At 46.3% G+C, this 101875-nt stretch overlaps 2 protein-coding genes and 1 pseudogene across 9 annotated transcripts; all 3 read right to left on the bottom strand.

The window, feature by feature from the left end:
- Positions 1-4805: 4805 nt before the first annotated feature.
- LOC135976539 (U4 spliceosomal RNA) lies at positions 4806-4936 on the bottom strand (annotated as a pseudogene).
- Positions 4816-73530, bottom strand: LOC101933176 (ficolin-2-like). Of its 8 annotated transcripts, XM_065572344.1 has the most exons (12): positions 73464-73530; positions 71107-71222; positions 66437-66973; positions 64697-64810; positions 64035-64088; positions 63644-63679; positions 62679-62723; positions 60298-60333; positions 59337-59464; positions 58189-58318; positions 57448-57582; positions 50631-51608 (listed from the first exon to the last, which is right to left on the bottom strand). In XM_065572344.1, the coding sequence occupies exons 3-12, from the start codon at positions 66516-66518 to the stop codon at positions 51361-51363; spliced, it is 1008 nt and encodes a 335-aa protein (XP_065428416.1). In that variant the 5' UTR covers positions 66519-66973; positions 71107-71222; positions 73464-73530; the 3' UTR covers positions 50631-51360. The 8 variants fall into 8 exon arrangements, with proteins under 8 accessions (XP_065428417.1, XP_065428419.1, XP_065428415.1 ...); XM_065572346.1 differs by lacking the exons at positions 50631-51608; positions 57448-57582; positions 58189-58318; ... (7 more) ...; positions 71107-71222; positions 73464-73530 and adding exons at positions 26855-27076; positions 27695-27870; positions 31573-31707; ... (6 more) ...; positions 37551-37664; positions 39206-39610; XM_065572343.1 differs by lacking the exons at positions 50631-51608; positions 57448-57582; positions 58189-58318; ... (7 more) ...; positions 71107-71222; positions 73464-73530 and adding exons at positions 5891-6285; positions 31573-31707; positions 32319-32448; ... (5 more) ...; positions 37551-37664; positions 39206-39610.
- A 2407-nt stretch (positions 73531-75937) lies between these two features.
- LOC101930950 (ficolin-1-like) lies at positions 75938-89607 on the bottom strand. Its single transcript, XM_065571964.1, has 10 exons — positions 89293-89607; positions 87552-87665; positions 86771-86824; positions 86472-86507; positions 85523-85567; positions 84654-84689; positions 83735-83862; positions 82585-82714; positions 81844-81978; positions 75938-76917 (listed from the first exon to the last, which is right to left on the bottom strand). Exons 1-10 carry the CDS (start codon positions 89372-89374, stop codon positions 76670-76672), a joined length of 1008 nt encoding a protein of 335 aa, XP_065428036.1. The 5' UTR covers positions 89375-89607; the 3' UTR covers positions 75938-76669.
- Between the last annotated feature and the right edge of the window lie 12268 nt (positions 89608-101875).

Below are 101875 nucleotides of genomic sequence, written 5' to 3'. Positions count from 1 at the left end.
GTAATGTGTTGGATGGAAACTTCTATTTTCATTGTCTTTGGGGAACATGAAGTTTTTCACTTGCCATGCAGTACAAGGAAGTCCCTCAGACTACTGCTCAAGTGGGTCCACAGTCCTGGATCATCTAGATTTAAGGAACTAAACTCAGCAGCAGCTGTTTCTTGTGCCTCCACCACACTCTTCTCTGATCTACACTTTTCTTCAGGAATGTGCATGGTTCCATCCATTTGAGATGGAGATGTGGATGCTGCAGTAGCTGCCAGGTCACCTGCACTCTGACTAACTGGAAGATCAGGTATCTCCTCACCACTCCCATCCTCACTGGGGCCGGAAGGCTCACTGTGAACATTTGTGTCTGTGTATCTCAGGAGAGCTCCTTCCTGCTTAGATAGAAAAGCTTCCCTTGCTTTCTTTCTTTTTCTGAATGCTGCCCCAGAGGGGCGTTTTCTTCTTTCACTCATGACTGCTGTTCTGTGCCAGCTATAGTGGCTCTCGACACTCAATTGAAGGGGACAAATAAGCAGGTTGGTAGCAGGGCCTGAGTGAGGGAAGATATCAGCGTCTTAAGGGCCTAACTGGCTCCTACTACTTCAGTTGACTGCCTGTTCTCCTCAGGTGGGTTCAGGGAAGCAGCAGGAAACAGAAAGCTCCCTGAGAAGCTGGTGTTAATCAGTCCAGGCTCCCGGGGGTGCTAGAGAGGTACATAAGAGGCTCCTCCTCCTCTCTCTTCCTGCAGCTCCTGTTGCTTTCTGTTATTCCCTCTCCCCTTTTCTCCTGCCTGCCTGTTATGTCCCTTGTGCCCTCCTTCCTCCAGCACAGCACTCCACCATCTCTGTGCAACTAGAGCAGAGAGAATACATATGCACCAGCAGCAGACACAATTTTCTACACTCTGGGTCTTAGGGGCGTCCCCCACCCCCAGTCTGGCACCTGAGGCGGCCGCCTCAGTTCGCCTCATGGTAAGGCCAGCCCTGTGTCTAGCTAACGAAAAGCTGCGGCACCGGGAAGTTAGGGGCAGGCATAGGAGGCACACAGACGTTAGTCAGCGTCTGTGCTGCCGGTGCTGTGGGCTCGCTGTAATACATAGGAACAACAGGTGGCATCATAGCCCTGCGCGGTGCCGAGGGCTTCAGCTCTCTAGGCCCTGAGGGAACAGGCTTTGTTTTGCCACGGCTGCCTGTCTCAGAGCTAGACCGCACCAGGTCTTTGCTCCTTGGGTTGCCTCTGCACTGGACGAACCCGGTGCCACGCGGTCTGAGGCTCTGCATGCCGACGGTACCGGGCGGATTTAGCGGTCGGAGATCGCGGTTTGCACGGCGATTCTCCCTGGGGGGAGGAGTGAGATGCTTCTTTGTTGTCATGGCAGCTGGATCCTTTGTGCTCGTCTTAGAGGAGGATCCCATGTCCGACACGGCTAGGGTGACCAGATGTCCCGATTTTATAGGGACAGTCCCGATTTTGGGGTCTTTTTCTTATATAGGCGCCTATTACCCCCCACCTCCTGTCCCGATTTTTCACATTTGCTATCTGGTCACCCTAGACACGGCCGTGGGTGATGCGTGAGCTGGTGGGGAGGGGTGGCACTTCTGCGGAACGTGAGTCTCCCCCAGGTCGCGAACACGCTGGGAGTGACCGTCAGAGACGGGTATTGACAGTCTACCAGCGAGGCAAGGTTTAAAGCCTGGGGAGCCAGGCTTGGCCGTTCGAAGTGTCTCTGGTTTGTTTGTTTTTTTACGGAAAGGGAAGAGACAGGAGCCGCGCAGGGAACAGGAAGGGGACATTCCGAGGAAGAGTCTGAGGAGCTGCTGTTGTTCCGACCGAAGCCAACACTACAGACACTGCGGCGTGCGGCTCAGAATTTATGAAGAGAGTTACACTGGAGCTGAGCTAGGAGGTGTGTGGTTTCTGGCAGTGAAGCAGAACACCCTAGAAGGTATCATAGAATCATAGAATCTCAGGGTTGGAAGGGACCTCAGGAGGTCATCTAGTCCAACCCCCTGCTCAAAGCAGGACCAATTCCCAACTAAATCATCCCAGCCAGGGCTTTGACAAGCTGGGCCTTAAAAACCTCTAAGGATGGAGATTCCACCACCTCCCGAGGTATTCCATTTCAGTGTTTCACCACCCTCCTAGTGAAATAGTGTTTCCTAATATCCAACCTAAACCTCCCCCACTGCAACTTCAGACCATCACACCTTGTTCAGTCCTCTGGGTACCCCTAGAACAGTCTAGATCCATCCTCTTTGGAACCCCCTTTCAGGTAGTTGAAAGCAGCTATCAAATCCCCCCTCATTCTTCTCTTCTGCAGACTAAACAATCCCAGTTCCCTCAGCCTCTCCTCATAAGTCATGTGCTCCAGCCCCCTAATCATTTTTGTTGCCCTCCGCTGGACTCTTTCCAATTTTTCCATATCCTTCTTGTAGTGTGGGACCCAAAACTGGACACAGTACTCCTGATGAGGCCTCACCAATGTCAAATAGAGGGGAATGGTCACGTCCCTCGATCTGCTGGCAATGCCCCTACTTCTACAGCCCAAAATGCCGTTAGCCTTCTTGGCAACAAGAGCACACTGTTGACTCATATCCAGCTTCTTGTCCACTGTAACCCCTAGGTCCTTTTCTGCCTCTCCCAGCCACAACACCACGTAGAGGCATATGTCAGAAATTATTCTCTTTCTGGCTCCCTCGCTCCACCTATAAACTGCTGGAGGAGACCACAGTCGATACTCTGCTGAATCAGGGAGCAATGGGAAGGAGATTTAAAAGGGCCAGTTTTACTCTCCCTGTAAACTAATAGCAAATTCCCCAAGGATGTCCACGGAGTGGTGGTGCGTGTCCTCACCAGGAGCATTATGGGACACTGAGAGTTAGAGCCCTGCCACTCCGGGGCTGACAGCCAGAACAGTCAATGCAGCGTCTACACTGAGGCTGCGTCAACCTAACTACACCGGCCTAAGCACTATGCCTCTTGCAGAGGTGGCGTTATTAAATCGATACAGTGGGTGACTTACATCAGTGGGAGCAACATTGTAGTGTAGACACTTACAGCTGCCTTACGTCTCCCTAACTCTGCAGTGTAGACCAAAGGCCGTGGCTACCACACTTAAACTCACCAATAATTCAAACTCACATAAGCAAACAAAAAGCTATAAACTTTATGTAAGGGTTTGATTAAAGAGAAAATATTAAATGATTTGAGATATTAATACTTTTTAATTACTCAAGGTGATGCTGGCAAGCACCCTATGTCACATGACCCCAGAATCCCCAATGTTCCTAACCAAAAGTGTCTGCCCCCCTCAGTTCCGACTGTTCCCCACGTCTCAGGACCCAGGTGGTGCATGTGGGGACCCGTTCCAGGCCTGTAAGGAGATGCTGTTACAAACACACTTTATTCTTCTGAGCAGGGCCGGCTTTAGGGCAATTCAACCAATTCCCCTGAATCGGGCCCCGCGCCTAAGAGGGCCCCGCGCCCAAGCCCCGGCACAGCACACCGGCAAGAGCCAGTGCACCGTACCGGGGTGGCCCGGCTTCCCCAGGGGGCAATTTAAAGGGCTGCGGGGCTCTGAGTGCTATTTAAGAAGTCCGGGGCTCCCGTTGCTTCTACTGCCCTGGCCCTTTAAATAGCCGCTGGAGCCCTGCTGCTTCCCCAGGGCTCCCGCAGCTATTGAAAGGGCTGGGGCGGTGGAAGCAGGGGAGCCCCGGGCCCTTTAAATAGCCCCCAAAGCCCTGGGATAGCAGGGGCTCCGGGGGCTATTTAAAGGGCCGGGGCTCCAGCTGCCTCTGCTGCACCCCCTGCCTGCACCAGCCCCGCACCCCCTGCCCTGCCCTACCCGTAGCCAGCCCCTGTCTCCAGCCAGCCCTGCCTGCATCAGCCTTGCATGCCCTGCCCTGCCCGCACCAACCCCGCCCCCCCGCCCTGCACCCCGTGCCCACAGCCAGCCCCTGCCGCACCCCCTGCCCTGCCTCCAGCCAACCCCTGCCGCACCCCCCTGCGGCTCTGCCCAAAGCCAGCCAGCCCCAAACACATCCCTGCCCGCACCAGCCCCACACCGCCTGCCCTGCCCGCAGCCAGTCCCTGTCTCCAGCCAGCCCCGCACCCCCTGCCCGCAGCCAGCCCCTGCTACACCCACTGCCCTGCCTCCAGCCCCACACCCCCTGCCCTGCCCGCACTAACCCCTGTCTCCAGCCAGCCCTGCACCCCCTGTCCTGCCTGCAGCCAGCCCGTCTGCAGCCAGCCCCACACCCCCTGCCCGCAGCCAGCCCCTGTCTCCAGCGAGCCCCACACCCTCTGCCCTGCCTGCAGCCAACCCCTGCCGCACCCCCCTGCCTGAAGCCAGCCAGTCCCGCGCTCCTCTGTCTCCAACCCTGCCAACCCATGCCGCACCCCCCTGCGGCCCTGCCTGAGGCCAGCCAGCCCACCCCACACACCCCTGTCTCCAGCCAGCCCCGCACCCCTTGCCCTGCCTGCAGCCAGACCCTACCTCCAGTCAGCCCCTGCCCTACCTCCAGCCAGCCCCATGTCCACTGGTGCCCTGCAGTTCCCAGGGCAGTAACCCTGCACGCCTGCTTCAATGAGGGGGGCAGGGAGCAGCTGGGACCCACACATGTGCACACTGGGTGACCAGACAGCAAGTGTGAAAAATCGGGACGGGGGTGGGGGGGTAATAGGAGCCTATATAAGAAAAAGACCCCAAAATCGAGACTGTCCCTATAAAATCGGGACATCTGGTCACCCTAGCACATGCCCAGGGAGTGGAGGGGACCCACACATGTGAAACGGAGCCCATTAATAACTGATCAACAGCATATATGATGCAATGTACATAATATATAATTTTATTATTTATATAGTTATGAAAAGTAAAGTTTTCAATTAGCAATAATCGCGCCTCGGATTAACCTCATTGGCTATGATACTGCCACTATGCAAAGCATGGAAGAAATGAAAGGCTTTTTTTTACATGTTTTTTTTGGGGCCCCGCCAAAAATGTTTGAATTGGGCCCCGCAGTTCCTAAAGCCGGCCCTGCTTCTGAGGAAGAAAAAGATGCCCCATGCCATTGTCTCTGACTCCCTGGAAGGTGAGGAGGGCCCTGCCACCAGCAATCCAAGTTGGTGGGGGCCATGTCGGGGTAGTCTAGGGCCACGGGTTGCTTTAATCCAGCCCTGGGAGTAATACGAGCGTCAGGAGAGACTGTGGCCTGTTATGCCTCCCGATTTTCTAGCACAGATGTAGCTGAGATCCTTGCAGAACTCTTCTATTTGCACCATCACTCTTCTCTGACATGCCCCCTCTGGGGAACAGTGCTCCTGGCAGAGGTAGCTACCCTCTCTTGTACTCCCCAGTGTACCCAGACAAATTGTGTCTCCTTCTAGCATGGTTACACTTTGCCTTCCCACCTCTCTAATTCACCTAGTGCAAGGCCAGGCATTTTTGAGCTCTGATGAAATTGAACTGTCTTGTATGTTTAAAAAAAAAAAAAAAAGTCTGCAAAATGCACATCATTGAGCCAGCGTTTGCTTTACTAACAGAGGGGAAGGTGCAGATGCAGCTTCCAAGGGAAATGATTCACTAGCAGCAGAGGGAAAAAAATTGCATGACAGTGGTAGGAGCTGTGGTGAGGCCTCTGGTAATGGAAGCAGCAGAAGACAGAGCATGGAGCTAAGGGCATGTTTACACAGCTAAAGAGACTTACTTAGCTCAGGTACTAGGGGCTTGCAGTTATTGCGCTGAAGGTGATGGGCTCTAGCCTTACTTATGACTTTGGGTCCATGTGTATTTAACCATTTATTTAGTAGCTTTGCAGAGATTTACCCATTCCATCACTGACTAATGAGCCCATATTTCTACTTTCTGTTACATAAATGGCTGCACTTCTCATTGGGTGAGCAGAAAAACAGAACATGAAAGACAAAGAAAACATTGTGCTATAAAAAGAATTCATCTCAGCACATCTCCAGATAAATGATCGATATGACAGGCCTATAATTGCTGTATAAGAGTAAGTGGAATTACTATAACTGCTTCCCTGATTGGCTACACGGGCCTAAATTTCATCTCTGACACCTTGTAGGAGTACTTTTGCCCTTTGCCTGTCTTCCAGTTCACCCCATCAGCATAGCTTTCATGGTCTCCTCTCAAGTATAATCCGTTCAGGTTGGACCAATGACAATCCTTGTACCACCAGGCTCCTTTAAAGGATGTCGCACAGTTACCTGAATACAGGTCATTGTCAACGTCTCGGGTTGTAAACGGCATGTTGTTGTGGATGATTAATGAATCCCCTGTGGAAACAATTGTGTGTACAGTATTTACTACATGTTTTTACAGTTCAGATCCCACAGCCCAGCCTGGCAGTTCTGCAGTGGGGTTGCTAAATTTCTCCTTTCACCGGGCAATAAAAATCTCCCTGGAATCCAGGAGAGAGACTGCAGTCCTACTTCCTAGAAGAAAGATTTTCCACCAGACCATATTCTGATCTCAGTGACACCACTATAAATGCAGAGTAACTCATTGGAGTCAATGCGCTCAATGTGCTCCTAACACTAACAGCTTACCAGGGAATGGGTTGAGGATTCAGGACCAAAGAATCACAGAGTCACAGAGACACAGGGCTGGAAGGGACCTCAAGAAGTCATCAAGCCAAGCCCCTTATGCTGAGGGAGGACCAAGTCAACCTAGATCAACCCTGACAGGTGTTTGGCCAATCTGTTTTTAAAACCCATCATTGATGGGGATTACACATACTCCCTTGGAAACCTATTCCAGAGCTTAATTATCCTCATAGTTAGAAAGCTTTTCCTATTATCTAACCTAAGTCTCCCTTGTTGCAGATTAAGCGCACAACTTCTTAACCCACCACCAGTGGACATGGAGAACAATTGATCATCGTCCTCTTTGTATGAGCCCTTGAGACAGTTATCAGGTCCCCTCTCAGTCTTCTTTTCTCAAGACTAAACATGGGCGGGGGGGGGGGGTCACAAGCTGTCAGCCTCCATCCCCAAACCCTGCTTTGCCTCCAGCATTTATAATAGTATTAAATATTAAAAATGTATTTTTAATTTATAAGGAGGGCCGCACTCAGAGGCTTATTGTGTGAAAGGGGTCACCAAAACAAAGGTTTGAGAACAACGGCTTTTTCCTTCCTAAATGAAGCCCTTGGCATTTGTCTTTACTGAATTTCAACCTGTTGAATTCAGGCCAATTTGCCAAGGTCATTTTGAATTCTAATTCTGTCCTACAAAATGCTCGAAACCTCTCCCAGCTTGGTGTCATCAGCAAATTTTAAAAGAATACTGTGCACTCCATTATCCCAGTCATTAATGACAAGATTGAATAATATCAGACACAGGAATGACCCCTGCGAGACCCTACTAGATATGGGTTTGGCATGATTTCTTCTTGACAAATCAATGCTGGCTCTTTCTTATAATACTATTTTCCTCTAGGTGCTTACAAAACAATAATTTGTTCCAATATTTTCCCCAGTATTGAAGTTAGGATATCTGGTCTATATTCTCCGGGTTCTCTTTGTTCCCCTTTTAAGGATAGAGACTATGTTTGTACTTCTCCAGTCCTCTGGTATCTCATTTGCCCTCCAGGTGTTCTCAGAGATAATTACTAATGGTTCCTGGGATGAATTTTGTCAGGCCCCACTGACTGGAGTACATCTAACTTATCTAAATATTCTTTAATGTGTTCTTTTCCTATTCTGGCTTTCATTCATTCCCCCTTATTGCTGATATTGGGTTGAGTATCTGGTCACCATTAACCTTTTTAGTGAAAACTGAACCAAAATAGGTATTAAACACCTCAGCCTTCTTGATATCATCAGATATTAGCTCTCCATCCCCACTAAGTAGAGGACTAAGTAGTTATAGTCCCCCATTACTACCAGGTCTGGGTTTTGCCTATTTTTGCTATTTGTTCTAGAAATATCTCATCTTCCTACTCTTCCTGGTTTGGTGGACTATAGTAGACACCCTATTATGAGGTCACCTCTACTTTTTACCACTTTTATCTTTATCCAGAGACTGTCAAAGGGCCTGCCTCTCACCTTGTTCTGGGCCTCAGAACAAGTGTATATATTCTTGGTATATAATGCAACACCTCCTCCTGCCTGTCTCTCCTGAACAAGCTACACCCCTCTATAATATTGCTGCAACAATTCTTATCCAACCAAGTCTCTGTGATGCCAGTTAAGGAATAAGAACATAAGAGCGGCCATACTGGGTCAGACCAAAAGTCCATCTAGCCCAGTATTCCAACTTCTGCCAGAGGCCAATGCCAGATGCTCCAGAGGGAATGAACAGAACAGGTAATCATCAAGTGATCCATCCTATGTGTTCTAGCAATCAGAGGCTAGGGACACCATCCCTGCCCCTTTTGGCTAATAGCCAAATATCCTATCCTCCATGAACCTGTCTAGTTCTCTTTTGAACCCTGTTATAATCTTGGTCTTCAGCATATCTCCTGGCAACGTGTTCCATAAATTGACTACACATTGTGTGAAGAAATACTTTCTTTTGTTTGTTTTAAATCTGCTGTCTATTAATTTCATCGGGTGACTCCTAGTTCTTGTGTTATGAGAAGGAATAAATAACATTTCCCTATTTATTTTCTCCACACCAGTCACAATTTTATAGGCCCCTATTGTATCTCCCTTTAGCCATCTCTTTTCCAAGCTGAGAAGTCCCAATCTTTTAAATCTCTCCTCATATGGAAGCTGTTCCATGCCCCTAATCATTTTTGTTGCCCTTTTCTGTACCTTTTCCAATTCCAATATATATATATATATATATATTTGAGATGCACACAGTATTCAGGATGTGGACATACCATGGATTTATATAGAGGCAATATAATATTTTCTGTCTTATTATCTATCCCTTTCTTAATGACTCCCAATATTCTGTTAGCTTTTTTGACTGCCGCTGCACATTGAATAGAGGTTTTCAGAGAACTATTCACAATGGCTCCAAGATCTCTTTCTTGAGTGGTAGCAATTAATTTAGATCCCATAATTTTATATGTATAGTTGGGATTATGTTTTCCAATGTGCATTACTTTGCATTTATCAACATTGAATTTCATCTGCCATTGTTGCCCAATCACCCAGTTTTGTGATCTGCCTTGGTAACTCTTTGCACTCTGCTTCAGATTTAACTATCTTGAGTAGTTTTGTATCATCTGCAAATTTTGCCACCTCATTCACCCCTTTTTCTAGATCATTTATGAATATGTTGAACAGTACTGGTCTGGGTACAGACATCTGGGGGACACCACTATTTACCTCTCTCCATTTTGAAAACTTAGCATTTAGTCCTACTCTTTGTTTCCTATCTTTTAACCAGTTACTTATCCAGGAAAGGACCTTCCCTCTTATCCCATGACAGCTTACTTTGCTTAAGAGCCTTTTGTGAGGGTCCTTAACAAAGGCTTTCTGAAAATCTAAGTACACTATGTCCACTGAATCCCCCTTGTCCACATGTTTGTTGACCCCCTCAAAGAATTCTAGTAGATTGGTGAGGCATGATTTCCCTTTACAAAACCATGCTGACTTGTCTGCAACAAATTTTGTTAATCTATGTGTCTGATAATTCTGTTCTTTACTATAGTTTCAATAATTTGCTTCATACTGAAGTTAGGCTTACCGGCCTGTAATTGCCAGGATCACCTTTGGAGCCCCCTTTTTTAAAAAAAATAGTATCACATTAGCTATCATCCAGTCATCAGGTACAGAAGCTCATTTAAATGATAGGTTACATACCACAGTTTGAAATTTCACATTTGAGTTCCTTCAAAACTCTTGGGTGAATACCATCTGGTCCTGGTGACTTATTACTGTTTAATTTAGCAATCTGTTCCAAAAGCTCCTCTAATGACACCTCAGTCTGGGACAGTTCCTCTGATTTGTCACTTAAAAAGCATGGCTGAAGTTTTGGAATCTCCCTCATATCCTCAGCCGTGAAGACCAATGCAAAGAATTCATTTAGTTGCTCCGCAATGGCTTTATCCTCCCTGAGTTCTCCTTTAGAATCTAAATTGTCCAGTGACCCCACTGGTTGTTTACCAGGCTTCCTGCTTCTGATGTACTTAACATTTTTTTGCTGTTACTTTTTGAGTCTTTGGCTAGCTGTTAATAATTAATAATTTACCTATTGTGCTAATACTTCCAGTTCTTCCTATTTATTCCCCATACTGCTTACATTTGCGTATAGACATCTAAGCTGTTGAGCAGATTTCCCGCTCTTGTTGCTCCTATTACCGTACATATACAACCTCCCGCCCCCCCCCCCCAACATCTAACCCTCTGTTAAGGTGGCCCTTTTTTATTCGTAGCGGTGGACTTTGCTCACCTACCCCCTTTGAACCTAATTTAAAGCCCTCCATAATAGGTTGGCAAGGTGATGTGGCTAAGCAATGTGCCTAAGCAATCCTGCAGTGACCTGCAAAAGACTCTGCATGTCAAAGAATGTTTCTGTCTCTGTGTGTGGGCATCTGGATGCGTAGTTTGCACAAAATGCACATGTGCACCCACTCAGTGACTTGTAACAATCCAGCTGTGCCTACTTAGGTTAATTCCGATGTTTCTCAAGGGCATTCAGGTTTAATTTAGGAAAACAACAAGCAGTGGTTGTGCCTATCTCTGCTCAGAATTCTGCTTTCAGGCTGCCCTAGGCAGGATATCCATATTACACTACATAGCTGGTGTCACTAGAATATGGATTCCTGCTCAAATAGTTCAATAGCAGAATAACTGATGTTTTCCAAAAGAGATCACTTCCACAGATCACATCACCTTTTGCTTCTGCCATAGAATATTCTGCATCTCGCTTTCCATTTTTTCCATCTGCCACAAAGGGTAAAGGACGAGCTCAGAACCTACCTGCAGTGCCATTAACAAAGGCTCCAAAGATCAGCTTGTATTTCTCAGTCTCCCCTGCAATTTTGAATGATCTGAAGGTAGCAAATTGATACTTGTTGTCAAAATCTCGGAGATCAACACGAAGCTCGTTGGTTCCTTTAGAAAACAATTTGAAAGCAAAATGTTCAGCTATTTTCATCTAGTCTGTAGCATTCCTCATTGCTGTACTGTGGGCGAACCATCCGAGGACCAAATGCTGCTCCATGAATCATGACTGGAGCGAGCCCAGCTACCACCGCATTATTGGTTTCAATAGCTTTGTGTGGCAGGGCTGGGCTGTAAGGAACAGGAAGAGGAAGGGGTGTCTGGAGCTGAAGTGTTACCTCTACTGATGGTACAACTCTATACCCTGTATCCATGACTAAAGTGTGGGAACAAAGCTTGGTGGAGAAGGTTGCTGTAAGGAAAAGAATGCATCAGTGATGTCTTTACCAAGGGATGTTAGCAGGTGGATATTGTCGTTCCCCAGCCAGAATTCTGACAGCCGGCTGCCAAAACCTCTCTTGTACGAATTCCAGTCACGGAAAAAATCCACGGAGCCATCCACCCGTCTCTGGAACACCTGCAGGGAAACAGGAGGTTCTTAGCTGGGAAATCCTGCATTGGTTTCCATCCTACGTAGAGCAGGAGACCAGAAACTGAGACTGTAAATCATTGGATGAGATTTAACGTGGTCAGATCTATTTCAGCCTCAGGTGACTATCGCAGATGGAGGCTCGTCCCACAGGATCATATTAAATCTTGGCAACAACAGCACTAGGTTAAAGGATCACATGGTCTGAAATCTACAGCACTGGACTGGCAATCAGGAGGCCTGGGTTCTATACCCAGTTCTGCCACTTGGGCAAATCACATCCCCTCTGCTTTCTGTGCGGCCATTTGTCTGCCTTGTCTATGGAGAGAGTGAGCTGTAAAGAACAGGGGCTGTCTCTCAGTGGGTGTGTTCAGCACCCAGCACAATGGGACCCTGATCATCATCAGATTCTCTAGGCACGACTGGGATATAAATAAGCACAATGATAAATCAGAAGGTTTAAATGTGATGTACATACAGGGTTCAAACCCTTCATCTCCTCAGCTCCCTCGAACGCTCTCTCCTCTCACACTCAGGGGCTGCCTGAGCGACAGAGCAGCTGAGGCACCAGGCCTGTGACAGAAGGGGAAGGAAGAAGGAATTCTGGTTCCAGAGCCTGGGCAGCTATTGAGGAGGCTGTGAGAGCCGGGCAGAGAATAGCCAGGAGAAGGGAAACCTGGTTAACTGTGTCAGACCAGTGACAAATGTCCCCTCAGATGGGGACTTTTTGACTCTAAAGCTCCGGGTTCCCTCCCTGGAACCCATTGTGTTCACAACCAAGGTGTCTGGAGACTTTGATAAGGATTAGGAGGATTAGAAGGGCTCAGTGGTTTTGTTCAGCTGACCATGGTGAGCTGACAGCTTCAGAGTTTACGTCTTCATGCTTTTCTACTAGCTGCAACCCACTGGTAGGACAGAAGAAAAAATATCCAATGAGCTTCATTATGCTCTGTTCTTACAATCCATCCTCCACCATCTGTGTCCATGTCACACAGCACAGTCAGGGCGTTACAGTCATGGGGGTAGATGGTGTACCAGCCGCTTAGGGTGTTCCCTCTAGCTAACAGCTCCTTGCAGTTCTTTGCTCCTGGTTAAAAGAGGAATTGAAATGTATAAATTGGTTGTATAACTCTCCTTGGATTCATGGGTTGCTTTATGTTGCACTGAGGGCCAAATCAATTGCAGAATCAGGTAAATGGAAAACAATCTTTGAACCACCATCTCCTCTCCTTCTGACTGTAGTGTTTGGGAAATGGGTAGTATCCTTTTAAATACTTTGTGAGCCCTCTAGTGGTGCTCTCTATGTTCTATCTTTAGAAACCTACCAAAGCAGCAGTGTATGTACCTAGCTAGGCTTTTCATGCTCTCTGTAGTTAGCAAACACAATTATTTAGACTTCACTGTGCTAGTGTGGCTCTTATTAAGTTTGTCTGAAAGAGGAAAAGAGACAACAACTGCCCAACCCCTGTGTTCTGTGTGAGACCAGCTCAACCTGAACAGAGGATTGGCTCAAAGTGTCTTGAAAACTCATGAAAACTGAAATGTGCATGAAGATTTGTACTGGTGGAAGTGCCTGTGCAGCCATTTTGAAATCCCTGCTGAGTCAGAAGGGCTTCTAGTCATCATGTGACTTGGGTGAGCAATCACTGCAAGGGAACATCAAACACTCATAGGAATACTCACATCAAACAGATTGGAAGTGAACCCATTGGCTGAAATGTGTTTTCACAAAAGATTGCCTGGTTAATTGCACAAATAATTCATTTAAAAATACCCAACCATCTGGCGGGTAAAACAGGAAAAGGGCGAAGTGGTCACATTACTCATTTAAAAATATTTGTTCATCTTTCCTGAGGGTTCAGCCATCACGGCTGCATTCCCTCGAAGGAATGAGATGATAGTTCTGTGGTTATAAGAAATGCTCACCTTTCTGACACTGTATATCGTCCAGCTCTTCCTCTCCTGGACAGGAAAAGAAACAATGGAAGTGAAATTTGAACCAGAGAACTTTGTATTGTCTTTTAAACTGTGCCAACAGTGAGAGCTGGGATAGCAATGTACTAGAAAAGGCACTGGACAGGTTTGTGCTTGTGCAAAACCAAGTGTTAATGGAATCACACTCATCTCTGATCTGCGCTTCCTGTCTGGGATAAAAAAGATGGCATTCCTAACTAGCCAAGACTGTTTTGTAACACTCTCATGAGGTTCCCACTTGCAAGGGTAAGAATTGGTCCTTAATGGACTAAATTAATCGCTGGTCAGTAAGCAGAAGCAATGCCCACAAAGTCAGGGGTGTTACACCTGCTTACACTAGCTGTGAATTTGAGTCAATATGTTATAAAAATCCCAAGTGAAATTCGTTAAATAGAAAAAAGGGCACTCCTTTAAATGAGCATTTAAACAGGGTCCATTTCTTGTAATTCATACTCCCCACCCCCAGGATGTGAGGAGTATAAGGGGGGTAAGAGAAAGCAGCCTTCTCCAGGATATACATCTGGATCTACAGTTTTCACTTACATGCCAAATATTATCTCTAATACCAAAGGTCATCTGCTGGGAGTTATTGCAGATGTTGCAACTAGGGTGACCATATGTCCTGATTTTATAGGGACAGTACCAATTTTTGGGTCTTTTTCTTATATAGGCTCCTATTACCCCCCACCCCCATCCCGATTTTTCACATTTGCTGTCTGGTCACCTTAGTTGCAACCCTGTACTGACTACCTGTTTTGTAGACAGAGCTATTTCTCTCTTCCAACATTCCAACACTTACGGGAATATTGGTGAGCTCGATACTATGGGCATGGTAACTATTCAAGAAGGAAGATTCTTAAACCACTCAAGTTCCAGCTCAGCAGAAATGAAACTGAAGTGATGTGCTCAATATGAAGGAAAGTGCAGAGGGTCTCACCAACAACTGTTCCAAGAGTTCCTGATGCTCCTTTATCTCCTAAAGAAAGAACTCAGAATAAAATCCTTGTTTTCCATAGAGATCATCTCCATAGTTTGAGCTCTCATTTCAACACCCACTTGAGGGTTAATTGTGCAGGGGGCTAGTTCAAGGCCTATGTATCACTTACACTCCACACAATCTGTTAAAGTAGCCCACTAGTGGAACTTAAGTGATATATTTATCTTCTCTTGTCCTCTTCACTGGCTGAATTTCACCCTTAGGATACGTCAACACTGCAGCTGGGTGCATGCTTCCCAGCTCCTATGTAATGAGCAAAGATGTGTTAGCCTAGCACAGTGGTTCTTAAACTATGGGTCAGGACCCCAAAGTGGGTCGCAACCCTGTTTTAATGGGGTCACCAGGGATGGTGTTAGACTTGCTCGGAAGCCCGAGCCCCACCGCCCGGGGCTGAAGCTGACACCCGAGGGCTTCAGCCCTGGGTGGAGGGGCTCAGGTTACAGGCCCCCCACCCCGGGCGGTGGGGCTCAGGCTTTGGCCCCCCTGCCAAGGACAGTGAGGCTCTGGCTGGCTCAGGTTTTGGTCAACCCTCCTGGGACCGTATAGTAATTTTTGTTGTCAGAAGGAGGTTGCCGGGCAATGAAGTTTAAGAACCACTGGCCTAGTGCGGTTTGATTCCGGGAGTAATTTCCTGTGACTGCCAAGGACCTTGTGATATGTCAGACATTATAATTAGAGCTGTTGAAATGTTTTCAGCTAATATATTATTCACCCAAAAAAATGCAGTTTCGTGTCCGAAACAATTCACAAATTCAGCTCACATTTGGCAAACACGTACAGCCAACGTAAGCAAACAAAAATAAATCAGCGGAAATTTTCCCACGTAGTCAAAAAGTTTTGCTTTGACATTATTAAAATGTTCCAACTGTTCATTTTGAAACATTTTGTTCAGTCATTTGGCTATTGAACAAAGACAAAAGGAGATTAAAAAACCCACTCAAAACCTGTTGGTTTGGGTCAAATGACACTTCTTGTTCAACCTGAACCAATTTTTTTGTTCAGCTTTTTCTTTCGATGAGAAGCCATAAGGGAAAATTGTACACTGGGATGGGGGGAAATGTGGCTCCCGGTTCTTCTATCACCACGAACAGCACCCTAAAGTGCTCTGCAATGAGAAGAATCATCTGAGGTCTCTCACCTTTCTGTCCACTGGGACCAGCAGGACCTCTTTCTCCTAATTGAACAAAAAATAAGATAGGAAAGACTGATCAGAGATACCGAGATCTTGACAGTGGATCAGAACAGAAGTTCTGTTCCAATAATAAACCCTTTCTTGTCAAATATAGAGTGAAGGGAAGTTCTGGTGGTTGTTCGAGCCCAGATATTATAGGAATTGGTGTTTTATAACTAGCTCTAATTGATATTTGATTAAAAACAAATTTCCTGTTCTTAGGTCACATATAGGAAAACACAGTTCTCTGCCCTTTGTTACTTTACCTTTTGGGCCAGTTTGTCCCGCCTTTCCAGGGATCCCCGGAGGTCCCTGTTCTCCTCCAAACACAGAAAACTGACTGAATATTTTCCAAGGTAGAGTAGGAGTACTTGTGGCACCTTAGAGACTAACCAATTTATTAGAGCATAAGCTTTCATGGGCTACAAGCGGGTTGTAGCCCACGAAAGCTTATGCTCTAATAAATTGGTTAGTCTCTAAGGTGCCACAAGTACTCCTGTTCTTTTTGAGGATACAGACTAACACGGCTGCTACTCTGAAACAAGGTAGAGTAAATACTGAGTACATAATCCCAACCCACCACCCCAACCTGGAATTACAATAACCCATCTGTGTCGAAATTCAAATAATGTATCTGCACCTGGCTTGCTGACTCCCTGATCTCACATCAGGATCCCCTAGCATGGACTCTTGCATGGAGGCCCATTGAAGTCAATGGGACAAGCACATCTTGCTGCCAGGTGAGAACCAAAGCTCAGGGCCGTCCTTACCCATACACAAAGTATGCAGCTGCATAGGGCACCAGGAAACTTGGGGCACCAAATTTCCTGGTGCCCTGCACCACTGCATACTGCTCCAGCCCCTGCCCTGCCTCTTCCCCAGGCCCCCGCCTCTGCCCTGCCTCTTCCCACCCCTGCTCCGCCCCAGCCCTGCCCGCACTCCACCCCTTCCTCAAAGCCCCCACCCTGTTCTGCCCCCGCCCCTGCCTCTTCCCGCCCCTGAGGACTGCAGCCTTTACTTGCCGGCGGTGGGAAGTAGAGACCCGGCCCCAGCCGCGCCGCCAGTGAGTGCTGGGGGGTGGTTCCTCCCTACCCCCCAAGCCTGGGGCCAGCCTCCCCACCCCCACAGACGCCTGCCCCCCCCATGGGGGGGCTACGTAGGGCCCCAGAATAGCTAGGGACGGCCCTGCCAAAGCTGGTAAACAACCATTTTCTATATGCTGCCTGTGAGGCATGGCTAGAAAGGGTTAAACATCCTGAAAAATAAATAAAGACATGTGGGGAGCTAATGTTTGTGTTTTTGTCTATTTACATATGTATGAGTAGGGTCGACAGCGTAATCAACAGTCCCTGTCCATGCTGTATTCTGATAATTCAGAGGTCAAAACAACATCCTATCAATTCAATGAATTGTAAACATGGGATAGCTCTGAATATGAGATTGGGACATTGGACTCTGACCTATGAACTGAATTCTAAAGGAACTCTTTGCAACTACAAAGCTCACCATCTCTGCTGTGAATCTGAACCTCCATGAACTGAACTCATGTCTGTATGTACATTGATCTTTTAACCATACTCTGTCTCTTTTGTTTTTTTAATACATTTTAGTTTAGTTAATAAGAATTGGCTGTAGCGTGTATTTGGGTAAGATCTGAAACATTCATTAACCTGGGAGGTGATGTGTCCGTCCTTTGGGATTGGTTGAACCTTTTCTTTTCTATGATAAAATCAGCTTTACAGAAATTGTCATCATGTTTGACGTGGGTACCTGGATGGAGGCCTGAGGCTGGATCACTTGAAGGGAACTGTGTTGTTGGGACTTCTGAGTAACCAGTGAGGTAATAAAGAAGCTGTTTGATTCTGGCCTGGTGAATCTAGGTATTGGAACATCCACCAGCTTTTTGGGGCTTGGCTGCCCCATTCTTTGCAGTTCACCCTAATTGAGTGACCACAGCTGGCTCCCACTAGGACCCCGATCACACTACTATTAAAAATTCCATAGCTCAAAATAATCATCATTATTTGTTCTTCTCTAGCCCCTCTCAAAGTTCTCAGAGTGCTTTACACAGATCAACGAAATATGCCTCAGATAACCCCTGGAAGGTAAAGAACTACTATAGCCATTATACAGAGGGGGAAATTGAGGCTCAGGGAGAGGAAGTGACTTGCCCAGAATCACACAGTGAGACAGTGACAGAGATGGGGAATGAACTAGAGGACTTGATTGCCAATCTGATGAGCCAAAGAGAATGGACGATATTTCAAACTTTGGTTATTCTGAAGTTCCAATCCATCACCGAAGGATACGGAAGATTTGCCCTATGAGTTGGGCAGAGTTTCCTCATATCAGAGTTTGTGGGGGAATCTCCAAAGTCTGAGCATATCACATAAGTAACTCCCATTTACATCAGCACCATCCATGCCTGATTCCCTTTCAGTGCCTGGGAACGTACCTTTCATTCCTGCAGCTCCTGGTTCTCCTTTGGCTCCTGTGGCACCAGGAAACCCAGGACAGCCTTGGAGAACGGCGAGTTTATCAGAACCGCTGAGTCCCACTATCCTCACCTCTGGGGAAAGAAATGAATCCATAAATAATATGTGTTAGTTTCTCATCATCTGAAACATTCTGCAGAAAACCAAGCAAATGAGACCCTAGATAGTTCCTTAATTTTGTTTTCTCTATTAGTGATAAATGCAACATTTTCTTTAGTTTTATGAATTTGAGAGACAATGCCCTAAAATTAAAGGGTTTTGGGGTGATCATTACTCTTTGTTTCTGTTTTAAGTTTTAGTGAAAAGTTAAAAGAAAAAGACTTACTACATTTAAGTGATTTTTTAAAAAACATATGAGTTAATTTTGATATACATACCTCCCTTCCATGTTTGCAACCCAACCATTGCGGAATTATGCCAGTCCATGAAACCCTCTTAATGAAATTAACTAAAGAGAAACAAACTGTCTGAGTGGTTAAATTGCCTAGGGAGGTTGTGGAATCTCCGGCATTGGGGATTTTTAAGAGCAGGTTGGACAAACACCTGTCTGGGATGGTCTAGCTAATACTCAGTCCTGCCATGAGTGCAGGGGACTGGACTAGATGACCTCTCAAGGTCCCTTCCAGTTCTATGATTCTATGAAAAGTTACATTGACTATTCGGTTCTCATTGTGCAAGCAGAATGAAATGCAGAGAAAAAACAAAAAGTTGTCATTCAGTGAAGAAATTGTCCAAAAGCAAATTAATTTTAAAAACAGTTGCTATTACAAACACAGGTAATGGATTTTTAAAAATTGATGTTTTTATCTTAACAGTGTCCCCCTGTGTTATACACATTATTAGATTTAAAATTATTAACAGGGATATTAGTGGAGAAAAATAGGAACACAGCCGTCAACTCCATTGAGCTCCATTAATGTGGAAATCTTAGAGGCCAACAGAATGAGAAAAAAAATAATATTTCCTGTGACATAGGAACCCTGCCTCCTAATTTGGAACATCTGGGCATAAATCATAGGTAGCGAATGATTTTTTAAATGATCATGAATGTAAGGAAATGAAACTTAAAAGCAGTACTGCTCTGAAATAATACATTAATTTATCCATAAGAGGGTGAATCCTGTATTCATTCCTTTTTCAGCAAAACACCCATTTCCTTCAAAGGTAGTTTGCCTGAATTAGATCTGTACAAAATTGATTAAATCCTGCATAAGGATCATAGGATTTTATGGTGAACTAAAATTAACCCTCAAATGGAGCTGGATTTTCAATCCAAAATACAGCAGTGAAAGTAAGTATCATTATACAAAGATCTCTATTTGTGGATGTCTGCTATTAGAGACACAGTACTAGTATTTTTTAAAATGATAACCTTAACTAAGTAACCATGAGTTTTAAAAAGTCTAATCTACTATCAGAGGGCTCCTCTGAGCTTTAAAGGTCGGGTTTAGATTTCCCAGAACGTGTTAATAAGTGGACATTTCACAGCCTGTGGGTTGGTCACTTACTGGGTTAAAAATGCTTTGGTGTCAACATAAATAGTGATAAGAACATTAGATGGAGAGATTCCAGCAGCAACGTGGGGGGAGGGGAGGGGTGTTAGAAATTAGGAAATGAGTGTGAGGAAGAGCAGGTCAAAGAATGTCAGATTTCAGAAAATTTCAATGAAAAAAAAAAGAGATTTTCACAAAATTATTTGCAAAAACTGTGTCCTATTTTTGACCACGTCTCATCTGCGGTGGCCATTTTTGCAATACAGATTAATTTTTTCAAAGTAATTTTGGTCAAAGAAGCTGTTCTTTTTATTATTTATATTGCACCATGAGCCTGATAAGCACTTTATAGACCTGTAGGGATGACAAAGATCCCTGAAGATCTTACATGTTGAAGGCAGCTGAATGTAACAGTTCCCAGTTCTCCAGGGTCCAGGTTGGCAAGAACCATAGTATGAAATGCTATTGTGAGCAGGGATTGTCTTTCACTCACCTGGGCAGGTGTCCTCAGCCTTACAAATTGTTGCTGCTAGCCAGAGTAAAGAGATGAGGGTTTTCTGGGCAGCCCTTCCCATGGCTGGTGCTGGTCACTGCAATAGCAGCTCCACCCCGTCTTCTTGCCACCCTCTCTTCTGCTTAACATTTAGGGCTCTGCAATATATGCAATAATCCATACAGAACGAATCCCGCCTCTGCCTTCTCAGCACCGCCTTCCCATACTCCACATTCCAGTGGTTTCAACTGAGATTGCAACATAGACAAAGTTCACAACTATAGCTGATTTAAATGGCCTTGTAGGACATGTTCAGTATTGGATTAACAGCCATTGCGTCATCCACGCGGCAAGTGCAGTATTGTCCAATGTTGATTATTGAATGGAGCCAGTCTGAATCCTGTCTCACAAAGTTCATGAGAATGTGTCTTCTGAAAGATTAAAATAGGGTGCCAAATAATGAGCCCAATCTGACTTTCTCCATCCCTTCAAGTCTCCTGTCGCCTTCAGTGGGAAACTTTGGGTGAACCAGAGGAGCAGGATTGGGTGAACTTAATATCCAACTGTGTTATTGTTATTTTTTGTATGACGGTAGCCACAGGAGGCCTCATATCAGCTTGGAGCCCCACCGTGCCGAGTGTTGTACAAGCCCATAGTAGATAGATTCCAAGGCCAGATGTGACCATTGTGATTATCTAGTCTGACCTCCTGTATAACACAGGTGCCTAGATAAATAATTCCTAGAGCAGATCTTTTAGAAAAACATCCAATCTTGATTTTTAAATTGTCAGTAATGGAGAATCCATCATGGCCCTTCGGAAATGAGTCCAATAGTTAATTACTCTTGCCATTATTTCCAGTCTGAATTTGTCTAGGCTTAACATGAGAACATAAGGATGGCCATACTGGGTCAGACCAAAGGTCCGTCTAGCCCAGTATACTGTCTTCCAACAGTGGCCAATGCCAGGTGCCCCAAAAGAAATGAACAGGTAATCATCAAGTGATCCATCCCCTGTTGCCCATTCCCAGCTTTTGGCAAACAGAGGCTAAGGACACCATCCCTCCCCATCCCTGGCTAATAGTCATTGATGGATCTATTGTGACGGGTTGGATCACAGAAACCCCCTTGGGAGCTGCCACCCAATGTGCCAAGACTACTTCTACCCCTGCTTTCCCTGCCAGCTCAGGACTCCAGCACCCTGTCTTGCTGAGCCAGACACACCCATCTGCTCCAACAAAGACCCAGGGTCTTTGTTACTTGCCTCAAAGCTACAGGTTTACCTGAAAACAGCTCACAGAAGTGTTCCTGTCTTTAACACTCAGCTGCCCAACTCCCAATGGGGTCTAAACCCAAATAAATCCATTTTACCCTGTATAAGCTTTAACTCATAAATTGTTCGCCCTCTATAACACTGATAGAGAGATATGCACAGTTGTTTGCTCCCCCAGGTATTAATATATACTCTGAGTTAATTAATAAGTAAAAAGTGGTTTTATTAAATACAGAAAATAGGATTTAAGTGATTCCAAGTAGTAACAGACAGAACAAAGTAAGTCACTAAGCAAAATAAAATAAAATGTGCAAATCTGTGTCTAATCAAACTGAATACAGATAATCTCACCCTTAGAGATGCTTCAGTAAGTTTTTTCCTCAGACTGGACCCCTTCCAGGCCTGGGCACAATACTTTCCCCTGGTACAGCTCTTGTTCCAGCTCAGGTGGTAGCTAGGGGATTCTTCATGATGGCTCCTCCTCTTGTTCTGTTCCACCCCTTTATATATATTTTGCATAAGGTGGGAATCCTTTGTCCCTCTCTGGGTTCCCACCCCCTCCTTCTCACTGGAAAAGCACCAGGTTAAAGATGGATTCCAGTTCAGGTGACATGATCACATGTCACTGCAAGACTTCATTGCCCACTTGCCAGCACACAGGTATAGAGGAAGACTCACAGGTAAAACACAACCATCTGCAGACAATGGTCCTGGTTAATGGGAGTCATCAAGATTCCAAACCACCATTAATGGCCCACACTTTGCATAATTACAATAGGCCCTCAGAGTTCTATTTCATATTTCTAGTTTCAGATACAAGAGTGGTACATTTATACAAATAGGATAATCACACTCAGTAGATTATAAGCTTTGTTATGATACCTTACAAGAGACCTTTTGCACGAGCATATTCCAGTTACATTACATTCACTCATTAGCATATTTTTATAAAACCATATAAACTGCAACATCACACCTATCCTCCATGAACTTCCAGTCATCCCTGCCCCAAAGATGCTTCAATCTAAATAGACAAAACAAATTAAGGGTGGAAGAAAAGAAATGTTATTATCCTAATTTTTGCAGTACTAGATGGCCTGAGATCTGAAGAGACAGCGCTGCTGCATTTTCTGATATGTACATGTGATTTCTCAGTGACTGCTGCATGTTGGATGCTCCTGAGGGCAGATCACTGCCATGGTTTATTTCTTTATGTGCTTGTGTGTTTGCATGACTCCAATCTGTAGAGCAAGAATACCACTATTCTCCCTGGGTGCAATGGATATTTCCTCTTTACTCTGGGGAAGCACGATTAATACTGTATTGTGATTTCTGGTCTCACGCAGGTTTCGTGTGATACACCTTGTGCTGCAGGATTTACCTTGGGCAGGATCTGATTCTCTGAGCATGCCATTGGATGTCAGATGGGTTGTACCAGCTGTGAATGTTAGTTTGTCATCTTCTACAACTGCCAGGGTGTGTATTTTACTCATGGGTGAGTCATCACCAGGAGAATTGAACCTGCGGCCTTTGTAGCTAACCATATAAGTCACTGCCTCTTTAGCTGAAATACTCAGATATGTAGCCTACAAGCCTGTAGTAGACTCATCAACCTCTGTCTGTGGCCCAGCCATCCCCAGATGAGGACAGCGTACCACACAGAGAGAGGAGAGTACAGCCGTAGAGGGGTGAAATTTGGATGGCTGCAACTAGCCAACCCATCTTACCTGATTTTGGTGCAACGTCTTTGAAAATGTGCCATGGGTTTCTAGGCACCGTTCACTTTTCTGCCAATCCCAGTGATGGACTTAGCTGGACACAGCTTTCTCAGTGGCTGTCACAATATACACACCCAGTGTCAGATGACCCTGCTATTGGACAGAGAATCTGTATTATACACTGTCACACTCTTTTTTTCACCAAAGGCCAGTCCACTGCAACCCAACACCATCACTCTTCTGTGTCTGAGATGAGATCTTTGGGGCAGGGACTGTCTTTGTGTTCTGTACTTGTACAGTGCCAAAGACAATGGGATGTTGGCTTGTGACTGGCGTTCCTAGGTGCTACCAAAATCCAAATAATAAACAATTAAGATAATTAATAATTCCCCTTTGTTGTGAGCCCAGGGGGACATAGGGTTAGTTCAGAGCTCCCCAGGGGCAACTTTAAATTACTTTCCCCCATAATGGGGCCATTGCCTGGCTATGGACCAGCTGGATATGGGCCACATCTCTTTTGCAAGCAGGTCAATTTTTAACAGTGCCACATCTCTTTATCCCCACCTTTGCCGTTGGTCCTTCTTGCATGAGTTACAGGATGGGCAGTTTTGCCATTGACCTCAGTGGGCGCAAGATAGAGCCTCTTATGGGTCTCATTTGGCCCACTTGGTCAAATGAGTACAACCATGGAGTAAGCCCACTGATGTTAGTGAAGTCACTGTGCGGTAATCAGGGCTGGATTAATGCATAGGCAAGCTGGGCACGTGCCTACGGCCCAAATTCAAGGAAGAGGAGGGAAGGGTTGTTGTTTTGTTTTGACTATGATATAGCAAAGACCAAGCAAAATGTGACTGAATGGCATTGCGAGCTGGTGTGCAGGGTCGCAGCACTGCTCAGGTTTGGCCCAGTCACCCCTCCAACATAATGGGGGGTGGCTGGGCCAAATGTGAGAGGCAAAGTGACCTGGAATGTGGGGTTGCAGCCACCGCTCAGGTTTGGCCCAGCTGCCCCCCCCCCTCCATGACTACAGAATAAACACCTGCTTCTGGGGTAAGTACTGGGGGACTCTCCTGCTGCCAGCGCTACCTCTTTTGAGCGGAAAGAGGCCCCTGCTTCTGGGGAAGAAAAGGATACCTCATGCCATTGCTGGTGAATCCCCTGGAAGGGGAGGATGGCCCTGCCACTTGCATTCCAAGTTGGCAGAGGCCATTTTGGGATACGCCTTGGGACATGGATTGAGGACAGGTTTAAGGGTTAGAGCATGGACGTCAACCATGTAGCGTGGGGCCCAATGGTCACATCACTGTAGGCTTTTATTTTGAATCGGAAAACATTTTTAAAAAAACATAAAACATGCAGCTCTGTGTCCCGCTGCAAGAGGAGGCAATGGAAACGACAAGTCCCATCGACAGCCCCTCCAGCCCTGGAGCATGCCCAGCGGCTGCAGCCCCTGCAGGATGGGGAAGGAAACATCTACTAGCAGCAGCCTTTGCTGGCCATGCTCAGATGCCGTGGCCTTTTGCAATGAGATTGCAGGGCAGGTGGCTGAGGTGACGGGGGGCATGCAGGGCCAAGTGCCCCTCCCACCCCTGATTGGCCTGCCCGAGGGGCAGCCGGGCCTGGGTGAGGGGTGGCTCGCCTTGGCTACCACCTCCCCAGCCAGGTTCTCTCAGGTAGCTGCTGTCCCACACAACCCAAAGCAGCTGGCTTCAGCTGGTGCAAGAAGCAGCTCCATCCCACTCCCCACCTGGGCCCGGCTGCTAGGGAGAGCGGCCAACCATGCCGGAGGGGAGGTGCAGTGGGAGAAGGACAGAGCCTCCCCCTGCCTGCAGGTAACGTGGGGCAGGGAGAACACGATGGACCCGGGCTGGGCTGCAGGGTGGTGGTGGGGTCACTGGGCAGAGGAGACACGGGGGGGGGGTGTCACGTATCCTCCCCTTTAGATCGTGTCCCCCCACTATGGGGGAGGAGCATTAGTCATCTATGCCTGGGAGCCCTATAAGAATTGGGCCTGACTGCCAGGGATGGGGTTAGACATGTGCAACCCACGCAATTGCATCAGCCCTGAGCCAGCGAAGGGGCCCCCTGCCGCGGTGACTGAGTGGGGCACTTGTGAAGGTGGGGTGCAGGAATCAAGCGGGAGAAGGAAGACGACAGGGGCAGACGAATAGCTGGTGCAGGCTCAGGGCTGCTTGGCCGTACGACATATGCCCAGCGCAGGCCGCTGCTGTTGTTTGGGGCCTGCTGGAACCCCGAGGAAGAGCCGTGCGCAGGGAGGGGGGACTCCAAAAGGGTGGCTCTGCCGCAGTGGCATAGCCAGCATGGGATATTTGGGTGGGCAGGTAATTCCAGGGGGGCTGGGAGGGCAGGAGGGATGGGGGGCCTGCATCCCCCCAGCCCTGCAGCCGGCATGGCTAGGGGCTCCCTGGGGCCTGGGCGTGCACCCAGCTCCCGGAGGAGACGCTGCTCTCCAGCGCTCCCGGCTCCCTTCCAGGTCCTACCACCCCACGCTGGGCCCGGCTGCCCCAGGTGACGGGACTGCCTTTTTTAAAGATCTCCTCTACTGCCGCCGGCCACCCGCTCGCCAGCAGGAGCACCAGGCGAGCAGAACAGAGCAAGCCCCTATGCCCCGACCCCACTCCCCGGCAGGAGCGCCGGTCGGGCAGGCGGAGTGGGACAAGTCCCCGCATCCCGACCCCACTCCCCAGCAGTAGCCATCTAGGCCCACGTGTGGCTACGCCCCTGCTCCGCAGTGAAGTCAGACGAGTGGGACCGCTAATGGCAGAGCCTCCATTTTGGTTTGAAGCTCCCCCCCCCCCGCTTCCCTCACCTCCTGCTGCCTCCTAGAAGCTCTGACGCCAGCTCTGCTGGGAGCAGCACCTGTGGTTTGCAGCTCTGACTCCCGCGGCAGCAGGTCTGGCTTTGGCAGGAGCAGGGCCTGGAACTGGGTGGGGATGTCGGGATGGACGGGGGAGCACAGCAGGAGGTGCAGAGTCAGGGATGAGTGGGGGTGGGTGAGGGAAGTGAGAATGTGGGACTTGTGGTAGCATAGGGGGGCCCACAATAAACACCTGCACCCAGGGCTGGCCTTAGGGAAAATGGCACCCTGGACGAATGTGCATGTGCAACCCCTATGGGCTCCCAGGCTCCCCATTCCTCTTTGCACCCTTAACCCTTGCGCCTGTAACACCTGCACCCACATGGGGAAACTGACCTGGATGCATGGAGCAGCTGGCATTGCTGCTCGCTTCCCCCCTTTGAACGCTGCTCCTCCGTGCATCCCTTGGGGGCTGGAGGGGAGCAAGGAGCGAAGTCAGGGCTCCCTGCATCCAGGTCACTTTGCCCTCCCCTTACGCAGCCCGGTGGGAAGAGAGCAGCCACTCCTGATGCTCACCTCACAGCACAGACCAGGTGGGGAAAGAGGGGAGATTGTGGCCTGTTCTGCCTCACAAGTCACGAGTAGGCATGGGCTGGGCGATGGGACTTTCTAGTGCAGGTTTGGCCTGAGATCGTCTCTGTGCTCTTCTGTTTGCACCATCACCCTATTTAGACATGCCCCTTCGGCAGCCACTACGCTGCTGGCAGAGGTAGCGCCCCTCTCTTGTACTCCCCAGGGGAGCCAGACAAATAATGTCCCCGGCTGCCCCGGGTGCACTCTGCCCACAGTGTTCACAACGCAGGGCCAGACACATTTCGGCTTTAATGCTATTGTGTGTACAAACAAATCTGAGAGGTGGAAATCATTGAGCAGCCTTTGGTTTATTGACAGAGGGGAAGGTTCTCCAGCGGCAGAGGCAGCATCTGAGGGTAACGAGTCACTAACACCACAGGAAGAATTGCACGGCAGCGGTAGGAGCTGTCGTGGTGCTTCTGGGAATGGAATCAAGCGACAGCAGAGCCAGGCAGGAGAGGAGACATAACCTAGACAGAGCTGGCTGACATTTTCCAAACTATGAGTTTTTCTGTGGACAAACACTTTTTAAAAAACATGAAAATTTTCATGAAATATCATTGATCATTGATGGTTGTAATGTTTTATTTGGCAGGGGGAAAAATCATGTTTTTTAATGTTTTCAGCAATTCTTTTCGAAAATGTTCTCAGGCTAACGACCACATTTTTTTCTTTACAGAAAGCCAGTTTTTTTTTAAATGATAAAATAAAATAACAGTGTCTGATATCAGGGAGAGGAATGAAAAAAAAATCTGCAAAAATATTTAAAAACACAAAAGCAAAAATGGGTTAATTTAGAACCCACTGCAATGAAAACAACTTAGAAATTCCATTGCCCCCCCCCCACAAAAAAAACCTATTTTAATCTTTTTTTACTAGCTCTAGTCCTAGTGGACTGCACTGCACTGGGTAAGTGTGTATGATGATGTCTGCCCCCTACTGACTGGTGCATAAAGAAAAGATCTTTATTGTCATCTCCAGATAAATGTTCATTATGCCAGGCCTATAATGCTATGTAAGAGCTAAGTATAATTATTATAACTGCCTCTCGGATTGGCTACACAGGCCGAATTTTCATCTCAGACCACCAGTAGGAGTACAACTGCCCTTTGGCTGAAGACCAACTCACCCCAGCACCATAGCTTTCATGGGCTCCACTCAGGTATAATCCATTCAGGTTGGACATATGACAATCCCTGTACCACCAGGCCCCTTTAAAGGCTATAGCACAGTTAGTTATAGACAAGTCGTTGTCACGGTCTCGGGTTGTAAACATCATACCGTTGTGTTCAGTTAAGGAATCCCCTGTAGAAACAATTGGGTTTATTTATTACATGTTTTTACAGAGACAAGGTGGGTGAGATAACCTCTTATTTTTTTCATTTTATAGTTCAGTTCTCCCTTCACCATGCAGCAGAACTCTCCCTCGGGTGCAGAAGAGAGACTGCAGTTCTACTTCCAGTGAGGAACATTTTTCACCAGGCCATATGTTGATCTTAGTTATACCACTATAGATCCAGAGTAACTCATTGCAATCAATGTGCTCAGTCATTCGGTGTCCTGAAGTCAGTTTGCACCATTGTGGGGTATAATGTGAGCCCACTGTGCTCCTAACACTAACAGCTTAGCCGGGAGCCTGCTGAGGATTCAGGATCATAGAATCACAGAATCATAGAAATGTCAGGCTGGAAGAGACCTTGAAAAGTCATTAAGTCCTACCCCCGGGCCGAGGAAGTACCCAGTAAATCTAGACTGTTCCTGCCAAGTGTTTCCCCAACCTGTTCTTAAAAGCTTCCAGTGATGCAGATTTCAGAACCTCTGTTAGAAGCCTATTCCAGAGCTTAACTACCTTATACTTAGAAATTTTATTCTAATTCTAATTTAGATCTCCTTACTGCAGATTAAGTCCATAACTTCTTGTCCTACTTTGAGAGGACATAGAGAACAATTCATCACAGTCCTCTTTATAACAGCCCTTAACATATTTGAAGTCTATTACCAGATTTCCCCCCTCAGTCTTCTTTTCTCAGGACTACACCTCACCAGTTTTTTAATTTTTCCGCATAGGTCAAGTTTTCTAAACCTTTTATCATTTTTCTTGCTCTCCTCAGAACTCTCTTCAGTTTGTCCACATCTTTCCTAAAGTGTGGTGCCCGGAATTGGACACTGTTCTCTGGCTGAGGCCTCACCCGTGCTGAGTAGAGCAGGACAATTACCTACTGTTTCTTACATGCCACACTCTTGTAAACACACCCAGAATGGTATTAGCTTTTTGTGCAACTGCATCACATTGTTGACTCATATTCAATTTGCGATCCGCTCTAAACCAGTTCTTTTTCAGCAGTACTACCACCAAGCCAGTTATTCTCCATTCTGGAGATGTGCATTTGATTTGTCCTTCCTAAGTGAATCACTTTGCACTTGTCTTTACTGGATTTCATCTTGTTGAATTCAGACCAATTCTCCAATTTGCCAAGGTCATTTTGCATTCTAATCCTGTCCTCCAAAGTGCTCACAACCCCTCCCAGCTTGGTGCCATCTGCAGATTTTATAAGTATATGCTCCACTCAATTATTCAACTCATTAATGAAAATATTGACTACTACCGGACCCAGGACTGACCCCTGCAGAACCCCATTAAAGACACGCTCCCAGTTTGACAGCATACCATTGATAACTACTCTTTGAGTACAGTCTTTCAACCAGTTATGCACCCATTTTATGGTAATTTCATCCAGACTGCATTTCCCTAGTTTGCTTATTGAGAATGCCATGTGGGATTTTGTCAAAAGTGTTACTAAAATCAAAATATGTCACATCTACTGCTTCCCCCTTATCCACTAAGCCTATAACCTTGTCAGGAAGGGAATTAGGTTGGTTTGACATGTGTTCATAAGAAATCCATGGTGGTTATTGCTAATTAATCCTAATTTCCAGCAGGTGCTTAGAAATTCATTTTTAATCATTTGTTTGAGTATCTTTACAGCTATCAAATTAAGGCTGACTGGTCTACAGTTCCCCAGGCAATATTTGTTCCCCTTTTTAAAGATAGGTGCTATGTTTGCCCTTCTCCAGTCTTCTGGGACCTTTCCCATCCAAGAGTTCTCCGGATAATTATTAATGATTGTGAGATTATTTCGGCTAGCTCTTTAATTCCCTTAGTGTAAGTTTCATCAGGCCCTGCTGACTTGAATACATTTAACTTATCTAAATATTCTTTAAACTTTCCCCTCCTATTTGAGCTTTCATTCCTTCCCCCTTATTGGTAATAGTGTGTTGAGTGTGTCATCACCAGTAACCTTTTTAGTGAAGACTGAAGCACACTAGCCACGAAACACCTGAGCCTTCTTGATGTCATCAGTTATTTGCTCTCTATTCCTGCTAAATAGAGGAATTACACTTTCTTTCATCTTTCTCTTGCTGCTAATATATTTAAAGAACCTCTTTTTCCTGAACTCCATTTTCCCCAGATTGTCTTCCCGTAGGACCTAACCTATCAGTTCTCTGAATTTGTTAAAGTCTGCTGTTTTGAAGACCATTGTCCTTCTATTGCTTTTACTCCTTCCTTTCTTAGAATAAAGAAATCTGTGATGTCATGATCACTTTCACCCAAATTGTCTTCCGCCTTCAGATTTGGTCCCAATTCCTCCTTGTTGGTCAGAATTAAGTCTAAAATGGCTGGTTCCCCTGGTTACTTCCTCCACAAAATGGTGTCCCCAATACATTCCAGGGACTTATCAGAAATTTTGGGTTTTTCTGTATTACTTTTCTAACAAACATCTCAGAAGTTAAAGTCCCCCATTACCATAATACACCCGTACCAAGAGGTCACTTCTTTTTTCACCCTTTTTCTCTTTACCCAGAGACTATCAATTGGTCTACTTCTTGCCTCCTCCTGGAGCAGAGAACAAGTGTATATATTCTTGCTGCATAATTCAGCTCCTCCTCCCTTTTTATCCTGCCTGTCCCTCCTAAACAAACTATACCCCACTGTACCAATATTCCAGTAATGAGACTTATCCCACCCAGTTTCTGTGATGCCACTTCAGTAGTAATTCTATTATTATACGAATCCTTCCAGTTCTTCCTCTTTATTCCCCATCCACCTGCAATTTACATACAGGTATCTGAGATAGTGAGCAGCTTCCTCATCTGATTTCCCACTTCTTCCTCCTCTGACCCTACATGCCCCCCACAAATCTGGCCCTCTGTTATGCTTAGCTATTGGCTTTTGTCACCTGCACTTTTAAATCTAGTTAAAAGCCCTTCTCCCTACTTGCCTTGTTGGTGTGCCTAAGCAATCCGGCAGTGATGTGTAGCAGGCTCTGCATGCCACAGAATATTCCTGTCTCTGGTATCCGGAAGTCCAGATGCATAGTTTGAATGAAATGGGGCATATCTACCCCCCCATCCCAGTGACTTGATGTGCCTACTTATGCCTGGTCCCCACTAAGTCCCCACTTTGGACTAAGGTACGCAAATTCAGCTACGTTAATAACGTAGCTGAATTCGAAGTACCTTAGTCCGAACTTACCGCGGTCCAGACGCGGCAGGAAGGCTCCCCCGTCGATGTCGCGTACTCCTCTCGCCAAGCTGGAGTACCGGCGCCGACTGTGAGCACTTCCGGGATCGATCCGGGATCGATTTATCGCGTTTTAACCAGACGCGATAAATCAATCCCAGAACATCGATTGCGTGCCGCCGGACCCTCCGATAAGTGAAGACAAGGCCTTAGTTTAATTCAGATATTTCTATGGGGCATTAAAGTCTAATGTAGAAAAGCAACCAGCACAGGGTAGGATATCCATATTATAATATATGTTTTGTTGTCACTAGACCTTGTATTTCTCCAATAATACTTCAGTTGCAGAATAACTGATGTTTCCTGGCAGACATCACTTCCACAGATTACCTCGCCTTTTGCTTCTGCCACAGAATATTCTGCATCACTTTTGCTTTCCATTTTTCCATCTGCCACAAAGGGTAAACGACGCGCTCAGAACCTACCTGCAGTGCCATTAACAAAGGCTCCAAGGATCAGCTTGTATTTCTCGGTCTCCCCTGCAATTTTGAATGATCTGTAGGTAGCAAATTGATAGTTGGTGTCAAAATCTCTGAGATCGACGCGAAGCTCGTTGGCTCCTTTAGAAAACAATTTGAAAGCAAAATGTTCAGCACCTTCCATTAGTGTTTATTACTATTATTGTTTGTTTTTATTGCAGGAGCCTCTAGAGGCCCCAAACACGAATCAGGCTCGATTATGTTGGGATCATTATGATCATCTAGTTTGAATTGCCTGCATCACACACATCATAGAATTTCACTCACTGATTCTCGCATCAAGCCAATATCTTCATATCACCCCTTATCAATTCAATTTCCATCCACCAACCAAACCTCCCTATAAAAGCTTGCTCTGTGTTATGCTTTGCTACGGTAGTTCAGAATCTATGACCTCATCCAGGCTGTAGCATCCCTTATTCCTGTACTGCGGGTGAACCACCAGAGGACCAAATGCTGCTCCATGAATCATGACTGGAGCCAGCCCAGCTACCACCGCATTATTGGTTTCAATAGCTTTGTGTGGCAGGACTGGGCTGTAAGGAACAGGAAGAGGAAGGGGTGTCTGGAGCTGAAGTGTTACCTCTACTGATGGTACAACTCTATACCCTGTATCTATGGCTAAAGTGTGGGAACAAAACTTGGTGGAGAAGGTTGCTGTAAGGAAAAGAATGCGTCAGTGATGTCTTTACCAAGGAATGATAACAGATGGATATTGTCGTTCCCCAGCCAGAATTCTGACAGCCGGCTGCCAAAACCACTTTTGTATGAATTCCAGTCACGTAAGAAATCCATGGAGCCATCCACCCGTCTCTGGAACACCTGCAGCGAAACAGGAGGTTCTTAGCTGGGAAATCCCACATTGATTTCCATCCTACGTGGAGCAGGAGACCAGAAACTCTGAGTCTATAAATCATTGGATGAGATTTAACGTGGTCAGATCTATTTCAGCCTCAGGTGAATATCGCAGCTGGAGGCTCGTCCCACAGGATCATATTAAATCTTGGCAGCAACAGCACTAGGTTAAAGGATCACATGATCCAAAATCTACAGCACTGAACTGGCAATCAGGAGGCCTGGGTTCTATACCCAGTTCTGCCACTTGGGCAAGTCACATCCCCTCTGCTTTCTGTGCGGCCCTTTGTCTGCCTGGTCTATGGAGAGTGTGAGCTGTAAAGGACAGGGGCTGTCTCTCAGTGGGTGTGTTCAGCACCCAGCGCAATGGGACCCTGATCTTCATCAGATTCTCTAGGCACGACTGGGATATAAATAAGCACAATGATAAATTGGAAGGTTTAAATGTGAGGTACAGACAGGGTTCAAACCCCTCATCTCCTCAGCTCCCTCGAACGCTCTCTCCTCTCACACTCAGGGGCTGCCTGAGCGACAGAGCAGCAGAGGCACCAGGCCTGTGACAGAAGTGGAAGGAAGAAGGAATTCTGGTTCCAGAGTCTGGGCAGCTATTGAGGAGGCTGTGAGAGCCGGGCAGAGAATAGCCAGGAGAAGGGAAACCTGGTTAACTGTGTCAGACCAGTGACAAATGTCCCCTCAGACCGGGTCTTTTAGATTCTAAAGCTCCGGGTTCCCCTCATTAAACCCATTGTGTTCACAACCAAGTTATCTCCACAACCAAGGATTAGTAGGATTAGAAGGGCTCATAGGTGTCAACTTTCCCCGGCGCCGTTGGGTGCTCATGCCCTCCCGCCTCCCGGCCTGTCCTGACCCCACCCTTTCCCTGCCCCTGCCCGCACCCATTCCAACCCCTTCCCCAAAATCCCCGCCCCAACTCCGCTCCCTCCCTGCCCCTATTGGACCCCTTCCCCAAAGCCCCGCCCTGGCGATGCCTCTTCCCCGAGTGCGCCGCGTTCTCCCTACTCCCCCTCCCTTCCAGCCACGCGAAACAGCTGTTTTGCAGCGCAAGTGCTGCGAACTGGGGGAACAAGCGGGCACGCGGCGTGCTCAGGGGAGGAGGCAGAGGCAGAGCAGAGGCATGATGGGCGGGGAGCTGCTGGTGGGTGCTGAGTACCCAATTATTCACTGTGGGTGCTCCAGCGCCGGAGCACCCACGGACTCGGCGCCTATGGGCTCAGGAAGTGTCTGTGTTTTTGTTCAGCTAACCATGACAGCTTCAGAGTTTCCGTCTTCATGCTTTTCTACTAGCTACAACCCACTGGGTAAGTGCCACCTCCCATTCCTGTTGTTCAAGAAAAAATATCCAATGAGTTTCATTATGCTCTGTTCTTACAATCCATCCTCCACCATCTGTGTCCATGTCACACAGCACGGTCATGGGGTTACAGTCACGGGGGTAGATGGTGTACCAGTCGCTCAGGCTGTTGCCTCTGGCTAACAGCTCCTTGCAGTTCTTTGCTCCTGGTCAAAAGAGGAATTGAAATATGTAAATTGATTATATTAACTCTCCTTGGAGCAGGGATTCATGGGCTGCTTTATGTTGCACCGAGGGCCAGATCAACTGCAGAATCAGGTAACTGGAAGAGAATCTTTGAGTCATCTTCTCTCCTCCACACTATAGCATATGGGAATTGGTAAGTATCCCTTTATATAGTTTATGGTCCCTCTGTGTTCTATCTTTGGAAACCTACCTGAGCAGCAGCGTATGTACCCATCTAGGCTTTTCATGCTCTCTGTAGTTAGCAAACCTAATTATTTAGACTCCAATGTGCCAGTGTGGTTGTATTAAAGTTTGTTTGAAAGAGGAAAAGACACAACCACCTGCCCAATCCCCTGTGTTCTGCGTGAGACCAGCTCAACCTGAACAGAGGATTGGCTCAAAGCATCTTGGAAACTCATGGAAACTGAAACGTGCACAAAGATTTGTACTGGACGTGCCCATGTAGCCATTTTGAAATCTCTCTGAGAGTCAGAAGGGTTTCCAGTCATTATGTGATTTGGGTGAGCACTCATCCCAAAAGAATATCAGATACTCACAGGAATACTCACATCAAACAGTTTGCAAGTGAACCCATCGGCTGAAATGTATTTGTTAGTCTCTAAGGTGCCACAAGTACTCCTGTTCTTTTTTTAGAAGATTCACTGACCACCTAAATACCTTCATTTTAAAAGATTAAAGTATCTTTGCCGATAGTTTGAGAACAGCCAATCGGTTAAATTACAGATGTATTTTTTTGTAATTTGTCAACTTCTAATGGGTTTTCATGTTTGGGTCTCTGGATAGAATGAGATGACATTTAGTGGTCATAAGAAACTCTCACCTTTCGTACACTGCATTTTCTCAAGCACTTCCTCTCCTAGTCATGAAAAGAAACACAATAGAAAGTGAAATGGAATCAGAAAATGTTCTACTGTCTTTTAAATTATGTAATTGGCCAACAGTGACAGCTGGGACAGCAAAGTACTAGTTATCTTGAAAATGCTCTAGACAGGTTTTTAATTGTGAAAATCCAAGTGCTAATGGATTCACACACATCTCTGATCTGAGCCTTCCAGCCTCAACCATCAAGACGGCTCTCATTATGTAGCCAACACTATTTTGTAACCCTCTCATGAGGCGCCTACTTGCAGGGCTAAGAATTGGTCCTTAATAGACTACATTAATTGCTGGTCACTACACAGGAGCAATGCCCACAAAGTCAGGGGAGTTGACTAGCTGTGAAATTTGACTCAATTCGAAAAAAATTCCAAGTGACAGTGGGAGAATATCAGTTAAATAAAGTACTGGTAGAAAAAGGGTCATTCCTTTAACCAGACATTTAAACAAGATCCATTGTTCTGTGATTCATACTCCACACTCCCAGCATGTTGGAAATATAATGAGAGGTAGAAGAAAGTAACCTTTTCTAGGATACACATCCAGATCTACAGATTTCACTTACATTTCAGCTGTTCTCTCTAATACCAAAGGTCATCTGGCTAGCATTGTTCCGGACATCACAACACATAGATGGCCACCTGTTTTTGTAGGCAGGGCTATTTCTCTCTTTGTAGAGCCCAAATCTTACAGGAGGATCAGTGAGCTTGATATTGTGGACACGGTAACTGTTCAAGAAGCTTCTTAAGCCACTTAATTGTTAGTGCTGCAGAAATAAAACTGAAAGGATGTGCTCAGTAGAAAGGAGAGTGCAAAGGTTCTCACCAGGTGTTCCAGGGGGTCCAGGGTCTCCCACGTCTCCTTTACCTCCTAAAATAAGAACGCAGAATAAAATCCTTGTTTTGCCTAGAGATCACCTACATAATTCAAAATCTCACTACAGCAATCGCTTGGGTTTAATTATGTAGGGGGCTAGTTCAAGGCCTATGCACCACCTACACTCTGCACAATCTGTTAAAGTTGGCGTTTTGTGGGACTTAAGTGATGCATTGACAATGTTGCCAACACTCACGATTTTATCATGAGTCTCATGATAACTATTGTTTTCCTTAAAGCCCAAGCTCCTGGGGTCAAATGGATATGACATGATTTCAGCCTTCAGTCTTAAAGAAAAAGTAAGTTTCTACCCCTTGAGGCTTTGGAGAAAGCTTCAAAATGTGACCCCAGTGCACCCTAAAGGTTCAAAAAGCAGAAGGCAATAAAAAGAACACCACATCTATTATTTTTACATAATCTCATGATTCTAAACCCAATCTCCTGATTTTTGATGAACCTGACTAAAGATTTTCAGAGATTTGGGGTTGGCAGTACGGCATTTATCTTATCTCGTCTTCTGCATTGGCTGAATTTCACCCTTACGCTATGTCTATACTGCAGTTGGGACCTATTGTGACTGCATAGGGCCTTGTGACATACCAGACATTATAATTAGAGCTGGGTGAAATTTTTCCAGTTAATAGTTTATTCATCAAAAAATGCAGTTTCGGCTCTCAAACAGGTAATGAATTTGGGTCACATTTGTTAAATACATTCAGCCAAGTAGAAGATTTTTCCACATACTCCTAAAGTTTTGTTTCAACATTTTTGAAATGTTCAAACACTTCGTTTTGTCATTTGGCTATTAAACAAGAACAAAAAGGGGACACTTCTTGTTCAACCGCAACCAATTTCATTTCATCTTCTGTTTGGCAAGAAGCTGGAAGGAAAAATTGTACAATGAAATGGGGTGGAGGGATTGTAGCTCCCAATTCCTCTATCACCGTGAATAGCACTATAAAGTGCCCTGCTCTGCAGTGAGAAGAATCATCTGAGGTCTCTCACCTTTCATTCCAGGGGGGCCCCCAGCACCTCTTTGTCCTGATTGAACAAAAAATAAGATAGTAAAGACTGATCAGAGATACCGAGATCTTGACAGTGGATCAGAACTGAAGTTTCGTTGCAATAATAAACCCTTTATTGTCAAATATAAAGTGAAGGGAAGTTATGGTGGTTTTTCAAGCCCAGATATTATAGGAATTGGTGTTGTATAACTAGCTCTAATTGATATTTGATTAAAAACAAATTTCCTGTTCTTAGGTCACCTAATAGGAAAACACAGTTCTCTGCCCTTTGTTACTTTACCTTTTCGGCCACTTTTCCCCGCCTTTCCAGGGATCCCCTGAGGTCCCCGTTGTCCTGAAAACACAGAAAACTGACTGTGTATTTTTCAAGGTATTGTAAATACTGAGTACATAATCCCCACCCACCACCCCAACCTGGAATTACAATAACCTATCAGTGTCGAAATTCAAATAATGTATCTGCATCTGGTTCCCTGAGTTCCTGATTGCTAAGGTCACACAGCGAGCCAGTGAGAGAGATGGGGAAAACACCAGAGGACTTGGTTGCCAATCTGATACCCCAAAGGGAATGGACCATATTTCAGAGCTTGAAGCTCCAATCCCTCACCACTGGACATAGGGGATTTGCCGTCTGAGTTGGGCAGAGTTTCCTCATATCAGGATCGAGGGGAATCTCCAAAGTCTGAGCATATTACAAAAGTAATTCCCATCCATGGCAGATTCTCATTCAGTACCTGTATTTCCTGCAGTTCCTTGGTCTCCTCTGGGCCCTACAGCACCCGGAATTCCAGGGCAGCCTTGGAGAATAATGAGTTTCTCGGTACTGTTGAGACCCACTACCCTCACCACTGGGGAAAGAAATGATCCATAAACAATGATTGTTAGGTTCTCAGGATTGGAAACATGTTGCAGAAATCTGGAGGGATAAACTCAGCAAATGAGAGACTAGATAGTTCCTGTATTTTCTTTTCTCTATTAGCAATGATATCCAACCTTTTCTTCGGTTTTATGTATTTCAGAGACAATGCCCTAATATGAAAAGTTGGGAGTTATTACTATTAGTCTTTGTTTTAAGTTATAGTGAAAACAAAAGTTAAAAAGAAGTGAATTCAATTTTTGTATTTAAAATAAATCACTTCAGAGTTCATTTTGATGTACACCTCCCTCTGCAGTGTTTGCAACCCGACCATTGCAGCTTGTGTCAGTTCCATGAGAATCATGTAACAAAATCAACTACAGAGAAACAAAAGTGACACTGACTAGTCGGTTCTCATTGTGCAAGTGAAATGAAATGCAGAGGAAAAACAGCTGCCATTCAGTGAAGAAATTGTCCAAAAGTAAAATAATTTAAAGAACAGTTGCTCTTAGAAGCTCAGGTAATACATTTTAAAGAATTAAATATGTTTTTTAACCTAACCGTCCCCTTTCTATATTATACACATTGTGAGATTTAAAATAATTAATAGGAACATCAGTGGAGAAAAATAGGGACACACCTGTCAACTCCATTGAGCTCTATTGATGTGGAAAATTTTGAGGTAAACAAAATGGGGATATGGTTTATATTTTCTGTGATATAGGAACTCTCCCTCCCAATTTGGAACTTTTTGGGTAGGAATTGTACATAGCAAATGATTTTAAAATGATCATGAATGTAAGTAACGGAAATGTGAAAAGAAATACTGCTCTGAAATAATACTAAAATAAACCTTCAAATGCTGCTGGATTCTCAACCCAAAGCACAGAAATGAATGTGTTGACATGGAAAGAGTTGTATGGTGGATTTGTGGTGATAGATACACAACAGTTGCAATTTTACAAATAATTATCTTAATCTGGTAAATGTGAATTTTAAAAAGCAGAGGGATCTGAAATCATAGGCTCACTCTGAGCTTTGAAGATTGAGGTTTTATTTTCCAGAATTTAGGTTATCTGCCTGTGTGGGTCGGTCAGTCGCCAGATTGGAAATGCTTTGGCCCCAATATGCAAAGGAGATGGGAGCTTTAGACAGAGAGATTCCAGCAGCAGCATAGAGAGGTTAGAAGACAGTAAATGAGCATGAGGGAGAGGTGGTCAAGTCAAATTTTGAAGAATCTCAATGAAGACAAGAGACAACAATTTCACAACATTATCTGCACAAACTGTGTCCTTTTTTTGAACACCTCTAGTCTGTGATGGGCACTTTTGCAATATAGAGTAATTTCTACAAAGGAATTTTGTACAGAGAAGCTGTTCTTTTTATTATTTAAAAAGCACCATGAGCAGGCAAAGCACTTTCTAGGCATGTAGGACAACAAACATTCCTGAACAGTTCCCAGTTCTCCAGGGTCCAGGTGGGCAAGAACCACGGTATGAAACGCTGTTGGGAACAGGATTGTCTTTCACTCACCTGGGCAGGTGTCCTGAGCCTGACAAGCCGCTGCTGCTAGACAGAGTAAAGAGAGGAGGGTTTTCTGGGCAGCTCTTCCCATGGCTAGTGCTGGTCTCTACAACGGCAGCTCCACTTGTCTTCTCACCACCTTCTCCTCTACTTTAGTAGGTCAGTCCCTGTAAGCCTTTTATACGCAATAACGAGAGAGCCCAGAGCAAATAAAACTCTCTGCCTCCAGCATCTCAGCGCCTCCTTCCCACTCTCCACATTCCAGCAGTTTCCAAAGAGATGTTTATGCTGCAGCGGTCACAACTGTAGCTGATTAAATGGTCTGATAGGACATGTTCAGTACTGGACTAGCAGCCGTTGCTTCCCCCGCACAGCAAACGCAGTATTGTGCAATGATGATTATTGAACGGAGCCAGCCTGAATCTTTGCTCACAAAGTTAAGTCATGTGAATGTGTCTTCTGAAGTATTAAAATAGGGTGCCAAATGATGAGCCCAAGCTGAATTTCTCCATCCCTTCAAAGCCCCCTGTTGGCTTCAGTGGGAACCTTTGGGTGAACAAGGAGAGCAGGATTGGGTGAATTTACTGGCCAACTGCTCTTATTATTATTTGTATGACAGTAGCCACAGGAGACCTCGTGTCAGATTGGACCCCACTGTGCTGAGTGCTGGGCAAACCCATAGTGGGAGACAGTAATAGTGGGATAGGTTCCAAGACCAGAAGTGACCATTGGGATCATCTAGTCTAACCTCCTGTATAACACAGGCCACAGAACTTCCCCAAAATAATTCCCAGGACAGAGCTTTTAGAAAAACATCTAATCTAGATTTTAAAATGGTCAGTGATGGAGAATCCATGACAACCCTTGGGAAATGGCTCCAGAGGTTAATCCACTCACCGTTAAATATTTACAACTGTATTTCCAGTCTGAATATGTCTAGCTTCAACTTCCAGCCATCTCTTTCCCAAAGACCTTACAATCTAAATAGCCAAGACAAGTGAAAGGTTGGAAGAAAAGAATTATTATCCCGATTTTTGCAGTGCTCTGTGTGCCTGTGTCATAGAAATGATAAAGAATAATGATGCATGCCCAGGCCATATCTGCTGATATACCACTGCAGATATATATATTTTTCTATATATACATGTGATTTGTCAGTGACTGCTGCACAGCAGATGCTATTGATGGCAGATCACTGCTGAGGTTCATTTCTTTATGTGCATGTGTGTTTGCATGATTCCAGTCTGTACAACAAGAAGGCAGCTGCTGTTCTGCCTGTGTGCAAAGGATATTTCCTCTCTTTACACTAGGGAAGTGTGATGACACTTCCCAATGTGGTATTGTGCTTTGTAATTGGAATCGGAGATTCAATGCTGCAAAAGAGACTATTGTAAGATATGGATCTCACTTTGGATAAAGCAGTAAGTCTGTGTCAGGCAGCATAGGAAAGCAGAACACTGGATAGAGTGACAAGAGAGACAAAAAACTGGCAAGCCGTCAGTCAGTACAAAACAAACAACATAGAGACGCATGGAAAATGCAAAGCACAAGAGTTTGTAAAAACTTCAAGGATTGCTCATGATGTGGACAAAGAATGACCTCAACAATGCCCAGGTTTTGGTAAGTGCTGTAATATTTGTAAGAAATACAATCATTCTGCCAAAGTCTGCAACCGCGTTCAGCAACTGCGGAAGAGGAAGCGAAGCCTGTATGCTTATGCAAGTAATCCAGGAAGAGAGCACGGGCAACAGCTCAGGAGTTCTATCTAGGAGCTGTATCTGAAGAGGAAGGAAGAGATGAATGGACAATTTCCTTAGACACTAATGGGACTCTTATAACCTACAAATTGTGCACTGATGCTCAGGCAAATGTTGTTTCAGGTATTAGTGTTAAAAGGTTGGAAAAAACTCAGGGGACATGGTGAGCAAACAGGTCAAACTGAAAGCTTATAATGGGGGAACTCATTCCTGAACAGGTACATGTGTACTAGCAGTGACAGTAAAAGATCAAACAGAATTGTTGGACTTTGAGATAGTGCAAGGGAATAAAGCACGTACATTGGATTTAAAAACATGCCCAGCCCTTGGGCTGATACAAAGAGTGCACGTGGGAGAGGAAGTAAGGGACACATTATCCAGAACATTTGATAAAACTGTAATAGAAACAGGGGTGGAGTCCGACATAGTGCACATCAGACGGATAAAAAAAGAATTGTCCAGCCTCAGACAGGAAGTGGAAAGAATTTTCTCGGGCTACAGCTAATGGTGAGACTTTACAGAGGGTATTAAGGCTATCACTACAGGGTGGCCAGGACATTACATACCATGTCCCTATTTACAGTTTAAAGCAGAACTATCTGTTATTGATGGCATGTTGTTTAGAGAAACAACAAGGAGTCTGGTGGCACCTTAAAGACTGACAGATTTATTTGGGCATAAGCTTTTGTGGGTAAAAAAACTTCACTTTTTACCTCACTTTTTCGTGAGGTTTTTTTACCCATGAAAGCTTATTCCCAAATAAATCTGTTAGTCTTTAAGGTGCCACCAGACTCCTTGTTGTTTTTGTGGATACAGACTAACACGGCTACCTCCTGATACTTGACACCATGTTGTTTAGAGGAAATAGGAGAGTAGTGCCTAAGATGTTACAAGCTGATATGCTCACTAGTATAGAGGAAGGGTACTTGGGTATTGCAAAATGTAAATACAGAACCAGAGAGAGACTGTATTGGCCACAAATGAACAATCAGAGAAAAATGTTAAAATGTGTTAGACGTGTCAAAAATACCAACTAAACAGAAAAAAGAGCCTATATTTTTACACAATGAACAGTTAAGAGCATGGTATGAAATCGGTATGGGTTTATTTACCTATGCTGATAAAAACAACGTTTTGATGGTGGATTGTTATTCTCATTGGCTTCAGTGAGGATGCTGGTGATAATGCGGTGATCTTCTCACTTGATGTGAAGGCTATTCCGGAGGCATCATTGGTGGTACCTCTCCAGCCTCTTGAGTTGCTGTCGATAGGTCACCCAGGTTTTGCATCCATAAAAGATTGTAGAAATAACAGTTGTCTTATAGACCTGGATCTTGGTGTCCTGCTGCAATGAAAACGCATTGAAGCAATTTCCCACAGGAAGCACTTGCACAGTTTATCCTGTGCTGGATCTCACTGTCGATTTTTGTGTTTTGAGAAAGTTGGCTGCCAAGGTAGCAAAAGTGCTCAACTGTCTCCAAAGTCTGTCCCTCAATGGTGATGTGTCGTAAGTCATGTGCAAGGCCTGAAGCAGGTTGATGGAGCACTTTAGTCTTCTCAATATTGACTGAGAGTCCTAGTGTTTGGTAAGCTTGGGCAAAAAAATCCAGTGTGGACTGAAGGTCATTCTCAGTGTGTATGAGGATGGCACAGTCATCAGCATATTGAAGATCAGTAATGGATGCCCTGAAGACGTCAAAGATTAAAAAGCCACCCATCCATTCTGTATTGAATGTCAACTCCACTGGGGAGTCTGTCTTTAATGAGTACCAAAATGGCTGCTAAATACATGGAGAACGGGGTTGGGGCAATAACGCATCCTTGCTTAAATCCAGTTTTGATGATGAAAGGGTCAGTCTCGAGGCCATTACAGAGAATGGTGGCAGTCATCTGATCATAAAGAAGACGTAGTACCTTAATACATTTTGGAGGACAGCCAAATCTATCCAGCACCATCTTCACTGAAGCCATTGTCACCAGCATTGAAGCAATGATCCCTATGCACCAGTTGACAGTCGCGCTCGGAGCAGGGGGACCTGTCCCCCTCACAGCCCCCATACCACATCCCCCGTGAGATGGGGGCAGGAGAGCACGGGGGAAGATGCGGTGGTGGTCATCTTCCTCGGCCCCAGGATGCAGCAAGAGCTGTTGCCATGAAGCAGCAAGCCACCTGCCCGCCAGGCCTTCCCAGCCGAACCAGAGCCGGTCGCAGCACACTGTCTTGATGGAAATTTGCCCGACAGGGGCAGGGCCGTCCAAGTGGCAGCTCCCTTCTGACACCCCCTGGAGGGGAGGGGAGAGGGATCTGTCGTCCCGGGCTGGCTGCCCGAACCCGCTGGGTTGAATCCTCCAGGCAGACTGCACAGACCCCACCCATTCACCTCTTAATGATTTCACGGCCTCTTGAACTCTGTCTTCAAAGTTCTTTTCAACTTTCCCTTATGGTACTTGTTGACTATCTGTCTTGTGCCAGTATTTAGCCTTAGATGGAGTTTACCACCTGCTTTGGGCTGCATTCCCAAGCAACCCGACTCCAAGATGACCTGGTCCCGGAATGTCAGGGGCCACCACTGGTCTCACACCGTCCACAGGCTGTGCCTTGATCAGAAGGACGTAACCCCCTGAGAGCGGCACCAAGGAGTGGGTCATCTGTACAGCACATTTCCCACGCCCCACCGCAGGACGGGGATTTGGCGCTGGGGTCTTCCCTGTTCACTCGCCATTACTGAGGGAATCCTGATTAGTTTCTTTTCCTTCACTGACTAATATGCTTAAATTCAGCCGGTTGCCACGTCTGAGGTCATAGTCAGATGGGAACCCAGGGGCAGTTCTCATGTCTGATAATGTTCCACAGTTTGATGGAAACGAATTTAAATAATTGGCTCAAGAATATGGGGTTAAGCATGGAACTTTGAGTATCCTCAATCCACCGGTCTTGTAGAGAATGGTGTGAAAATTGTTAAATGGCTTTTGAAAAAGGCCACTGCCACCTGTACAGATCCATATTTGACTCTACTGAACTATAGAGCAGCACCAGTGAATCATGGACTATCACCTGCGGAGCGACTGTTTGGCAGGAAGCTGAGAACAAGACTCTGTAATTCAGTAGTGATCCCGAAAGGCAATACTGACTTAGATGCCCAAAGGGAAATAAGGCCAATCTGGGAATTACAGACCAGTCAGATTAACTTCAGGACCCAGAAATATAATGTTGGTTTGTAGCTCATCTGGTCTTCTGGTGGGCTAGTTTCAAGCTAAGTTTCTCTGGAAATATCAGCTACTGCTACAGCTGCAACTTGTGTGGTATTGCACGAATTGTTTTCCCGACTTAAACCTTGCCACAATGACAGAGTCATGTGCCCTGAATTGAGATGCAGCTCACACATTGCTACTTTAGGCCTGGTCTACACTAGGCGTTTATGTCGAAGTTAGCGCCGTTACATCGAATTGACCCTGCACCCGTCCACACTGCGATGCTATTTAGTTCGACATAGAGGTCTCTTTAATTCGACTTCTGTACTCCTCCCCGACGAGGGGAGTAGCGCTAAATTCGACATGGCCATGGCGAATTAGGCTAGGTGTGGATGGAAATCGACGCTAATAGCTCCGGGAGCTATCCCACAGTGCACCACTCTGTTGACGCTCTGGACAGCAGTACGAGCTCGGATGCTCTGACCAGCCACACAGGAAAAGCCCCGGGAAAATTTGAATTTGAATTCCTTTTCCTGTCTGGCCAGTTTGAATCTCATTTCCTGTCTGGACATCGTGGCGATCACAGCAGCACTGGCAATGATGCAGAGCTCTCCAGCAGTGATGGCCGTGCAGTCTGTGAATAGAAAGAGGGCCCCAGCATGGACTGATCGGGAAGTCTTGGATCTCATCGCTGTGTGGGGCGATGAGTCCGTGCTTTCTGAGCTGCGCTCCAAGAAACGGAATGCAAAGATCTATGAGAAAATCTCTAAAGACATGTCAGAGAGAGGATACAGCCGGGATGCAACGCAGTGCCGCGTGAAAATCAAGGAGCTGAGACAAGGCTACCAGAAGACCAAAGAGGCAAACGGACGCTCCGGATCCCATCCCCAGACATCCCGTTTCTACGAGGCACTGCATTCCATCCTCGGTGCGGCCGCCACCACTACCCCACCAGTGACCGTGGACTCTGAGGATGGGATAGTGTCCACGGCCGGTTCCTCGGACATGTTAGGGGACGGGGAAGATGAGGAAGGAGATGAGGAGGGCGAGGCAGTCGGCAGCGCTCACAACGCTGATTTCCCCGACAGCCAGGATCTCTTCATCACCCTTACAGAGATCCCCTACCAAGCGTCCCCAGCCGTTACCCCGGACACAGAATCTGGGGAAGGATCAGCCAGTAAGTGTTGTAAACATCTAAACATTTATTTTTAACAGAACAGGAATATTAACAATTAAAAGAATGGGTTGTTCATGATTACTTTGCCCTAGGCGCTTAACGGTTCAGTCATGGGCAGTGCAAGTTTTGAAAAGAAATCTAGCAATGTCCGGTTTTCCGTGATTGTTCTGCACAAGCCGCTCTACTGTTTAGTCCCTGCTACTGCAGCTACAGTAAAATGCGGTCTATATGTCCGGGGATAGAGCAGTAATCCTCCTGGGACATCTCGATGAAGCTCTCCTAGAGGTAATTGGAAAGCCGTTGCATGAGGTTCCTGGGGAGAGCGGCCTTATTGGGTCCTCCGAAGTACGACACGTTGCCGCGCCACGAGACTATCAAGTACTCGGGAATCATTGCTCTGCACAGCAGGGCGGCATACGGCCCTGGTCTTTGGAGGCTTTCCCGGAGCATTCTCTCTCTCTCGCTCTCGGAGATCCTCATCAGGGTGATGTCGCCCATGGTGACCTGCTTTGAATTAGGTAGGGGAATGTTAGTGTTGGGACTGCTTGCCCGTTCCTTTACAGAACTGTAACCGCTGGTTTGCAGCCACGCGGTGGAGGCGGGAGAGGGGCAGCCGAAAGGGATCGTTCCCGGGGACAGCCGCGAGGGGGTGGGACAGGGGCAGAGTTCCCGCTTGCCGGATTGCTGGCAGCAGGGACTGACATTGCTTTAAATGTGAAATGAGGCCAGTGGTAATATAAAAGTTTTAAACTGCCACAAGTCTACGGCTTACCATGTCTGCCTGCAACAGAAATTCTGTTGTGCTGCCCCGCTTCTCAAATGTGCTGTGCAAGACCCCAGGCACTGAATGCGAAGGCCGAGAATTCGACCTTGTGCTGAGTGCGCATGTGATAGGTGCTGTGCATGGTCTTGTTCACAGAGAAAGACTATGTTCTTTGTTCACAACTACATTTATCTTTCTGAGGAATTCACTCCCTTTTTCCCATTTCCACAGCCCCATCTGTGACTGTCTCACAACCTAGCCTGGCATCACACTCCCAGAGGCTAGCGCAGATTAGGCGTAGGAAGAAGAGGACACGGGAGGACATGTTCTCGGAGCTTATGGCCTGTTCCCGAGCCCAGGCAGCACAGCAGACCCAGTGGCGGGAGAACTTGACCCAAATGCACCAAGCAAACATGGATCGGGAGGAGAGGTGGCGGCAGGAAGACCAGCAGGCGACTCAAACGCTGCTTGGACTACTGAGGGAGCAAACAGACACGCTCCGGCGCCTTGTGGATGTTCTGCAGGAACGGAGGCAGGAGGACAGAGCCCCGCTGCAGTCTATCTCTAACCGCCCTCCCCCGCCACCAAGTCCCATACCCACCTCACCCAAAGTGCAAAGAAGGAGAGGCAGCAGAGTCCCTGCTAAGTCTCACTCCACCCCTGCAGAGAGCTCTAGTAGCAGAAGGCTCTCATTCCCCAAAATTTGAAAAGTTCTTTCCTTCCCGCCTGACACAAGCCCCCGTCCAAGTTTCACCTCCCAGTTCCATGTGTAGTTGATAATAAAAAATACGTTTCTGTTAACTACTGTTTCAATCATGTTCTTTTGGAGGAGGAGGGGAAAGGGGGTTGGTAATTGGACAGGACAGTCACCTTTGGCAGGGTACATAGGCGGGGGCAGGTACAGCAGCAGGGCACATACACAGTGCAGTGATGCAGTGACTAGTTACCCTGGTTAGTCTGGGAGGTGGTTTTCATGTTATGTGGTGGGGGGTGGGTTGCTCTGTGACTTTGTGGCGGGGGAGGGCAGTTACAGATCTTAAGCGGCGGTCCTTATGCAGGATCACAGAGCCACGCAGCAGGGGATCTGTAACCGTCCTCCCCCTGCCACAAAGTCACATAGCCCCCCCATACACACTGTCCCGATCAGGAGGGGTGACAGGCTCCGTTGAAACAACCATCCCACCGCAGCGGAGCCTGTCAATCCTTGAGTTTAGAAGCTTCATTCGCGTCACTACACTACACCCGCTCCGCACCCCAGTCTGCGTCCCAGTTTTAAAAAATTCCCGCGAAAACAGTATTAAAGAAAACGGTGTGCATTAACAAAGTAGAACTATTTTTATTTCGAAACGTGTGTTGGAGGGGGGGTGAAGGGGGTATGTAACTGGATAGGATAGTCAACATTAACTGGGTAAAGAAACGGGGGCAGGTTCAGCTTCTCTGTACACAAACTTGAAAGTCACAGGTTACCCTGCTCACTCAGGAACTTAGCTTTCAAAGCCTCCCGGATGCACAGCGCTTCCCGCTGGTCTCTTCTCATCGCCCGGCTGTCTGGCTGTGCGTAATCAGCAGCCAGGCTATTTGCCTCAACCTCCCACCCCGCCATAAAGGTCTCCCCCTTGCTCTCACAGAGATTGTGGAGCACACAGCAAGCTGCTATAACAATGGGGATATTGGTTTCACTGAGATCACAGCGAGTCAGTAAGCTTCTCCATCTCCCCTTGAGACGGCCAAAAGCACACTCCACCACCATTCTGCACTTGCTCAGCCGGTAGTTGAAGAGTTCTTTTTCAGTGTCCACGGCGCCAGTATAGGGCTTCATGAGCCAGGGCATTAGCGGGTAGGCTGGGTCCCCGAGAATGACTATAGGCATCTCCAGATCCCCAACAGTTATTTTGTGGTCCGGGAAGTAAATACCTTGCTGCAGCCGTCTAAACAGACCAGAGTTCCTGAAAACACGAGCGTCATGAACCTTGCCCGGCCATCCCACGTAGATGTTGGTAAAACATCCCCTGTGGTCCACCAGTGCTTGCAGCACCATGGAAAAGTATCCCTTTCGGTTAATGTACTGGGTGGCCAGGTGGTCCGGGGCCAGGATAGGGATGTGAGTTCCATCTATGGCCCCACCGCAGTTTGGGAATCCCATCGCTGCGAAGCCATCTATGATCGCCTCCACGTTTCCCAGGGTCACTACCTTTGGCAGCAGTACATCAACGATTGCCTTCGCTACTTGCATCACAACAACCCCCACGGTAGATTTGCCCACCCCAAACTGGTTCGCGACTGACCGGTAGCTGTCTGGCGTTGCAAGCTTCCAGAGGGCTATCGCCACTCGCTTCTGTACACTCAGTGCAGCTCGCAAGCGGGTGTCACCGCGCTTCAGGGCAGGGGACAGCAACTCACAAAGTTCCAGGAAAGTTCCCTTCCGCATGCGAAAGTTTCGCAGCCACTGGGATTCATCCCAGACCTGCAGCACTATGCGGTCCCACCACTCAGTGCTTGTTTCCCATGCCCAGAATCGCCGTTCCACGGCATCAACATGACCCATTGCCACCGTGATGTCCTCGGCGCTGGGTCCCGTGCTTTCTGAGAGGTCTGTGCTACTCTCAGACTTCGGGCCATCACCGCGGTGCCGTAGCCTCCTCGCCTGACTTTTCTGCATCTGCCTCAGGGAAACCTGTATGATAAGCTGCGAGGCGTTGAGAGCGGCCACAACTGCAGCGATGGTCGCAGCGTGCTCCATGCTCGCAGTGCTGTGGCGTCCGCGCTGTCAATGACTGGAAAAGTGCGCAAACTGATTTCCCGCCGGCGCTTTCAGGGAGGGAGGGCAGGACTGATGGACGGATGACGACACTTACCCAAAAGCACCCTGGACACATTTTGTTACCCAGAAGGCTTTTGCGGCTACACCCAGAATTCCAATGGGCAGAGGGGACTGCGGGAACTGTGGGATAGCTGACCACAGTGCACCGCTTCGAATGTCGACGCTTTCACTGTTAGTGTGGACTCACAAAGTCGAATTACTGTCCTTAGTGTGGACACACACGTTCGACTTTGCAATATCGATTCCAAAAATTCGATGCAAGTAAAATCAAACTACTCTCGTAGTGCAGACAAGGCCTTAGACTCCAGGGATTGATCAGGTAGTTTACAAAATGATAGTTTCTGCTTCTTAGGATCTTTGGAGGCCGTTTGAAATAACAAAAAAATCACTTTTTCTTTTCATTCTCTAAAATCAGACCTGTATTTTTATTTATGGCTTTCATTTTCAAACACCGTCCAGTCTGAGAATAACTAAGCTGGTAGCGTAGGCCTGAATGAAGTGTATTTTTGTGCTGCTTAATTTATCCTTGATTGTGGGGGGAAATCCTAAAAAAAAAAATTTTGATTTTCCGTGCAGAATCTAGCCGAGATAAGCAAAGCTAGCGTGGGGCTGGGGAGAGGCCGTAGCAGGCAGATACATACCTCTCAGCGTCCCACTGCATAAGAACACTCTAGACACAACCCATCCCACCAGCAGCTCCGTCGGCACAGGTGTATACCCAGAGGCTGCGGCCCCCTGCAGGATGGGAAGGAAACTTCTAGTAGCAGCAGGCACTGCTGGGCATGCTCAGATGCTGTGGAGTTTTCAAAGGCCTTGCAGGGCAGGTGGCTATGGGTCGCCTGGGACCAGCGGCGATATGTAGGGGGTTCATGTGGGGCCAGGTGCCCCCCTCCCCCGATTGGCCTGCAGAGTGGGGGGGAGAGGGGCTCTGTCCTCCTGCTGCACCTGCCCACCCAGCGTGCCTGGCCCCTGTCCCTGGCAGCAGGGTCCGGGCAGGGGGGAACCCGCCGCTGCTGCCACCTGCCCAGCCAAGCTCTCTCAGGCAGCTGCTGTGCTGCATGGAATAGCATCATGGAGCGGCCGGCTTCAGCCGGCGTGAGAAGTGGTTCCATCCCGCTCTCCGCCCGGCCTGGCTGCCAGAGAGAGCGACTGAACATGCCGGGGGGGGGGGGGGGGGGGGGGGGGAGGCACAGTGGGAGAAGGACAGAGTCTCCTGTCCCCCCCCCCAAGATAATATGGGGCAGGGAAAGCATGGCAGCCCCATGCTGGGCATAGGAAAAGGGGGGGGTTGCTTGACAGAGATGATACGTGGGGCGATCACGTACCCCCCCACTATGGGGGAGGAGCATAGGCGGCAAGTTATATGGGGCAGTGGTGCCCGTGCTCCACCAATATTTAAGAACATGGGCCTGGCTCCACCAGTGTTTGGGCTTACCAGGCTTTGGGGGGCCTCACGCTTCAAGGGGATGTGGGGTCCAGGGCACCGTAGGGGATTAGCAGGGGGCCTGGTGCCAGCAGCAGTGAGCGACCCAGCCCCAGCCCGCCCCTCTTCCGCTCTGTCCCACCAGCTCCCGACGTCACTTGGGGGAGGGGGCAGAAGCCGGAAAGAGGTGGGGCAGGGGCTTGGGAGAAGGGTTGGAATGGGGGTGGGGAGGGAGACACAGGGCCAGACACATTTCGGCTTTAATGCTATTGTGTGTACAAACAAATCTGAGAGGTGGAAATCATTGAGCAGCCTTTGGTTTATTGACAGAGGGGAAGGGTCTCCAGCGGCAGAGGCAGCATCTGAGGGTAACGAGTCACTAACACCACAGGAAGAATTGCACGGCAGCGGTCGGAGCTGTCGTGGTGCTTCTGGGAATGGAATCAAGCGACAGCAGAGCCAGGCAGGAGAGGAGACATAACCTAGACAGAGCTGGCTGACATTTTCCAAACTAGGAGTTTTTCTACGGACAAGCAGCTTTTTAAAAAACATGAAAATGTTCATGAAAATATCATTGATGTGGTTGTAATGTTTTGTTTGGCAGGAAAAAAATCACGCTTTTTAAATGTTTTCAGCAATTCTTTTCTAAAATATTCTCGTGTTAATGACCAATTTTTGTTTCTTTCTAGAAAACCAGGATTTTGGTAAATGAGAAAATAAAATAACATTTTCAGATACTAGAGGAATTAAAAAAAAATTAAAAACACAAAAGCAAAACTGGGTTAATTTAGAATCCTTTGAAATGAAAACCACTTTAAAATTCAATTTTTCCCCCACAAAACTATTCTTTTTACCAGCTCTAGTCCTAGTGCACTGCGCTGGGTAAGTGTGTATGATGATGTCTGCCCCCTTGTGGCTGGTGCATAAAGAAAAGATCTTTATTGTCGTCTGCAGATTAATGTTCATTATGACAGGCCTATAATTGCTATATAAAAGCTAAGTATAATTATTACAATTGCATCCCTGATTGGCTACACGGGCCTCATTTTCATCTCTGACATCTTGTAGGAGTATTGGTGCCCTTTGCCTGTCAACCAGTTCACCCCATCAGCATAGCTTTCATGGGCTCCTTTCAGGTATAATCCGTTCAGGTTGGACATATGACAATTCCCGTACCACCAGCCCCCTTTAAAGGTTACAGCACAGTTAATTAGAGACATGTCATTGTCACGGTCGTGGGTTGTAAACATCATGCCGTTGTGTTCGATTAAAGAATCCCCTGTGGAAACAATTGGGTTTATTTATTACATGTTTTTATAGTCACAAGGTGGGTGACATAATCTCTTATTGTTTATTTATTACATTTTTACAGTTCAGTTCCCACAGCCCAGCCTGGTGGTTCTGCAGCGGGGTTACTAAATTTCTCCCTTCACCACGCAGCAGAAAGCTCCCTGGGGTCAGGAGAGAGACTGCAATTCTATTTCCAGAGAGGAACATTTTACACCAGGCCATAATCTGAGTGTATCTCCGCACAAGATCGGATAGGAAACTCTTCAACCTGTCATGATTTAAGTCAAAGACCAAAGTCAAAAAGGTGCTAATCAGGGATCTTTTATTCACTGATGCTGCTGCCCTCATAGCCCACGATGAAGATCTATTAAGAACTCATGGACCGCCTTTAAAGTATCTGTCAGGCATTTGCTCTCACCATCAGCATCAAGAAAATGGTTGTATTAGGACAGGGGGGTCCACAAGATCCTTCAATCACCTTAAATGCCAACCAGTTAGAAGTAGTCCAAAAAGGTCAGCTATTTAGGTTCTACAGTTACCACAAACCTCTCACTGGATGAAGAACTAAATGTTCCCATTGGAAAGGCTGCCACCACCTTTAGCAGAGTAACTAAAAGAGCCTGGAACAACTCAAAGTTTACCATCAAGACCAAAATGCTAGTGTACCAAACCTGCTTGCTCAGCACTCTCATGGATGGTGGGGAAACACGGACACCTTATGCTCATCAGGACAAAAAGTTAAACAGTTTCCACTTATGCTGTTTACGCTGCATACTCAACACCAAATGGCAAGATAAAGTCACCAATGCAGAGGTTCTTCAAAGGGCAAATTTACCAAGTATGACAAGCAAAGATGACTGTGCTGGCTGGGCCGTATGAGTAGGTTGGATACATACTGAAGGACATGCTATATGGGAAGCTATCAGAGGGAACAACAACAACAGGACGTCCCAAGCTTCGCTATAAAGACTCATGCAAACGAGATATGAAGGAATTGGAGTTAATCGTGACCTATGAGAAATCTTGGCAAGTGATCGTAACAAGTGGCGCCATCGTCTCCGTCAGGGTTTCAAAGTCCATGACAGAAGCTGGCTCCTACAGCTAGAAGAGAAAAGAGTCCGTAGAAAGCAAGCAGCTCCCAACCGAGACAGATACATTTGCAACAACTGCCAAAGATCGTGCAAATCTGGGATTGGACTATTCAGTCACACGAGACATTGCAAACCATCTACATCATAGGCTGCAATTCCCACCGTCTCTTTTAGATGAAAGGATGCCAAAAAATTATAGTCTGATCTCAGTTACACCACTATAAATCCAGAGTAATTCATTGCCATCAATGTGCTCAGTCCTTGGGTGTCTTGAAATCAGTTTGCACTATCGTGATGGTATAATGTGAGCCCAATGTGCTCCTAACCCAATAGCTTAGCCTGGAGCCTGCTGAGGATTCAGGATCATAGAATCACAGAATCATAGAAATGTCAGGCTGGAAGGGACCTTAAGAAGTCATCAAGTGCAACCCCCTAGGCTGAGGCAGCACCAAGTAAATCTAGACCTTCCCTAACAGGTGTTTGCCCAACCTGTTCTTTAAAACTTGCAGTGATGACGATTTCACAACCTCTGTTGGAAGCCTATTCCAGAGCTTAACAACCCTTATACTTAGAAATTTAATTCTAATATCTAATCTAGATCTCCTTATCAAAGATTAAGCTGGTCACTTCTTGTCCTACCTTCAGTGAACATATAGAACAATTGATCATAGTCCTCTTTATAGCAGCCCTTAACATATTTGAAGACTCTTACCAAATCCCCCACCCCCCATCCCACCCCCAATCTTCTTTTCTCAAGACTACACCTCACCAGTTTTTTAACTTTTCCGCATAGGTCAGGTTTTCTAAACCGTTTATCATTTTTCATGCTCTCCTCTGAACTCTCTTCAGTTTGTCCACATCTTTCCTAAAGTGTGGTGCCCGGAATTGGACACTGTTCTCTGACTGAGGTCTCACCCGTGCTGAGTAGACCAGGACAATTACCTACTGTTTCTTACAGGCCACACTCTTGTAAACACACCCAGAACGATATTAGTTTTTTGTGCAACTGCATCACATTGTTGACTCATATTTAATTTGCAATCCGCTCTAAACCAGTTCTTTTTCAGCAGTACTACCACCAAGCCAGTTATTCCCCATTCTGGAGATGTGCATTTGATTAGTCTTTCTTAAGTGAATCACTTTGCCTTTGTCTTTACTGGATTTCATCTTGTTGAATTCAGACCAATTCTCCAATTTGCCAAGGTGATTTTGCATTCTAATCCTGTCCTCCAAAGTGCTCACAACCCCTCCCAGTTTGGTGCCATCTGCAGATTTTATGAGCATATGTTCCACTCAATTATCCAACTCATTAAGGAAAATATTGACTACTATCGGACTCAGGACTGACCCCTGCAGAACTCCATTAGATACACCCTCCCAGCTTACCATTGATGACTACACTTTGAGCACAGTCTTTCCACCAGTTGTGCACCCGCCCTATAGTAATTGCACCCGGACTGCGTTTCCCTAGTTTGCTTATTGAGAATGCCATGTGGGATTTTGTCAAAAGTCTTACTAAAATCAAAATATATCATGTCTACTGCTTTCCCCTTATCCACTAAGCCAACAACCCTGTCAAAGAAGGAAATTAAGTTGGTTGGACATGATTTGTTCATGAGAACTCCATGGTGGATATTGCTAATTAATCCTATTGTCCTCTAGGTGTTTACAAATTGATTGTTTAATAATTTGAGTGAGTATTTTTCCAGATATCAAAGTTAGGCTGACTGGCCTATAGTCCCCCGGGTTCTGTTTGTTACCCTTTTTAAAGATAGGTACTATGTTTTCCCTTCTCCAGTCCTCTGGGACCTCACCCATCCTCGAGGAGTTTGCCAGATAATTATTAATGGTTCTGAGATTGTTTCAGCTAGCTCTTTTAGTCCTTTAGGATGAGTTTCGCCAGGTACTCCTAACTTGAATACATCTACTCAGAGAATTGTTATTAATGGTTCCCAATCCTGCTGGAAAGGCATAACGAGTGGGGTACCGCAGGGGTCTGTTTTGAGACTGGCTCTGTTCAATATCTTCATCAACGACTTAGATATTGGCATAGAAAGTATGCTTATTAAGTTTGCGGATGATACCAAACTGGGAGGGATTGCAACTGCTTTGGAGGACAGGGTCATAATTCAAAATGATCTGGACAAATTGGAGAAATGGTCTGAGTTAAACAGGATGAAGTTTAACAAAGACAAATGCAAAGTGCTCCACTTAGGAAGGAAAAATCAGTTTCACACATACAGAATGGGAAGAGACTGTCTAGGAAGGAGTACGGCAAAAAGGGATCTAGGGGTTATAGTGGACCACAAGCTAAATATGAGTCAACAGTGTGATGCTGTTGCAAAAAAAGCAAACATGATTCTGGGATGTATTAACAAGTGTGTTGTGAGCAAGACACGAGAAGTCATTCTTCCGCTCTACTCTGCTCTGGTTAGGCCTCAGCTGGAGTATTGTGTCCAGTTCTGGGCACCGCATTTTTAAAAAGATGTGGAGAAATTGGAAAGGGTCCAGAGAAGAGCAACAAGAATGATTAAAGGTCTTGAGAACATGACCTATGAAGGAAGGCTGAAAGAATTGGGTTTGTTTAGTTTGGAAAAGAGAAGACTGAGAGGGGACATGATAGCAGTTTTCAGGTATTTAAAAGGGTGTCATAAGGAGGAGGGAGAAAACTTGTTCACCTTAGCCTCTAAGGATAGAACAAGAAGCAATGGGTTTAAACTGCAGCAAGGGAGGTTTAGGTTGGACATTAGGAAAAAGTTCCTAACTGTCAGGGTGGATAAACACTGGAATAAATTGCCTAGGGAGGTTGTGGAATCTCCATCTCTGGAGATATTTAAGAGTAGGTTAGATAAATGTCTATCAGGGATGGTCTAGACAGTATTTGGTCCTGCCATGCAGGCAGGGGACTGGACTCGATGACTTCTCGAGGTCCCTTCCAGTCCTAGAATCTATGAATCTATTAATAAAACTTATCTAAATATTGTATAACCTTCCCCTCCCCCCCATTTGGGCTTGCATTCCTTCCCCCTGGTTGTTAACAGTGTGTTGAGTATGTCATCACCAGTAACCTTTTTAGTGAAGATTGAAACACACTAGCCACGAAACACCTCAGCCTTCTTGATGTCATCAGTTAGCTCTCCATTCCTGTTAAGTAAGGAACTACACTTTCTTTCATCTTTCTCTTGCTGCTAATATATGTAAAGAACCTCTTCTTATGGCTTTTTCTGTTCCTTCCTAGGTGTGACTTATTTTGTGCCTTAATCTTTTTGATTTTGTCCCTACATGGGTATGCTACTCTTTTGTATTTCTCCTTGGCACTCTGTCCTTCCTTTCCTTAGAATAAAGAAATCTGTGATTGACACGGCTACCCCCTGATACTTCACCCAAATTGTCTTCCGCCTTCAGATTCACTCTCAATTCCTCCTTGTTGGTCAGAATTAAGTCTAAAATGGCTGGTCCCCCTGGTTACTTCCTCCACAAAATGGTGTCCCCAATACATTCCAGGGACTTATCAGAAGTTTTGGGTTTTTCTTTATTACTTTTCCAACAAATGTCTGGGTAGTTAAAATCCCTCATTACTATAGTACACCCGTACCAAGAGGTCATTTCTATTTATTATCCTTTTTTTCTTTACCCAGAGACTGTCAGTTGGTCTGCCTCGCGCCTCCTCCTGGAGCAGAGAACAAGTGTATATATTCAGGCTATATAATTCAACGCCTCCTCTCTTTTTACCCTGCTTGTCCCGCCTAAACAAGCTGTAGCCCACTATACCAATATTCCACTAATGAGACTCATCCCACCAAATTTCTGTGATGCCACTTCAGTAGTAAATTTAATATTTTACTAATCCTTCCAGTTTTTCCTGTTTATTCCCCATCCGCCTTGCATTTATGTAGAGGTATCTGAGATTTTGAGTATATGCCTCTACTGGTTACTCTCTTCTTCCTCCTCTGATCCTTCATGTCACCTCCCCCAAAAAATCTGGCCCTCTGTTAAGGTGGCCCTTTTTTATGCTTGGCTGTTGGCTTTTGTCCTCTGCCCCCTTTAAACCTAGTTAAAAGCCCTTCTCCCTAGTTGGCTTGTGGGTGGGCCTAAGCAATCCTGCAGTGATGTGTAGAGGACTCTGCATGGCACAACATATTTCTCTCTCTGGTATGCGGGGCTCCGGATGCATAGTTTGCATAAAATGGGGCATATCTAACCACCCAATGACTTGTAGCAATCCTGGTGTCCCTACTTAGTTTAATTGATATTAGTATGGGGCATTAAGGTCTAATTTAGAAAGCAAAGAGCAATCCCTGTGCCTAGGGATAGCTCAGTGGTTTGAGCATTGGCTGCCTAAAACCAGGATTCTGAGTTCAATCCTTGAGGGGGCCATTTAGGAATCTGGGGAAGAAAAAAAAAACTGTCAGGGACAGTACTTGGTCCTGCTATTAAAGGCAGGGGAGTGGAGTTGACAGCCTTTCAAGGTCCCTTCCAGCTTTATGAGATAGGTATATATTCATTATTCTGCTTTCAGTCCTTCACTAGGCTGGATATCCATATTATACTGTATGTTTTGTTGTCACTAAACCTTGGGTTTCTCCTTTAATAGTTCAGCAGGAGAATAACTGATGTTTCCTGACACACATCACTCCCACAGAATACCTCGCCTTTTGCTTCTGCCATAGAATACATCACTTTTGCTTTCCATTTTTCCATCTGCCACAGAGGGTAAAGGATGAGCTGAGAATCTACCTGCAGTGCCAGTAACAAAGGGTCCAATGATCAGCGTGTATTTCTCTGTCTCTCCTGCAACTTTGAATGACGAGAAGGTAGCAAATTCATGGTTGTTGTCAAAATCTCTGAGATCGATGCGAAGCTCATTGGGACCTTTAGAAAACAATTTGAAAGCAAAATGTTCAGCACCTTCCATTAGTTTTTATTGCTATTATTGTTTGTTTTTATTGCAGAAGCCCCTGAAGACTCTAAACACGAATCAGGCTCCATTATGTTGGGACCATTATGATCATCTAGTTTGAATTGCCTGCCCCACACACATCACAGAGTTTCACCCTCTGATTCTTGCATCAAGCCAATATCTTCATATTAACCTTTATCAATTCAATTTCCATCCATCAACCTAACCTCCTTATTAAAAAACTGCTTCATGTTATGCTTTCCTAAGGTAGTTCGGAATCTATGACCTCATCCAGGTTGTAGCATCCCTTATTGCTGTACTGTGGGCGAACCATCCGAGGACCAAATGCTGCTCCACGAATCATGACTGGAGCCAGACCAACTACCACCGCATTATTGGTTTCAATAGCTTTGTGTGGCAGGACTGGGCTGTAAGGAACAGGAAGGGGTGTCTGGAGCAGAAGGGTTACCTCTACCAATAGTACAACTCTATACCCTGTATCCATGACTAAAATGTGGGAACAAAACTTGGTGGGGAAGGTTGTTGTAAGGAAAAGAATGCATCAGTGATGTCTTTACCAAGGAATGATAACAGATGGATATTTTCATTCCCCAGCCAGAATTCTGACAGCCGGCTCCCAAAACCTCTTTTGTATGAATTCCAGTCACGGTAAAAATCCACAGAGCCATCCACCCGTCTCTGGAACACCTGCAGGGAAACAGGAGGTTCTTAGCTGGGAAATCCCACATTGATTTCCATCCTACTAGAGCAGGAGACCAGAAACTCTGAGACTGTAAATCATTGGATGAGATTTAACCTGGTCAGATCTATTTCAGCCTCAGGTGACTATCGCAGATGGAGACTTGTGCCACAGGATCATATTAAATCTTGGCAGCAACAGCACTAGGTTAAAGGATCACATGGTCTGAAATCTACAGCACTGGACTGGCAATCAGGAGGCCTGGGTTCTATACCCAGTTCTGCCACTTGGGCAAGTCACATCCCCTCTGCTTTCCGTGCGGCCCTTTGTCTACCTTGTCTATGGAGAGAGTGAGCTGTAAAGGACAGGGGCTGTCTCTCAGTGGGTGTGTTCAGCACCCAGCGCAATGGGACCCTGATCTTCATCAGATTCTCTAGGCACGACTGGGATATAAATAAGCAGAATAATAAATTGGAAGGTTTAAATGTGAGGTACATACAGGGTTCAAACCCCTCATCTCCTCAGCTCCCTCGAATGCTCTCTCCTCTCACACTCAGGGGCTGCCTGAGCGACAGAGCAGCGGAGGCACCAGGCCTGTTACAGAAGTGGAAGGAAGAAGGAATTCTGGTTCCAGAGTCTGAGCAGCTATTGAGGAGGCTGTGAGAGCCGGGCAGAGAATAGCCAGGAGAAGGGAAACCTGGTTAACTGTGTCAGACCAGTGACAAATGTCCCCTCAGACGGGGGCTTTTTGATTCTAAAACTCCGGGTTCCCTCCCTGGAACCCATTGTGTTCACAACCAAGTTATCTCCACAACCAAGGATTAGGGAGGATTAGAAGGGCTGAGGAAGTGTCTGTGTTTTTATTTCAGCTAACCATGGTGAGCTAACAGCTTCAGAGCTTCTGTCCTCATGCTTTTCTCCTAGCTACAACCCACTGGGTAAGAGCCACCTCCCATTTTGGGGATGGAAAACTGTTTGTTGTTCAAGAAAAAATGTCCAATGAGCTTTATTATGCTCGGTTCTTACAATCCATCCTCCACCATCTGTGTCCATGTCACACAGCACGGTCATGGCTTTACAGTCATGGGGGTAGATGGTGTACCAGCCACTCATGATGTTCCCTGTAGCTAACAGCTCCTTGCAGTTCTTTGCTCCTGGTTGAAAGAGGAATTGAAATATGTAAATTGCTTGTATAACTCTCCTTGGAGTACAGATTCATAGGCTGCTTTATGTTGCACTGAGGGCCAAATCAATTGCAGAATCAGGTGACTGGAAAAACAATCTTTGAGCCACCATCTCCTCTCCTCCCCACTGTAGTGTTTGGGAATTGGGTAGTATCCCTTCAAATAGTTTGTGGTCCCTCTGTGTTCTGTCTTTGGAAACCTACCACAGCAGCAGCGTATGTACCCATCTAGGCTTTTGATGCTCTCTGTAATTAGCAAACCAAATAATTTAGACTCCAATGTGCCAGTGTGGTTGTATGAAGTTCGTTTGTAAGAGGAAAAGACACAACCACCTGCCCAATCCCCTGTGTTCTGTGTGAGACCAGCTCAACCTGAACTGAGGATTGGCTCAAAGCATCTTGAAAACTCATGGAAACTGAAATGTGCACGAAGATTTGTACTGCAAGTGCCTATAAAGCATTTTGAAATCTCTGTGTGAGTCAGAAGGGCGTCCAGTCATTATGTGACTTGGGTGAGCACTCACCCTGAAAAAATATCAGATTCTCACAGGAATACTCACATCAAACAGTTTGCAAGAGAACCCATTGGCTGAAATGTATTTCCACAAAAGATTCACCTGCCAATTGCTAATAGCAAACAACTTCATTTTAAAAGATCAAAGTCTCTTTGCGGATCGTTTGAGAACAGCAAATGGGGTAAATCACAGATGTCTTTTTTTGCAATTTGTCTATCTCTAATGGGTTTTCATATTTGGGTCTCTGGATGGAATGAGATGACATTTAGTCGTCATAAGAAACTCTCACCTTTCTTACACTGTTTGTCTTTCAGGTCTTCCTCCACTGGTCATTAAAAGAAACACAATAGAAAGTGAAATGGAACCATTTCTGAACATTCAAAAAAGAGGACACTCCACGGGGGGTGTTGGCTCCACCCACAGTCCACCCCCGCTCCTCCCACCCTCCGCCCCCACTCTGCCCCAGGTCCCTCCCCACTCGGCCCCGCCACTGCACTTCTCCTCACCCCCTGGCCCACCGCTGGCTTCCTGTGTCACTCCTCAGTCCCCCACCCACCGCTTGCCTCCCCCCACCTCCTCACTTCCCTGCCAGAAACCCCCATGACCACCCCAAGAACCCCCGCCTGCCGCTGGCTCGCCATGGCTTGCCTCCTCACCCCCGCCCACCCACCCGCCTCTGGCTCCCTCGCTGCTCGCCTCTTCAACCCCCGCTGCCCACCGCTGGCCTTGACAGCCCCCCATTCATCTATTCACCTCTCACCTACTCAATCCCTGCTGCCCGCCTCTGGCCTTTTCAGCCCCCTCCGCCTCCCCCGCTCACCTACTCACCCCTCACCTACTCAATCCCCACTGCCCGCCGCTGGCCTTTTCAGCTCCCCCGCCCCAGTCACCTACTCACCCCCTCACCTACTCAACCCCCGCTGCTCACCCCTGGCTTTTTCAGCCACCTCCCACCCATTCACCTAGTCAACCCCCACTGCCCGCCGCTGGCCTTTTCAGCTTCCCCCACCCAGTCACCTACTCACCCCCTCACCTACTCAACCCCCGCTGCTCACCCCTGGCTTTTTCAGCCCCCTCCCACCCATTCACCTACTCAACCCCTGCTGCCCACCGCTGGCCTTTTCACCCCCCTGCTCACCTACTCACCCCTCACTACTCAACCCCTGCTGCCCGCTGCTGGCCTTTTCACTCCCCAGCTCACCTACTCACCCCTCCTGTCGCAGGTCCCTCTGGCTCCTAGGATCAGGGGCAGCCGAGGGGTCTCCACATGCTGCGCCCACCACAAGCGCGAGCTCCGTCGCTCCCATTGGCTGGGAAAAGCACCAATGGGAGCTGCTGGAACAGCGGAGCAGGGCTTGCAGGTGCCAGCAGCGTGCAAAGAGCCCTCCGCCCTGCCCCAACCCGACCCGACCCTAAGAGCCGGGGGGTCAGGTGGGGAATCCCGGTGGTGCTTACCTGGGGTGGGTCCCGGGAAGCATCCGGCAGGTCCCTCTGGTTCCTAGGGTAGGGTAGGGTAGGGTCGGGTCGGGAATGGGGGCGGAGGGCTCTCTGCCCGCTTCCAGCACTTGCAAGCCCCGCCCCCACACCGCGGATTGGGCAGGAGGGAGCTGGTGCAGCACGCGGAGACCCCCTCCGCCTCTGCGCCGAGGGGCCACCCACACTGCAGGTTGCTGCTGGTGGGCGGGCGCCGGGAGCTGCCCCAGGTAGCGCCGCCAGCCCCAGGACTTTGGACTTAGGATTACCATGCGTCCGTATTTTTCCGGACATTTTTAGATATTTAAAAATTCCTCCCGGACGGCGATTTAAGAACTAAAAAGCCAGACATGTCCGGGAAAATACAGACCTATGTAACCCTAATGGAACCAGAAAATATTTTACTGTCTTTTAAACTATGTAATTGGCCAACTGGGATAGCAGCTGGGATAGAAAAGTATTAGTTAAATTGAAACTGCTCTAGACAGGCTTTTAAACCAAATGCTAATGGATTCACACACATCTCTGATCTGAACCTTCCAGCCTGAACCATCGAGACGGCTCTCATTATGTAGCCAAAACTATTTCGTAATCCTCTCATGAGGTTCCTACTTGCACGGCTAAGAATTGGTCCTTCATAGATGAAATTAATTGCTGGTCAGTAACTAGAAGCAATGCCCACCAAGTCAGGAGAGTTGCATATGCTTATAGTAGCTGTGAATTTGACTCAATATTTATTTATTTTTAATTCCAAGTGACAATGGGAGAATATCAGTTAAATAAACTACTGGTAAAAAAAGGGTCATTCCTCTAACGGGACATATAAATGGATCCATTTCTTGTGATTCATACTCCCCACTCCCAGTATGTATGAAATATAAGGAGGGGTCGGAGAAAGAAGCCTTCTCTAGGATACACATCCAGATTTACAGATTTCACTTACATTTCTACTATTTTCTCTCATACCAAAGGTCATCTGGCTAGCGTTGTTCTGGACATTACAACACATGGATGGCCACCTGTTTTTGTAGGTGGGGCTATTTCTTACAGGAAGATTAATATAGATATTGTGGACATGGTAACTATTGTGGACATGGTAACTATTCAAGAAGCTTTTTAAGCCACTTCATTGTTAGTGCTGCAGAAATAAAACTGAAATGATGTGCTCAGTATAAAGGAGAGTGCTGAGGGTCTCACCAACAGTTCCAGGGGCTCCCGTAGCTCCCAGGGCTCCTTTATCTCCTAAAAAAAGAACTCAGAATAAAATCCTGGTCTAGCCTGGAGGTCACCTACATAATTCAACATCTCACTACAACAATCGTTTGGGTTTACTTGTGTGGAGGGGCTAGATCAAGGCCTATGCACCACCTACACTTTGCATAATCTATTCAAGTTGGCATTTTGTGGGACTTAAGTATGTTGCCAAATCTCATGATTTTGTCATGAGTCTCATGATAATTACTGTTTTCCTTAAAGCCCAAGCTTCTGGGGTCAAGTGGATATGACATAATTACAGCCATCAGCCTCAAAAAAAAGGTAAGTCTCTAACCATCAAAGCTATGGTGAAAGCTTCAAAATGTGACCCCAGTGCACCCTAAATACTCAAAAAGGCAAATAAAAAGTACACCAAATCTATTATTTTTACATAATCTCATGATTCTAAAACTAGTCTCCTGATTTTGATTAACCTGATTTAAAATTTTCAAAGATTTGGGGTTGGTAGTACTGCATTTATCTTATCTTGTCTTCTGCATTGGCTGAAATGAAATAGGCTTAGGCTACGTCTACACTGCAGTTGAAATCTATTTCCTGTGGCTGCACAGGACCTCATGACATATCAGACATTATAATTAGAGCTGGGTGAAATTTTTCCAGCTAATATTTTATTCACAATTTAGAAATGTTCCAACTCCTCATTTCAAAACAACGTTTTGTTTTGTCATTTGGCTATTAAACAAAAACAAAAAGGGGACACATCTTTTTTAACCGGAACCAATTTCATTTCAGATTTTTTGTTTGGCAAGAAGCTGGAAGGAAAAATTGTACAACGAAACACGGTGTGGGGGAACGGGGGGATTGTTGCTCCCAATTTCTCTATCACCATGAATAGCACCAAAAAGTGCCCTGCTCTGAAGTGAGAAGAATCATCTGAGGTCTCTCACCTTTCTGTCCACTGGGGCCAGCAGGACCTCTTTCTCCTGATTGAACAAAAAATAAGATAGGAAAGACTGATCAGAGGTACTGAGATCTTGACAGTGGAGCAGAACAGAAGTTCTGTTGCAATAATAAACCCTTTCTTGTCAAATATAGAGTGAAGGGAAGTTATAGTGGTTTTGGAGTCCAGATATTATAGGAATTGGTGTTTTATAACTAGCTCTAATTAATATTTGATTAAAAACATATTTTCTATTCTTAGGTCACCTGTAGGAAAACACAGTTCTCTGCCCTTTAAAGACTGTTAGTCTTTAAGGTGCCACCAGACTCCTTGTTGTTTTTGTAGATACAGACTAACACGGCTACCCCCCGATACTTCTCTGCCCTTTGTTACTTTACCGTTTGGGCCAGTTTGTCCCTCCTTTCCAGGGATCCCCTGAGGTCCCCATTGCCCTGCAAACACAGAAAACTGACTGAATAGTTTATAAGGTAGAGTAAATACTGAGTACATAATCCCCACCCACCACACCAACCTGGAATTACAATAACCCATCTATGTCAAAATTCAAATAATGTATCTGCATCTGGCTTGCTGACTCCCTGATCTCACATCAGGATCCCCTAGCATGGACTCTTGCATGGAGGCCCATTGAAGTCAAAGGGACAAGCACATCTTGCTGCCAGGTGAGAACAGATCAATGAAATGTGCCTCAGATAACCTCTGGGAGGTAAAGGACCATTATAGCCATTATACAGAGGAGAAAACTGAGGCTCAAAGAGAGTGACTTGATTAAGGTCACACAGCGAGCCAGTGACAGAGATGGGGAAACAACCAGAAGACTTGGTGGCCAATCTGACAACACAAAGGGAATGGACAATATTTCAGAGCTTGGTTATTCTGAAGCTCCAATCCCTTGCCACAGGATATGGGAGATGCCATGTGAGTTTCCTCATATCAGGGTTGAGGGGAATCTCTAAAGTCTGAGCATATTACAAAAGTAATTCCCATTTACATCAGCACCCAGCTATCCCTGATTCCCATTCAGTGCCTGGGAACGTACCTCGCGTTCCTGCATTTCCTGGGTCTCCTCTGGACCCTTTTGCACCTGGAATTCCAGAGCAGCCTTGGAGCATGGAGAGTTGATCAGTACTGTTGAAACCCACTAAGCTCACCTCTGGGGAAAGAAATGATCCATAATCAATGATTGTTAGGTTCTCAGGATCTGAAACATTCTGCAGAAATCCAGAGGGATAAACCCAGCAAACGAAAGCCTAGATAGTTCCTTGGTTTTCTTTTCTCTATTAGTGATAAATCCAACATTTTCTTCAGTTTTACGCATTTCAGAGAGAATGCCCTAATATGTAAAGTTGGGAGCTATTACTATTAGTCTTTGTTTTAAGTTATTATGAAAACAAAAGTTATTAAATATTTGTATTTAAAAGAAATCACTTCAAAGTTCATTTTGATGTACACATCCCTCTGCAGTGTTTGCAACCCGACCTTTGCAGCTTGTCTCAGTTCATGAGAATCTTTTAACGAAATTAACTAAAGAGAAAGAAAAGTGGAATGAAATGCAGAGGAGAAAAACAGCTGCCATTCAGTGAAGAAATTGTCCAAAAGCAAAATAATTTAAAAAACAATTGCTCTTAGAATCTCAAGTAATACATTTTAAAGAACTAAATATGTTTTTAACCTAACCGTCCCCTCTCTATATTCGACAGATTAGTAAGATTTAAAATTATTTACAGCGACATCAGTGGAGAAAAATAGGGACACACCTGTCAACTCCATTGAGCTCTATTAATGTGGAAATTTCGAGGTAAACAAAACGTGGGTGGACATGGTTAATATTACCTGTGACACAGGAACTCTGCCTCCAAATATGCATAGATTGTACATAGCAAATGATTTTCAAAATGAGCACGAATGTAAGGAGATGAAACGAGAAAGCAATACTGCTCTGAAATAATACATTAATTTATGCATAAGATGGCAAAACCTATATTAAATCCTTATTTAGGAAATGACCCATTTCCTTCAAAGAAACCATTTGCCTGAATGACGTCTGCACAAATTTGACTAAGTCTTGCATAAGGATCCCAGGATTTCATGATGAACTAAAATAAAATGCTGCTGGATTCTCAACCCAAAACGCAGAAATTAATTTGTTGACATGGAAAGAGTTGTATAGTGGATTTGCAGTGATAGATACACAACAGTTGCGATTTTACAAATAATTATCTTAAGTTGGTAAACGTGAATTTTAAAAAGCAGAGGGATCTGAAATCATAGGCTCACTCTGAGCTTTGAAGATTGAGTTTTATTTTCCAGAATTTAGATCATCCGCCTGTGTGGGTCGGTCAGTCGCCAGATTGGAAATGCTTTGGCCCCAATATGCAAAGGAGATGGGAGCTTTAGACGGAGAGATTCCAGCAGCAGCATAGAGAGGCTAGAAGACAGTAAATAAACATGAGGGAGAGGAGGTCAAGTCAAATTTTGCAGAATCTCAGTGAAGAAAAGAGAGAACAATTTCACAACATTATCTGCAAAAACTGTGTCCTTTTTTTGAACACCTCTAGTCTGTGATGGGCACTTCTGCAATATAGAGTAATTTCTACAAAGGAATTTTGTACAGAGAAGCTGTTCTTTTTATTATTTAAAAAGCACCATGAGCAGGCAAAGCACTTTCTAAGCATGTAGGACAACAAACATTCCTGAACAGTTCCCAGTTCCCCACGGTCCAGGTGGGCAAGAACCACGGTATGAAACGCTGTTGGGAACAGGATTGTCTTTCACTCACCTGGGCAGGTGTCCTGAGCCTGACAAACCGCTGCTGCTAGACAGAGTAAAGAGAGGAGGGTTTTCTGGGCAGCTCTTCCCATGGCTAGTGCTGGTCTCTACAACGGCAGCTCCACTTGTCTTCTCACCACCTTCTCCTCTACTTTAGTAGGTCAGTCCCTGTAAGCCTTTTATATGCAATAACGAGAGAGCCCAGAGCAAATAAAGCTCTCTGCCTCCGGCATCTCAGCGCCTCCTTCCCACTCTCCACATTCCAGCAGTTTCCACAGAGATGTTTATGCTGCGGCGGTCACAACTGTAGCTGATTAAATGGTCTGATAGGACATGTTCAGTACTGGACTAGCAGCCGTTGCTTCCCCCGCACAGCAAACGCAGTATCGTGCAATGATGATTATTGAACGGAGCCAGCCTGCATCTTTGCTCACAAAGTTAAGTCATGTGAATGTGTCTTCTGAAGTATTAAAATAGGGTGCCAAATGTTGAGCCCAAGCTGACTTTCTCCATCCCTTCAAAGCCCCCTGTTGGCTTCAGTGGGAACCTTTGGGAGAACAAGGAGAGCAGGATTGGGTGAATTTACTGGCCAACTGCTCTTATTATTATTTGTATGACAGTAGCCACAGGAGACCTCGTGTCAGATTGGACCCCACTGTGCTGAGTGCTGGGCAAACCCATAGTTGGAGACAGTAATAGAGGGATAGGTTCCAAGACCAGAAGTGACCATTGGGATCATCTTGTCTGCTGTATTTTTCTGTATGTACATGTGATTTGTCAGTGACTGCTGCACGGCAGATGCTATTGATGGCAGATCACTGCTGAGGTTCATTTCTTTATGTGCATGTGTGTTTGCATGATTCCAGTCTGTACAACAAGAAGGCAGCTGCTGTTCTGCCTGTGTGCAAAGGATATTTCCTCTCTTTAACTAGGGAAGTGTGATGACACTTCCCAATGTGGTATTGTGCTTTGTAATTGGAATCGGAGACCCAAAGCTGCAAAACAGACTATTGTAAGATATGGATCTCACTTTGGATAAAGCAGTAAGTCTGTGTCAGGCAGCATAGGAAAGCAGAACACTGCCACACTGGATAGAGTGACAAGAGAGACAAAAAACTGGCAAGCCGTCAGTCAGTACAAAACAAAAAACATAGAGACGCATGGAAAATGCAAAGCACAAGAGTTTGTAAAAACTTCAAGGATTGCTCATGATGTGGACAAAGAATGACCTCAACGATGCCCAGGTTTTGGTAAGTGCTGCAATGCAGTAACTCCTCACTTAACGTTGTCGTTCTGTTCCTGAAAAATACCACTTTAAGCGAAACCATGTTAAGCGAATCCAAATTCCCCCTAAGAATTAATATAAATAGGGGGGGGGTTAGGGTCAAGGGAAATTTCTTTTTGCCAGACAAAAGGCATTATATACATTTTAAACAATTTTAAACAAGCAATTTAATACTATTTTACAATCATCATTGCTGAGTATGAAGCTTGGCGGAGGTGGTGGAGTGAGAGCATGGAAGAGGGTGGATTGTCCGGCTGGTCCTCTTGCTGAACTTTCTGAACTCATGTTGGGACTGATCTCCTAGATAATTTAAGGGATCTTAACGACGCTTCCAGTGCTACTACCACCTATTCATAAATGGATTAGGACATACATTTTTGTCCTTGCATCATGGAAATTGGTTTTTATTGGATTTGAGATGCCCTTAATTATTCATCCTTTAGTTGCCTTGAACTCTGAACACCCCTTCCCCCAAGTCCCCACCCATGACCCACCTCTTCTCCCCCCCACCTCCCCCTTTACTTCGCATGCTGCGTCCTCGCTCCTCCTCCCTCCCTTCTGAACGCCACAAGCTAGCTGATTGCCACCGGCAGGAGACGGGGGTGGGGGGAGGCACTAATCCGTGAGTTCTGCCACCGGGCGAGGGGGGGTGCGCAGGGAGGCTGCCAGCTGTGGAGAAAGCAGGCAGCCAAACAACGTAATAGTGGAGCATTGCACAACTTTAAAATGAGCATGTTCCCCACTTGATCAGCAACGTAACAATGAAACAATGTTATCCGGGGTGACTTTAAGTGAGGAGTTACTGTATTTGTAAGAAATACAATCACTGTACCAAAGTCTGCAACCGCGTTCAGCAACTGCGGAAGAGGAAGCGAAGCCTGTATGCTTATGCAAGTAATCTAGGAAGAGAGCACGGGCAACAGCTCAGGAGTTCTGTCTAGGAGCTGTATCTGAAGAGGAAGGAAGAGATGAATGGACAATTTCCTTAGACACTAAGGGGAATCTTATAACCTACAAATTGTGCACTGATGCTCAGGTGAATGTTGTTTCAGGTATTAGTGTTAAAAGGCTGGAAAAAACTCAGGGGACATGGTGAGCGAACAGGTCAAATTGAAAACTTATAAGGGGAGAACTCATTCCTGCAACAGGTACATGTGTACTAGCAGTGACAGTAAAAGATCAAACAGAATTGTTGGACTTTGAGATAGTGCAAGGGAATAAATCACGTACATTGGATTTAAAAACATGCCCAGCCCTTGGGCTGATACAAAGAGTGCATGTGGGAGAGGAAGTAAGGGACACATTATCCAGAACATTTGATAAAACTGTAATAGAAACAGGGGTGGAGTCCGACATAGTGCACATCAGACGGATAAAAAAAGACAGACAGGAAGTGGAAAGAATTTTCTCGGGCTACAGCTAATGGTGAGACTTTACAGAGGGTATTAAGGCTATTACTAACCAGTGGCCAGGACATTATATACCATGTCCCTATTTACAGTTTAAAGCAGAACTATCTGTTATTGATGGCATGTTGTTTAGAGGAAATAGGAGAGTAGTGCCTAAGATGTTACAAGCTGACATGCTCACTAGTATAGAGGAAGGGTACTTGGGTATTGCAAAATGTAAATACAGAACCAGAGAGATTGTATTGGCCACGAAAGAACAATGAGAGAGAAAACTGTTAAAATGTGTTAAACATGTCAAAAATACCACCTAAACAGAAAAAAGATCCTATGTTTTTACACAATGAACAGTTAAGAGCATGGTATGAAATTGGCATGGATTTATTTACCTATGCTGGTAAAAACAACGTTTTGATGGCGGATTGTTAGTCTCATTGGCTTTAGTGAGGATGCTGGTGATAATGCGGTGATCTTCTCACTTGATGTGAAGGATATTCCGGAGGCATTGGTGGTAGTACCTCTCCAGACGCTTGAGTTGCTGTCGATAGGTCACCCAGGTTTTGCATCCATAAAAGATTGTAGGAATAACAGTTGTCTTACAGACCTGGATCTTGGTGTCCTGCTGCAGGTCACAGTCCATGAAAACGCATTGAAGCAATTTCCCAAAGGAAGCACTTGCACAGTTTATCCTGTGCTGGATCTCACTGTCGATTTTTGCGTTTTGAGAAAGTTGGCTACCAAGATAGCAAAAGTGCTCAACTGTCTCCAAAGTCTGTCCCTCAACGGTGATGTGTCGTAAGTTATGTGCAAGGCCTGAAGCAGGCTGATGGAGCACTTTAGTCTTCTCAATATTGACTAAGACTCCTAGTGTTTGGTAAGCTTGTGCAAAAAAATCCAGTGTGGACGGAAGGTCATTCTCAGTCAGTATGAGGATGGCATAGTCATCAGCATATTGGATGCCATGAAGACATCAAAAATTGAAAAGCCAGCCATCCATTCTGTATTGAATGTCAACTCCACTGGGGAGTACCAAAATGAATGCTAAATAGATGGAGAATAAGGTTGTGGTAATAATGCATCCTTGCTTAAATCCAGCTTTGATGATGAAAGGGTCAGTCTCTAGGCCATTAGAGAGAATGATGGCAGTCATCTGATCATGAAGATGACTTAGTACCTTGTACCTAGTACCAGTCGGATGGGAACCCAGGGGCAGTTCTCATGTCTGATAATGTTCCACAGTTTGATGGAAATGAATTTAAATAATTGGCTCGAGAGTATGGAGTTAAGCATGGAACTTTGAGTATCCTCAATCCACCAGTCTTGTAGAGAATGGTGTGAAAATTGGTAAATGGCTTTTGAAAAAGGTCACTGCCACCTGTACAGATCCATATTTGACTATACTGAACTACAGAGTAGCACCAGTGAATCATGGACTGTCACCTGCGGAGCGACTGTTTGGCAAGAAGCTGAGAACAAGACTCCATAACTCAGTAGTGATCCCAAAAGGCAATACTGACTTAGTTGCCCATCTATAAAAAGGGAAATAAGGCCAACCTGGGAATTACAGACCAGTCAGCTTGACTTCAGTACCCAGAAAGATAACAGAGAAAATATTTAAACAATCAATTTGTGAACACATAGAAGCTAATAAGGTGATAAGTAACAGTCAGCATGGATTTTGACAGGGTAACAAGTCTTGTGGATAAGGGGGAAGTGTTAGTTGTGGTATAGCTTGACTTTAGTAAGGCTTTTGATACTGTCCCGCATGACTTCCTACATGTTATGATATCTCAGCCTGAGTTGCTACTTTTAAAAAGTGCCAGGCAAATAAATAGTATAAAAACAGAGACACATGCTTTTGGGGAGCGTTGTTTTTAAAATGAAGGAAGAACCATGGAAAATAGAAAGTATGAACCCTAGATAAGCAACATAGCCCACTGCACAAAAAATGCAGCGTCAAGCATTTTCCCTTTAAACAGTTACACTTGCCTTGGCGTGATATCAATAGCTGAGTGGGGGGTGTGGCTTGTGGTCCCCAGTTATTCACACACTTATCTAGGGTCTCCCATCTTTCAGTCCAGAGCTCCCAGGATCACCTTTTTCTCCTGATCACAGAAAAAATAACCAGAGATATGGTATTTGTTGCTTTGAGTCTATGAGCTCAGTTCTCCTGTACAGGCACGGCCCTGCTTTGAGGCAGCATGGAGCCCTGCCCTGGTGGGAACTCCCTGCACATCAGGGAAGTGCAGTGCCCCAGAGACTTTTAAGAGTCCACTTGCTCTTACATGCATGAAGGTGACACTGCATATGCATAACCCCTGCCAGTGTGGAGGGGAGGGGAGGACATACTCCCTGCTTGCCCTGGCCTTTGCCACTCCTGGAAGCGACCAGCATGTCCCTGTGGCCCCGGGGGGAGGGTGGGGACAGGGGTCTCCAAGCGCTGCCCGAGAACCAATTCCGCAGCTTCCATTGGCTGGGAACTATGGCCAATGGGAGGTGTGGGGGCGGTGCCTGCAGGCTGGGGCAGTGCACGGAACCCCCTTCTCCCCCCAGGGGCTGCAGGGACACGCAGGCTGCTTCTGGGAGCGGCGCGCGGAGGGGGCAGCACATGGAGCTCCCTAACCCCACTTACCTCAGAAGGCTCCCGGGCAGTGGTGTGCAGCGGGGCTAAGGCAGGTTCCCTGCCTGCCCTGGCCCCGCGCTACTCCCAGAAGTGGCCAGCATGTCCCTGCGGCCCAGGGGAAGGGGAAGAAGGGCAGGTGGCTCAGCGCACTGCCCCCATCCGCAGGCACTGCCCCAGCAGCTCCCTTATGCCGTGGTTTCCTGTTCCCAGACAATGGGAACTGCGGGTTTGGTGCCTGCAGGCAAGGGCAGCGCACGGAGACCCCTTGTTTCTCCCCACCCAGGAGCCGCGGCTGGACATGACGACCATTTCCAGGAGCAGTGCAGGGCCAGGGCAGGCAGGGAACCTGCCTTAGCCCCGCTGTGCCACTGGACTGTTAGTGGCTGATCTTCCAGTTTGGCTGCAGGAGGGTTGGCAATGCTAGGGAGCCTGAGAGCGACTGTCAGAGGCTCTATGATCGACCAGTCAATCGCACTCTACCAGTTGGTGACCACTGCAGTAAAATGAAAATGAAAACTGGAGGGTTGTAGAAAAAAATAAAACTGTCCATTTGGCATCTCGCGTTCATTGGACTGGCAAGGACCAATCTGTATAAGCATACGCAATTGCTCCAATGATCAAACTGAATCTTGAAAGTGTCTTTTATCAATTGGGACCTTCAAACCTATTTTAACAGGAAGACTCCCTCTGGCCTGCTTCATTATTGACTTACCCATCTATAAGGTCTTAGGTTTTGCTCCATTCAAGGGCATCTACAGCAGTGGTTCTCAACCAGGGGTCTGGTTGGGCCCCTGGGGGGCCGCGAGCTGGTTTCAGGGGTTCCGCCAAGCGTGGCTGGCATTAGACTCACTAGAGCCCAGGGCTGGAGCCTCACCATATAGGACTGCAGCTCGGGGCCCTGAGCTCCAACAGCTGGGGCTGAAACTGAAGCCTGAGCAACTTAGTTTTGTGGTGCCCCTTGTGGTATGGGCCCCCGGGCATTAACCCTGCTTCCTACCCCTTAATGCCAGCCATAGATTTTATATGGAGAAAAACAATTGTTGTGGTACAGGTGGGCCGTGGAGTTTTCAAAGCATGTTGGTGGGATGTGTGGGGGGGGGGGGGAAGTCAGAAAGAAAAAGGTTGAGAACCCTGGATCTACAGGGTCTTTGGGTTTTATTTGATTTTAAGATCATTTGTGGGATTTTTTGCTTTGTCGGTTTGTAGCTCATCTGGTCTTCTGGTGGGCTAGTTTCAAGCAAAGTTTCTCTGGAAATATCAGCTACTGCTACAGCTGCAACTTGTGTGGTATTGCACGAATTGTTTTCCTGACTTAAACCTTGCCACAATGACAGAGTCATGTGCCCTGAATTGAGATGCAGCTCACACATTTCTACTTTAGACTCCAGGGATTGATCAGGCAGTTTACAAAACGATAGTTTCTGCTTCTTAGGATCTTTGGAGGCCGCTCGAAATAACAAAAAAAATCACTTTTTCTTTTCGTTCTCTAAAATCAGACCTGTATTTTTATTTATGGCTTTCATTTTCAAACACCGTCCGGTATGAGAATAACTAAGCTGGCAGCGTAGGCCTGAATGAAGTGTATTTTTGTGCTGCTTAATTTATCCTTGATTGTGGGGGGAAATCCTAAAAAAAAAAATTTTTGATTTTCCGTGCAGAATCTAGCCGAGATAAGCAAAGCTAGCGTGGGGCTGGGGAGAGGCCGTAGCAGGCAGATACATACCTCTCAGCGTCCCACTGCATGAGAAGGCTCTAGACACAACCCATCCCACCAGCAGCTCCGTCGGCACAAGTGCATACCCAGAGGCTGCGGCCCCCTGCAGGATGGGAAGGAAACTTCTAGTAGCAGCAGGCACTGCTGGGCATGCTCAGATGCTGTGGAGTTTTCAAAGGCCTTGCAGGGCAGGTGGCTATGGGTCGCCTGGGAGCAGCGGCGATATGTAGGGGGCTCATGTGGGGCCAGGTGCCCCCCTCCCCCGATTGGCCTGCAGAGTGGGGGGGAGAGGGTTCTGTCCTCCTGCTGCGCCTGCCCACCCAGCGTGCCTGGCCCCTGTCCCTGGCAGCAGGGCCCGGGCAGGGGGGAACCCACCGCTGCTGCCACCTGCCCAGCCAAGCTCTCTCAGGCAGCTGCTGTGCTGCATGGAATAGCATCATGGAGCGGCCGGCTTCAGCCAGCGTGAGAAGTGGTTCCATCCCGCTCTCCGCCCGGCCTGGCTGCCAGAGAGAGCGACTGAACATGCCGGGGGGGGGGGCACAGTGGGAGAAGGACAGAGCCTCCTGCTCCACCGCCCCCACCCCCCAGATAATATGGGGCAGGGAAAGCATGGCGGCCCCACGCTGGGCATAGGAAAACGGGGGGAGGTTGCTTGACAGAGATGATACGTGGGGTGGTTACGTGTCCTCCCCTTTAGAGTGTGCCCCCGCACTATGGGTGAGGAGCATAAGCGGCAAGTTATATTTAAGAACATGGGCCTGGCTCCACCAGTGTTTGGGCTTACCAGGCTTTGGGGGGCCCCACGCTTCAAGGGGATGTGGGGTCCAGCCAGGGCAGTGTGGGGGATTAGCAGGGGGCCTGGCGCCGGCAGCAGCGAGCAACCCAGCCCCAGCCCGCCCCTGCTCCGCTCTGCTCCACCAGCTCCCAGTGTCGCTTGAGGGAGGGAGACGGAAGCCAGAAAGAGGTGGGGTAGGGGCTTGGGGGAAGGGATGGGATGGGGGGGGAGAGGGAGTGGAGCAGGGGCAGGTCACTCGCTGCTACCGGTGCCAGGCTCCCCACTAACCTCTCATGTCGCCCTGAACCCCGTGTCCCTCTGAAGTGCAGGGCACCTCACTGCAAAGCGCGAGGCACAGGGCGGTTAACCAAGTCCATCCTATGGATGGGACGGCTCTGCTTGGACCTGTTCTGGGCACCACCAAAAATTATATAAACCTGATGCCCATGGGGAGGAGCATGAGTCATCTGTGCCTGGGAGCCCTATAAAAATTGGGGCTGACCACCAGAGATGAGGTTAGACATGTGCAACCCACGCAATTGCATCAGCCCTGAGCCAGCGAAGGGGCCCCCTGCCGTGGTGACTGAGTGGGGTACTTGTGAAGGTGGGGTGCAGGAATCAAGTGGGAGAAGGTAGACAACAGGGGAAGATGAATAGCTGGTGCAGGCTCAGGGCTTCTTGGCCGTACAACATATGCCCAGTGCAGGCCGCTGCTGTTGTTTGGGGCCTGCTGGATCTCCTAGGAAGAGCCATGCTAAGCCCCACAGCCCAGATTTGAATTTGCCCAGGTAGGGTAGACTCCAAAAGGATCGCTCTGCCGGGCAGTCTGGTGAATGGGACCACCAATGGCAGAGCCTTCAATTCCCTCCCCTCCTGCTGCCTTCAAGAAGTTCTGACTCCAACTCTGCTGGGAGCAGCACCTGTGGTTTGCGGCTCTGACTCCCGCGGCAGCAGGTCTGGATTCGGCAGGAGCAGTGGTGATGACTCTTGCTGGTGCAGGGCCTAGAACTGGGTGGGGGTGTTGGGATGGACTGGGGAGCACAGCAGGAGGTGCGGAGGCAGGGATGAGTGGCGGTGGGTGAGGGAAGTGAGAATGTGGGCCTTGTGATAGCATACGGGGTCCACAATAAAAACCGGCACCGCGGCCCATCTTTTTGTTCCTCTACCCTGGCTAGGATGACAGACAGCAAGTGTGAAAAATCGGGACAGGGGTTAGGGGCTAATAGGAACCTATATAAGAAAAAGACCCCAAAATCGGGACATCTGGTCACCCTACCCCTGGAACATGGAGAGGGAGATGGGGGGAAGAGGTGGGACTTGAGGTCCAGTCAGCATTTGCTGACTTTGCTGATTGTCAAATCTTCCGCTGGGAATCCGACCAGCACAAAGAAGGGAGATTATGGCCTGTTCTGCCTCACAAGTCACGAGTAGGCATGGGCTGGGCGATGGGACTTTCTAGTGCAGGTTTGGCCTGAGATCATCTCAGTGCTCTTCTGTTTGCACCATCACCCTATTTAGACATGCCCCTTCGGCAGCCACCACGCTGCTGGCAGAGGTAGCGCCCCTCTCTTGTACTCCCCAGGGGAGCCAGACAAATAATGTCCCCGGCTGCCCAGGGTGCACTCTGCCCACAGTGTTCACAACGCAGGGCCAGACACATTTCGGCTTTAATGCTATTGTGTGTACAAACAAATCTGAGAGGTGGAAATCATTGAGCAGCCTTTGGTTTATTGACAGAGGGGAAGGTTCTCCAGAGGCAGAGGCAGCATCTGAGGGTAACGAGTCACTAACACCACAGGAAGAATTGCACGGCAGCGGTAGGAGCTGTCGTGGTGCTTCTGGGAATGGAATCAAGCGACAGCAGAGCCAGGCAGGAGAGGAGACATAACCTAGACAGAGCTGGCTGACATTTTCCAAACTAGGAGTTTTTCTGTGGACAAGCAGCTTTTTAAAAAACATATGAAAATATCATTGATGTGGTTGTAATGTTTTGTTTGGCAGGAAAAAAAATCACGCTTTTTAAATGTTTTCAGCAATTCTTATTGAAAATATTATCATGCCAGTGACCAAATTTTTGTTCTTTATAGAAAGCCAGGATTTTGGTAAATGAGAAAATAAAATAACGTTTTCTGATACTACGTATCAGGAAGAGGAATTAAAAAAATATTAAAAACACAAAAGCAAAACTGGGTTAATTTAGAATCCTTTGAAATGCAAACAACTTAAAAATTCATTTTTTCCCCCACAAAAATATTCTTTTTACCAGCTCTAGTCCTAGTGCACTGAGCTGAGTAAGTGTGTACGATGATGTCTGCCCCCTCGTGGCTGGTGGATAAAGAAAAGATCTTTATTGTCATTTGCAGATTAATGTTCATTAGGAGAGGACTATAACTGCTATATAAAAGCTAAGTATAATTATTACAATTGCCTCCCTAATTGGCTACACGGGCCTCATTTTCATCTCTGCCATCTTGTAGGAGTATTGGTGCCCTTTGCCTGACTTCCAGTTCACCCCATCAGCATAGCTTTCATGGGCTCCTTTCAGGTATAATCCGTTCAGGTTGGACATATGACAATCCCGGTACCACCAGGCCCCTTTAAAGGCTACAGCACAGTTAGATAGAGACATGTCATTGTCGCGGTCGTGGGTTGTAAACATCATGCCGTTGTGTTCGATTAAAGAATCCCCTGTGGAAACAATTGGGTTTATTTATTACATGTTTTTACAGTCACAAGGTGGATGAGATAATCTCTTATTGTTTATTTATTACATTTTTACAGTTCAGTTCCCACAGCCCAACCTGGTGGTTCTGCAGTGGGGTTACTAAATTTCTCCCTTCACCAGGCAGCAGAAATCTCCCTGGAATCAGGAGAGAGGCTGCAATTCTACTTCCAGAGAGGAACATTTTACACCAGGCCATATTCTGAGTGTATCTTCACACAAGATCGGATAGGAAACTCTTCAACCTGTCATGACTTAAGTCAAAGACCAAAGTCAAAAAGGTGCTAATCAGGGATCTTTTATTCGCCGATGATGCTTTCCTCCGAGCCCACGATGAAGATCTATTAAGAACTCACGGACCGCCTTTAAAGTACCTGTCAGGCATTTGCTCTCACCATCAGCATCAAGAAAATGGTTGTATTAGGACAGGGGGGTCCACAAGATCCTTCAATCACCTTAAATGCCAACCAGCTAGAAGTAGTCCAAAAAGTTCAGCTATTTAGGTTCTACAGCAGGGCTAGGCAACCTATGGCACGTGTGCCAAAGGCGGCACGCAAGCTGATTTTCAGTGGCACTCACACTGCCCAGGTCCTGGCCACCGGTCCGGGAGGCTCTGCATTTTAATTTAATTTTAATTGAAGCTTCTTAAATATTTTAAAAACCTTATTTACTTTACATACAACAATACTTTGGTTATATTATAGACTTGTAGAAAGAGACCTTTTAAAAATGTTAAAATGTATTACTGGCATGTGAAACCTTAAATTAGACTGAATAAATGAAGACTCGGCACACCACTTCTGAAAGGTTGCCAACCCCCGCTCTACAGTGACCACAAACCTCTCACTGGATGAAGAACTAAATGTTCCCATTGGAAAGGCTGCCACCGCCTTCAGCAGAGTAACTAAAAGAGCCTGGAACAACTCAAAGTTGACCATCAAGACCAAAATGCTAGTGTACCAAGCCTACATCCTCAGCACTCTCATGTATGGTGGGGAAACACGGACACCTTATGCTCATCAGGAGAAAAGCTTAAACAGTTTCCACTTATGCTGTTTACGCTGCATACTCAACACCAAATGGCAAGATAAAGTCACCAATGCAGAGGTTCTTCAAAGGGCAAATTTACCAAGTATGACAAGCAAAGATAACTGCGCTGGCTGGGCCATATGAGTAGGTTGGAAGACGGACACATACCCAAGGACGCTATATGGGAAGCTGTCAGAGGGAACAAGAACAACAGGACGTCCCAAGCTTCGCTATAAAGACTCATGCAAACGAGATATGAAGGAATTGGAGTTAATCGTGACCTATGAGAAATCTTGGCAAGTGATCGTAACAAGTGGCGCCATCGTCTCCATCAGAGTTTCAAAGTCCATGACAGAAGCTGGCTCCTACAGCTCGAAGAGAAAAGAGCCCGTAGGAAGCAAGCAGCTCCCAACCAAGACAGATACATTTGCAGCAACTGCCAAAGATCGTGCAAATCTGGGATTGGACTATTCAGTCACACGAGACATTGCAAACCATCTACATCATCGGCTGCAATTCCCGCCGTCTCTTTTAGATGAAAGGATGCCAAAAAATTATAGTCTGATCTCAGTTACACCACAACAAATCCAGAGTAACTCATTGCCGTCAATATATGCTCAGTCCTTGGGTGGCTTGAAATCAGTTTGCACTATCGTGATGGTATAATGTGAGCCCAATGTGCTCCTAACCCAATAGCTTAGCCCGGAGCCTTCGCTATGATCACAGAATCATAGAAATGTCGGGCTGGAAGGGACCTTAAGAAGTCATCAAGTGCAACCCCCTGGGCTGAGGCAGCACCAAGTAAATCTAGACCATCCCTGACAGGTGTTTGCCCAACCTGTTCTTTAAAACTTCCAGTGATGTGGATTTCACAACCTCTGTTGGAAGCCTATTCCAGAGCTTAACAACCCTTATACTTAGAAATTTAATTCTAATATCTAATCTAGAACTCCTTATCACAGATTAAACTGGTCACTTCTTGTCCTACCTTCAGCGAACATAGAGAACAATTGATCATATCCTCCGTATAACAGCCCTTAACATATTTGAAGACTGTTACCAGATTTACCTCCCACCCCAAGTCTTCTTTTCTCAAGACTACACCTCACCAGTTTTATAACTTTTCCTCATAGGTCAGGTTTTCTAAACCTTTTATCATTTTTTGTGCTCTCCTCTGAACTCTCTTCAATTTGTGCACATCTTTCCCAAAGTGTGGTGCCCGGAATTGGACACTGTTCTGTGGCTGAGGCCTCCTATGTGCTGAGTAGACAATGACAATTACCTACTGTTTCTTACATGCCACACTCTTGTAAACACACCCAGAATGGTATTAGCTTTTTGTGAAACTACATCACATTGTTGACTCATATTCAATTTGCGATCCGCTCTAAACCCCAGTTCTTTTTCAGCAGTACTACCACCAAGCCAGTTATTCCCCATTCTGGAGATGTGCATTTGATTAGTCTTTCTTAAGTAAATCACTTTGCATTTGTCTTTACTGGATTTCATCTTGTTGAATTCAGACCAATTCTCCAGTTTGCCAAGGTGATTTTGCATTCTAATCCTGTCCTCCAAAGTGCTCACAACCCCTCCCAGTTTGGTGCCATCTGCAGATTTTATAAGCATATGTTCCACTCAATTATCCAACTCATTAATGAAAATATTGACTACTATGGGACTCAGGACTGACCCCTGCAGAACTCCATTAGATACACCCTCCCAGCTTACCATTGATGACTACACTTTGAGCACAGTCTTTCCACCAGTTGTGCACCCGCCCTATAGTAATTGCACGCAGACTGCATTTCCCTAGTTTGCTTATTGAGAATGCCATGTGGGATTTTGTCAAAAGTCTTACTAAAATCAAAATATATCATGTCTACTGCTTTCCCCTTATCCACTAAGCCAATAACCCTGTCAAAGAAGGAAATTAGGTTGGTTTGACATGATTTGTTCATGAGAACTCCATGGTGGATATTGCTAATTAATCCTATTGTCCTCCAGGTGTTTACAAATTGATTGTTTAATAATTTGGGTGAGTATTTTTCCAGATATCAAAGTTAGGCTGACTGGCCTACAGTTCCCGGGTCCCATTTTTTCCCCTTTATAAAGATAGGTACTATTTTTTCCCTTCTCCAGTGCTCTGGGACCTCACCCATCCTCCAGGAGTTCTCTGGATAATTATTAATGGTTCTGAGATTGTTTCAGCTAGCTCTTTTAGTCCCTTAGGATGAGTTTTGCCAGGCCCTCCTGACTTGAATACATCTAACTTATCTAAATATTATTTAACTTTTCCCCACACTATTTGGGCTTGCATTCCGTCCCCCTTGTTGTTAATAGTGTGTTGTGTATGTCATCACCGGTAACCTTTTTAGTAAAGATTGAAACACACTAGCCATGAAACACCTCAGCCTTCTTGATGTCATCAGTTAGCTCTCCATTCCTGTTAAGTAAGGAACTACACTTTTTTTCATCTTTCGCTTGCTGCTAATACATGTAAAGAACCCCTTCTTATGGATTTTTCTGTTCCTTCCTAGGTGTAACTTATTTTGTGCCTTAATCTTTTTGATTTTGTCCCTACATGGGTATGCTACTCTTTTGTACTTCTCCTTGGCACTTTGTCCATGTTTCCACTCCTTCCTTTCCTTAGAATAAAGAAATCTGTGATTTCATGATCACTTTCACCCAAATTGTCTTCTGCTCCCAATTCCTCTTTGTTGGTTAGAATTAAGTCTAAAATGGCTGGTCCCCCTGGGTACTTCCTCCACAAAATGGTGTCCCCAATACATTCCAAGGGCTTATCAGATGTTTTGTGTTTTAATGTATTACTTTTTCAACAAACGTCTGGGTAGTTAAAGTCCCTCATTACTGTAGTACACCCATACCAAGAGATCACTTCTATTTATTATCCATTTTTTCTTTACCCAGAGACTGTCAGTTGGTCTGCCTCGCGTCTCCTCCTGGAGCAGAGAACAAGTGTATATATTCTTGTTGTATAATTCAACGCCTCCTCCCTTTTTACCTTGCCTGTCCCTCCTAAACAAGCTGTACCCCATTATACCAATATTCCACTAATGAGACTCATCCCACCAAGTTTCTGTGATGCCACTTACGTAGTAAATTTACGATTGTACTAATCCTATTGTACTAATCCTTCCAGTTCTTCCTGTTTATTCCCCATCCGCCTTGCATTTATGTAGAGGTATCTGAGATTTTGAGTATATGCCTCTACTGGTTACTCTCTTCTTCCTCCACTGACCCTTCATGTCACCTCCCCCACAAAATCTAGCCCTCTGTTAAGGTGGCCCCTTTTTTAGGCTTAGCTGTTGGCTTTTGTCCCCTGCCCCTTTTAAACCGAGTTAAAAGGCTTTCTCCCTACTTGGCTGGTGGGTGGGCCTAAGCAATCCTGCAGTGATGTGTAGAGGACTCTGCATGGCACAACATATTTCTCTCTCTGGTCTGCGGGGGTCTGGATGCATAGTTTGCATAAAATGGGGCATATCTAACCACCCAATGACTTGTACCAATCCTGGTGTGCCTACTTAGTTTAATTCAGATATTTCTATGAGGCATTAAAATCTAATTTAGGAAAGCAACCAGCAGTAGCTGTGCCTACCTCTGTTTATCATTCTGCTTTCAGTCCTTCGCTAGGCTGGATATCCATATTATACTGTATGGTTTGTTGTCACTAAACCTTGTGTTTCTCCTTTAATAGTTCACCAGGAGACTAACTGATGTTTCCTGACAGACATCACTCCCACCGATTACCTCGCCTTTTGCTTCTGCCATAGAATACTCTGCATCACTTTTGCTTTCCATTTTTCCATCTGCCACAAAGGGTAAAGGATGAGATCAGAACCTACCTGCAGTGCCATTAACAAAAGGTCCAACGATCAGCGTGTATTTCTCAGTCTCTCCTGCAACTTTGAATGACGAGAAGGTAGCAAATTCATGGTTGTTGTCAAAATCTCTGAGATCGACGCGAAGCTCATTGGGACCTTTAGAAAACAATTTGAAAGCAAAATGTTCAGCACCTTCCATTAGCGTTTATTACTATTAATGTTTATTTTTATTTCAGGAGCCTCTAGAAGGCCCCAAACACAAATCAGGCCCCATTATGTTGGGAACATTATAACCACCCAGTTTGACTGCCTGCATTACACACATCATAGAATCTCACTCACTGATTCTTGCATCAAGCCAATATCTTCATATCGCCCCTTATCAATTCAATTTCCATCCACCAACCAAACCTCCCTATTAAAAACTTGCTCTGTGTTATGCTTTGCTACGGTAGTTCGGAATCTATGACCTCATCCAGGCTGTAGCATCCCTTATTGCTGTACTGTGGGTGAACCACCAGAGGACCAAATACTGCTCCATGAATCATGACTGGAGCCAGCCCAGCTACCACCGCATTATTGGTTTCAATAGCTTTGTGTGGCAGGACTGGGCTGTAAGGAACAGGAAGGGGTGTCTGGAGCAGAAGGGTTACCTCTACCAATAGTACAACTCTATACCCTGTATCCATGGCTAAAATGTGGGAACAAATCTTGGTGGAGAAGGTTGTTGTAAGGAAAAGAATGCATCAGTGATGTCTTTACCAAGGAATGATAACAGATGGATATTGTCGTTCCCCAGCCAGAATTCTGACAGCCGGCTCCCAAAACCTCTTTTGTACGAATTCCAGTCACGGTAAAAATCCACAGAGCCATCCACCCGTCTCTGGAACACCTGCAGGGAAACAGGAGGTTCTTAGCTGGGAAATCCCACATTGATTTCCATCCTACATAGAGGAGGAGGCCAGAAACTCTGAGACTGTAAATCACTGGATGAGATTTAACGTGGTCAGATCTATTTCAGCCTCAGGTGAGTATCGCAGATGGAGGCTTGTCCCACAGGATCGTATTAAATCTTGGCAGCAACAGCACTCGATTAAAGGATCACATGGTCCAAAATCTACAGCACTGGACTGGCAATCAGGAGGCCTGGGTTCTATACCCAGTTCTGCCACTTGGGCAAGTCACATCCCCTCTGCTTTCCGTGCGGCCCTTTGTCTGCCTTGTCTATGGAGAGTGTGAGCTGTAAAGGACAGGGGCTGTCTCTCAGTGGGTGTGTTCAGCACCCAGCGCAATGGGACCCTGATCTTCATCAGATTCTCTAGGCACGACTGGGATATAAATAAGCAGAATAATAAATTGGAATGTTTAAATGTGAGGTACGTACAGGGTTCAAACCCCTCATCTCCTCAGCTCCCTCGAACGCTCTCTCCTCTCACACTCAGGGGCTGCCTGAGCGACAGAGCAGCTGAGGCACCAGGCCTGTGACAGAAGGGGAAGGAAGAAGGAATTCTGGTTCCAGAGTCTGGGCAGCTATTGAGGAGGCTGTGAGAACCGGGCAGAGAATAGCCAGGAGAAGGGAAACCTGGTTAACCGTGTCAGACCAGTGACAAATGTCCCCTGAGACTGGGACTTTTAGATTCTAAAGATCTGGGTTCCCTCCATGAAACCCATTGTGTTCACAACCAAGTTATCTCCACAACCAAGGATTAGGGAGGATTAGAAGGGCTCAGGAAGTGTCTGTGTTTTTTATTTCAGCTAACCATGGTGAGCTAACAGCTTCAGAGCTTCTGTCCTCATGCTTTTCTCCTAGCTACAACCCACTGCGTAAGAGCCACCTCCCATTTTGGGGACAGAAAACTGTTTGTTTTTCAAGAAAAAATGTCCAATGAGCTTCATTATGCTCGGTTCTTACAATCCATCCTCCACCATCTGTGTCCATGTCACACAGCACGGTCATGGCGTTACAGTCACTGGGGTAGATGGTGTACCAGCCGCTCATGATTTTCCCTTTAGCTAACAGCTCCTTGCAGTTCTTTGCTCCTGATTGAAAGAGGAATTGAAATATGTAAACTGGTTGTATAACTCTCCTTGGAGCAGAGATTCATAGGCTGCTTTATGTTGCACTGAGGGGCAAATCAATTGCAGAATCAGGTGACTAGAAAACCATCTTTGAGCCCCACTGTAGTGTTTGGGAATTGGGTAGTATCCCTTTAAATAGTTTGTGGTCCCTCTGTGTTCTATCTTTGGAAACCTACCACAGCAACAGCTGTACCCATCTAGGCTTTTCATGCTCTCTGTAGTTAGCAAACCAAATTATTTAGACTCCAATGTGCCAGTGTGGTTTGTTTGCAAGAGAAAAAGACAACCACCTGCCCAACCCCCTGTGTTCTGTGTGAGACCAGCTCAACCTGAACAGAGGATTGGCTCAAAGCATCTTGGAAACTCATGGAAACTGAAATGTGCACGAAGATTTGTACTGCAAGTGCCTGTTCACCATTTTGAAATCTCTCTGTGAGTCAGAAGGGCTTCCAGTCATTATGTGACTTGGGTGAGCACTCACCCCGAAAAAATATCAGATACTCACAGGAATACTCACATCAAACAGTTTCCAAGCAAACCCATCGGCTGAAAGAGAAAGATTCACCTGCCAATTGCTAACAGCAAACACCTTCATTTTAAAAGATCAAAGTCTCTCCGCGGATAGTTTGAGAACAGCAAATGGGGTAAATCACAGATGTCTTTTTTTGCAATTTGTCTATCTCTAATAGGTTTTCATGTTTGGGTCTCTGGATAGAATGAGATGACATTTAGTGGTCATAAGAAACTCTCACCTTTCTTACACTGTATGTCTTCCAGGTCTTCCTCCACTGGTCATGAAAAGAAACACAATAGAAAGTGAAATGGAACCAGAAAATGTTTTACTATCGTTTAACCTATGTAATTGGCCAACTGGGATAGCAGCTAGGATAGCAAAGTATTATTTAAATTGAAACTGCTCTAGACAGGCTTTTAACTGTGAAAAACCAAATGCTAATGGATTCACACACATCTCTGATCTGAGCCTTCCAGCCTGAACCATCGAGACGGCTCTCATTATGTAGCCAACACTATTTTGTAGCCCTCTCATGAGGCTCCTACTTGCACGGCTAAGAACTGGTCCTTAATAGACTACATTATTTGCTGGTCACTACACAGGAGCAATGCCCACCAAGTCAGGGGAGTTGCATATGCTTACACTAGCTGTGAATTTGACTCTATTAAAAAAATAAAAATCCAAGTGACAGTGGGAGAATATTAGTTAAATAAAGTACTAGTAGAAAAAGGGTCATTCCTCTAACGGGACATATAAATAGGTCCATTTCTTGTGATTCATATTCCCCACTCCCAGTATGTATGAAATATAAGGAGGGGTTGGAGAAAGAACCCTTCTCTAGGATACACATCCAGATCTACAGATATCACTTACATTTCTACTATTTTCTCTCATACCAAAGGTCATCTGGCTAGTGTTGTTCTGGACATTACAACACATGGATGGCCACCTGTTTTTGTAGGTGGGGCTATTTCTTACAGGAGGATTAATATAAATATTGTGGACACGGTAACTGTTCAAGAAGCAAGTTTTTTAAGCTACTTAATTGCTGCAAAAATAAAACTGAAATGATGTACTCAGTACAAAGGAAAGTGCAGAGGTTCTCACCAGCTGTTCCAGGGGCTCCCGTAGCTCCCAGGGCTCCTTTATCGCCTAAAAAAAGAACTCAGAATAAAATCCTTGTTTTGCATAGAGGTCACCTACATAATTCAACATCTCACTACAACCATCACTTGTGTTTAAATTGTGTGGCGGGGCTAGATCAAATCCTATGCACCACCTACACTCTGCACAATCTGTTGAAGTTGGCGTTTTGTGGGACTTAAGGATGTTGCCAACTCTCATTATTTTGTCATGAGTCTCATGATAATTACTGTTTTCCTTAAAGCCCAAGCTTCTGGGGTCAAGTGGATATGACATAATTACAGCCATCAGCCTAAAAAAAAAGGTAAGTTTCTAACCCTCAAAGCTCTGGCGAAAGCTTCAAATGTGACCCCGGTGCTCCCTAAATACTCAAAAAGGCAAATAAAAAGAACATCACATATATTATTTTTACATAATCTCATGATTCTAAAACTAGTCTCCTGATTTTGATGAACCTGATTTAAATTTTTCAAAGATTTGGGGTTGGTAGTACTGCATTTATCTTATCTCGTCTTCTGCATTGGCTGAAATGAAATAGGCTTAGGCTACGTCTACACGGCAGTTGAAATCTATTTCCTGTGGCTGCACAGGACCTCATGACATATCAGACATTATAATTCGAGCTGGGTGAAATTTTTCCAGCTAATATTTTATTCACAATTTAGAAATGTTCCAACTCCTCATTTCAGAACAACGTTTTGTTTTGTCATTTGGCTATTAAACAAAAACGGGACACTTCTTGTTTAACTGGAACCAATTTCATTTCAGCTTTTTGTTTGGCAAGAAGCTGGAAGGAAAAATTGTACAATGAAACGGGGGGGGGAGGATTGTTGCTCCCAATTCCTTTACCACCATGAATAGCACCAAAAAGTGCCCTGCTCTGCAGTGAGAAGAATCATCTGAGGTCTCTCACCTTTCTGTCCAGTGGGGCCAGCAGGACCTCTTTCTCCTGATTGAACAAAAAATAAGATAGGAAAGACTGATCAGAGATACCGAGATCTTGACAGTGGATCAGAACTGAAGTTCTGTTGCAATAATAAACCCTTTCTTATCAAATATAAAGTGAAGGGAAGTTATGGTGGTTTTTCAAGCCCAGATATTATAGGATTTGGTGTTTTATAACTAGCTCTAATTGATATTTGATTAAAAACATATTTCCTATTCTTAGGTCACCTGTAGGAAAACACAGTTCTCTGCCCTTTGTTACGTTACCTTTTGGGCCAGCTTTCCCCGCCTTTCCAGGGATCCCCTGAGGTCCCCGTTGTCCTGCAAACACAGAAAACTGACTGAATAGTTTATAAGGTAGAGTAAATACTGAGTACATAATCCCCACCCACCACCCCAACCTGGAATTACAATAACCCATCTCAAATTCAAAATTCAAATAATGTATCTGCATCTGGCTCGCTGACTCCCTGATCTCACATCAGGATCCCCTAGCATGGACTCTTGCATGGAGGCCCATTGAAGTCAAAGGGACAAGCACCTCTTGCTGCCAGGTGAGAACCAAAGCTGGTAAACAACCATTTTATACATGCTACCATTAAAAATGTCATGGCTCATGATAATAATCATGATTTACTCTTCTCTAGCCCCTCTTATCCAAACTTCTCAAAGCACTTTACACAGATCAATGAAATGTGCCTCAGATAATCTCTGGGAGGTAAAGGACCATTATAGCCATTATACAGAGAAGAAAACTGAGGCTCCAAGAGAGTGATTTGACTAAGGTCACACAGCGAGCCAGTGACAGAGATGGGGAAAGAACCAGGACTTGGTTGCCAATCTGACAACCCAAAGGGAATGGACAATATTTCAGAGCTTGGTTATTCTGAAGCTCCAATCACTTGCCACAGGATATGGAAGATGCCATGTGAGTTTCCTCATATCAATGTTGAGGGGAATCTCCAAAGTCTGAGCATATTACAAAAGTAATTCCCATTTACATCAGCACCAGCCATCCCTGATTCCCATTCAGTGTCTGGGAACGTACCTCGCATTCCTGCATTTCCTGGGTCTCCTCTGGGCCCTGTGACACCTGGAATTCCAGGGCAGCCTTGGAGAATGGAGAGTGTATCGCTACTGTTGAAACCCACTAAGCTCACCTCTGGGGAAAGAAATGATCCATAATCAATGACTGTTGGATTCTCAGGATCTGAAACATTCTGCAGAGATCCAGAGGGATATACCCAGCAAACGAAAGCCTAGATAGTTCCTTGGTTTTCTTTTCTCTATTAGTGATAAATCCAACATTTTCTTCAGTTTTATGCATTTCAGAGACAATGCCCTCATATGAAAAGTTGGGGGTTATTACAATTAGCCTTTGTTTTAAGTTATTGTGAAAACAAAAGTTATTAAATATTTGTATTTAAAAGAAATCACTTCAGAGTTCATTTTGATGTACACATCCCTCTGCAGTGTTTGCAACCCGACCTTTGCAGCTTGTCTCAGTTCATGAGAATCTTTTAACGAAATTAACTAAAGAGAAAGAAAAGCGGAATGAAATGCAGAGGAGAAAAACAGCTGCCATTCAGTGAAGAAACTGTGCAAAAGTAAAATAATTTTAAAAATAGTTGCTCTTAGAAGCTCAGGTAATACATTTTAAAGAACTAAATATGTTTTTAACCTAACAGTTCCCTCTCTATATTAGACAGATTGTGAGATTTAAAATTTTTTATAGGGACATCAGTGGAGAAAAATAGGGACACACCTGTCAACTCCATTGAGCTCTACTGATGTGGAAATTTTTGAGGTAAACAAAACGTGGGTGGACATGGTTATTATTACCTGTGACACAGGAACTCTGCCTCCAAATATGGAACATTTGGGCATAAATTGTACATAGCAAATGATTTTCAAAATGATCATGAATGTAAGGAGATGAAATGAGAAAGCAATACTGCTCTGAAATAATACATTAATTTATGCATAAGATGGCAAAACCTGTATTCAATCCTTATTTAGGAAATGACCCATTTGCCTGAATGATGTCTGCACAAATTTGACTAAATCTTGCATAAGGATCCCAGGATTTCATGATGAACTAAAATAAACCTTCAAATGCTGCTGGATTCTCAAGCCAAAGCGCAGAAATGAATGTGCTGACGTGGAAAGAGTTGTATAGTGGATTTGCGGTGATAGATACACAACAGTTGCGATTTTACAAATAATCATCTTAATCTGGTAAACGTGAATTTTAAAAAGCAGAGGGATCTGAAATCATAGGCTCACTCTGAGCTTTGAAGATTGAGATTTTATTTTCCAGAATTTAGGTCATCTGCCTGCGTGGGTCAGTCAGTCGCCAGATTGGAAATGCTTTGGCCCCAATATGCAAAGGAGATGGGAGCTTTAGACGGAGAGATTCCAGCAGCAGCATAGAGAGGTTAGAAGACAGTAAATGAGCATGAGGGAGAGGAGGTCAAGTCAAATTTCGAAGAATCTCAATGAAGACAAGAGGCAACAATTTCACAACATTATCTGCAAAAACTGTGTCCTTTTTTTGAACACCTCTAGTCTGTGATGGGCACTTCTGCAATATAGAGTAATTTCTACAAAGGAATTTTGTACAGAGAAGCTGTTCTTTTTATTATTTAAAAAGCACCATGAGCAGGCAAAGCACTTTCTAGGCATGTAGGACAACAAACATTCCTGAACAGTTCCCAGTTCCCCAGGCTCCAGGTGGGCAAGAACCACGGTATGAAACGCTGTTGGGAACAGGATTGTCTTTCACTCACCTGGGCAGGTGTCCTGAGCCTGACAAACCGCTGCTGCTAGACAGAGTAAAGAGAGGAGGGTTTTCTGGGCAGCTCTTCCCATGGCTAGTGCTGGTCTCTACAATGGCAGCTCCACTTGTCTTCTCACCACCTTCTCCTCCACTTTAGTATGTCAGTCCCTGTAAGCCTTTTATATGCAATAACGAGAGAGCCCAGAGCAAATAAAACTCTCTGCCTCCGGCATCTCAGCGCCTCCTTCCCACTCTCCACATTCCAGCAGTTTCCACAGAGATGTTTATGCTGCAGCGGTCACAACTGTAGCTGATTAAATGGTCTGATAGGACATGTTCAGTACTGGACTAGCAGCCGTTGCTTCCCCCGCACAGCAAACGCAGTATCGTGCAATGATGATTATTGAACGGAGCCAGCCTGCATCTTTGCTCACAAAGTTAAGTCATGTGAATGTGTCTTCTGAAGTATTAAAACAGGGTGCCAAATGATGAAGCCAAGATGATTTTCTCCATCCCTTCAAAAACCCCGTGTTGGCTTCAGTGGGAACCTTTGGGTGAACAAGGAGAGCAGGACTGGGTGAATTTACTGGCCAACTGCTCTTATGATTATTTGTATGACAGTAGCCACAGGAGGCCTCGTGTCAGATAGGACCCCACTGTGCTGAGTGCTGGGCAAACCCGTAGTAGGAGACAGTAATAGTGGGATAGGTTCCAAGACCAGAAGTGATCATTGTGATCATCTTGTCTAATCTCCTGTATAACACAGGCCACAGAACTTCCCCAAAATAATTCCCAGGGCAGAACTTTTAGAAAAACATCCCATCTAGATTTTAAAATGGTCAGTGATAGAGAATCCACCACAATCCTTGGGAAATTGCTCCAGTGGTCAATCACACACACCATTAAATATTTACAACTTATTTCCAGTCTGAATGTGTCTGCCCCAAACACCTTATAATCTAAATAGCCAAGACAAATGAAGGGTGGGAAAAAAGAATTATTATCCTGATTTTTGCAGTGCTCTGTGTGCCTGTGTCATAGACATGATAAATAAGAATGATGCATGCCCAGGCCATGTCTGATGATATACCACTGCTGTATTTTTCTATATGTACATGTGATTTTTCAGTGACTGCTGCATGGCGGACGCTCCTGATGGCAGATCACTGCCGAGGTTCTTTTCTTTAGGTGAATGTGTGTTTGCATGATTCCAGTTTGTACAGCAAGAAGGCAAATGCTGTCTGTCTGTGTGCGAAGGATATTTCCTCTCTTTACAATGTGGTATTGTGGTCTGTAATTGGAATCAGAGACCCAAAGCTGCAAAAGAGACTATTGGAAGATATGGTTCTTCTTTGAGTGATTGCTCATTTTGATTCCAATTAGGTGTGTGCGCGCCGTGGGCACAGTCTTCGGAAGGTTTTTCCCCTAGCAGCCCTCGTCGCATCGGCTGTGGAGCCCCCTGAAGTGGTGCCTTCATGGCGGTGAATATATGCCCCTACTAACCTGCCACCTCTTCAGTTCCTTCTTACTGCCAGTGACGGTCGCTGGCGCTGTGGTCGCTTGGCTTAGCTAGTGCTTCCCCTAGTATTTGTACTTAGCTCTCTGTAAACAGTTATTTAGTTAGTAAGTTAGTTTAGTTAGCTTGTTAGCTAGTGGGGGGTTCTCCTCTCTGATTTGTCTCTTCTGAGGTCTGGGACATGCCTCGATCCCAAGGGTTCAAACTCTGCAGAACCTGCCACAAGCCCATGCCAACGAGCGAGCCCCACGACTCGTCTCAAGTGTCTAGGGGGGGAGGCTACTAAGCAGATTGATGCAAGATTTGTAAAGAGCTCCACCTGAGGACTAGGAAAGAAGGGACTTCAGGTTGAAGCAGATCCTGATGGAAGCAGCCCTCCATCCCCAGCTGGCTCCGGGCCAACTGGATCCAGCACCGAGCACCTCTGTGCAGAACGCTTCAGCCTCCGTGCAGGAAACAGTGCCAAGGAAGGACTCGGTGCTGAGGGTCTCTATGACTAGACACTTCCTGGCGCCGAAGCTCGCGGAGGCAGCACGGCACTGCTTGCGCTCCCCAGTGCCGCATGAGCGGTACAAGAAGGTGGACAGAGGGCGCTCGCCTGCACCAAGAGCGGCAGGGTCAGACAGTGCCACTGGGGTGCGTCCTGCACAGGAGCACCTGGTGCTGATTTCACAGGAGCCAGCACTGTCGACTTCGGTCCTGCAAGGGGACCGTCGAGTCCGGTGCTATTGGGCTGTCCTCACTGAGCGTGCCAGGTGGAGGACCTAGAGCTCTCTTCCATCCACTTTCGAGGCGGCAAGGGACTTGATTGCCATGACAGCCCCGCAGTCCCCCATCAGTCGGGATAGACCTCGGGGGCGCGGCACCGTCCAGAGGCAAGCCTGCAATGATGAGGCGCCTGTCACTCTCTCCGCGGCACTGCTCTCCACGGCACCGGTCTCCAGCACTGTCCGCCCGGCACTGGTCCCCGGGACCACCACTGCAGCACCGCTCTACGGCATCTTCCCCGCAGCACCACCATGGTCTTCGCACTCAAGATCCTGATCATCAGACTCTGAGGCGGAGGCCTATTACTCAAGGCGCAGCCAGCACCGATCAGACCGCTGCAGATATAGACAGGACGTAAGGATTGTGCCGTGGCAAGCACAGAGGCAAGGGCCCGAGCAATGGCCATTCTGGACTCCGTGGGCCTACCACCAAGCCCAGGGCACGCACTCCAGGGGGTCCCACTCGATGGTGTCAGAAGCACGGACACCTCCACCAGCCATGGACCGTCCCACCCCTTGGGGCTCCAAAATAGCATCAGTGCACGGCGCGGAGCCACGTCCAGATCCTGGGCCTACCACCAGCACCAAGGAGCCTGGCACCGAGCAGGACAAGTCCAGAGGGCCAGGAGAGCCCGGTGCCTCCTCTGACCTCATTGCCGTCCTCTCCGGACAGATCAGTGGTGGTGTCTTCCTCCCCTGGGCCACCCCCTATTGATAGTAGAGTACACCAGGGCCTTCTGCATAGGGTAGCTCACAATACGGGGCTGCAGGCTGAAGAGGCAGTCGAGTTATAAGACCCGACATTCTAACCCCGGAGGGGCTGTCTTGGGTGGCTTTGCCCATCAACAAGACTATTCAGGACACTACAAAAACCCTGTAGCAAACCCCTCCCTCCATTCTCCCTACACAGAAGGAGTTGGAGAGGAAGTATTTCGTCCCCTCTAAGGGGTGCGAGTAGTTATTTACTCACTCGCAGCCCTGTTCGCTTGTTGTGGACACAGTGAATGAAAGAGCGGCGGGGCAGCCAGGGCCGACTCCAATGTCTGGAAGGTTTACTTGACTGGAGGGCTCCAGCTCAAGATTACCAACCAACAGGCAATGGACCAGCCATGGACCGTCCCACCCCTTGGCAATCCTGAGCAGATACATTTCAACTCATGGAACTCCATGTTGAAATTCAAGGAGTTGGTTCCACCTGAATCCAGGGCAGAGTTTGGGGCCAGAGTGGACAAGGGCAAGGCAGTGGCACGGACCTCTTTACAGGCCTCACTGGATGCTGCGGACTCAGCTGCGTGAACCTTGTCCTCAGGCATATCCACAAGGAGGAGTTCATGGCGCCAAGCATCCAGCTTTCCTCCTGAAGTACAATAAACAATTCAGGACCTGCCTTTTGATGGCATGGGCCTTTTTGTGGAGCAACCAGACTCCAGGCTTCACACCCTAGAAGATTTGCAGGTTACATTAAAGTCACTGGGCCTACATACCCCGCAACCCAGCGAAAACATTTTAAAACCTCAGCCTCCACAGAGCTTCTACCCTCCCCGGCCCAGGCAGGACTTCTCAAGGAAGCGGGGCAGGAATGTCATAAGCTTCTCCATCCTCCACCCAGCCAAGGCTAGCACTTGGCGAGGCAGTCGTCAGGCTCTAAGCAGGCCTTTCGAAGGTGCGCCCGGGGGCAAAGCACCAGTTTCATTATCGGATCCTTCTCCCTGTTTTCTGAATCGTCTGTCCCACTTTTACCGTGCTTGGTCCCAGATAACTTCAGACCGCTAGGTCCTTTGCACGGTAGAAGTGGGATATTCTCTCCAATTCTGCTCCTCCCCTCCCTCCCACCCCTCTTGCCCATGCCTCTTCAGGGGGTCTTCTCATGAGCATCTCCTCATGCAGGAGATCCAAACGCTCCTCGCAGTGGGAGCAGTGGAGGAGGTTTCTCAGGAGCTGTGGGGCAAAGGGTTCTATTCCCGTTACTTCCTAATCCCCAAAGCCAAAGGGGGTCTCAGACCCATCCTCGATCTGCGAGGCCTCAACAGGCTCATAAAAACGTTGAGGTTCCACATGGCCTCTCTAAACGCAATCATTCCATCTCTGGATCCGGGAGACTGGTACTCCGCTCTCAACCTCAAGGACGCATACTTCCACATAGCTATAATTCCAGCTCACAGGCGTTTTCTCAGATTTGTGGTCAACCAAAACCATTTCCAATTTACGGTCCTCCCCTTTGGTCTGTCAGCAACCCCTCGAGTGTTTACCAAATGCCTGGCAGTCGTAGCCGCCTTCCTACAATGGAGGCGGGTGCAGGTATTCCCATACCTTGACGACTGGCTACTCCGGGGACGATCCAGCGAGCAAGTGGAGCCCCAGGTCAGCTTTTAAGATCCACCTTCGACGGCTGGGTCTCCTTCTCAACAAGCACAAATCAACTCTATCCCCTACGCAGAGAAAAAGTTTATCGAAGCAGTATTGGACTCAGGTCAGCCCAGGACATCCCTGCCGGAGTCTTGGTTTCGGACAATGACAGACATCATACAAAGCTTCAAGCGGTATCCCTCCACCACAGCAAGGAACTGCTTGAAGCACCTCAGCCGCATGGCAGCCTGTACATATGTGGCACAGCATGCGAGGCAGAGACTCAGGCTTCCCTAGGCCTGGCTGGCATCCGCCTATCAGTCAGGGCGTGACAGTCTGGACAAGGTCATCACCCTCCCGGCGCCAGTTCTCGAGTCGTTCGACTGGTGGCTCAGCCAACAGACTGTATGTGCAGGAGCCCCAGCCCTCCCTATCCCTGGTGACAGATGCATCAGCATTGGGATGGGGTGCTCATCTGGGAGACCTTCAGACCCAAGGTCTCTGGTCACAAGATGAGCTCTCACTCCACATCAACATCAAGGAGCTGAGAATGGTCCACTTGGCATGCCAGACCGTCCAGGCCCACTTGCAAGGGAAATGTGCAGAGGTGATGAAGACAACACAACGGCAATGTTTTATATAAACAAGCAGGGTGGAGCTTGTTCCTCTCCCCTATGTCGGGAAACCCTCAAACTGCGTCTGACCCACATGCCTCTGACGAAGTGGGTATTCACCCACAAAAGCTTATGCTCCAATACGTCTGTTAGTTTATAAGGTGCCCCAGGACTCTGTCACTTTTTACAGATCCAGACTAACACGGCTACCCCTCTGATCCTCAAACTGAGGAACTTCTGCATAGCCCACTGTATTCACCTGCAAGCATCCTACCTCCCAGGTTCCCAGAACAAGTTGGCAGACTATCTCAGCAGATCCTTCCACAATCACAAGCGGTCTATCCGGCCAGACGTGGTGCACAGCTTTTTCCAAAGGTGGGGAGTTCCCAGGGCCGGTGCTACCATTAAAGTAAACTAGGCGGTTGCCTAGGGCGCCAAGATTTGGGGGCGCCAAAAAGCGGTGCCCCCAATTTTTTTTTTTACAGCGTTCATGGGCTGGGCTGCCAGAGGTGCACTGACACGTGCGGCTCAGACTCCCTCTCCCAGTGCAGTGGCCGCTCCACTTCTCCCGCCTCCCAGGCTTGCGACGCCAATCAGCTGTTTGGCGCCGCAAGCCTGGGAGGGGAGGAAAATTAGAGCGGCCGCTCCACTTCTCCCACCTCCGAGGCTTGCGACGCCAATCAGCTGTTTGGCGCCACAAGCCTGGGAGGGGAGGAAAATTAGAGCGGGGGCGGCATGCTCGGGGAGGAGGCGGAGCAGAGGTGAGCTGGGGTGGAGAGCTGTCACACGGCTCCTGGGGGGGAGGAAGCTGCTGCGGGGGGGGGGGGGGGCGGGGGCGCAAGGTGGAAGTTTCACCTAGGGAGCGAAACTTCCTTGCACCGGCCCTGGGAGTTCCCCAAATTGACCTGTTCACCAAAAAGAGCAACAGAAAATGCCCCTAGTTCTGTTCCTTCCAGAATCATAGTCCAGACTCCCTTGCGGACATGTTCCTCCTCCCCTGGACGGACCATCGGTTGTATGCATTCCCGCCGATTCCACTCATCCACAAGGTTCTGCTCAGGATCCACAGGGACAAGGGTACCATCATACTGATAGCACCGGCATGGCCTCACCAGCACTGGTATACCACACTCCTGGAGCTGGCGGTGGACGCTCCAATCTCGTTGCCCCTGCTTCTGGACCTGATCACCCAAGATCACAACCATCTTCATCACCCCAACCTCAAGTCTCTTCACCTCATTGCTTGGAAGCTTCATGGCTAAACCCGATGGAGCTGACGTGCTCAGAGCCCGTCAAGGAGGTCCTGCTGGGCAGCAGGAAACCCTCCAGCAGGGCTACCTACCCGGCCAAGTGGGAAAGGTTTGCAATATGGTGTTCTCAAGGTCATGCTCCCCCGATGCAGGTCCCTATACTGCTCATCTTAGACTACCTACTGCACTTAAAACATCAGGGCCTCTCAGTATCATCTCTCCAGGACCATCTGGCTGCCATTTTGGCCTTCCACCCGGGAGCAGCCGGCCGTTCAGTCTTCGCCAACCCGATGGTCAGTCGCTTCCTGAAAGGTCTGGAAAGGCTATACCCGCAGGTTAAGCAACCAATCCTGGTGTGGGACCTTAACCTGGTCCTTTCTAGGCTAATGGGGCCCCCCTTAGAACCCCTAGCAACCTGTTCATTGCTCTACCTATCATGGAAGGTGGCTTTCCTAGTCGCCATTACGTCAGCAAGGAGAGTGTCTGAGCCTTAACCTCCAAACTTCCTTATACCGTTTTTTATAAGGACAAGGTGCAACTTAGGCCTCATCCAGCCTTTCTTCCAAAGGCGGGCTCCCAATTCCATGCCAATCAGGGCATTTTTCTACCCATCTTTTACCCTAAGCCTCATACAGATGCTCAGGAGCAAAGGTTGCACTCATTGGACATTCATCGAGCTCTGGCTTTTTACACTGAACGCACAAAGCCATTTTGTAAGTCGAACCAGTTGTTTGTGGCAGTTGTGGATAGAATGAAAGGCCTTCGGTGTCATCACAGACAATTTCATGGTGGATCATGTCCTGTATCTGGGCATGTTATGATCTGGCGAAAGTTCCAGCCCCTATTCTAATGGCACATTCTACATGAGCACAGGCCTCCTCAGGACCATTCCTGGCCCAGGTCCCGATCCAGGAGATCTGCAGGGCGGTGACGTGGTCCTCGGTTCACGCTTTCACCTCTCATTATGCTATTACCCAGCACGCCAGAGACGATGCAGCGTTCGGCAGAGCGGTGACTCAATCAGCGATGCCACAAGCTCCAACCCCACCTCCTAGGTAGGGCTTGGGAGTCACCTAATTGGAATCGACATGAGCAAGCACTTGAGGAAGAAAAAACCGTTACTCACCCTCTCGTAACTGTTGTTCTTCGAGATGTGTTGCTCATATCCATTCCAAACCCGCCCGCCTTCCCCTCTGTCGGAGTATCCAGCAAGAAGGAACTGAAGAGGCGGTGGGTCGGCAGGGACCTATATTCACCGCCATGAAGGCGCGACTCCAGGGGGCCCCACAGCTGACCCAAAGGGGGCTGCTAGGGGAAAACCTTCCGACAACTGAGCACGTGGCGCGCACACACCTGACTGGAATGGACACGAGCAACACATCTCGAGGAACAACAGTTACGAGAAGGTGAGTAACCGTTTTATCTCACTTTGGATAAAGCAGTAAGACTGTGTCAGGCAACAGAAATCATTCAATGGCATAAAAATAATGGAAGGAAAACGGGACACTGCCACTCTAGATAGAGTGACAAGAGAGACAAAAAACTGGTAGGCAGGCAGTCAGTACAAAACAAACAACATAGAAAAGTATGAAAAAGGCAAAGCACAAGGGTTTGCAAGGGAAAGCTTCAAGGATTGCTCAAGATGGGGACAAAAAATGACCTCAACATTGGCCAGCTCTTGGTAAGCGCTGCAATATTTGTAAGAAATACAATCACTGTGCCAAAGTCTGCAACCGCGTTCAGCAACTGCGGAAGAGGAAGCGAAGCCTGTATGCTTATGCAGTAATCCAGGAAGAGAGCACGGGCAACAGCTCAGGAGTTCTGTCTAGGAGCTGTATCTAAAGAGGAAGGAAGAGATGAATGGACAATTTCCTTAGACACTAATGGGACTCTTATAACCTACACATTGTGCACTGATGCTCAGGTAGATGTTCTTTCAGATATTAGTGTTAAAAATTGGGAACATGGTTAGCAAACAGGTTAAACTGAAAGCTTATAATGGGGGAAACTCATTCCTACATGTGTACGAGCAGTGACAATAAAAGATCAAACAGAATTGTTGGACTTTGAGATAGTGCAAGGGAATAAAGCACGTACATTGGATTTAAAAACATGCCCAGCCCTTGGGCTGATACAAAGAGTGCACGTGGGAGAGGAAGTAAGGGACACATTATCCAGAACATTTGATAAAACTGTAATAGAAACAGGGGTGGAGTCCGACATAGTGCACATCAGACGGATAAAAAAAGAATTGTCCAGCCTCAGACAGGAAGTGGAAAGAATTTTCTCAGGCTACAGCTAATGGTGAGACTTTACAGAGGGTATTAAGGCTATTACTAACCAGTGGCCAGGACATTACATCCCATGTCCCTATTTACAGTTTAAAGCAGAACTATCTGTTATTGATGCATGTTGTTTAGAGAAACAACAAGGAGTCCGGTGGCACCTTAAAGACTGACAGATTTATGGTGTTATGGGAGCACAATGGAATCCCATTAGCTTATCACGGAGTCTACTGAGGTGTCACTCTGTGCCTAAGTACTCCTCCAGTGCAGACTCTGCAGTCCAGAGAGTATTTCTGCTTCTTGTGTGTGGGAGTTAGGATGTGCAGTTTGCATAAAAGTGGGCATGTCCATCCGCTCAGTGACGTGTACCAGTCCTGATGTTCCTGCGTCATATAATTCAGATGTTTCTCAAGGGCATTAAGATCTATTTTAGGAAAACAATCAGCAGCAGGTTTCAGAGAAGCAGCCGTGTTAGTCTGTATCAGCAAAAAGAACGGGGAGTCTTTGTGGCACCTTAGAGACCAACACATTTATTTGGGCATAAGCTTTTGTGGGCTAAAACCCACTTCATCAGATGCATGGGGAAATAGTTTTTAGTTTGTGTAATGACCCATCCACTCCCAGTCTTTATTCAAGCCTAATTTGATGGTGTCCAGTTTGCAAATTAATTCCAGTTCTGCGGTTTCTCGTTGGAGTCTGTTTTTAAATGTTTTTTTGTTGAAGAATTGCCACTTTTAGGTCTATAATTGAGTGTCCAGGGAGGTTGAAGTGTTCTCCGACTGGTTTTTGAATGTTATAATTCTTGGCGTCTGATTTGTGTCCATTTATTCTTTTGCGTAGAGACTGTCCGGTTTGGCCAATGTACATGGCAGAGGGGCTATTCCTCCATGCTAATTTTTCCCCCTACTGTTACTCAGATCTTCTTGTTAACTGTTTGAAATGGGCCATCCTGATTATCACTACAAAAGTTTTTTTTCTGCTGCTGATAATAGCGGACCTTAATTGATTAGTCTCGTTAGAGTCGGTATGGCAACCCCCATCTTTTCATGTTCTCTGTGTATATATATCTTCCTACTGTATTTTCCACTCCATGCATCTGATGAAGTGGGTTTTAGCCCACGAAAGCTTATGCCCAAATAAATGTGTTAGTCTCTAAGGTGCCACAAGGACTCAGCACTAGCTGTACCTATCTTTGCTTTCTAGGGTGACCAGATGTCCTGATTTTATAGGGACAGTCCCAATTTTGGGGTCTTTTTCTTATATAGGCTCCTATTACCCCCCCCATCCCGATTTTTCACATTTGCTGTCTGGTCACCCTACTGCTTTCAGTCGCTTCACTTGGCAGGATATCCAAATTACACCATAGCTGACTCTGTGCTCCTGAAATAATGCCACAGGAGCAGAATAAATAGTATTTCATGAAAGAGAGAGCTCACTTCCATGGATTCGATCACCTTGCGCTTATTCAATCGGCCTCTGCATATAGACGCAGTGGCAAAGGCTAATTACTACAGTAGCCCATCATGAGACTCCTGGTGTATCAAAGGGACAGTACTTAATAGAAATTTAATGTTGTAATTGACGTGGGATGTATTTGGCGTCTGCCATAGAACATTCTACATCTCTTTGCCTTGCCATGTTTTTCCTCTGGGTACAACAGGAGCTGCCCAGAACCCACCCACAGTGCCGGCAACAAAGGCTTCACGGATCACCTTGTAATTCTCACTGTGCCCTGCAATTTTGAATGAGGTGTACTTGGCAAATTAAGAGCTGTTGTCAAAAATCTAAGCGTTAGACCCAACGCTCGTTGGTTTCTTTTGAAAATAATCTGAAAGCAAAATATGCAGCATCTCCCATTAGCGTTTATTACTCGTATTGATTGTTTATATTACAGAAGCCCTCAGAGGCCCCCATTAGGAATCAGGCCCCATTATGCTAGACACTGTCCACACCTCTGTGCCCCAAGCACCCCTGTATTCACACCCTACTCACTCCAGTGATAATCATTGTACAAAGTGTGCCTTGTGAGGTGTCATTTAAAAACTAACAACTTGCTAGTCAACAATAACATGGTAAAATGTAGGCAGCAACATTATAGGTAGTTATTAATTGGCTCGTGTGATGTAACTAGGACATATTCAAGACCACATGGCTTTCCCTAGGTAAAGATGTTAAATAGGTTTGCCCTAAACAAAGGACTGGGGGGTTGCCTCAATTTACATGTAAACAATAACACAGGCGCTGACTTTTGGTTTTGCCGGTGGGTGCTTTCCACCGTCTATGTTTAACCTATATCCCATTGTTATTCTGGTTTCACTGTGCACCATGTACGTGCTCCTGCCACCTATTGGGGGCTCGGGGAAACAAACATGGAGCTTCCTTCACCACCAGATGCCTTCCTCACAGCTTGAATAAACTTTACTTTGAAGAGTAACCTTCAACTGAATCCATTAAAAGATTCACTGGTCTATAAAGACAGGAGCCCTGAACCTCAAGTGATAAGCCATTGAACCAACTGATTGCTTGTATACAATGTCACTGCATTATGAAAGTGTATAGAGTGCAGTCTTCTCTGAAAGCGAATAGCACACTGGCTTGGCCCTTCAAGGCCCCGGCACTGCTGGGTTTGTCACCTCAGATATGAAAGTAAAAAAAACCGCTTGAGCCCTGACACCTCTTTCTTTACAAATTACGCACTGAGCAAACCCATTGGCAGAACTGCAATCCACAAATGATTCACTGACCAATTGCTAACAGCAAACACGTTCATTTTAAAAACAACAAAGTCTCTTTGGCGATGGTCTGAGACCAGGAAAAGGGTAAATCACAGATTTATTCTTTGCAACTTGTTTGTTCACCTCTATTATGCTTTCAGGTTTGGGTTCCCTGGACAGAATGAGATGACATTTAGTGGTACTAAGAAACGCTCACCTTTCTTGCACTGTATATCATCCTTCTCCTCCACCCCTGGGTATGAAAAGAAACATCATGGAAGTGAAATGAAACCAGAAAAAAAATGTGTTTCCTTTTAAACTGCGTAACCATCCCAACAGTGACAGCTGGGATAGCAAAGTATTAGCTATAAAAGGTTTGCAGCTTTGCAAACTATGTTCAGACAACGGCACAAACATGTTACCTGAGCCATCCAGTCTGAAGTAGCATATTGGTCAAATGAAGGGGAAAATATCTGTTAAAAAGTACTAATAATGCTAAATGGACATTTAAACAGGATCCCACTCCTTGGGATTCAAACACCCCCCTTCCTGCATTTGGGAAGTATAAGGAGGGGTAGAAGAGTGTCACATCAGATCAATAGATTTCACTTACATTATAAATATTCTCTCTAACACCCAAAGCCATGTGCTGGACGGCCACCTGTATTTGGCAGGCAGGGCTATTTGACTCTTCAGGCAGAGCCTGGCCTATGGGAACAGTGAGCTCGATCTGGTGTGGAAATGACTCAAAAAGGACATTTTCTAAGCCCCTTAAATTTTAGCTTTTCAAAAATGAAACTGGAATGATCCTCCCAGGATAAAGGAGACGGTCTCGTCTATTGTTTTAGGGACTCCTTTCTCTCCTAGAAGAATACACAATAAAATACTCATTTTGCTTAGAGATCATCTCCCTGATCCAAGTTCTCACTTCAGCACCCACTTGGGCTTCAACTGGGCAGGGAGCTAGAGCAAGGCCTATGCACCAATTACTTTCCACTCAACACACCAAAGAGGAGCTTAAGGAACGCATTTACCTTGTCTTGCCTTCTGCACTGGCTGAATTTCCCCCTTAGTGCTAATCCTGGAGAGCTGAAAGAAAAA

This window comes from Chrysemys picta, chromosome 18 (assembly GCF_011386835.1).
Source record: "Chrysemys picta bellii isolate R12L10 chromosome 18, ASM1138683v2, whole genome shotgun sequence".
In the NCBI taxonomy this organism is placed as follows: Eukaryota; Metazoa; Chordata; order Testudines; family Emydidae; genus Chrysemys; species Chrysemys picta.
This window is presented reverse-complemented; position numbering and strand designations above follow the sequence as displayed.

What these genes read in the sequence shown, in the direction of transcription:
- LOC101933176 (XM_065572344.1), bottom strand. Translation starts at nt 66,518, where the DNA reads ATGGGAAGAGCTGCCCAGAAAACCCTCCTCTCTTTACTCTGTCTAGCA. An exon ending in AGGAAATGCAGGAACGCGAG is followed by an intron (nt 64,089 to 64,696) that starts GTACGTTCCCAG and finishes CTGTGTTTGCAG; the next exon opens with GGCAATGGGGACCTCAGGGG. An exon ending in CCATCTGTTATCATTCCTTG is followed by an intron (nt 57,583 to 58,188) that starts GTAAAGACATCA and finishes TGTTTTCTAAAG; the next exon opens with GTCCCAATGAGCTTCGCATC.
- LOC101930950 (XM_065571964.1), bottom strand. Translation starts at nt 89,374, where the DNA reads ATGGGAAGAGCTGCCCAGAAAACCCTCCTCTCTTTACTCTGTCTAGCA. An exon ending in AGGAAATGCAGGAATGCGAG is followed by an intron (nt 86,825 to 87,551) that starts GTACGTTCCCAG and finishes CTGTGTTTGCAG; the next exon opens with GACAACGGGGACCTCAGGGG. An exon ending in GGGAGCCCCTGGAACAGCTG is followed by an intron (nt 84,690 to 85,522) that starts GTGAGAACCTCT and finishes TTTCATGACCAG; the next exon opens with TGGAGGAAGACCTGGAAGAC.